Raw genomic sequence first — 144,179 nt, forward strand, 5'->3', positions numbered from 1 at the left:
GGACACTGGGGAGGGGGGGCCGGCAGGCGGGCGGCTTCAGAACGGCACACCTGGCCGGAAGCCACTCTAGGAGAGTGACTTCTGAGCGCACCATTCCGAAACCGCCTGTCCCCCCTACCCCAGCGTTCTGGCTTCACTTTGGCGGCCACCCAGCCAAAGCGAAGCCAGGATGCTGGATTGGGGGGGTGGGCATGGCTTCGCTTCGGCTGGGTGGGTGCCCAGCCAAAGCAAAGCCAGGACGCTGGGGCGGGCAGCTTCAGAATGGTGCGCCTGGAAGCCGCCCTCTCAGAGCCACTGTGGGAGAGTGGCTTCCGGGTGTGGCATTCGGCAGCCCCCTTACCTTGGCGCTCTAGGCCTCTATGGTAGCACCAGCCCTGGGACTGCACCAACACATTTTGGTGCATTAAGAGGAAAATCTAAATGTACTTCTCCCTATCCACACACCCCTAAACACACATGTGGTCTTGAGTAGAAGCTGTTTATTACAGAGTTTTTGTGAACCGCCCAGAGACCTCCGGCTATTGGGTGGTATAGAAATGTAATAAATAAATAAATACAGAGTGCTTGCTCAGGAGAACGTCCCAGTGGATTGTGCCTCAGTGGGCAGCATGGACTGTCTCTTAGGGCGTTACTAGACGAGGCTCTAGCGCGCGTTACCTTCCGCAGCCACGTCGAGGCTTCCAGATGACGTTCACGAGGATCCGCCGTTATCCCGCGGTGAAGCCTCTTTCTCCCGACTTTAAAAAAGTGAGTTGTAGTGCGCCTTTTCCTGCTGTCCCGCGGTAATTCGGAGTACGTGTGGGAGGATGTGAGGTCACTGCGGTCGGCACTGGTCAGGAAAAGGCGTGCTAAGGGGGAGTGGTCAGCGGCTTCGGTCAAGCCGCCTCCGCCATTTGCGCGCAGTCCGCCAGCTGGGGCAGCGCGGCGGAGCGGCTTTTTTTTATTATTTCCCCAGTGACAGTTTGCGCAGGACCGGAGGACCGGAAAAGTGGCTGGTGACTCCTTGCGGTGGGCAGCTACCGTGGCCGCATAATGGCGGTGCTGTACGCTGCCTGTTAGTGTGGGTACCAGGCTGGCAGAGGGCAGAGCTGTTTGTGGGCTGCTGCCATGGCTACGGCCAGATGTGGGTTGGCTCCTTGGGATGGGGCACAGGGCACAGAGGCGGTCATCGCCGCCGACACCTCAGAGGCATGATGGGAGATGTAGGCACAGAGTGGCCATGCAGACGATTGACCTCGGGTCATATGACACCCGCCACGACCCCCATCAGGAAGTGAGCGCATCAATGTTGACCCTCAACAGCACCAGCAGCACTTCAGCTGGCACTGGCACTGCCGCCGCTGCCGCCGCCAGGGCCGGCGGCGGCATCGCTGACGGCTGCGCAAGTTTGCGGTCTTTCGGACGTGCGCAAACCGTGCAGCGAGCGAAAAAAAAAGCCGCGGCAATCAGGCCGGTGTGGCTGCGCAACCGTGCTCGCGGCGGCAGCAGCACAACCGGCGCAAACTTCCGCCATAAATCGAAGGCAGGTGTGGATCATGAGGCGTCACGGCTGAACGGGAAAAGCCGCTTTCACCGCTCCTCAACGACGGAACACCCGGTAGGTCTAGCAACGCCCTTAGTTTGCTCCTGTTTATGGCACAATAAAACCTGCCATCTGAAGCAGATACTTCATATTGCCCCTCATTTTGAGCTATGCAAGAATTTGGTTTATCCCTCATCAAAGTCATGACTCAGCCAACATCCAAGTGGTTTGAGGAATACCCTCTATTTTTACTGAACATAACTGAACAGGAGACCTGTGACCAATTGGTTGTACTCATGTGGGCTGTTTCAATAATAGGGTACTTCCAATACCTGAGGGTATTAGAAGTACCCTACACAAATAAAAATAATGCACGACTTCTTTGTAATACATAAACAGCTTTCGACTTTGAATGAAAATGATTTGGGGGGCAGGGTACTTCTTTGCTACTCTTTTTGTAATTTTTGTACTCTAAATACATCCAAGGCCTGTTCTGAATGGCTTCTCCCAGAATATTATTTGCACAACTAAAGAAGTCAAATGGCTAAATTGTTTTGGAAGACTTGATTGCATAGATTTAGGCAGAAGCATGATCTGATTGTGTCTGTTGGGATGCAGTTATATCTGTATGGAAGTATATTAATGCTAGCCCATCTAGCCAGTGTGGTGTAGTGGCTGAAGTGCTGGACTGGGAGTCGGGAGATCCGGGTTCTAGTCCCCACTTGGCCATGGAAACCCACTAGGTGACATTGGGCTAGTCACAGACTGTCAGCCCAACCTACCTTACAGGGCTGTTGTTGTGAGGACAACAACAGCCCTGTAAGGTAGGTTGGATTCCTGCATTGAGCAGGGGGTTGGACTCGATGGCCTTGTAGGCCCCTTCCAACTCTGCTATTCTATGATTCTAGGAGGAGGATTATGTATGCTGCCTTGGGTTCCTTGGGGGGGGGGAAAGGCGGGATATAAATGTAATAATAATAATAATAATAATAATAATAATGGGCATAGTTTTTAAATATGAAGACTACAGATGTGATCATATGAGTGAACATACATAATCATCTTTAATAACAAGTTATGCTTGTAGAAAACTGTATGTATTTGTTTCTTAAAAAATTCAGAATGAAGTTGGGAAGAGAAGTAACAGATACCAATATCCCGAGGGACCAGGAAAGCATAATGGCTTTGGGTCTTGCATCTTAGTTACTGGAGACTGGCCCTTCTTGTGTTCTTCTCTAGGAAAAAGTGGAGGAAAACAGGGCAAGCATTTACAACTCCGTTATCACCAATTCATCCAAAGAGATGTCCTGCTTCAGTGATTTTCCGATGCCCGACCACTTTCCAAACTTCTTGCACAACTCTAAGTTCCTGGAATATTTGCGACTGTATGCACAGCACTTTGATCTGCTCAAATATATCAGGTTCAAGGTAAGTTGATTTAAAATGAAGATATGACTGCCTTCTAATGGACAGAGACTGGCCTGTCTGGACTGGCCTGTTGTTTAAAAGAAGGTATGTGCAAAACATCTTATTAACTAAAGTACGCTTATGACAGAGGGCCTACTTATGCTACAAACACATCTGCATTGTATACTCCATGTAGAGTAGTTTGTCTGGATGTAGCAAGGACATGTGTGACTGAGGCAAAGTCCACTTTCTCTAGATAGGCTCACAGCTGGTGAACCAGCCTAAGCTGGTAAATGTCCCTTCCAGCCATTATTGCCACATTTGCCTCTACTGATAGCATCAAGTTCAGGAGAAAAACCCCACCCACCCAACTGTGAACTTGGTCTAAATCAGGGCAACCACATCCAAAACTGATTGCAAGCCTCTTAGCGTCAACACACAGGGGAGAAACTGCACATCTCCAGTTTATCAAAATAGAGATCTGCGACATTTGTTCCTTCCCAATCCCATTCATACCACCAGTAGCAGGAGGAGCCCGGAGAGGGGCAGGTAACAAGACTCTCTCATCAATGACGTCAGTTCTACCCCACTGCCCACCCCTCCAGATGTGGACTGAAATACTAGGGTTTAGGGACGGCTTGTCTGCCATGTAACATTGATGTACTAGAGGCAATGTCATCATATTGTCGAGAATAAGAGCAATGACCTTTCCTCCTGTGCTCATCACGATAAGGCCATGTTTGCTATAGATGATGGTATTGGAAGCTTCTGAGAGGACCAAGAGACCCAGGAGGGTTTTACATCCCCACCCCCACATCCATTCCCTGGCAGAATTAATCCACCAAAGCAACCAAGGCTTTCTCCAAAGAATCCTGGAATGTAGAGCTTGAAGATGCTGAGTCTTCTCTGCTAGCACAATCCCATCTCCCCCAGCAGTTCCCAGGATTTCCTTGAAAAAAGGATTAGTGCTTTAACTGGTTTAAATTAGTACTGTGTAGAGATATACTCAGTGAAAGGGGATGCTTCATCAGATTGCAAAACACCCCATGTCTGCAGTCTGCTTCCTTCCATAAAGAACCCTTCCCACCATTCAGAAAAGTGGGCAGTGGGGTGGGTGGGGGGCAAAGCACAATATCAGAGCATCTGTTTGCAAAGTAATGGTCTCGTTTTTCTGGCTTTGTGGCAGACCATAGTTGTCAGGATAGAAAAAAGCCAAGATTACTCTTCTACTGGCCAATGGACCGTCATCACAGAGAAAGATGGGAAGCAAGAATGCTTCATCTTCAACGCTGTCATGATCTGCACAGGCCATCAGATAGAAGCATATACCCCACTGGAGTTTTTTCCTGGTACGGCTTTGTTTGGTTGAAAACCTGAAAGTGACATCCTGGGAGGAAGGAGGGATATCGCGCTCGCCATTTTTTTAAAAAATAGGGGAGATGAGTGCAATTGCGCTCCAAACAAAATGTAAGTTTTTTTTAAAAAAAAAAAAAAACTGACCCCACTCCCCCCCACCCCGATGGGCACAGAGCACCCGAATTGCTCCGTGCCCTGTGCCCATTTCCCGCCTCTTTCTGAGGAGATGGGACAGTTGTTCCTTCAAAACGCCTAGTGCAAAATTATGTCTCAGGGAGGAAGGGTTAAACATGCCTCTGGTGCTCTTTCTTTGGAGAAGAGGCTATCTGGTAGGGGGTGGGTGCTCCACTCTGCACACCCGAGGGTCCATTGGAGTTCCCATGAAGGTTCAATCTCACAGATGAGAATGTCGCTTCAGACCACTTTCTCAGGTAACACAAATTTTGTTTCTAATATTTGTTTTGTTTTGTTTTAAATGTAATGTTAATGATGTAATATGCAATATAGGGAAAAGCCATTTTGAATGTGAAAGTCATTGACAAGTCAGTCTGTACAAAAATTATGTAATCTAATGATCTAGTAGACACACTTTTTCTGTTCAGATGACTGGTCTTAGATCCAACCGGTGTGTTAATGACAAATACCAGATAGTAGGGGTGTGCAGAGCAAGTCTGCTCTGCTCCAAAATTCAGAGCGGCTCCTTTGCTCTGCCCCGTCGGATTATCCATCAGAGAACTGCTTCATTTTTGGGAAACGGCTCTATTATAGTCAATGGAAATTAACCAAAATGCTTACAGCTCCATCATTTTAAAAGATAAAGAGATGAAACTTGGTACCATGATAGCTCTTAAGTTGGGCTTTAGCCAAGTCAAGTTGGAAACAGCTCCGTTCATGCCTTGAATTTTTTTAACGTTCAAACTCAAACCTCCTCTTTGGGGTCTAGAACCTTGAGCAGTTTCAAGAATAGAGAATAAAATGTGTGCTGCTTGTGCATGAGTTTTGGGGGTGGGGAAACTAGTTTGAGAACTTAGCATATCCAAAAATTGCTTCTTGATGTCTTTCTACAAATGCTGCAATTGCTCTTTGTTTCCTGGCAGGTTTTGAAAAGTTCAAGGGTAGCTATTTCCATAGCCGAAACTACAAAAGCCCAGAAGGGTTCCAAGGGAAGACAGCTGTGATCATTGGAATGGGGAATTCAGCTGCTGATATTGCTGTGGAGATCTGCCGGACAGCAAAGAAGGTAAAACCGAGGTGGGGGCTTTGAGGGGGAAGGGCACTTCCAGTGAGCTCTAGAGATTTCTTAATGGGCGCTGCATAGAAATGGATCACAACATAACCTAAGGTTGGGCTACACCAGCACCCGCAGCATGACCCATCAATGGAAGAGGAAGAGTAGGAGTAAGAAGATGATGTACAGAAAGAATAGGGAATGGCTTCAGATTGTGCTTTCATTGTGTTCATATATAATTAGTATAATTGTGTTATGTTGATTATGATTTATATTGACTTTGTCTTCTTTACTTTATTGATTCTGTGGTGGGAGGTGGATTCTTTCTTGTGTAAGTTGCTTCAAGACTGCTTTGCAATGAGAAGTGACACAAATTGGATGAATTAATGAATGAAAAGAGGAAAGATCTAGGCACGGATATTGTAAAGATAAAAGCAAGTAAGATATAAAGAAAATTGGGTCCCAGAAACTCAGGACAGCTATGAGAATATAAAGGGGCAACTCCATGTACCCTCGACAGAGATCCTTGGAAGAAGGGTGGGAATGGATACAAATGAAACTGGTTCACCTGCCCATCAGTCTTTCATAGATAGGCCTATACAATCTAGATCACAGCTGAGAATGAGTAGAATCACTTGGATGGTATTGGTGAAACCAGGAATGGACTAATTCTACATCTCCCATTCCTAGAATGGATTATAAATCAGGAATATTAGAGAGCTCCATCACACCTGCATGTTTGTCATGGTTTACCCTCGAATTATCCACCCTCATTTCCATAGCGTGTGAAAGCCTGATCAACTTACACCTTTGCGCTTTTACATTTCATTCATCTTTACACCTCTCCTCTCGTGCGCACCAGCATATCGCTGTTCTTCCGTTGAGATGCACATCCCCCCAGATCTCCTTTGTACCTCCCCCTACAGTTCATTGGTTGGTGGACACCATGCCCGGCCTCCCTACGTGGTTATTTCCTGTTGCCTAGTCTACGCCCATTCCTCTCACCCTGGCTGGAGGCTTTGGAGCATGAACATACTAAAATCAGATACAGGCTTACCTTTGAGTAAATCCCATTGAACAGAGAGACTTACTTCTGAGTAAACAGAAGTAAGACCTCAGAAGTAAGCATGGGTGACCACACTATTAAAAGTCAGTTCTATATGTGTTTACTCAGAAGTAAGACTCTCTGTTCAGTCAGGTTTACCCAAAGGTAAACATGCATGGGATTTTAGTATGAGTGGGATGTAAATGCAGTTGAAATCAATGGGATTTACTTTTGAGTAAGGGAACCAGCAGATTTGTAGTTTATGAATTTGAAGATGCCTAGCTTCACATAATCAAAGCCATGGAAGATCGATCCTTCGATCCTTTGAACTTGTACGCTACCAGGAAAAGGGTTTAAGGGGGGAATTTAAAAAATCAAGGAATGACGCAATCTGATTCAACTTTGGCATGCTGAAAGCCATCCTTAAGAGCCATCACTGTGCCAATTTTGATCTCTTTATCTTTAAAACTTTCACAGATTTGTTTAATTACACATTTGCTTAATTTCCATTTTAAAAATCCCTTAAAATCAAGGGATGACCCAATCTGATTCAAACTTGGCATGGTTGTGCCAATGTTGATCTCTTTGTCTTTTAAAAATGAGGATGCTGCTGGCAAGGAGGGTGCATTTTCCACATTTCTTTTAAGGTGAAAAGGCCTACTCTGGAGTAAGGACATAGAGTTCAATGGGAACGCTTCTTGCTCCAGAGGGACTGCTTATAACCCACATGCAAATTTAATCCATAGTTTAATTGATTAATCAACTAAAACTCCTATCAGCTGCCAATGAAGCTTGCATAGTGTTGCGAGAGGTAGAGAAAGAGATGCAGGTGGAGAGAAGGAGGGAGAGATGCAGCGGGAGAGGGAAAAGGGAAGGGAAGGGAAGAGAAGAGAAGAGAAGAGAAGCGAAGAGAAGCTACTCAGCCAGCCAAGTCCAGATTAACATCTTGGTGAGGAAACCAGCTCAGAGAGCATGATGTCAAATAGTCTCTCCCAACCTCCTAGGGAGTGAAGGTGAGGTACACCCTCACTCACTCCCCCCACACACACCTCTACAATGTCACCAGTGCATCCCCCTCTCGCTTCCCCACCTGCCCAAAGCAAGTCATGAAGCAAAGGTGGACGAACAAAAGTACCATAGACTGTTTTTTCATTCAACCCAGCAGCCAGGAAGCAAGAGGAGGAAAGGATTTGAACTAGAATTTAAAAACACTCGCTGGAGAAAAGGCATGCCCCTCTCTTTTGTCATCAATACCTCCCCTTGAAAACACACCCACAGAACATCAGATTGAAAATGATGGATGAAAATACACATTGAGGGGGGTACGGTGTCCTTTCGATTTACCGGAAAAACCAGACTTTCCCCGCACCAAAAAGCAGTGCTAAGAGGGGGGAAGCAAGGGCAGGGCAGGACATGGACGACATCATCTGAGTCCTTTGCACACAACCCACATCTACTGTGGGCTATAACGCTGGTGTGATGGAGCTTAGAGCGTGAGATATGAAAACTCTTAAGACTCAGTTTGCAACGTGTTTGTATATTTCAGCAGGTATAAGAAAAGCGAAGCTGTACATAATCTGGGGGAAAGGGTAACTGCAAAACAGAGAATTGGATGGTCATCAGTCTTTCTATCTATAGCTTCTCTTGTTGCCATGTAGGTGTCCCTCAGCACTAGGGGAGGAACGTGGGTGATGAGCCGTGTGTTTGACAGTGGTTATCCCTGGGACACCATCTTTCACACTCGCTTCAGCAACATGATCCGAAATTCTCTCCCATGGTTCCTTTTGCGATGGGTGGTAGAACAGAAGATGAATCAGTGGTTTGACCACGAAAACTATGGCCTGGTGCCTCAAAACAGGTATATAAGGGGATCATTTGCTTCCCTTGATTTGTCATGTGTTTTTTGCTATAATTATTGGAAGACATAACAAGCTAAACCCCACAAATACTCTTAAAATTCATCATTAGTGCTTGACGCATTAAGAAACTTGTAATTAAAGTTACAAAGATAGTGACACCAATTCTGTCACTGTTATGCTTTCATTTATTGTCATTTTTTTTTAAAAAAATGCAGTTTCTCTTTACAGATTTGATTATTAATGTATGAGGATGTGAGACCCAGAGGAATCCCCCATCCTCTGTTCTATCTCTGCATGGATCACTGTTCTGGGCCTGCCAATTTCCAATAAGGAGGCAAGCCTAAAACAGAGACTCACTCATAGAAAGCATAGACTCCTTTGATGGAAGTGAGCTTTACTCTTATACGCATTGTACAAGTAAGCATTTGGGATTTTAAGTAGGCATGTGCTCCGCTCCGATTAGAAGTGTAGAAGCAGTAGCGAATTGGCCTGCTCCGCCTTGCCCAGAGGCGGAGTAGAAGCGGACCGCGGACCCCTAGAAGCAAGGCGAAGAGAAGCGCCCATTTTCGGAGCACTTCTCTTTCCGCGGAGCGCTCCGATCGCCATCTTGAAAACATTTCGCCCATAGGATTGCATTGTGGAAAATAATCGCGGATAACTGGGTTGTTTTTGAAGCTATCGTTCTGAAAATTCTTGTGCTCAGAGAGTCGTGGATGGGGGTCATTTTGAGATTACTCTCACCTCTCTGCGTCGTGCGGGTCGCGTGCTATATTTTTTTAAAAAATCGGGTACATTTACAATACAAACGGTAGGGTAAACCTGTCTTGCTTTGACTCAGGGGAGAAGTCCTTCCTGTGCTCACTTAGACAAGTTCAATAATCCATTTTTCAAATGTGGAAGAAGATTTAGGGTTATCTCGTGGCATGTTGGGATTTCCTTTGAACTGGCCCCATTGAGCTGTCTGCATTGCAACTTTAAATCCCTGACATACTGGAGTGCCCGATTTTCAAAACTTCCCCTAACATCAGGGGATGATGGGATTGCCTTGAAACTTGGCGTCCATGTGGACACATGGGTAAGCTGTCATGGGACCAAAGGATAGGTTTCTGACATGCAAATTGACGTAGTTGTAGAATGGGACAATTTGGGGTGAGTTAAGCCGCGCCAAAAATCAGGGGATGATGGGACTGCCTTGAGTCTGGGCGTCCATGTGGACACATGGATAAGCTGTCATGGTGGTGAGTTTGAGGTTTCTAACGTGCAAATTGACGGAGCTATCCCAAGGGGTCTGAATGGGGTGCCCGATTTTCAATAATTCCCCAAAATCAGGGGATGATGGGATTACCTTGAAACTTAGCATCCATGTGGACACGTGGATAAGCTATCATGGTGCTGAGTTTGAGGTTTCTAACATGCAAATTGACGTAGTTGTAGAATGGGACAATTTGGGGTGAGTTAAGCCGCGCTAAAAATCAGGGGATGATGGGACTGCCTTGAATCTGGGCATCCATGTGGACACATGGATTAGCTGTCATGGTGCCGAGTTTGAGGTTTCTAACATGCAAATTGACGGAGCTATCCCAAGGGGTCTGAATGGGGTACCCAATTTTCAGAAATTCCCCAAAAATCAGGGGATGATGGGATTGACTTGAAACTTGGCATCCATGTGAACACGTGGATAAGCTATCATGGTGCCGAGTTTGAGGTTTCTAACGTGCAAATTGACGGAGCTATCGAAAGGGGTGTGAATTAGGGTTATGGGTGGTGCGTTAGAGGTTAGAGCCGTGCCAAAAATCAGGGGATGATGGGACTGCCTTGAGTCTGGGTGTCCATGTAGACACATGGATAAGCTGTCATGGTGGTGAGTTTGAGGTTTCTAATGTGCAAATTGACGGAGCTATCCCAAGGGGTCTGAATGGGGTGCCCGGTTTTCAAAAATTCCCCAAAAATCAGGGGATGATGGGATTGCCTTGAAACTTGGTATCCATGTGTATACGTCCATGAGGTGTCATGGTGCCAAACATGAGGTTTCTAACTTGAACAGAAAAAAAGTTCTTTACTTTTTTAGCTTTCAATGCAACCCTATGGGGGGGGAAACAGAGCTCTGATCTGGATCCGGAGCTCCGAGCGGAGCGGAGCGGAAATGGGCGGAGCGGGGGCGGGCGAAGCGGCTCGATCCAAAAATCGCGGATCTGGAAGTGAAGCGGAGCGGGGGGTCCGTGCACACCCCTAATTTTAAGGGCAAAAAGTGCTTCTGAATTTGGTTGATTCTAGTGGAGGCTTTTATCATGTAATCACCCTGCCTCATTCACACAATTTTATGGATGGTCCAGACATTGCCCTCCTCCATTCTTAAGGTCTCCTCTAAATGAGCCGTTTATTGCACACTCATAATTGGCCACTCATGGAAGAACTCAATGGAATTGAATGGAAGGGTAGTATTCAATTCAAACCCCTTGCCGCCCCTCTCCTCCCATGTAATGTAGCTCATAACAAGCACTCCAAAGAACCAGAAGCAGAAAAGTCCTGTGTAAACAACATGATTTCCATTAATGTAGAGACACTCTAATCCACCTGTCTTTTTTTTTCTTTCCACAAAAAAACTGTTAAGGATGAAAATATGGGAAAACTGCACAATGCCTTTTGTTTGGTAGCACTAGGAGCCCTCCATCTGGAAGAACCCTTTCATTCAAGAAAAAAGTGTACCTCTGCTATCCAGATTTGGAGAAATTTTGTTCTAAGATTTGCTGAATTTGATAAGCAATTTGAACCAAATAAAGCACTAATAATTAAAAAAATATCTCCATTCCAATCTCTGAGCAATGCATGCCTCTCCACTACCTTTTGACTTCCAGGTCACTGATGAAAGAACCAGTGTTCAATGATGACCTGCCAAGCCGTATCCTGTGTGGGGCTGTGACAGTGAAACCACTTGTCAAGGAATTCACAGAGACCGCTGTCATTTTCGAAGATGGGACTGCAGAGGAGAATGTGGATGTGGTCATCTTTGCAACAGGCTACAGTGTTGCGTTCCCCTTTCTGGACAAGTCGGTGATAAAGGTGGAAGACAACCGTGTCCAATTGTATAAACACGTCTTTCCTACTCATCTAGAGAAGCCAACATTGGCTGTTATCGGCCTCATCCAACCCCTTGGGCCAATCATGCCCACCTCAGAGCTGCAAGTGCGCTGGGCTACCAGAGTCTTCAAAGGTACGGTTATGAGGCAGATGAATAATTTATTCCATGTGGCACCTTATTTATTCCATTTGACACTTTACAGAGAATGAGAGAATTGGTCCTACACTTTGGCATAGGAGAAGCAACAGAGCGGGGGGGGGGGGGGGCAAAGGTAAACAGGGAAGCAATATTCCATTGCTTCAGTTTCATGTGCTTCAGCTTAGTTACAGGTTAGTCAGAGATTTGTAAATGGAGAATTGTTTTGTTTTTGTTTACCTATGCGCTGTAATTCCAAGATGGTGAAACCTCAACACCTGGAACTTAGCCTACCTACTCAGGGAACCCCAGGGGTTATTTTGCTGTTCAACCACATTAATTAATTTTAATTAATGTAAATGTGTCCTAAGCATACAGTACCATCTCCACTTATTAGGTGGCAGTCCTCTCTAAGCACCGCATAGCTTTGCAGTTGATACATTTTGAAACCAGGGGACAGAGTTATAAGGCTGCCCTCTTCCCACTGCTGTGGGGCAGCCTCCCCTCAGGGGAATGTGGGGAGTAGCAAGAGAGCTATTCTCCAGTGCCATGGCCTCCCCCAAGAGGGAGCATCATAGATACGTCTTCAGCCAAAACCTTTTGTCTTTGTAGGGCTGAGTTCACTACCTTCAGAGAGCGTTATGGTGGCCGACACCATCAAAAGGAATGAGAAGAGGATCAAGTGGTATGAGAAATATCCTATGTTTTATTGAAGGGCTGGGCAAACCCCCCTCTCCTCCCCCCCCTCTCTCTCTCTTACACACACAGTCAGACCTTTCTTCCCATGAAAGAAGGGGATAGGGAATTCGGGGCCCTTGAGATGGGGTGGGTGAACGTTTGATGACTTGTGGCCCAGGTGGAGATGGCAGTGGTACTTACAGTTCATGCCATAGTCTGAGAGTTTCTTAATTGCTCTCCCATTATTCTAATGTTTTAAAGCACTGCCTTGCTGGAGGCACAGCTCCCCACACCCTTTGGAGATGGGGTGCACATGCTCCAGTGAAGACAATGATGGTGCAATGGTACATCTTCCCAGGGCACTGTACAGGAAAAGATGAGTGCTCCCATGGTTCGTCTTCCTAAGGGGACATCTCTGGGGGGGCCTTGTCAAGAGGTGATCTTATGGTGGTTTAGTTAGAGCACTGGGGCAGGAGCAGTGACCCTGTTGCGCCTTTGCATTGGCCTAGTGCCATACTAAAGCACATACAAGCATTGAGTGTGCTGGGAGTAGGAGGGGTGAGAGAAAAACGAACGTGTCAGACTGTACAATTGCAGGCATTTTATTTTTCTGAATAGGCAGAGTCCCACTACATGGTCAGAACTTGACATTTCAATGACACTACCCTCAAGGCTCCATTACCTTAAAAAAAAAAGTTTCCTGGTCCTAAGTGGAGGAGGAGACTAGAATTGGGAGTCTGTTCTGAGAGCTGAAAGGAATACTCGGAACACTAAAGTGTTCTTGCCCTGATTTATTCATCCAAGGTAGAACCATGTTGAAGCACCTCCCAGTTAAGATGCCTGTGCAATAACGTCTGCCTCTCTGTCTTCCCTACTGCCAAAGGTTTGGCACCAGCCGCAGCCAGTCAATCCAGACGGATTTCATTGAGTACCTGGATGAGCTTGCTGTTGCCTCGGGATCAAAGCCGGACCTGTCCTCACTGCTGGTGAAGGACCCCAAGCTGGCCTTGACTGTTTTCTTTGGGCCCTGCTCCCCTTTCCAGTTCCGCTTGATGGGACCCGGGAAGTGGCCTGGAGCCAGGAATGCCATCCTCACCCAGGCCGAGCGGATCATCAAACCCACAAAAACCCGCATTGTGGGCAACGCTTCAAACCACACCCTGTTCTCCCTGCTTAAAATCCTTGGTCTCCTCGTTCTCTTGGCTGCAATTTTGCTTTCCCTTTGTCAGCACTGATCTGCCCACAATAATGCAAGGATGATGGCTGTATACTGGCAAGTGAGCTGCTCAAGTTCCACGTGCTTCTGCTTCCATAATAATCCGACTGTTTATTGTATCGGTAGGCTGGGAGGCCTTTAGTGAAAGGTGGTAAGCGGGTAGGCTGATATGAGAGGGCCCTGAACAAGATGGCTTCCAGCAGCAGCAGCAGCAGCAGCAGCCCAGCACCACCCTGTGGGTCCCCCAAAGTAAGCTTAGCATGCAGAGGAAGGGTGGGCAGCAGGGGCAAATAGGAATGGTGCTGAGAAGAAAAATACCAGGTGAAGCAGCGACCGCTGCCATTTCCCTGGAGGTCTTGGGTGCAATGGAGGTGCCCGTGGCTGCCACTGTCCAACCCAGCATTTCCTTCACAGCACCCGCCCCTCAGTTATTTTAAAATAATTTAGAGCCTGTTGGTGGGTATCCACAACCAGATGGGAAAGTTTCAGGAAAAGGCCTCCTAAAGGTGGAGGAGGAAGGACTGCCCAGTGGGCAAGTGGAAGGAAATTGCAGGGGGAATGGTTTCCCAGGGGATAGCTGTGAGCTCTCTGATGAGTCCTAGACCCAGCCTGGAAGGAAATGCATGCAGAAGTGCTTTCAGCTTTTAACTGGATCATAATGAAAATGGCTTTGGTCCATCAGAGGCAGATGAAGCAAGCAAAGAAGAGTTTACACCACCTAAAAAACCGCATTCGCTTTAAATTGCTTTACTTTGGGGTTGGTTGGGCAGAGTCCTGCCAGTTGAAGTGAGTGCCATCAACCGCAGAGCTGCTGCTCAGTGAATGAGAAAGGTTTTTCCCCACCTTGTCCCCGCTCCCACTAGTGGCTGCTCAGGCGTTCAATATCCCCTTTGTGTAAACTTTAGTTTTCAGTGAATTGCAGTAACAATATTGGGAAATGCTGCTGCTGCTGCAGGTTCACACTACTGTCCGCCCCTTCTCCTTGCCCTATGTGTATTCTTTATCTTGCCCTACATATAAGCTGGCTACTCTACTATTGTGAGTGAAACGGTGCAATTGTGAATGGGGAAAGGAGGCTACTTCTTGTGAAAGCAGCCCTACTGTGAATGGGGGAAAAGAGGGAATGTGGGGAGGCATGGTCCCATCCCTTGACCCAGGTCACTGCCAGGTCACAGAAATAAGCACGTCCAGGATTAAATACCGGGGACATGGGACACGCTACAACAGAAACAGCCGGGAGCTGCATTTAAGGAAAAACAATGCACAAAAATGACAGTCCGAAAATGTGCCTTTTCCAGAAGGAATCTGTAGAGTTGCTGTGGGTTGGTGACAGCAGCATCTGTCCCCAATGTCCCCAATGTGCTCTCCCTCTACATTAAATCCGCCATGTAGATTGGCTCCAAATATCTGTTTTGTGGGGTGGTGCTTCACAGTGTGAAGGTGGCATCAAATCATCGCAGGTCAGAGTAGAGGAAATCCAAAAACCCAAAGTTGGAGCGTGTTTGGAGCTGGGGAGGTAGTCATCTTTGCAGCTTGCTTCAAAGGCAAAGGGCACTGCAAAGAGCAACGCGCGGCCACACTTCTCTTCCTCTGTGCCCAATTTCAACCGCTGCACCTTAGAGAGAGCAGGGAAGAGGGGCAGCGGCTGCCCCTTGCAGCCCCCTTCGCTGCTCGGCTGACTTGATAGGCTGGCATCAGCAAGCAAGAGAGGCAGCTGCCAGGAACAGCAGCTGCTGCATCCACCTTCTCCTTGGGCTGTGTTGCAAGTGGGATCAAGCCCAGTCTCGCCCCCCACCCCCGCCGCCACCGTGCCCTCACACTGGCCAGAGACACAGGGAGGCCCGTGAGTGGAGGCAGCAGCTGTTCTGTCCTCTTTGCAGCCACTTCAGCTATTGGGCGGTATTGAAATGCAATCCATTAATAAATTCATAAATTCATTTGTTTAAATTTGCTTTCTCTGCGGAGCTCCGCAGAATCACAGAATTCAAATGATAACTGGCATGAAGGAAGGAGGCAGCTGATTGGTTGGAAAATGGGAAATCGACCAATCGTTGTCCTACCCTCAAAGCTCCGCCCACATGTCAAAATGTGATTTAACTCCCCCAAGCACGCGTAACCATAATGCAGTGCAAACTCAGATATTGACCTAAAAGTCACGGTAAATCCCAACTACGAATATGCACATTATTGTGGTTAAAAGCCGATGCTGCTGTGAATAGACAGCTGCGTCATGTGTCCTAAAACGGGAAACTGCATTTACTTCAGTGTAAAGTATTTATTTATTTATTTATTTATTTATTTATTTATCATACTTATACCCCGCTCCTCAGCCAAAAAAGGCTCTCGGAGCGGCTTACACTTAGCAAAAAAGACAGTCCCTGCCCTCAGGCTTACAATCTAATAAAGACATGACACACAAGGAAAAGGATTCAAGGAGGGAGGGAGGAGAGAGAGAGAGAGAGAGAGAGAGAGAGAGAGAGAGAGAGAGAGAGAGAGAGAGAGAGTGTAGATGTGCACCTAGAGTAATACCAGAACTAGCAGCAAGTTGAGGCATTTTATACTATTTTATAAATTGCATTTTTAAAATACGTGCCTGGGGAGAGTATGGGTAGGTTCATGTCGGAAGAGGCATTCTGTCAGGTATTGTGGTCCCAAGCCATGTAAGGCTTCATAGGTTAAAACCAGCTCACCATCCTACTCTGCCCCATTCCCCTACTCCCTCCTTGCTCTCCATGGGGGTGGGGCTCCTTCCCTTATGGCTTTGTCTCCCTAAAAACATGAGTTGCTCTTGTTCTTATTTGAACGGGAGTTGGTGGGGGAAGGACACAGATCATACTTCCATTCCTTTGAGCATGTGAAGCTGAGTGGGGGGTGGCAGGAGACACAAACAGGGGGAAGCAGAGATGGAAACATTCTCCATGGGGGAGGAATCCTGCATCTCCCCCACCTTTTTCTTTTCTTTTCTTTTCTTTTAACAATGGGGAGGTCCAGGTTTTATTGGGAGCCCCCACATGGAAAGGATGGCTTAATCCTCTCACTAACTGGGATTTCCCTCTCAATTTCTCTGTCATTGGAGGTCCTGGCGCTGCGTTTGAAGTCTCCTCCTCCCTACACTGGGTGTTGAGATGGCCACTTCCTACCTCACTTTGCTCCCAAACCCAGCCATCCACCCCATTTTTCCCCTTTTAAAAGTTGCAAAAATTAAGACTGCAATCTGAGGGGCTCTAATTTGGAAATGCATTCCGTTGAACTCAATGGGATTTATTTACTGAGTAAGCATGCAAAAGAGTTGACTGGAGTCTTATGTAATGTTTTACTTTGGTGTTCAGTAACAAGAGAAGCAAATCCCAATCCCTGTTGTCAGAGGGGGAGTTGTCCCCACTTCAAACAACCAATAAACAGTAGGAGGAGGTACAAAGAAGATCTAGGGGGTGGGGACAACAACAGGTGTGAGTGAACCTCTGCAACGCGCTACAGCAGAGGTGTAAGTTTACAAGTTCTAATATGCTATAGAAGCACTATATAAGCACTATATAACCGAAATGGGATAATTTGAGGGTCAGCCAGGACAAAAGTGTGCATGGGATGAACTGCTGGATCTCTTCGGAGTGGCAGCTGCATCATGTAGATCACCTGCCACCATTCCAAAGCTACCCCAGGGTAAAGCGTCCAGGTAGACAAGCCCCTGGTCAAATGAATTATCCATCCAGCCTGGTACTGTCTCGTGCAGAGAAGGCTATTTCCCATAATCTGCTACCCAAACTTTTTACCGGAGATGCCAGGCATAGATGCCAGATTGTTCTACCACTGAGCTATCATCCTCCTTGGTCCGCTGGTGAGCTGGTAATTTCTTGTAACATTCCAGGGGCAGCTGTGCTACCTTGGCCTTATTTGCCGGGAATGTTACAGACTACCCCTTATCTTGGCAAATGCATGCTTGAAATACCTTCCCTTGCCAAGGCAACAGGAATGCAGGTCTGGGTAGAAACATTATTTTGTACAGGATAGTTGCCAGGCAAGAGGGGGCCATTCATTTACCCCTTTTCTGCACCTACGAGTTCATCCCTATAAATGCTTCTCAGACTGTTTCTCATAATCTGGTTGGTTGGATGGTTAAAGATGGTAAAATTTAACATATGTCCTACTTAGAGTAGACCCACTAACATAAATGGCGCTGCAGTCAGTCATGGCTAACCTAAACCTAATTCATTTCAATGGGCATAGTCTGATGTTGTTGCATTTTATCCAGACAGCCCACTTGGAGAGAAAAGGAATTTCAACAGCCTGAGGGCGAAGTGTTTTCATGGGAAAATGGATACTTTAAGATCCCTACTTTCACCCACCTAACCTGGAAACCTTAGCACTACAAGGCAAACATGGACCTGGGGGTGGGAGTGGGCGGGCTTGTGCTTCCATTGTAAGGTCCCTTTTCACCCTTACTTCGTTGTATTTGACTTCCTTACTTTACTCAAATAACGCACAACTAAACCCTTGAAATACCTTCCCTTGCCAAGGCAAGAAGAATGCATGTTTGGGTAGAACTGTTAGCCCTCAAACCTGAGGGCTGGACAGGCTGCTCCCTCAATGTATACTTTGCCAATAAACACACCGGGTTGGAGAATGCAAGTTAAAGTTTATTCGTAAATGTTGCAACATTGGAGCTCCAGCGGGAAATGCAAATTAAGAGCTCCCCGAACAAAGGGATCCTCTGGAATATATAGGCTCTGGTTACATCACTTGTTAGTAACATAATTGGTCAGTGCTCTTATCTCTAATGGACTTTACTGGTCCATGCTCTGTTAACAAACTAGGTTACATTGCCAATACAAGGTAAGGTGCATACAATTCATACATCACAGGTTACATTCGACACTGATTGGTTGAAAGTTTTTCTTTTGTCTAAGATGCACCTAGAATCTGCCATGAAGGAATGTTGGGGGGCAGTTCTTAACCTTTCACCTGGAGCATAGACTAATCTCACAGAATGAAATTCCCTTTTACACACATCAGAACCATTATTTTGTACAGGATAGTTGCCAGGCAAGAGGCAACTATCTTGACTAGTGAACCTTCTTTAAAAGAGGCCAGTGTAGTTACTTCAGCTTTGTCCAGTTTGAAGCATTATATTTTATTGTCTCTGGGCTTAGCTCAAAGGCCAAATTGTGTGGGTTTTCTTCTAGTCCAAATTCTACTCTTTCGTCTATAACATGGCCATAAATTTCCCTTTAAGACTAAAATTTTGTGATTCTCTCCTTGCAGCTGGAAAACACATTTTTGGCAACCAAAGGTGCCTAGATTAGGCCACTTATGAATCATTATAAGAATTAAAAGCATGAGGCCATGTTCTAAGTTATGTTTCAAGAAGAACTAATTGTTCAAATTCCAGAGGCATCACTGTGTTAGTCTGTTGCAAGAAAAACAAACAGACTTGTTGGACCTTAAATACTAACCTCTGAAGGATTTATATCAGACTTTTAAAAGCTACAGTTCCTAATAAATGAAGTGAAGAATCATAGCCCCACAATGACCTAACAAAATCAGGACAAGGCCAGTAGAGACACTTACAAAACTCAACATCCTGTCACCTGCAGCTCCCAGCTAAACCTTCTCCAGTGTATCAGCAAAGAACTCCCTAGCACTTCAAAGGTTCTACCTTAATGGCAGCCTAAAAATAATTAAAAATATATAAATAAAATAAAAATCCAGGAAGACAATCCTCCCTTCTTCCAAATCTTGGATAGAAGAGAGCTGGCCTTGCTTTAAAGATAGTCTGCAGCCTGAAACAACTACGTACCAGCAACCATAGACATTCAACTGAGATACAAAATGAGGAACTAATCCCTGAAAAAGCCCTACTGCCAATGTGGTGTAGTGGTTAGGGTGTTGGATTGGGATAGTTAGGGTGGGATAGCTAATACTCTGGAAGACAGAAACAAACTTCAAAGTGATCTTGATAGGCTGGAGTGCTGGGCTGAAAACAACAGAATGAAATTTAATAGGGATAAATGCCAAGTTCTACATTTAGGAAATAGAAACCAAAGGCACAGTTACAAGATGGGGGATACTTGGCTCAGCAATACTACAAACGAGAAGGATCTTGGAATCGTTGTAGATCGCAAGCTGAATATGAGCCAACAGTGCGATATGGCTGCAAGAAAGGCCAATGCTATTTTGGGCTGCATTAATAGAAGTATAACTTCCAAATCATGTGCCTCTCTATTCAGCCCTGGTTAGACCTCATCTAGAGTATTGCGTCCAGTTCTGGGCTCCACAATTCAAGAAGGACGCAGACAAGCTGGAGCGTGTTCAGAGGGGGCAACATCAGCTAAGGATAGTGTGTCTCCTCTGAATGAATGTTTAGAGGCGGTAATGGGCTGGATGAGGAAAAACAAACTGAAGCTGAATCCAGACAAGATGGAAGTGCTTACTGTCAAAGGCCGCAACCTGGGTTTGGAGGTTGTCAAACAGTTCTGGATGAGGTTACACTCCCCCTGAAAGACTGTGTTGGAGGTGCTTCTGGATCCGTCGCTCCAAATGACAGCCCAGATAGATGTGATGGCCAGGAGTGCCTACTATCAGCTTCGGCTGATATGCCAGCTGCACCCCTTCCTAGAGTTGGAAGTCCTAAAGATGGTAGTGCATGCGCTGGAAACTTCGAGGCTTGACTTCTGCAATGGGCAGAAGGGCTACTTTTGTGCCTAGTCTGGAAACTTCAACTAGTTCAAAATATGGCAGCCAGGTTGGTCACCGGTACACCTAGGGGTGACCATATTACACCAACTTTAAAATCACTTCACTGGCTGCCAGTTAGTTTCCGGGGGAAGTACAAAGTATTGGTCATTACCTTTAAAGCCCTACAGGGTTTGGGTTCAGATTACCTGCAGGATCGCCTTCTCCCATACAATCCGCCCCGCACCCTCAGGTCCTCTGGGAAAGGTTTACTCCTCCAGTCAGCCAAAACTAGGCTGACAATTATTACTCAGAGGACTTTTTCTTCTGCCACTCCCAGACTGTGGAACGGCCTGCCAGAGGGGATTTGTCAGCTTAAAGCTCTCTCTAAGTTTAAGACAGCCATAAAGACTAGTCTCTTCCAGCAGGCCTACCCAGATGAATTTTAAACCTAAGAATTTTAAGATGCTGTGATTGTTATTTTAATATTATATTAGTTTTATATGCTCTTTTAACAAATTTTATGTATTATAGTGTGTTTGGTGTTGTTCCCCGCCTCAATCCAGAGGGAGAGGCGGGTTATTATTATTATTATTATTATTATTGTTATTATTATTATTATTTGTGGTCCACAAGGTGGAAACTGTGGCAAGCTTTAGACACTTCTTGATGACGTATCTGCTTACTCAGGCTCCCTGACTTATAACCACACTGCTCTGTTCTACTGTTCTCATAAGGCTGTTAATGTATTTTTATTTAATATTGTTTTTACATTGGTTTTTATATTGTATTTCATGTATTTGTTTTAATGTAAACCACTTAGAGATCTTAGGATATCAAGCAAGGCTGCTGTTTGACTCCAAATTCAGTTGGGATGATGCAGCTAGTCACATCGTTCTCTGGACTGTGGCTTTCCTTTCAGGAAGACTTGAGAACTTCCTATGTCCAAGTGTAAGGCTGCTTACAGCCCATCCAGTTAGAATTGGCAGTGCCAACTGGTCAGAAAGAAAGAAAGGCATTTAGCCTGGGTTACTTCTGAGACATTAACAGCAGTTTGGTATGCAAGAATCAGGGCCAAACTAGACATGATGACAGAGATGCATCTTGGTCATTTCTAGTTAAATGCTTTCAAACAGCAGCCACAGCAGGACCCTTTCTGGATAAGGAGCATCGCTGCTTGGAAAGGTTTGTCCTTTTCCTTTATGCCATTTCCCCCTCTGAAAATGCCCCTCTACCACCCCCACCCCACCCCACCCCACCCACAGCTGTGGGTTGTTGTTGTTTTACCTCAACTAGAAAAACATACAGGCACATCCATAAGTTTCTAGTTTTGCTGTCAGAGGTGAAACTTTTCATGGCACAGGGAGAAGTATTATTGTGAACTAATATCTGCACATCCAAGTTGCTGTTCAAGGTTCTGGACAAAAGCTGGCAACTCCTGAGTATCACATGGGCTGCAGAACCAGTTTAGAGATCATCCTTCCCTCCCAGACAAGTTATTATTTAGCACTTTGACTCTGGCAGCCTAATCTGGTGTGAGAGTCCCATCCAAACAACAAAGAAGTTGCCCAACAGATCTGAGTCAGTTTCTCCCCTAACCTCAAGTTTCGAAAAAGCGTTCACTAAGTTCAATCTGGACAGTGATCAAAGGGCTGCTTTCCACAGCCTGACTGTGCCAGCTTCCAAAGTTCACTTATGTAATTCTCTCCCAAACTGGGTGTTTGTGGCAGCCAAAAGACTTCCTTCCTTCCCACTGTCTTGCACCAAGTTCCCCAGTATGTGTCTCCAATATTCTGCAGCTTGGGTTACGAATAAATCACTCTGCAGCTCCTGGCTGACACGCTTATGAAATCTCTGCAGATTCTGTCAAGGGTTGAAAAGTGAGGTAAGAGAGGGGCAACTTAATGAGAATATGGGGGGTTGGGACATCCCTGATTAAAAATCTATGCATGTGGATAGGGACTAACTTCTCAGAATGCATTCTCTGGATCCCTATTCAGGGCATATTGAAAATGGAGGACTTGGGTAGCCAACTGACAAGGAAAAAATGCCCCGGCTTGCTGTTGTGTCTTTAAGAGCAGGTTGATGCACAGGAATCAGCTGACATAGAAATCAGCATAATCACTCGTAGATATCTGCACATAAAACTGCTGTCAGCAGGTTGTTGTTGTTTTTTTTAAATTCCTGACCCTGATTTGTTACCTTCAATGCAAAAAATTAATCAGGCGAAGCCTTTCATTGCATACAGATAAACAGATTTATTTTCATTTCTGTGTGTCTGATTGCTGCGAAGGACATGAGAGGAGGGCCAGTTAAAAAGGCAACACCCTCCCATTCCAAAAGCAATGGGGGCTGCCCCCTTCCAATATGGGCTGGAGTGAGCCTGGTAGCCAATATGAAGCCTGAGAAATGAGGTGGAGGGCCAGGAAGCTTTGATGGGATTTTGCTTTGGGGCAATGCCCCTCACGGCTGTCTAGAAAAACCACCATGAGCGAGAAAGAGACAATAATAATAATAATAATAATAATAATAATAATAATAATAATAATAAGCTGGCTCTGGTTCCTCAGAAAACAGCCACTCTGCATGTGCTCAGGGGAACTTTATTCTTTATGTCACATCTTCTTCTAGGATGAGTCCTGGCAGCAGAATGGATCCTCATTCGGGTTTGCATTTAGCTGGAGCCATAAGCTACAAAACAGAAAATTCTACCCACACTTTGGTTGTTCTTTTACCAGAAGTAACTCTCATTGAACGAAATGGAACTTACTTCTGTGTAGACATGCATGAGACTACACTGTTAGTCAGTCATCCGTATTCCCCACTTTCAGCCTTCTGCTTCAATTAAAAATCAGGTTGTTTTTAACTGTATCTGTTCTTCAGCTCCTGCTTAGCTTTCGTCTCTGATTCCAGTATATTCATCTTCTTGATCATTGGGTTCTACTAGTTCTTTTTTGCATTTTTCAGTGATTAAAGCAGGGGTGGAGAACTTGTGAACTTCCAGATGTTGACTGACTGCAACTCCCATTGTACCTCATCATTTACTATGCTTGCTAGGACTCATCGGAGTTTCAGTCCAGGAACATCTGGGGGGGGGCAAATTTTCCCCACCACTCGACTATCATTTTCATTTTGGCACTTTTCTCTTCCAGTTGCTAATCTTTGCTGTTGTCATTGCTTTATTTATGTTCAATTGTTTATCCAATTTGGGCATGCCCTGTAGTTCTAGGTGTTTTGTATAGTATTGAGGGTGAAATAATAATAATAATAATAATAATAATAATAATAATAATAATAACAACAACAACAACAACAACTAGACAATGGAAGATAGTGTGGTGTAGTGGCTAAAGTGTTGGACTGGGAGTTGGGAGATCCGGGTTCTAGTCCCCACTCGGCCATGGAAACCCACTGGGTGACTTTGGGCCAGTCAGACTCTCAGACCAATCCACCTCACAGGGTTGTTATTGTGAGGATAAAATGGAGGATTATGTATGCCGCCTTGGATTCCTTGGAGGAAAAAAGGTGGGATATAAATGCAATAATAAATAAATAAATAAATATAGGCAATAATTGTTCCTATTAAGCTGAATTCATTTGACCCTCCAAATCTTGCATATAAATGCTCATGTATGCCAAAACTGTGTCCTCACTCCATAGAAGAACCATCAGGGCCGGTGCTACCATAGAGGCCACTCAGGCGGCTGCCTAGAGCGCCAAGGTAAGGGGGGCACCGAATGCCGCACCCAGAAGCCACTCTCCCACAGCGGCTCTGAGAGGGCGGCTTCCGGGCGCCCAGCCGAAGCGAAGCCAGAATGCTGTCGTGGAGGAACGGGCGGGCGGCTTCGGAATGGAGCACCCGGAAGTCGCTCCCCCAGATAGTCTGGCACCAGACCTGAGAACCATCAGTGGTGAAACAAACTGGGGCCCAAAATCAAAGCCAGCAAGGTATAACGAATAGCACTACTCTTCATGTAGTGCTCGGATCTCAGTTCTACAATGAAACTAAGAGGATCATCAGATGGGGGCTGAATCGCATTTCCCTCCCATCGCTTTGCCTTCTACTTCTATCCCACAATAGGGACGAGTAGCTTCCTCTTTCTTCACATGAAGAAGAAAGAAGAAGCAAGCAACGACCACGTGGCCCATTCAGTGGGCTTTTTTATCATGCAGCTTCTCCTGCACACAGCAGGAAATGGTGGCAAGTTTCGCTATAGCCCCCAAAAATTGGATTTTCTGGGTCTTATATTGTGAAGGAAAAAAGAACAGGAAGAGTGGGAGATGAACAGGAGGTGGACGGCATCATGAAAATGAACCGCGAGTGACCAGTTACGCGAATGCGATAAAATGCTCATCTGAAGAAGCTATCCAAGTAGATTAACAACCAATTAATGGCCCTGTGTAGAAAAGCTGCCTGGGTGTTTCGAGACAAGGCTTTTCTTGTTTAATTGCCCTGCCTCGAACATGGAATTCTACGAGTGATACAGATAATGCCAGCTTCCATTTGTAACTATCCCATTAGAGGCTTGACTTATTCCTAAAATGCAGCCAGGAGGGGTTGGGAGGGAGGGTTTGGGAGAATAGCCCGCTATTCAAATGTAAGGATCAGAGGTAAGCAAGTGAGTCAAAAGGGGGTGGCAAAGGGGCTGCCGTTTTGCCTCCGCCTGCCCTCCCCGCTGCCTCTGTAATCAAAGCCACATCCTATCATCAAAGTGCTAAAACAGTTTTGTTCTTTTATCGCTTCAGCGATAGGGTGCCATACCGTGGCTTGGTCTGCACTGGGATATGTTAAAGGTGGCCTGCTTTAACGCTTTGGTGCTTTGGTGATGCAAGAGTCTCCTTTCGGTGGAGAAAGACTGGAACGCACACTGCTGGTGGCATGTAGGGAAACATCCAGATGCCTGATATTCCTTACATTACATTTCTTCTCCCTGAGCAGGGGAAACAGGGCAGCGTGGAGCAAGCCGCTCAGACATTCATTTCGACTGGCAGGACTCCACCCACCTTTGGGAGGGGTATAGTCTGCATTTTTCTGCTTGTGTTGCTGACAGACCAAAGCCAATTTCAGGAAAAAGCGGGAAAAAGCTGAAATCGATCCTCAGTGTGTTTCTGTGAAGATGACCTCGCCACCCACCCACCCATGAGCAAAGAATTATTTCTGCTCACTCAGTGGGTGATTATTATTTTTTGCTGGGTTCTGCTCCCTAATCAATTGGGTTAACCACTGGGCAGCCTGCCCGCATGTCTTGCAGTCCTGACCAGGAAACTGGGGGCGGGGGGGTGTCTGGTCTCCCCTTTCCTGCCCTGAATTGAGAACAACCGGACAGCTTGCAACGGAGAAGAGTATCCCAGAAATACTTTTGCATTTGGGATTGCAACAAATCTGAGTTGGTTTCTTACTGCTGTGTGCTGTGCGGGGATTTTCTCACACTTGTCACAGTATCCTTTAAAAAAAAATAGATGGTTTTAAATTTACAGTGTGCGTGTTTCCCTTAACACTTAAAGACATAACTTCATTGTGTTAAACAATTATAAATATGTCCTGTCCTTTAAGAACATAAGGCAGGGGTGGGCAACTTGTGACCCTCCCGTTGTTTGGGCTTGCAATTTCCATCATCCCTCACCATTGTCTAAGCTGGTTATGACTGTTGGGAGTTGTAGCCTGAGCTAGACTACTATGAACTATCTAGTGGATTTACCTTGTGCTCAAGAGGGCAGGGCTCCTGCACCTTTAACTGCTAGGATAAAGAAGAAATTTCACCAGGTGCTGCTTGCATACAAATGACACCTGCTGTAATTCCCTTTTCTTTACAACTGTTAAAGATACAGGAGTCCTGTCCTCCTTTCCATAGGGTCACCCTATCTTAAAGTTACTTTGCCTTTTCTACGTGACAGGAGTTGTTGCTGAAATAGGACTGCTTTTGTGTTGCTTAGGTGAGAGACACTCTCCAAAATGTTGCTTTTGCAATCATAATCTTTAAGTTTGCTTGCCTCAGTTTACCTTTCCCATGCAAGGGGTTCCTGCTCTACCTACTGTGAGCCTTGGTTTCACCTACCATTAATTGCCCTGTCCTTCATCCCACCAACCCCGGTGGGCACCAACCACCTCTGGCAAAGCAGGCACAGGGCTTGATGGCTGAAATAGCATGCGGACAAGCTTCCTTGTGTCCCTTTGATGAAACTGTCTTCATCCGCATTCAGTTATGTTGCCTGACTTGTGTATCCTGTTGAAAATGCATTTTTCTTGGCCGTAGGGAAATTCCTCCCTTACATAATAACTTGAGAGTGGTCCCATTGAGTACCTCTTGTGTGCAACTTACTCACCCTTGTAGTCTTAAAAATATGACAAGTAGATTGGCAAAAATACTCATGAAAAGGAAATACAACAGTAAATATGCATGTGATCAACTTTCTCTCTAAATCCAGAAAGCAAATATTTACTGCACATCCTGGGGCTTGTCTATGTGAAGGGTTTGCCCCTGGGTGGCTTCACATTAGCTGCAGGTCATCTACATGACGCAGCTGACATTGCAAAGCCATCCGGGGGCAAACCCTGGAAACTCCACTAAAAAAAAGTGGGGCACTTACCCCGCCTTTTCAGCGGAGGCTTATCACAGCCCATGGCACCCCCTGATTGGTTGCCATGGGCTGGACAGGGAAGGGGGTGGAGCTCAGGAGAGCCCTGTGGAAAATAATAATGTAGAGGAAGGGGCCCTGTGCCTTTTTAAAAATAAAAAATAAAAATTGAGAGGGGAGAGGAGGAACTGACTGGCTCCTCTTTAAAAATTAAAAACGGGGAGGGGGAGGAGAGGTGGTTCGGGTGCCCAGCATCCCTTCCCTCATCCTTCTCTGGCTGCCTTGTTCCTGCCCCCTCGTTCTTTTCCTCCTCAGCACCGTGGTGAAATTTGCACTTGCGTTCCTTCCCGTGCAGATGCCAGGAAGGAACGCAAGTGCGGGAGCCAGGCGCCTCAGCGCCAAAGCGTCGCCGTCAAGACGGGGGCCTGGTATTTAGCTATTCACTTCAGTACAGGATTCTCAAAATGTTAAGTAGGCCTCCTTAAAGGACTGGACAGAGTTGGCGGGAAAGGCAAAAACATGGTGTTATAACATGAAAAAGTCTGGTACTTATTCATCCTGGAAATGAACTGGATTTCAGTTTGCCAACCTTTCTTTTGCAGATCTCCAGTGCCTTTAAAAGCTGTATCCCAATCAAAAATTCATCAGGGTGGAGGCTTTTCCACCACCATGTTAAGGAATTACCTCACTTGCTGGATTTCTGCATGTCAGAGCTATTATGCGAAAAACACAGGGAAAAGACCAATAAAAAATTATGGCAACTCTACCAGCAATTCTTTTAATTCTAATGTGATTGAAATTAAATGGAAAAGAGACATGAGGTATCATGGCTTTATGAGAGCCATGGGCTTGTCTAGACGGGCACTTTTCCCCGGAGCAGCTTCGGAGTGGCGGCAGGTGATCTACATGACGCAGCCGCCACTCCAAAGAGATCCAGGGCCAAAGACCAAACGCTCCGCTCTAAAAAAGTTGGGCACCTACCCAGACTTTTTTTTAGCTTGGAGCAAGGCTCAGCGCCTCTGTGGACCCTTATTAAAAATATATATTAAAGGTGGGGTTAGAAATTCCGCCAGGGAGGGAGCACCCTGTTCCTCCTCCCCATTTAGATGTAAATATGATCTTTGCATTTACAGCTTGGGGGGCGGGGGGAGAACTAAAGAGGCTAATTTAAAAACAAACAAACCCTAAGCTTGGAAGAGGGGGCACGGATGCTCCCAGGTGCCCCGAAACTGCCTTGTGTGTCCTTGGGTGGGCAGGTGCCGTGGCAACGGTACCTACTGGAAAGACCACAGCTGTGCTGCTTCCGCTGTAGATGGTCAGAAGGAGCGCCAACGCGGCGGTGCGGCGCCTGGTGGTGCCCCGTGCTGCAGACCCGATGTCATAGGGGTGTTGACCCAACTCCCTGATCATTTTAGGGCACAAACCTGTGCATGTTTAGACAGAAAAAAGTCCTACAACTTCCAGCATGCTCCAATTAGCTAGGTGTGGTATGACTTTGACTTTTTTTCGGTTTTAACATGCCTCGGATTGCACCTCAGTTGCCTTTTTGTGAACCTTTTCCAGCTCCACAGTATCCTTTTTGAGATGCACCAACCAGGATGCCCGTGCTCTTGCTTCTGACAGAATCCGACAGAGGCCCCCCTAGCCTAGCACTCTCTGCAAGAATCCCAACAACTCCCAGGCCCTGGACAGACCACCTAATCCCCTTGGTGGACCACCTTTGCTCTCATGCAGCCTTCTCTAACCGGGTCCCACCATTCCTGACTATTACCCATGCTGGCTGGGGCTGATGGGAGTTGAAGCCCAAAACATCTGGAGGGCACCAAGTTGGGGAAAGTTGATCTAGTGCACCATTTTCATCACATTTATTTGTTTGTTTGATTTTTCATTCATTCACATTTGTTTATTTTTGTCCTGCTCCTCTACCTAAAAGGCTCCTGGAGCGGATTACATACAGTCAGTAAAACTGGGGTGTCCCTTCCCGCAGGCTTACCGTCTAAAAAGAGACGACACACAAAGAAAAAGTGATGGGAAGGGAAGAAGTCAAAATGATGTGGTCTTTTCAGCTGGGCTGATGGAATGGCCCTGCATCCCCTCTCATCCCTCTCAGTACACCCTGCTGGAATCTTCTCAGTTTACAAGAGACTGAGCAAATGATGAATGTTGGCAGAGAGACGTGAATGTAAGGGCCACATCATTAGACACGTGATGTGGGGCTCATCCTGTGACTGAGAGTGTACATACACTTCAGAAATTGAGCTTTATGGGTGTGGTTTAACAGCATACACTCCTTCAATAAAGAAAGACCTGACCAACCACTGTGAGGTGATTCATCAGACTTATCCTTTAAAACATCTCAGTGTTTGTTTTCACTCTTCTGTGCCTCAAGAGACCATGACCAAGACAGTAGCCATCGTTGGGGCAGGCGTGAGTGGACTGGCATCTATCAAAGGCTGCCTGGATGAAGGGCTGCAGCCTACCTGCTTTGAGAGGAGCGATGACATTGGCGGAGTGTGGCGATACACAGTGAGTGGTGCAGGAGGCGGGGCTCAGCCTTTTTCGATGCAACTGTTAAAGATGCAGGAGCCTTGTCCTCCTTTTCATAGGGTCACCCTAATATGTATTCACAATCTTATACATGTCTGTACAAAAGTAAACCCCATTAGCTTCAGTGGGACTTCTTCCCAGCTGGGCAGAGCAATCCTGGAGGAAGCAGCAGCCAGGCACCTCTTCACCGTGCCTGGGTCCAGCTCCAGCTGAGAGCCCCCTCCCTCTTGCTGTCAACTGTCTCTGGAGAGGTCACCAGTGAGGGAGGAAGCAGCAGCCAGGCACCTCTCCACCGTGCCTGGGTCCAGCTCCAGCTGAGAGCCCCTCCCTCCTGCTGTCAACTGTCTCTGGAGAGGCCACCAGTGAGGGAGGAATTAGCAGCCAGGCACCTCTCCACCGTGCCTGGGTCCAGCTCCAGCTGAGAGCCCCTCCCTCCTGCTGTCAACTGTCTCTGGAGAGGCCACCAGTGAGGGAGGAATTAGCAGCCAGGCACCTCTCCACCGTGCCTGGGTCCAGCTCCAGCTGAGAGCCCCCTCCCTCCTGCTACCAACTGTCTCTGGAGAGGCCACCAGTGAGGGAGGAAGCAGCAGCCAGGCACCTCTCCACCGTGCCTGGGTCCAGCTCCAGCTGAGAGCCCCCTCCCTCCTGCTGTCAACTGTAACTGCTGAACTTTGCAACTAAGATTGTAGTGCCTGAATTTGCTTTCCTTTTCCCCCTCCTCCTCCTCCCTCCCAATCCCCTTTCCTTTTGTGTCATGTCTTTTAGATTGTAAACCTATGGGCAGGGACTGTCAATAAATACTTTTGTAAGCCGCCGTGAGAGCCTTTTTTGGCTGAATGGCGGCATAAAAATCCTTAAATAAATAAATAAATAAATAAATAAATCCTAATCAGATGTATGCTTGCCTTTGAGTAAACCCCATTGAACAGGGAGAGACGTACTTCTGAGTAAACACATATAGAACTGACTTTTAATAGTGTGGTCACTCAGAAGCTTTTTTTTTTTTAAGTCTAAAACAGCAAACTTAAAAGAAGTGCTCTGCAACCCTATTCTTACTTCTGAGGTCTTACTTCTGTTTACTCAGAAGTAAGTCTCTCTCTGTTCAATGGGGTTTACTCAATGGTAAGCATGCATCTGATTTTAGTCTGACTTGGATGTAAATGCATTTGAAATCAATGGGATTTACTCTTGAGTAAGGGAACCAGTGGATTTGTAGTTTATGAACTTGAAGATGCCCGGCTTCACATAATCAAAGGAAAGGAAGATCGATTCTTTGCACTTGTGAACTATCAGGAAAATGGGTTTGAGTGGGGAAATTTAAAAAAATCATTTAAAAAAATCATATGTACCAACTTGATTCAACCTTTGCATGCTGAAAGCTCTACTTAAGAGCTATCACTATGCCAGGTTTTATCTCTTTATCTTTAAAAATTGTGCAGATGTAAGCATTTTTAAATTTCCATTTTAAAAATTCCCTAAAATCAAGGGATGAACCACTCTGATTCAAACTTGGGGTGGCTAAATTTATTTATTTATTTATTTATTTACATTTATATACTGCCCCACAGCTGAAGCTCTCTGGGCGGTTTACAACAATTAAAAATAGTAAACGTTAAAAGTATACAAAAATTTAAAAAACATAAAAACAGTATAAAAACAACCCTCCTTAAGAGCTATCATTGTGCAAATTTTGATCTTTTGATCTTTAAAAATGAGGCAGCTGCTAGCAAGGAGGGTATATTTTCTGCATTTCTTTTAAGGTGAAAATGCCTACTCAGGAGTAAGAACATAGAGTTAAATGGGACCTCTCTCCCTCCCCCTTCATGGTTGAGTGGAGAACCACCCTGCCCTCCTTTTTTGTTAGTGAGACCGCCCTTAGACACACACGCCCCCAACAAAGAATGGGATAGTCAGATAGAACACAATGACAGCAATACATGGGAGGGAGGAGCACATTTATTTCGCAGGGAGGGAAAATATTCCAGACTTTCCCCGCTCCAAAAAGAAACCAAACATGGAGGGGAAGAGGTGAAATGAGTTCAGGACATGGACGATGTCATGTGAGTACCAGGGTGAAAAACTGCATACAAGGCATGGTGAGTGTGCGATATCGCTGGTGTGATGGAGCTCTACAAGCCCGGCTCAACCTGTATCTTTTCTAGTCTCACTCATTTACTTTCTGCATTAGTGTGTGACACAGATGGGAGGGTGAGAGGTGTAAAGAAAAAGAAAAATGGTATTGGGCACTTTGTGTTGATTGCTAGTAAGGCCACGGCCAAGTCACATGAAACTTAGAATCATAGAATGATAGAATAGTATAGTTGAAATGGGCCTATAAGGCCATCGAGTCCAACCCCTGCTCAATGCACGAATCCACCTTAAACCATACCTAACAGATGGTTGTCCAGCTGCCTCCTGAATGCTTTTAGTATGGGAGAGGCCACGGCCTCCTTAGGCAATTGGTTCCACTTTTGCACTGCTCTAACAGTAAGGAAGTTTTTCCTGATGTCCAGCTGGAATTTGGCTTCCTGTAACTTCAGCCCATTGCTCCATGTCCTGCACTCTGGGAGGATCGAGAAGAGATCCTGGCCCTCCTCTGTGTGACAACCTTTCAAGTATTTGAAGAGTGCTATCATGTCTCTCCTCGATCTCTTCTCCAGGCTAAACATGCCCAGTTCTTTCAGTCTCTCTTCATAGGGCTTTGTTTCCAGACCCCTGATCATCCTGGTTGCCCTCCTCTGAACACGCTCCAGCTTGTCTGCTTCCTTCTTGAATTGTGGAGCCCAGAACTGGACACAATACTCTAGATGAGGCCTAACCAGGGCCGAATAGAGAGGAACCAGTACCTCCCGTGATTTGGAAGCTATACTTCTATTAATGCAGCCCAAAATAGCATTTGCCTTTCTTGCAGCCATATCGCACTGTTGGCTCATATTCAGCTTGTGATCTACAACAATTCCAAGATCCTTATCGCTTGTAGTATTGCTGAGCCAAGTGTCCCCCATCTTATAACTGTGCATTTGGATTCTTTTCCTAGATGTAGAACTTGGCATTTATCCCTATTAAATTTCATTCTGTTGTTTTCAGCCCAGCACTCCAGCCTATCAAGACCACTTTGAAGTTTGTTTCTGTCTTCCAGGGTATTAGCTATCCCACCCAATTTTGTGTCATCTGCAAATTTGATCAGCGTTCCCTGCACCTCCTCGTCCAAATCATTAATAAAAATGTTGAAGACCACTGGGCCCAGGACCGAGCCCTGCGGTACCCCACTCATTACCTCCCCCCAGTTTGAGAAGGTTCTGTTGATAAGCACTCTTTGAGTCCGATTCTGTAGCCAACTGTGAATCCACCTAATAGCTGTTCCGTCTAGCCCACTTTTAGCTAGTTTGCTAATGAGAACATCATGGGCACTTTGTCAAAAGCTTCAAGATGAGATGAATGGGCAGGAAAAAAATGAAAGAACAAAATGGAGGAAGAAATGGGCATCATATGTTAAAATAAATAAGATGGATGGATGATATTCTGGAGGTGACCGACTTGACCTTGGGGGAGCTAGGGGTGACAACGGCCGGCAGAAAGCTCTGGCGTGGGCTGGTCCATGAAGTCACGAAGAGTCGGAAGCGACTGAACGAATAAACAACAAACAATAATAAACACATTCAGATTATTGTTAGAGTGGAAATTATGGCAGCCGTATCATTTGTTCTTTATGTATCTATTAACATTAAATGGACATTTTTACACTACCGTTTCACAAGGGTGACCATATGAAAAGGAGGACAGGGCTCCTGTATCTTTAACAGTTGTATTGGAAAGGGAAATTGTATTTGAAATTGAATTCCATCAGGTATACGCTGAAATTCTCTTTTCTATGCAACTGTTAAAGATACAGGAGCCCTGTCCTCCTTTTCATAGGGTCACCCTATGTATTACCCATTCTGGTATCCTTCTCAGGCCATTCTCTGTCTAGGGTGACCCTATGAAAAGGAGGACAGGGCTCCTGTATCTTTAACAGTTGCACAGAAAAGGGAATTTCTGCAGGTGTCATTTGTATATATGAGAACCTGGTGAAATTCCCTCTTCATCACAACAGTTAAAGCTGCAGGAGCTATACTAGAGTGACCAGATTTAACAGAGGGCAGGGCACCTGCAGCTTTAACTGTTGTGATGAAGAGGAAATTTCCCCAGGTTCCCCATATCTACAAATGACACCTGCTGAAATTCCCTTTTCAATACAACTGTTAAAGATACAGGAGCCCTGTCCTCCTTTTCATGTGGTCACCCTATATTACAACATGCTCAGTCCTTCCCTTAGAACTACTGGAAACTGAACTTTCTATAAAGTAACTGTGGGATCTTCACCAGATTTCTTAAACCTTCACCAAACCAAAATTCTTTGGGGGAAGTAGATGTGTCTGTAGTTTCTGGTCTTTTTTAAAAGCGCAGCTCTGCATTTGACTGTGTTTACTGTGAAGGGAGCCGGCTGCTCTTTTAATTTTGGTGTCCTTTTAATACAATACATAGTTTTTGAGACGTGAGGCAGACAAATAAAACAATGGATGCTCAACTCTGTTTTTATACCTGCATTTTTTTAAAAAAGACAAATGAGTAAAGAGGCTTCCTTGTTGTGGATAGGACTATGTTGAGGAGGGGAGAGCCAGCCTCTACAAAACATTGGTCAGTAACACCTGCAAGGAGATGTCGGCCTTCTCAGACTTTCCGTACCCAGAAGATTTTCCAGTCTTTTTACCCAGTGCCAGGTTCCTTGAATATCTGGGGATGTATACAAAACATTTTGATCTTCGGAAACACATTCAGTTCAAGGTAAGCTGAAAAAAAGGTGGACGTTTTGAAATCCTTTCAAAATAAGTAAAGAAAAAGGAGATTCTTTCACTTTTACAGTTAAATGCTGCATTATTTTTGCTCTGATTTTTTTTAATTATTTTTTTTTTTACCAAAAGTGCTGTTTAGATACAGAAGTGAAACTGGAGGCTTACACTGTTACCTAAAGAACCTCTAAACAACCATGGATAGGGAATGATGAGTGCACAATAAATGCTTCATGTAGAAAAGTCCATATTTGTTTCTAGCCTGAAAAGATGTCTATGACCTTAGTAAAACTAGCTTTCTAAACCCAGTTGGACACACTGGATTTAGAAGTTCACTTCTTTCTGGATTCATTTTCACATCTGATTATTTTCCTGAAATGTTTCAGACTGTAGTGATCAGCATACGGAAGCAACCTGACTTCTCTACCACCGGCCAATGGAACGTTGTCACGGAGACCAATGGGAAGCAGACGTCAGCCATCTTTGATGCTGTGATGGTTTGCATTGGTTACCTTACCGATCCTTCTTTGCCGCTCAGCTCTTTCTCTGGTATAGCTGTTCTTGGGTTTTCTTCTATTTTGCTCCAATATCCACAGTCGGGCAATACCTTTATTAGGATCATCCAGATGTTTCAAAATAGTGAGCAAGCTTTTGATTTCTCCAGAACTCTTCAGCAAGTTGGATGTTAAGCAAAGGGGAGTTGGGGTGGGGAGAGCAGGAAGAAAGTTTGGCTCAATGTTGAAGCCACAAAAGCCCTATGTGCATGCAGGGGGGGAATATAAAGGGGGACATGGGCACGCAAACAAGCCCTACCTAGAGCGTCCCCCGTGCACCCAGAACCCAGTTAATCCTTTGTGAATTGAGCGCAAACCTCTCTTCAGACCTTTGTGCTTAATGCGGGATGGTCTAATTGGAAGCCCAGTGCGTGGGGATGCTAAGGGTGGGACTTACATGCACGCCCATGTCCCCCTCCACATTTTGGTTCTCCACGCAAGCAGCCAAATGCCAGCATAGGGCTAACGTCTGCATTTAGTCCCAGTCTTATGATGGAATGTAGAAGGAGATAGTAGATTTAATGGGATTAGGCTCCACTGGTTGTTCTGCAGGTTTCAAAGCCCTAAACAACTTGGGACCAGGATACCTAGCAGACTGCCTTCCCTTATACATACCCAGATGACCTGTAAGATCAGCAGAGGAGGTCTTGCTGGTTTGGGAGGTGGTCCATCTTTTTTAAATGCCTCCTGAAAACACACTTGTTCACCCAGGCTTTCCCTGGGCTGTAAGTAAATTAATTAATTTGTAAACCGTCCAGAGAGAATCATAGAATCATAGAATAGCAGAGTTGGAAGGGGCCTACAAGGCCATCGAGTCCAACCCCCTGCTCAATGCAGGAATCCACCCTAAAGCAGCCCTGACAGATGGTTGTCCAGCTGCCTCTTGAATGCCTCTAGTGTGGGAGAGCCCACAACCTCCCTAGGTAACTGATTCCACCGTCACACTGCTCTAACAGTCAGGAAGTTTTTCCTGATGTCCAGCTGGAATCTGGCTTCCTTTAACTTGAGCCCATTATTCCGTGTCCTGCACTCTGGGAGGATCGAGAAGAGATCCTGGCCCTCCTCTGTGTGACAACCTTTTAAGTATTTGAAGAGTGCTCTCATGTCTCCCCTCAATCTTCTCTTCTCCAGGCTAAACATGCCCAGTTCTTTCAGTCTCTCTTCATAGGGCTTTGTTTCCAGACCCCTGATCATCCTGGTTGCCCTCCTCTGAACACGCTCCAGCTTGTCTGCGTCCTTCTTGAATTGTGGAGCCCAGAACTGGACGCAATACTCTAGATGAGGCCTAACCAGGGCCGAATAGAGAGGAACCAGTACCTCCCGTGATTTGGAAGCTATACTTCTATTAATGCAGCCCAAAATAGCATTTGCCTTTCTTGCAGCCATATCGCACTGTTGGCTCATATTCAACAGCTCATATTCAGAGCTTCGGCTATGGGGCGGTATATAAATGTAAATAATAATAATAATAATAATAATAATAATAATAATACCGCTCCATTTTACTGCTCCTTTGTTTCTTACTGTAGTTGGACATGTTTTAATGTGGTATTTTTAATATTGCATTGTAGTATTGTGAACCACTGAGAGATTATACTATATTTGGTGGTACATAAATACCACAAGTAAATAAATAAATACACTTCACCCAGAATTTTATTTTATTTATTTATTTAAAACATTTGTATCCTGCCCTATATCATTAAGATCTCAGAGCGGCGTACAGATAAAAACATACAGTATAAAACAAGAAATATGCAGTTAAAAACAAATTAAACCATGGCAGGATCTACACTACTGCTTTATAATGGTTTATAACAGTAGCGACAACTGTTTAGGCCCAGGACACACTCCCTATACAGTCTTCAAAATGTTTTCAAAGTGTTATATCCTGCTTAGTGTAGATCTGGCCCATGATCCAAGTTAAAACAATATATAATTTAAAATTATTGCTGGAACAGAGGAACACACAATGACTGATACCCCATAAATACGCTTTAGACTTTGACTGAATGCAGACATTTTGGTTTCAAGATCAAAAGCGTCATAAGACAAGAATTTTATAGCATGCTCATTACTGGGCATTCAAAGGTTTCCGTGGGTCCTATTCACAATGCCATCCAACTCCTGCTCTTTCAGATATTTTCCCATCTCAAAAATAGACCCAGCAAAATCCGTTTTGTTTTCCTGTAGTGAGACATGCAGACATTTCCTGCTGTGTGCAGGAAAAACAGTGCCAAAAAACACCGCCCACATGGTCTTTGTTTACTTCCTCTTACTATTGGAGATGAAGAGTACTGGAGAACCTGAAAGCTTACTCACTATATTGTGTTATTTTAGTTGGTTCTAATAAAGGTATTGCCAGATTGCATTTTAGATGTTTTTCTTCTTATGGTCCGGCATGGCTTCCTTGTTTGTTTTTTCTGTTTAAAGCATCATCAGATTGGGGTGGGGGGTGGGCGTGGCATTGTGTTTCCTTGCTGTCACTTTTTCCCCCTGCTTCTGTCCCACAATGCTTCCTCTTTCTTCACACAGAGGAAGAAAGAGGAAGTAAGCAATGACCACATGGCTCATTCAGTAGGTGTTTTTATCACACCGCTTTTCTTGCACACAAAAAGAAATGGTGGCACATTTCATTTTTTAAAAAAAGGATTCCATCCATTTTGTGATGGAAAGAAGGCCAGAAGAAGCAGGAGACGCATGGGAGGCTGATGACATCGTCAAAAGGACTGCAAACATCCACAAGTGGGCAGTAACATTCATCTGATGACGCTCTTAGTGTTTATGCCATAACTGTCTTGGACATGCTTGGCAAGAACAGCCACATCTGCATACCCAAAACACATCTTATTTCTTTGTATTCCTAGAATTCAGTTGTGTTTTTGTCTTCCAAGAAGTGTAGATTATTTATAGGCAAAGCTGTGTGTGTGTTTCTTCCAACATTGTTCCCAGATTTTATTTATGACGCTGTGTGAGTACGTGCAGGATATTGCAATTTTCACCCGTGAAAAAGAACAGAAAATGAGCATGTCAAGAAGAGAGTTATGCTCAAACAACTTGTCCCGAGCATGTTCATAGTTCCCATGAAGCTGCTGCTTCTTTTGTTAATGGCGAGGAGGAGTGTGTTCAATCATGCAAGCTTCCACCTGAAATGGTACAGTCCAGGAAGACTTTATCGGATGACTTGCTATTTGTGTGGATTAGCTCAATTCTGGAGCATTGGGGACTGGGGAAGCGATGTTAAGTGGAGTGAGTGGGCTTGTGTTAGAGGGCATATCTTCACTGTGGATACAGCAAAAGAGTTTTGCTTTATGCCTCATGCTCAGGCTTGACCAATCACCATATTTGGGGTCCATATGGATAAACTGGGAACCATTTTTTAAACCTTACCAAATAGCATAGCCCAGCTGGCTAACTTGAGAGACTTGGGTTGCTTGTTAAATACTGATCTCCCTATTAACCTTCTACTTCCTCTCTTTATGATGAGGGATGAGTTCAGCCTTGCATGGTCTACTTTTTTGTCTTTATTAGAAACCCTGTTGTCTTGGTGAAATCCTCTTAAAATCCAGGATCTCTTAAAAATTAAGACATACTAATCTGTGTTAAGAGATCCTGATTGTGCAAAGAAGAGACTTGTTGGATGACCAAGATCTACTTAGACCAGCATTCTTTGCAAGGATCCCAGCAACCACCAGGCAGTCGGTGGTCCATAGTAAATTGACCCCTGGTCCCCTGGTTGACCATAATCTACCTTCTGCCAACCCCTGATCTAAAATAAGCTTCACAGAGGGCAAAGAGGGTTGGTTTGCTGGCATGAGGAGATATAATTTCTGGGAGATGTCTAGTACAGGGGTAGGATGTTAACAGGTACTCAGTTCTAGCCGTGTGATTTTGGGGGTTGTTTCATGGGGCTCTCAAGCACAGTCACATGCTGAAGACATATCTCTAAGTCTTTTAGTTATCTCTTATATTCATAGAATATGCTACCCATCTTTGTTGCATTCTGGAATTCTTAGGAAAGCATTTTATAAATTCATTAGATGGTGCTAAACGTGCCACTCGGCCTCAGACCCCATTTAAAAGATGGGGATAAAAATACTAATCTTCTTTACAGGGCTCTTGTAGGGATAATTTGAAATGCTGTGGCTCAGTAGTAGAGCACAGGTTTTGTATGCAGAAGGTCCCAAATTCAATCCCCGGCATCTCCAGGTAGGGCTGGGAAGGAATCCTGCCTGGAACCCTGGAGAGACGCTGCTGCCAGTCACTGTTGATAATCCTGGGCTTGATGGACCAAGGGTCAGATTAGGTAGAAGGCAGCTTCCAAGGTTCCGTTCTGGGAGGAGCCATAGCTCAGGGCACCTGCTTTGCATGCAGAAGGCCCCAGGTGCGATCCCTGTCTTCTCCAAATAGGCTGAGGAAAGACTCTTGCCTGAAACTCTCAAGAGCCGCTGCCAGTCAGGGTTCACAATATTGAGCTAGATGGTTCAGTGAGGTCTGACTCAATATAAGACAGCTTCCTATATTCCTATGATAATGTATGTGAAGCACTCCGGACATTAGAAATGCACTATATAAACACTAAACGTGGGCTTTACTTGCTGGGAAGTAAATCCCACAACATCCAGTGTAATTTACTTCTGAACAAACATGCACAACATTGAGATACAGTTATTTCAAGTTTCATTCGGAAGGCCATTGAGGTATGTCCTTGTTTTCCACACAGGTATAGACCAGTTTAATGGCCAGTACTTTCACAGCCGAGACTACAAAAACGCAGAGGAATTCAGAGATAAAAGAGTGCTTGTGATTGGCATGGGGAATTCTGGAGTTGATATTGCAGTGGATGCCACTCACACAGCAAAAAAGGTAATATTCCTCCGCTCAGTTTTATGTCCTGGAACTTGGCTATGCTATACGTTCCCCTTTGGTAGAGAGGAACAGAATGCTTGTTCTCTTGCGAGGAACCCAAATGGAAGAAAGTTCAACTATTCTCTACAGGCCAATTAAAATGCAAACATTAACATACAATTAAATAGAAGAAATTGGTACTTCTCTGAATTGTAATGAACTCTCCAGGAAGCCAGACCTAGTAACAAATAGCCAGAATCTCTGGAGTATGAAAGAAGATTCACAAGACAGTACTTTTGTCATTGCTGTAGGGCTTTTCTACACCGGGGTTTTATCCTAAATCTTTACCAGGGTTTCTGCTTCCCAGTTCTTTGTAGGATTAAATCAACTCCTTTATGTGTGATAAGACGTGCTTTTTTTCTGGGGATTTCCTTTCTCTGCAAGTTCTATATGTTTCATTAGACAGCCACTAGTTGGCGATGTGGTATAGCGGAATTGCGGAAGTACACGCAGCCGCTATAGCGCTTCATCACGGTTCTAGAAAAAATGGCAGACTTTCCCTGATCTTAACAACAACAACAACAGGATAAAGGCTAAAAAGCATGCGAGAAGCCCTGGAGGTTGATGACGTTCATGTAAAGGATCTGCAAACTTCTGTGAGTGAGCAATTACGAGCGCACAATAAAAGCCTCATGTAGAGATGCCTGTAATACAGCCTACATCAGCCTGGTACCCTCCAGATGTTTTGGATGACAAACTCCCAGTAGTCTTAAACCAAGGGCCATGCTGGCTGAGGCTGAGGAGAGTTGGAATCCCAAACTTTTGGAGGATACCAGGCTGAGGAAGGCTGCCATAACTCAAGACACTCTGTGAATACCCAAGGGAGCCCTTCAGAGGGTTTCAGTGTGCATGGGCTCTAACTCTTTTAAAGGGACGTAAAAAGAAGACAACAGAGGAAACCAATGTGGCTCCACAAAAAGCTTATTGATGAACTGAAAACAAAAAGGGATACATATAGGAAGTGGAAGGAAGGCCAGGCTACAAAAGAAGAGTACAGACAAGTGGCGCAGAAGTGCCGAAATGGCGTCAGGAAGGCTAAAGCTGTGAATGAGCTGAGATTAGCGAGGGATGCTAAAAGCAATAAAAAGGCTTTCTTCAGATACGTGAGTAGTAAAAGACAGAGGAAAGAAATGGTGGTTCAACTGCTTAATGAGGATGGCAAATTGATAACAGATGACAACGAAAAGGCTGAAGTGCTCAATTCCTACTTTGCCTCGGTCTTCTCCCAAAAGCAGGTCTATGACCCCCCTGGAAAAAGTGAAGCAGAAGTTGACGGGGCAGGATTGCAGTTTGAGATTGATAAACAAATGGTCAAAGAACACCTAATTTCCTTGAGTTCAAATCTCCAGGGCCCGATGAACTGCATCCAAGAGTAATGAAGGAGCTAGCGGAAGAACTCTCAGAACCTTTGTCTATTATCTTTGCAAAATCATGGAAGACGGGTGAGGTGCCGGATGACTGGAGGAGGGCTAACGTTGTCCCTATCTTCAAAAAGGGCAAAAAGGAGGAACCTGGGAACTACAGACCAGTCAGTCTGACATCCATCCCTGGGAAAATTCTGGAGCAGATTATAAAGAAGTCAATCTGTAAACACCTTGAAATCAATGCAGTGATTACTAGAAGCCAACATGGATTTGTCAGGAACAAATCCTGTCAGACTAATTTGATCTCATTTTTTGATAGGATAACCTCCCTTGTGGACTGTGGGAATGCTGTGGACGTCATATATCTTGACTTCAGCAAAGCTTTTGACAAAGTACCACATGACATTCTGATTAACAAACTAGCTAAAAGTGGGCTAGATGGAACAACTATTAGGTGGATCCACAGTTGGCTACAGAATCGGACTCAAAGAGTACTTATCAATGGAGCCTTCTCAAACTGGGGAGAGGCAACGAGTGGGGTGCCGCAGGGCTCAGTCCTGGGCCCAGTGCTCTTCAACATCTTTATTAATGATTTGGACGAGGAGGTGCAGGGAACGCTGATCAAATTTGCAGATGACACAAAATTGGGTGGGATAGCTAATACCCTGGAAGACAGAAACAAACTTCAAAGTGATCTTGATAGGCTGGAGTGCTGGGCTGAAAACAACAGAATGAAATTTAATAGGGATAAATTCCAAGTTCTACATTTAGGGAATAGAAACCAAATGCACAGTTACAAGATGGGGAACACTTGGCTCAGCAATACTACAAACGAGAAAGATCTTGGAATTGTTGTAGATCACAAGCTGAATATGAGCCAACAGTGCGATATGGCTGCAAGAAAGGCAAATGCTATTTTGGGCTGCATTAATAGAAGTATAGCTTCCAAATCACGTGAGGTACTGGTTCCTCTCTATTCGGCCCTGGTTAGGCCTCATCTAGAGTATTGCGTCCAGTTCTGGGCTCCACAATTCAAGAAGGACGCAGACAAGCTGGAGCGTGTTCAGAAGAGGGCAACCAGGATGATCAGAGGTCTAGAAACAAAGCCCTATGAAGAGAGACTGAAAGAACTGGGCATGTTTAGCCTGGAGAAGAGAAGATTGAGGGGAGACATGATAGCAGTCTTCAAATACTTAAAAGGTTGTCACACAGAGGAGGGCCAGGATCTCTTCTCGATCCTCCCAGAGTGCAGGACACGGAATAACGGGTTCAAGTTAAAAGAAGCCAGATTCCGGCTGGACATCAGGAAAAACTTCCTGACTGTTAGAGCAGTGCGACAATGGAATCAGCTACCTAGGGAGGTTGTGGGCTCTCCCACACTAGAGGCATTCAAGAGGCAGCTGGACAACCATCTGTCAGGGATGCTTTAGGGTGGATTCCTGCATTGAGCAGGGGGTTGGACTCGATGGCCTTGTAGGCCCCTTCCAACTCTGCTATTCTATGATTCTATGAATAGTGAGACAATCGCCAGAGAGTGGCCAATGGGTGTACATTCCCCAGCTAAAGCACTGATTTGTCCATCTAATAATTCACAGACACACACACACCAGGCTTTTTAATGTGGCATGACCACTTCCATTTAAAAAATAAGAGCTGGGCAGGATCTACACTACTGCTTTATAATGGTTTATAACAGTATTGACAACTGTTTGGACTCAGGACACATTCCATATACCGTTTTCAACCCGTTTTCAAAGTGTAATGTCCTGCTTGGTGTAAACCTGGCCCTGGTTTTAACAGAAAATGTCTAGTGGTATATAGTGATTCTACAATGTGGTAGTGGTCCAAACTTCGCCAATTTGACCTGTGCCTTCCAAACTGCCCCTGTCTTAGTGTGTGTGTGCGTGTGTGTGTGTGGCGGGGGTCAATACCATGTTTAAATCATTCTGGGGAGATAATCTCCTTTAACTACTATCCCTGACTGTGAGCATAGTAGAATCCTGGGAATATATTAAGGAATATACTGGTCCTTCTAAGATGCTCCTTCTACGTAGGTAGAAGTCTCAAAAATAACTGCTCTTTATAGGATTATAACCTAAATACTCATAGACATTTAGACTAGGCAACAGGTTTATAAAAGCTTTGACTGGTATGAGAAGAGCAAAACGTCTGTTCAATTTCTTATGGCCTTATTTGGAAATGTGATTGCGCCATCTAGTGAGAAACATTATGACCTCAAGCAATGTAGATTTTGCCACATTTCCATTGTCAGTAAAGAGTTAGCATGCCAGAGTACAGCAAATATTTGCTAAGCAACAAATGTACTTAGAAGCAAGTTAGCAGCCTCTTTGGGTTGCTCAACCATTCCTTGCAAATGTTGTGATCAAGATAGATTTTTCATTGCTCTGTTGTAAATCTTCAGATCTGAAGAGGTGGGGAACACCCCTGTTAGGCAGAGTGAGGCAGCTGCTAACTTCAGGCTTCATTAAATAATAGCAAATCACCTATCTTAAAGGTATTATTAGATCATTATTGCATGCAGAGGCATATTTTAGACCTTCCAATTCGTACAGACCTGCTCCAAACCTTTTGGTACCCTATTTGGGATCTACCATTGTAAATGCACCCCAGGGGTCATCTATGGCAGCTCCCTAGGAACTCAATAACCTGATTTTGCTGCTCATCTAGGACTGCAAACTTTGGGGGGGGGGCCTTTCCAAGCATGTGGCAGGCTACAGTACATCAAAATGGAGAGGCAGATAAGAAATAAATTGATGATGATGATGATGATGATGATGATGATGATGATGATGGATGGACTGTGTTTGGCCATCAGTTGTGCAGGCCTTGTCTTGGGTCAGCTCTGGATTTGATGCAGCAATTTATAAACAGCATGTAGTCATGGCTCCACCATCTAATTACCTCATACTGGGTGAGGAGGAGAACTGTACACTACACACTAGATCATTTATTTGCCAGTTTAACTGTCATGGCTTCTCCCAAACATATCTTGGGAATTTCAAGAGATGGCAGTGGGATCCATGCCTTAGTTACAACAGGATGATTGCAGCAATACGCTCTATGTGGGGGTTTCCTTGAGAAGTGTCCGGAAACTTCAAATTGTTCAAAATGCAGCAGCTAGAAGGCAGGTACCAGGAGCAGGTTACTCCTGAAACAACTGCATCAGCTCCCGGATTGTTAGCAAGCCCAATTCAAAGTGCTGTTTTTCACCTTTAAAGTACGAAAGAATTCAGGACCAGGGTATCTGAAGGACCACCTCATCCTCGTCTGTGAGCTTGTCAGTGTCCACACGTTGAGAGCATGTCATTCTGGGTTACAAACTCACATTTGAGGGGAACAAGGAAGATTCCGTTGCAGTAAAATCTTTGGCCTTTAATCTCTTGAGCCTTTTCTCATGGCCTACATTGCTTGCAGGGTGTGTGGCTTTTATAGTATTTTTATTGCACCTTGTTTGTGAGCCAACTTTGAACTTAGGAAAGGCAGAGCATGTATAGTTTAAATAAATATATAATAGAAATGTGTAGTTAAGAGCCCAGAATTCTCTTAGGACGTAGGGGGTGCCAGTTGTGTCTTTGGACTTCTGGACCAACCAGCCGCCAAATGAAGAGGGCTGTCCCTGTTCCAGTTTTTCTCTGCACATTAATTTAATTCTCCCCCCAGTAAAATAATTGTTTATATTTGCAGGGGGGCAGAAGAGGTGTGCGGTTAGGTGTATATAATATTAAAAATGGCCCAGCCTGCCATTTTACTGTCTCCTGGTCTAGCGTGAGATGTCCTTGTTCGTGGAAGGCCACTCCAGCTGCCTCAGACCCAACTCAGCAGAGCCCAGGGGCCCGGCCTGCTTTGGGATCTGGTGAGGGCTGCCTGCCACCTCACTGCCCATCCACCACTCTCACCAAAATGCTCTCACCACTATGTACTACTGTCACTGCCCAGCCCCCACTGCTTGTCTGCACTAGTCATTCTTGCCTGAGATGTCAGGTTAACTAATTCAGATGGAAATCTGGAGGGAAATTCTGGGATGGAGCTTCCTGGCTGGACTGCTCACGTAGGCCCCCATGCCTGCTCCCAGTGCGGGCAAAGTCTGCCAGCTGCAGGATGGTAATGCAGTTTGTTGGCAGGAGCACAGGAGCTACTTCAACAAGGCCCAAAGGTGCCCTCCTCTCCCTTGCCAGTGAGTGAAAGTGTGCATTTTGTCCTTGGGGCTTGTCCTGTGTGAGTGTGTCAGGTATGGATTAGGGTTGGATGGGTTAGGTATTTATACCACACCCCTCAACCAAATTCCAGGGCAGCTTACAAAATACAATAAATGTAACACAGTGACGTAAAAACATAAAACACCAGCCAAGATGAAGCAAATCTAGCTAAATCTAGCCTGTGTTTGCCTGGTGTCAAAAAGCCATCAAAGTAGGTGTAAGCACCACAGCGTAGAGCATGCCACAATTTGGGCACCACCACTGAGAAGGCCCTTTCCCTGGAAACATCTGCCGTACCTCATATGGCAAAGGAACACAAAGGAACGACCTCTGGTGAAGGTCGTAGTACAGGGGTAGAGAACTTATGCCCCTCCAGATGTTGTTGGACTCAAACTCTCATCAGCCCCAGCCAGTCTGGCCAATGGTCAAGGATGATGGGAGTTGTGGTCCAACCTCTGGAGGGCCACAGGTTCTCCACCCTTGTCTTACTGTACCAAAAGGCACATGTGAAGACAGGCATCCTTTAGTTAACCTGTTTCCAAGTCATAAAGTGCTTTCAAGGGCAACTCCTACACTTTGAACTAAGCACGGAGACAGAGTGGGAGCAAGCCAATATGTATGGATTGTGGTGTGTGAGAGAGATAATAGACGCCCTCTTCCCAATGCATGTACTAGAATATCTTATTTCAAGAGTTGGCTTCCATACTATCCAAATCGTTAAAGTTCCCAGTTCCTTGGGGTGAGAGAATCACTGTTTAAAGACTTGAATTGTGTGGTGTAAGAATGTTCTTAAACTAATGATTGCTAGTGGGATACTGCTGTGTTTTAATGAACTTTTTCCCCCTTTTTTCCCCTTTTTTTTTAGGTGATGATCAGCACAAGCAGAGGTGCCTGGGTGATAAGCCGTGTGTTCGATAATGGCTACCCTTGGGACATGGTGTTCTTAACCCGTTTTATGAACATTGTCCGAAATAGCCTTCCTGCAAGCGTCACGGCATGGCTGCTTGCGAGCCGAGCTAACCAGTGGTTTAACCATGCAAACTATGGCATAATTCCAAAAGACAGGTACTTGGTGTAAACTGGGTGTTGAGAGGGCAGGGACCATAAAGACAGAAAATGGAAATAGATATATACAGCATGTATGCATGTGTAGAAAAGGTGGAAGTGAAGTGAATTCCCAAAAAAGCATTCACCAGGAGGTCCAATTGAACAAAACCTGGGAGAAAGGGTGCTTCCATAAAATGGAGGCAAGGAGTGTTGGCGCCTCAGACAGAAAATCCAAAAAAAACCTCCTCGATTAACACAAGGCTTTCATTGTGTGCTTATGATTGCTCACTAAATGATAATTTGTGGGTCCTTTACATGATGTCGTCCTGCAGGGCCTCTTCTGTTCTTTGCAACATTATTTTGTGTGTGGGGTGGTGGTGGTTAGATAGAGAAAAGTGTAGGAGAAGGATAAAAGCATCGTGTAGAAATGCCCTAAGCCTTATTTAAATAAATGGGAGCACTTTTAATGAGGCTTGGGCAGGAGAACTTCCTCTTGGATCATATATGCCTGCCTTCCAGTCTGGCACCCTGATGCCCAAAATCTCCCTCCAGAGGCTGCTGCCTCACTTTGCTACACATTAAGGTCATTTTTGCCTTTAAGCACAGGGCAAGGTCATTTTTGCCTTTAAGCACAGCACTAGAGGCCTTCAAGAGGCAGCTGGACAACCACCTGTCAGGGGTGCTTTAGGGTGGATTCCTGCATTGAGCAGGGGGTTGGACTCGATGGCCTTGTAGGCCCCTTCCAACTCTGCGATTCTATGATTCTATGACAACAGCAGAGGACTCTTGCTTTCACACCTTGCTTGTAGGCACCCTGGCTGGTCCCTGTTGGAAACAAAACCCTGGGTTGTATCCTGCAGGGCTATTCTCATATTGTTGGAAGGAATAGTAATAAAATGAAAGGCAGAGAAAAAAGGAGTCTGGGGGACTACCTTTCGTGTATATCATCTTGTAAAACCAACATAACACACTGAACTATTACATCTCCACGGCACCCAATATATTAATCTGAGTGTCTTGTATTCTTCCCTCTAAGGTCTGTGATGAGAGAGCCGGTGTTAAATGATGAAATCCCTGCATGCATCATCACTGGGAAGATCACTGTTAGGCCCGATGTAAAGGAGTTCAAAGAAAATTCTGTCGTCTTCGTAAACACTCCTGGTGCAGAGGAAGTGGACGTGGCTGTCTTTGCCACTGGATACAAAGCTTCTTTTCCGTTCATTGATGAGTCAATCATCAAGGTTGAAAATAAACATGCTTCGTTGTACAAATACGTCTTTCCCCCTCAGCTGGAGAAACCCACACTTGCCATTATAGGCTTCCTCAGGCCCTTAGGGGCAGTCCTGCCAGTCGTGGAGACCCAAGCACGCTGGGCCACGCGTGTCTTTAAGGGTAGGTGGGATGAGATACAACAGCAGTCTAGGAGGCTCTGGGAGTATTTGTTATGTCTGTAACGTGCTGGGAGGGTGTCTTCAACTGGGGACCTGGCAGCTAGACCAGGTTACTTTAAAGATGGCCTATGAATAATTTTAGATAGAGGGGAGATAGGCACCTTATTCTCTGTGCCATGAAAGGAGCTGCTGGCCTGCTTTCAGATACATGGCAGCTCCATACCGCTATTATACATGCAATAGAGGGCAGTACTATAGCTACTGGTCAGCAGCAGTTAGGTTTTATGGGACTCAGAGGGCTATCACCTGACCTGACTCACTCAGGCCTATCAGTACAAAGAGGCTTTTTGTGCACATTTCCCCTAATATATGCAGTTTTTCAAATATAAACATTTTTCTAAGTGACATTCCCTAGTATAATGCCTTTTTTGAGCTTTTCCCCTAATTTACATGTTGTAACAGTCCGGGGCGTGGGCGGCTGGGAGCGCAGACTGAGTGCCGGGACCCGGGAGAGCGAAGGTGTACAGAGACTAACACACACACAAGCTGTCTGGGATAGACCGGTTTACTTGTACAACCACAACATGGCGGGAGCAAGAGGCAGGGGCGAGGTTCCAGGGGCAACCCAGTGGTGGAGACCAGAGTCCAACAGGGCCAGCGGTAGTAGCAAGTCCAGGATCGAACAAGGGTTCAAAAGCAAGCTCCAACCTGAGTTCAGACAGGGCCAGAAGCAAGGGTTTGGTCCAGGGCACAGTCCAAGGTCAGGAACAAACAAGGCACACGGGAACAGGAGCCACGCACCACAGAAACGGTGTTACTGTGGTAAAAGCTGGAGCCACAATGTTGGTCTTAAAGGTTGTCACACAGAGGAGGGCCAGGATCTCTTCTCGATCCTCCCAGAGTGCAGGACACGGAATAACGGGCTCAAGTTAAAGGAAGCCAGATTCCAGCTGGATGTCAGGAAAAACGTCCTGACTTTTAGAGTAGTATGACAATGGAACCAGTTACCTAGGGAGGTTGTGGGATCTCCCACACTACAGGCATTCAAGAGGCAGCTGGACAACCATCTGTCAGGGATGCTTTAGGGTGGATTCCTGCATTGAGCAGGGGGTTGGACTCGATGGCCTCGTAGGCCCCTTCCAACTCTGCTATTCTATGATTCTATGAAATAGCCCTGACTCTAGCTGCTCCCAGCTGCACTGAATTAACCCACCATGAACCGCTGCTGGCCAGGGCCTGAGTTCTGCCAGCACTCTGCAGCAGAGCAGCCCTTTGAGCGCAGAGTCCTGGGTCCTGTAAGCACTCAGCAATAGTACTCCTGTCAAATGTTTTGTCTACATTTTTTGATTTGAGAAGGCTAAAAAAAGTGCAAACCTCACTATGTGACTGCATTCTGGTGTGTGAGTGCATTTGGGAACTGCAATGTACAATACCATGAGCAACTTTTTTGGGGGGGGGGATGGCTCTCTCATTTGTCACTTCTTATATTTCCCACACCAAGCAGAAGTTGATGCTTAGTTGGGCAGCTTGCTCCTCTGCCAAGAGACATCCTTCCTTTAATTTTTTAATGTATTTCTTTAATGACTTGCTGAAATATCCCTCCTATCTTCTAGGCTTGTGTAAGTTGCCTCCAGTTGACATAATGATGGAGGAGGTCAATGAAAAGAAGAAAAACATGCCCAACTGGTAAGCCCCTTTACAAGACCAAGACCATTAGCAGTAAGGATATGAATTAGAGGGTTGTCAGCTGACCAGAAAGAAACCTGGCCTGCTTTACTCCTACACCTTCAACATACACTTGATCTTCAGAAAGCAGCAGGTGAAGCTGTTCACAGTATAGAAGTACGCATTCTCATCTGCTAATGTCCGCACAACACACTACAGTTAAAGGCACATCTATTAAGGCCAGTGACAAACCTAGTCGCACCTACTGTGCAGATCAGTGGAGAGCGAGGAAGTTAAAATCCGTATGCTAAATAACAGTAGCAGGTCTCCTGTATCAGTCCATTGAGCAAACCTGAGCCAGAAGGTTTTATAGGGATCAGAGTGTTATCACCTGGCCCACACTGGCCTGTTGGTACAAAGAGGCTTTCTGGCTGGTCTCTCCTTTGGCTAGAGCTGGGCAGTGGGATACAGGCTTTATCCCCCTCTGCCATCAGGGCTTAGGCCCTGGCTCCTGAGAACACTTTGCAACAGAGAAAAGGGGTGTTAGACTAATTATTATACACTGCTGCAGTGTATTGCCTGATTGGATGCTTTCACTAATACTCATTGTGTATTCAGCAGCAGTTAATAAACTGAGCACAGGTATTCTGCTAGAAATTATAATCCTGGCTCAGAGAAGTTATAAAATTACAAACAAAACTAGTCATTCAAGGGAAGGGACTGGATAACCCTTAAAGCCTCTTGAAAATGCTTTGATTTTATAAGGTGAAGGCCCACGGTTTAGTTGGACAGCTCCTGCTTTGCATGCAGGTCACAGGCATGATCCCAGGCATCTCCGGTCTTGAACGCACTCTGAAGGGCTGGGAAAGACCTTTACTTGAGATTTTGGAGAGGTTGCTCATCAGAACAGGCAATAATAGGATAGAGTAAGCACAGGTAGCCTAGTAACTCCCTTTTTAATGGGCCCTTGATATTGGCTGACTATCACGCCTTTAAAAAGAAATAGAAAAAAACCCAGCAAAATGGCATGCACCCAAGAACTACAGTTTCCAGGTTTTCCTTGCCAGGGAATTAAGGGCAGAATTTTCAGTATCGTGCCTTCTATTTACTGACTAATAAGTCATATTTATTTCTTCCCTTCCCCTCCTTTTATGTTATTTGATTAAGGTTTGGCTTGTCCTTTGATGAGGTTCTCAAAACTGATTGCCTGATATACATGGATCAAATTGCCTCCTTTATTGGCATAAAACCTAGCATACCAGCAATACTTCTCAAAGATCCAGAATTGGGCATGAAGATTTTCTTTGGGCCGTGTTCTTCCTACCAGTACCGTCTGACCGGACCTGGGAAGTGGGAGGGAGCCAGAGATGCCATCATGAGCCAGTGGAAGCGAACCCTGAAGCCAATAAGAACCCGAGTTGTAGAAGACTCTTCTAACATCTTTACATATATGCTTGCCATATTTGCTATCTTTGTGGGAATTTTCTTAAGTTTCAATTAATTCTGGCAGATCTACAGCAGCCTTAGCATCAGCTTTCTCAGTACATATTTTTGATTATATTCTACCTTGCAAAGAAGGAAAGACAAGCCTTTTGATAAGGGGACCATACAAAATTATATACACAGCCAAAATTTTAGACAGATATATTCAGATAATGTTATCTTTTTGTATCCAAATTTCAAAAAGATAGAAGAAACCTTTAACACCAATATATGAGACCAAACTGAAATCCATTTGTAAATTTGAAAATTAGTTACAGATCTAAAAGCCAGCTATTATATTTCTTAATTAAAATAGTAGCTTTTTGAGAGCCAGTATGGTATAATGGTTAGAGTGTCAGACTGGGGAGATGGGGGCTTAAATCCCAAATGAGCCATGAAGCTTACGTGATGACCTTTGACCAATCACTACCATTCAGCTTAACCTACCTCACAGGTTTGGTGTGAGAATGAAATGAGGAGGGGTTGAGCTCCTTGAAGGAAAGATGGAATATAAGTATAGTAAATAATAAATCAGGAATGTTACTTTAAAATTCAAAACTTTGTATGCTAATTCAAAGCCTGAGTTTAAATGTTCCAACTTAGCAATTCTCAATGCAGACTGTTTCTCATTTATTTGTTTATGTGCTATTTGCACTTCTGTGCACTAAACAAAGACATTTGCTTTGTATGCCTTGAATATTATAAATGCACAGGGCACTATTTCTATTCTTACTACATTTAGGATATTAATTTACTCTGTAAGATATAGTGCTATAGACACATTAAGAAGGTAGAAGCCAGACTGAAGTAGATCCAAAGTGTTTCTGGCCCAGAAACCTGTTTCTAACATCGGACAGCCAGTTGCCTCTGGGAAATCCATGCACTGGACATGAAGGCAATAACCATTTCCTGTTGATTCCACACACCCGAGCAACTGGCATTCAGAGGTGGATTGCATCTGAACCTGGAGGTTTCATCTAGCTGTTATGGCTAATAGCCATTTGAGGCTGCAGTCCCTATGTCCACTTTTCCAGGAGCAAGCCCCATTGAATTCAATGGGACTTACTTCTAAAAAGACATGTATAGGATTGTGCTGTCATAGACCTATTGTAGTCTCTTTTTTAAAGTACTCTGAGACAATACAAGAAAGACATAGGTCTCTTCTCCCAAGCATCATGGGTTTTCCTGGGATTTGGACTTGAATGCTCATGCACCCAATACTCCGAGAATGGGAGGGTGCTATTGCATTCATGTCCTGCTTGTGGACTTCTCATATCTCGTTGGCCACAGTCGGGACAAAATGCTGGCCTAGATTTGCCTTGGTTCTGTTCATATGTTCTCAGTTCTACAGCCCTTTTAACAAGAAAAACGCTTTACAAAATTTTGCTTCAGTCTTTTTTAAATCAAAGAATAGTTCAACAACTTTGAATGTCACCATTTCACAGTATATAGCACATGTTTTCAACTTGTAGAGGTACAGAAAGAAAAGTTAAGGTGATGACACATTTCTATATGGGGGGAAATTGATGTTAAAACAGAGTTGTTTATTCTATAAAGAGCCAAATTTATTATATAAATAGCCAAATCAATTAATCTTGTTTAAATTATATTAATCTTTCCATAAAGTAATAAAAATCAACCAAAGTAACACAAAGGTTTGTGTTTTCCTTCTTAATAGTAGGAACAGCTAGAATGTGCCATTTCGAGGCAAGTAAAAGTTTTACAGCTATTAAGATGATCCAAAGAAAGATTTGATGTTCTTTAGTTATTTATTTTTAATACAACAGTCTAAATATCCTAAGAAAATATTTTTCAATCCATGGGGATATCATAGGTGTTCACATGCAAATTTTATGTAAATCTGTATACTCTTTCTGGGTCGTACATTCTTTGTTTTTTGGTGATGCGTAAATGACGTCACCTAGTGGCAGCAAGAATTCTGATTGCAAAATATTGAAAATCTACCAAAATTCCTTCTTTAAAGGACTAATTGCACAAAGTATGATATATCATGAATTTATAATTATGAACAAAATAGGGACTGAGAGAAGGATGTTGGGCAAGACTAGCCGGGTGCAGGGGGGATGAGTAGGTGCAGATGCAGTCTGGGTGGTGCTGCACCCATGTCTTGCTCATGGGTTCTCTGCAGGCAGCTCTTGGACCACTGTATAAACAGAACGCTAGAGTTGAAGAGCATGGCTCTTCTTATGCTCTTATGCAGTCACATACTGTATGGCCTGGTGGCTGGCAAACCATGGCTGCCTGCAAAGGCTTCTGGGTGAATGGCTGCTTCTAGGGTGACCATAGGCACCGGTTTACTCCGGTAACCAACGGGGAAACCGCACGATCCGGAGGATCCGGAGTGGGCTGCTGAAACACCGGGGCGGGGGGGGGGGGGACTCGGCCGCGGCCGCCCTTACTTGTCTGCAGCGTTTTTTTCGGGTGCAGCGGTGGCCATCTTTAGAATCGGCCTGCCCTGGCAAGGCAAGCGAGGCGAGGCAGAGGCGGGCGGAGGCGGCGAGGTGGACGGCAATCCGCGGCAAGTGCCGCCGCTTGTGGCGCCACCGCCGCTGTCACCACCGGCCCGCCGCCGCCAAGAACACACAAGCGGCAAGAACAAGCAGCGAGGCGAGCGGCGCGGCGCGGCGCGGCCTGGCGCGGCCCGTCCCGGCGTGGCCACAGCGGCAAGGACAAGCAGCGAGGCGGGCGGCGCGGCCCGGCACAGCCTGGCGCGGCGCAGCCTGGCACAGCGCGGCCCAGCGCGGCCTGGCACGGCCGCAGCGGCAAAGACAAGCAGCGAGGCGGGCGGCGCGGCGCGGCACAGCCCAGCGCAGCGCGGCCCGGCACAGCCCAGCGCGCCCGCAGCGGCAAAGACAAGTCCCAGGGCAGGCCGAACAAGCAAGGCGGCGGCGGCGAGGCGGAGGTGTTGGAGGACGCCAAGACGCGGGGAACAGGACGGAAGCAGAGGCACAGGCTATACAAGCCAAGCGAGGCAGAGGCGGTGAGATGGGGGGGTGGAGGACAAGCCGCCACCACTTGTGCCGCTGTCCCGCCGCCGCCAAGACAAGACACGGCTCGGCTACTCGGCCGGGCCGCAAAAGAAGCATCGGGGGTGGGGAAGCAGCGTGGCCGTGGTGGGGGCCTGGCGGTGGTGGGCCAAGGTGCCAAGGACAACGTGGTGGTCTGGAAGAGAGGGCCGGCAGCAGCGCATGGACCAGCGCTGAATGCGGAAGGAAGGAGAACGAGGACATTACAGCCACGGACCAGGCAGCAGCAGGAGGAGGCAGCTGCAACATGGGAAAAGGTAGGCCGAGGCAAGGCCACCATCCTCCTTAACTTGGCATGGGGGTGGTGAGGAGGAGGGGGGAGAGGCTTGGACGTAGGGCTAGGGAAAGGCGTGGGGGGGAGGCTAGAGCTTGAGAGGTGGGACCTTCATTGCTTCAGCCACTTTAAAACTGGCTATTTGCAATTAAGTTTTCAAGAGTCCCTGAAAAGAGTACCTTGGTTACCAGGAGGTAAGGAAACGAAGGAGGAAAATGCCTCAGGTCAGTTGCAAACAAATATGGGGAAGTAAAAAGAGATGATGATGATGATGATGATAACGTAGGCTGACCATATGAAAAGGAGGACGGGGCTCCTGTATCTTTAACAGATTGAGAGGGGGGGCTTAATTGCTTCAGCCACTTTAAAACTGGCTATTTGCAAGTTTTCAAGACGTCCCTAGAAAAAAATAACCTTGATGATAATGGATGGTGTTGGTAATATTAATAATGCTTCTCCTTGTCTTGGTGATGATGATAATGGATGGTGATCCCAATATTAATAATGCTTCTCCTTCTCTTGGTGATGCTGATAATATGATATTAATAATGCCAGTTATCCTTTACTTTTCCACACCCCAATATAATTCCTTGTGCCATGGAGATCATAGAATCATAGAATAGCAGAGTTGGAAGGGGCCTCCAAGGCCATCGAGTCCAACCCCCTGCTCAATGCAGGAATCCACGCTAAAGCATCCCTGACAGATGGTTGTCCAGCTGCCTCTTGAATGACTCTATTGTGGGAGACGCCACAACCTCACCAGGCAACTGATTCCATTGTCATACTGGTCTAACAGTCAGGAAATTTTTCCTGATGCCCAGCTGGACTCTGGCTTCCTTTAACTTGAGCCCGTTATTCCGTGTCCTGCACTCTGGGAGGATCGAGAAGTGATCCTGGCCCTCCTCTGTGTGACAACCTTTTAAGTATTTGAAGAGTGCTATCATGTCTCTCCTCAATCATATTCAGCTTGCGATCTACAACAATTCCAAGATCCTTCTCATTTGTAGTATTGCTGAGCCAAGTATCCCCCATTTTGTAACTGTGCCTTTGGTTTCTATTTCCTAAATGTAGAACTTGGCATAGATGCTAATAATAGATTAGCACTGAACCTGCGAAAACCATTATCTTTAATGCAAACTGCTCTGGGCGTTTAAACCCAGTAGCTATGCAGTGCATAGCAAATGCCAGATCAAAGTTACAAAGGTGGCCATTCATGACTTTAGACATATTCTAAACCTTAGCAATTTCTTGCCAATAATTTTACATGTTGTCTGAAAGTGTTTCCATGTGATATACATCTTGATATCTAACAACTGCCGTGCATCTTCATTGCTACTCACTGTTTCTACATAGCTCTCCAGACAAGGAAACAGTTGTGTAAAATGTACTTGAGTCTTGAATCTTACCTGCTTCTGAAAAATGGATGCTTTAAATCCATATACTTATGCTATACTGTGTAGTGGCAGGGTTGTTGTTAGGGTGAGCTGAAGTAAGTGACGTGTTTGAGATTGCATTTAAAAGGGACTTGCCTGTGAATTGTAGCTAACTGCTTTGAAGGTGGTTTTATTTTATTGTGTTGAACATAGACTTAATGTGGATTCTTTCGTGTTCAATACAACTGAACTTTAAAATTAAGAATTACAGTATGTCCAGATTATTTTTGCCTTGGACAAGAAGTTATACAGTTTTTTAAAGTTGAAATCTATGTTAAGGGAAGTGTTGTTGTAGTTCTGTCCCTTTTTCCTGCATTTCACGACAGTAATAGATTGGGAACAACTATTCTAATGTGTTCTATGACTGTTGTGGTTGTTTATTATGTTATAAAAATAAAGAAATGGTTTTATATAAGTGTTAATTCTTTTTTTAGTATTTAGTATATTATTATAGTAGTTGTGTGCCTTTGGCACTCATTGGTTGCTATCATTTACTTTTTGTGAACCACCCAGAGAGCTTTGGCTATTGGGCAGTATAAAAATGTAATAAATAAATAAATGTGACCGAGGCCACACCCCCTTGGGGGCCGGGCATGTTGAATTGGCTCCGCCTTGGGGGTGGGCATGTTGGTGTGGCCATGCCTCTTGAGGGCGGCCATTTTGTCCTCCTTTTTGGTTTCCAAAATATGGTCACCCTAGCTGCTTCTGCTTCTAAGCTAGCAAACTGTTATTGCCTTCTGTACCAGTCAGCAACGTTCCTTTGTGTCATGGGAGAGAGGGGGTCAAAAGGCACAGTTCCAGTGATCTCATGAGAACCTCAGGTGCCTTGTCTGGAGGCTCTAACAAGCTGACATTCCAAGTTAGTCCAGTCGGAAAGCTGGCCATAACACCCTCAGAAACCCAAGGAGTGGGTCTTGCCTGTGCCAAAGAACTGCCAAGGAGTGCCTTGTTTATCACAACATGTAACCTCATGCTATCAATTCTTATGATGAGAAGAGCTGCTTTGTTATTAATCCCCATGTATGATTGATCACTCTCTTAACTTGGCAGAAGTGCCAAGTTCAGTTATGCTATAATTGTTCTTGTGCCCAGGAGTGGGTGACCAGACTGCTCGAAGGGTCTTCTGTGCAGGAAGTTTTCGCAGGCTAGTCCACTTCTATTAGGAAATGTGCAATGTGATAATAAATTGTAAGCAAACCTGTGAGTCTGACTACTTTGTCTCCTTGGAAACCCTGAAACAACCTGAAGCTCACAGCCGGAGCTAGACTGACTGGAACACATTTTCTTAGGTTTCATTTCAGTTGGGGATGGAGACAAGGTTCTTCTCAGGAAAGGTAGATATCAATAGGCATGTGCTCCGCTCCTATTAGAAGCGCAGAAGCAGGAGCAAATTGGCCTGCTCCACCTTGCCCAGAGGCGGAGTAGAAGCGGACCACAGACCCCTAGAAGCAAGGCGAAGAGAAACGCCCATTTTCGGAGCGCTTCTCTTTCCGCGGAGCGCTCCGATCGCCATCTTGAAACATTTCGCCCATAGATAACTGGGTTGTTTTTGAAGCTATCGTTCTGAAAAATCTTGTGCTCAGACAGTCGTGGATGGGGGTCATTTTGAGACTACTCTCACCTCTCTGCGTCGTGCAGGTCGTGTGCTATATTTTTTAAAAAATCGGGTCAACAAACAGGGACAGCGCGGGTCAAACAGCGGTTTTCGCCCATAGGATTGCATTGCGGAAAAGAATCGGGGATAACTGGGTTGATTTTTAAGCTATCGTTCTGAAAATTCTTGTGCTTAGACAGTCGTGGATGGGGGTCATTTTGAGACTACTCTCACCTCTCTGCGTGGTGCAGGTCGTGCGCTAGAATTTTTTAAAAAGTAGGGTAAAGGCGGGAAAAAGATTACCTTTTCGATTGCTGAGGGGCAGAGTCAACTCCCGGTCATGATCACATGATCCCAAAGTTGGAGGAGGAGATAGGCAAAACGGGTAACTTGGGATTCTGGGAAACTTCTCTTTCTTAGTCTGAACGGACTTTTCCCAGTAGCCCCACCAAATGCACAAACACAACTTGTGAAATCATATACTAAGCCAATAATAAGAGATAGAAACACAGCACTGCTACCCACCCTAACTTTGGGGAACAACTGAAAAGATGTGGTGCAAGGGGATGAGCTCCCCTAGGGCATCTCATTGTGGACGTGCCCCCGCTCTCTCCTGTACTTGGAAGGCCATCAGAGCCTTCCAAAGAGAGTAACCCGGTGGAGCGATGCCTATCATGAGTTGAAGTGACAGTTCCACTTCTTAGCGGTGGAGCAATGGCTTTCATGAGTTAAACTGAAAGCCTTGCTTCTTAAAAGACTGGTTGACCAGTCAAATTGGCAGCTGCTGCTTCCCCCTCCCCTGGGCACGTCCCCCTATTGCTGGTAAAAGACAGATATAGCCTTTTTTTAAAAGTTCTTCTTGCTGTTTATTCAGCAACACTGCTGCTTTTAATTCCACCCCTCCTTCGTTTATTTATTTATTTATTCCATTTTATATGCATTACTGGCTTATCCTTGGCTCACTTCCTTATGCCCCCAGAAATGTCTGCTGCCTGCCCGCCTGCCTTCCCTCTCTCCTCCCCTGCCCGCCTTGCAGGGATGTTGTGTGTGTCTGGCTTTGACTCAGGGGAGAAGTCCTTCCTGCGCTCACTTGGAGTTTTGGAAGTTCTAAATCCATTTTTCAAGTGTGGAAGAAGATTCATATAGGTTGATCTCTACTCCCCAATTCATGGCATGTTGGGCTTTCCTTTGAAATGGCCCCATTGAGAGGTCTGCAGGTTTAAGCCCCGCCAAAAAACAGGGGATGATGGGACTGCCTTGAGTCTCGGCATGCGGCGTATGTATCCCTGGATAAGCTGTCATGGTGGTGAGTTTGAGGTGTTTTTTTAACGTGCAAATTGACAGAGCTATTGGAAAGGGGTGTGAATGGGTGTTGGATTTTCATAAATTCCCCAAAAATCAGGGGATGATGGGACTGCCTTGAGTCTCGGAGTGCATATGTATCTCTGGATAAGCTTTCATGGTGGCGAGTTTGAGGTTTCTAACGTGCAAATTGATGGAGCTATGGAAACGGGTGTGAATGGGGTGCCCGATTTTCAAAAATTCCCCAAAAATCAGGGGATGATGGGATTGCCTTGAAACTTGGCGTCCATGTGGACACATGGATAAGCTATCATGGTGCCGAGTTTGAGGTTTCTAACGTGCAAATTGACGGAGCTATCGAAAGGGGTGTGACTTAGGGTTATGGGTGGTGCGTTAGAGGTTAGAGCCCCGCCAAAAATCAGGGGATGATGGGACTGCCTTGAGTCTGGGCGTCCATGTGGACACATAGATAAGCTGTCATGGTGGCGAGTTTGAAGTTTCTAACGTGCAAATTGACGGAACTATCCCAAGGGGTCTGAATGGGGTGCCCGATTTTCATAAATTCCCCAAAAATCAGGGGATGATGGGATTGCCTTGAAACTTGGCGTGTGTGTGTATACATCCATGAGGTGTCATGGTGCCAAACATGAGGTTTCTAACTTGAACAGAAAAAAAGTTGTTTACTTTTTAAGCTTTCAATGCAACCCTATGGGGGAAAACGGAGCTCCAATCCGGATCCGGAGCTCCGAGCGGAGCGGAGCGGAAATGGGCGGAGCGGGGGCAGGGCGAAGCGGCCCGATCCGAAAATCACGGATCTGGAAGTGAAGCGGAGCGGGGGGTCCATGCACACCCCTAGATATCAAGGAGGGAGGGGAAAGAGGTAGCACCATGTAGGTGGTCTGAGAGGGAGTCTCAGGCATAATGGCAGGGGCAGCAAGGGAAAATGGGTGGGCAACTGAGGGTGGTGAGTTGGAAGAGCAAAGCTGCACAGGTGTAACAGGTGCACAAGTGCTTGCCTGTTCTGGATGGGGTTGCTCACCCTCTGAAGGAGCAGGTCCGTAGTTTGGGGGTGCTCCTGGATCCGTCTTTGTCACTGGATGTCCAGGAGACCTTGATGGCCCAGAACACCCATTACCAACTTTGGCTGGTACACCAACTTCACTTGTTCCTGGATAAGGATAGCCTAATCACAATGATCCATGTACTGGTAACCTCACAATTGGACTACTGCAAGGAGCTCTACAGAGGGCTGGCCTTGTGAGTGGTTCAAAGGCCATAGCTAATGCAGAATGCAGCAGCAAGGATGCACACTGGGACACCCAGCTAGGCTCACGTGACGTCTGTGTTTAAAGAACTGCACTGGCTGCCTCTTAGCTACCAAACCATGTACTTGGTTTTGTTATTATCATACAAAGCCCTAAATAGCTTAGGACCAGGATATCTACCATACTGCCACCCCTTATATATACCCAACCGACCTTTAAAATCATCATCAGAAGAGTTGCTGGTCATTCTGAAATTAATGGATACCTCGACCATGGGCCTTCTTGGGAGTGGTGCCCCACTCTTTGGAAAAACTCTCCCCTGTGCAGTTCGGTAGGTATAAAATATGGCCCTCTTTCAAACACCTCCTGAGAACATGTTCACCCAGGCTTTCCCCAGGGCTGCAATTAAATTAATTGTGCATCATACTGCTCCTTGTGTTGCTTTTATTGTAATTGGAATTATTTTTAATGCATTTTAATGTGGTTTTAATATTTATATGTGAACCACTTAAGGTTTTTATTATATTTAGCAAATAAATAAATAACAGAAGGTGACAGCAGATAGGTTGCAGTGAGGCAGCCAACAAATTCTTATATGGAGTGAAGAATTTACTTTCAATCAAGAGTGGCCTGATTGCTGTTGATTGTTCTTGGCCTCCCGGTGACCTCATTCTGTTTCCTGACTTGGAGCTGAGCAGAAGCAGGGAAGAGCAGCTGGCCCAGCTCAAGTAGAAGCTACAAAAGTAAGCCAGTTCCCACAGAGCGAGCGAACAGAGAGCGAGCTAACAGGAAGAGCAAACAGGAGTTTCACAGGGAAAGTGTAGGGGAAGAGGAGACCAAGGAAAGGGGAACAAGAGAAGCCTCAAGGAAATCCAGGAGGCTGCCAATTCAAAGAGGCCGTGTACTTGCCATGTGCTCCTGAGTGCTGAGTGAAGAGGGTCGGTGTGGAGAGTTGCTGCAGGACCTGAAGGGGGTATAGCCTGATTGCTGATTGTACTTTGTACTCAGCAATCAGTGGCCTGATTGCTGTTGATTGTTGTTGGCCTCCCGGTGACCTCATTCTGTTTCCTGACTTGGAGCTGAGCAGAAGCAGGGAAGAGCAGCTGGCCCAGCTCAAGTAGAAGCTACAAAAGTAAGCCAGTTCCCAGAGAGAGAGCAAACAGAGAGCGAGCTAACAGGAAGAGCAAACAGGAGTTTGACAGGGGGAGTTCAGCAGGGGAGGCCTCTAAGGAAAAAAAAAGAGGGGGGGACAAAGAAAAACATAAAGAGAAACCCACCCACCCACACACACACACACACAAAAAACAACCAAAAAATCTTATTTTTCCTTAAGACATACTCATATAGTTGTGTACCTTCAGAGAGGACAGGACAAAGTAAAGGCAATTCCACTATAATCAGAATGGAAAAAACAAAGCAGAAATAGACAATATGAATGGAAAGGAACCCCTAAAGGTGGTGACCTGCAAAGGGTGTGCAATGTTCGTGTTTCTGCCTGAGCTCAACATGGCGTATACCCGCAACGAGTGCAAGCTGGTGGCACTTTTGGAAGAAAAAGTGAGAGGACTTGAGCGGCGAGTGTCCACCCTCCAAAGAATAAGAGAAGACAAGGAGTTCTTAGACCAAATGGTGGAACTGCAACAGCAACAAGAAGCACACGAGATTGAAGAGCAACAGCCAGCTGAAGCAGAAGTGGAGGATGCTGAGGGGAGGAAAGCCAATGAAGAGGAAACTCTCTGGAAAAGAGTGACAGTTAGGAGCAGAAGAACTAGAAGGCATTCTGCACCGGTGGAACCATTAGAGTTAAGCAACCGCTTTCAGCTTCTGGAGGATGAGTCTGAAGCATAGTTTGCAGAGGAAGAAGTACAAGAGACACCGTGCAACAATGAACAAGAGGCAGAAGGTAGATCAACCAAGAAGAAGAGAAGAGTAGTCGTTGTGGGAGACTCCCTGCTGCGTGGGATTGAAACCCAAGTATGTCGTGAAGACCCATGGACTCGCCAGGTGTGGTGTCTCCCTGGAGCACAGATTAGAGATGTGACTGAAGGGTTACCGAAGCTCATAAAGCCCACGGACACATACCCCTTTCTTCTCATCCATGTGGGAACAAATGATGTCACACAGCAGAGCTACGAAGAAATCATTTCAGACTTTGAAGCTCTGGGAAGGAAACTGAAGAACTTTGGGGCCCAGGTAGTTTTCTCAACCATCCTCCCGGTTCTTGGAAGAGGATTAGAAAGGGAAAGAAAAATACTCCGGATGAACGACTGGCTACGAAGGTGGTGCCGACGTGAGAATTTTGGATTCTGGGACCACAGGCTACGCTACTTGAAACATAGACTGCTGGCAAGGGATAGGTTGCACCTCACAAGGGCTGGAAAGAATGTGTTCGGCCACAGCATGAAGAACTTGATCAGGAGGGCTTTAAACTGAACCTTACGGGGGCGGGAGATGTAAACCTCGAGGCAACAATGGATGAAGGCCAATGCACCACAGTACAGAGAACAGCTCCAATAGTGCCCCAAAATAGTGTCCGCAACAATGTAGGAACAAAGCCAGACTATAAAACACATGGTCTTCGATGTCTATATACTAATGCCCAGAACCTGGGAAACAAACAGAACGAACTTGAACTCTTATTACATGAAGGCAAATACGACTTGATAGGTATAACTGAAACTTGGTGGGATGACTCCCGTGACTGGAATATAGCAATTGAAGGATATAACTTGTTCAAAAAGAACCGAAGAAATAGAAAGGGAGGTGGAGTTGCACTATATGTTAAAAATACCTATCCCTGCACAGAAATACAGGCGGATCAGACTGGGAGCCCCATCGAGAGCATCTGGATTAAAATAAATGGGGCAAGGAATAAAAAGAACATGATAATTGGAGTCTACTACCAACCAACCCAATCAAGGAGAAGACGAGGATGAAACTTTTGAGAAACAAATTGCCAGTGTTTCAAGGAAGTGTGATGTAGTAGTGATGGGGGACTTCAATTACCCTGATATCTGTTGGGAGACCAATACTACCAAAATACTACTTTCTCCGCTGTGGCACCCCGGTTGTGGAATGAGCTCCCCAGAGAGGTCCGCCTGGCGCCTACACTGTACTCCTTTCGTCGCCAGCTGAAGACCTTTTTATTCACTCAGTATTTTAACACTTAATTTTAACTTAAATTTAAATTATACTGTTTTAACTCTGTATTTTAACCTTATATCAATTTTGCTGCGTGGTTTTTATCCTGGTTGTGCTTTTTATATTGTATTTTGTATTTGTGTTTTTAACTTGTTGGTTGTTTTATGATGGTTTTAATTTTTTGTGAACCGCCCAGAGAGCTTCGGCTATTGGGCAGTATAAAAATGTAATAAATAAATAAATAAATAAATAAAAAGCGGCCCTTCCAAGAAATTCCTGACATGTGTGGGTGATAACTTTCTCCTACAGAAAGTGGAGGAAGGAACTAGAGTATCGGCAATCCTTGACTTGATATTGACCAACAGGGATGACTTAGTAGATAAAGTGGCAGTTATGGGAACTCTGGGGGAAAGTGACCACGTCATACTTGAATTCTTGATTATGAAGGAGACAAAAGTTGAGTGTAGCCATACACGTACTCTGGATTTTAGGAAAGCTGATTTTAAGGTGTGTTTGGGGTGTTTTGGGGTGTTTTAAGGTGTGTTTGGGGTGTTTTGGGGTGTGTTTGGCTGGTGGGGGGAAAAGAAGAACAGAGACTGCTGGGGCTTGCCTCTGCAGTCTCTCCCCTCACCTGCTGGGCGTCAGCTGACCAAGTGCTCCACCCTCTTTCTCCAGGTACATCGGCAGCCTGCAAGAGGCAGCGCCTCGGCGTCGCACATAGGATCTATGATACTGCTGTACCTGCTGCAGATCTCCAACCAGCCAACCAGCAGCAAATTGTAAAATACATTTTAATTACTTTTTAATATGTGCCTGAGAGCTCTGGGGGATACAGGGATGCCCACATAACTGTGGTCACGGATAGGGGGAGGTATGGTGCTGAGGGAGGAACAGGCCAGATGAGGAGTAGAGGGGCTAAATTCCTTACAGCTATTCCCTCTTCGATCTTGGAATTGTTGTAGATCGCAAGCTGAATATGAGCCAACAGTGCGATATGGCTGCAAGAAAGGCCAATGCTATTTTGGGCTGCATTAATAGAAGTATAGCTTCCAAATCACGTGAGGTACTGATTCCTCTCTATTCGGCCCTGGTTAGGCCTCATCTAGAGTATTGCGCCCAGTTCTGGGCTCCACAATTCAAGAAGGATGCAGACAAGCTGGAGCGTGTTCAGAGGAGGGCAACCAGGATGATCAGGGGTCTGGAAACAAAGCCCTATGAAGAGAGACTGAAAGAACTGGGCATGTTTAGCCTGGAGAAGAGAAGATGGAGGGAAGACACGATAGCACTCTTCAAATACTTAAAAGGTTGTCACACGGAGGAGGGCCAGGATCTCTTCTCGATCCTCCCAGAGTGCAGGACACGGAATAATGGACTCAAGTTAAAGGAAGCCAGATTCCAGCTGGACATCAGGAAAAACTTCCTAACTGTTAGAGCAGTGCGACAATGGAATCAGTTACCTAGGGAGGTTGTGGGCTCTCCCACAGTAGAGGCCTTCAAGAGGCAGCTGGACAACCCCCTTTCAGGGATGCTTTAGGGTGGATTCCTGCATTGAGCAGGGGGTTGGACTCGATGGCGTTGTAGGCCCCTTCCAGCTCTGCTATTCTATGATTCTATGAACAATGCACCAAACTGCCATTTTAAGGAGTAAAATTCAGCCACATGTCACGTTTTTCTCCCCCTTAGGATGAGAATTCGGGGCTTTTTGTCTCTGGTGCCAGGACATCAGCACAGGAGCAAAAGAAGTTGCCTAGTGTTACCCTGCCTGCCCTTTCTTTGGAAGCTGGAGCTCAGCAATGGCCCTTGTGTGCCGTTGTCAGCCGCAGGACCCCTGCAGGGGTGGCGTAGTGGAGGTGGGCTTGGCTGAAGGGCACAGTGGGCAGCCACGGATTGCAGAGAAGTTGCTCATCTTAAATTTGGACCTTATTTGCTGAGTCCTGACCAGAGGCAGGAGAACAGATGACTAGGCTACGATTAGGGTCTGGCTGCATTACTTAGGGTGACTATATTGAAAGGAGGACAGGGCTCCTGTATCTTGAAACAGTTGCATAGAAAAGGGGATTTCAGCAGGTGCCATTTGTATGCATGCAGCACCTGGTGAAATTCTCTCTTTATCACAGCAGTTAAAGCTGTGGGAGCCACCCTGCCCTATTGACCAGATACAAAAGAAGGCAGGGCTCCTGCAGCTTTAACTATTGTGATAAAGAGAGAATTTCTCCAGGCGCTGATTGTATACAATTGACACCTTCTGAAATTCCCTCTTCATCACAACAGTTAAAGCTGCAGGAGCCGTACCCTCTTTTGTATCTGGTCACTCTAATATAGTTCCTGTGGCTTTAACTGCTGTGGTAAAGAGGGAATTTCACCAGGTTCTCCATATATACAAATGACACCTGCTGAAATTGGCTTTTCTATGCAACTGTTAAAGATACAGGAGCCCCTGTTCTCCTTTCCATATGGTCACCCTAGCATTGAAGGAGAGCCCCTGAGCAGACACAAGCTAGGAAAAAAATGACGGAGCAGTGGCAGGGCTGAAGCACCAGAACCTTTTGTTTTAGCAAGGACACTGGTGTAACCTGCCATCCTCAACAGACTTCCCTGTTCGCTCTGAGTTTAGCTACAATCCCCACAGTGGCTGGGGAGAGTGGGTTTTTTCAGCATTTACGGACCTATTTGCACATCACAACAAGCCATCAGGGCTTAATTTACCCGTGGACCTCCATGACATTTTTATTGGGCAAGCCGCAGCAGGTTGTTTTAATCCCTGGAACGTGCAAGACACCATTAGCCAAATTGCCCACCCAGGCACTGCTTGTCATGTCGTCCAAACTCAGGCAGAATGGCTTGTTTGAGAGGGAAACAATTCTCCAATGACTCCAATTACAGGCCATGGTTTGGATAACACAACACAAGCCCTACAGAGATACACTGCCTCCGAAGTTGGAGGTTCTGTTTAGCTTTCATGACTAGTAGCCATTGATAATCTTATCCTTCATTAGTTTCTCTGAACCCCCTTTAATGCCATTTTAATGACTGCCACTGTCACATTTATGACAGCAAATTCTATAAGTTGATTGTCCTGAATCTATTGCCAATAAGCTTCACTGAGTGTCGTCCCAGGTTCTAGAGCTATGTGAGAGAAAATTCTCTTTCTCCAGACCTTCTCTCCTTTTTAAAACAAAGTGTATTACTTGTCCTTCTCCCACAATGCTCGCAAAGTCAATCACAATTTTTAAAATTAAGCCAGCTTAAAACAATAAAAAGCAGTAAAACATGCAAAAGCAAAAAAAAAAATACTGTTCATTAAAAAAAAGCAATTAAAATTGAAACTCCTGAAAAAATAAAATATTGTGCTGCTTTTCCTGCACACAACAGGAAAGGGCAGCACACTTCACTTGCAAAAAAAAAAAAAAAAAGGATCAGATTTACCAGGGTCTTATTTGTGATGGAAAGAAGACCAGAAGGAGCGGAAGACGCATAGGAACAAGCTCCCCAGAGAGGTCTGCCTGGCGCCTACACTGTATTCTTTTCGTCACCAGCTGAGGACCCTTTTATTTTCTCAGTATTTTAACACCTAAATTTAAACTTTGCTGTTTTAATTCTGTATTTTAATCCTATATCAATTTCTGCTGTGTGATTTTATCCTGGTTGTGCTTTTCATATTGCATTTTGTATTTGGGTTTTTAGATTGTTTTATTATGTTTTTAATGGTTTTAATTTTTGTGAACCACCCAGAGAGCTTCAGCTATTGGGTGGTATAAAAATGTAATAAATAAATAAATAAATAGGAGGCGAATGGCGGCATCAAAAGTGGGCAGCAGCAAATGTGCAATAAAATGTTTGTCTGATGACCCTCTTATTGAGAACATTTTAAAAATACAATAAAAATGTTTCCCAGTTACAAACTTTTAAATAGATTTGGCATTAATTGAAACTGAAGAAAGAAAGAAAGAAAGAAAGAAAGAAAGAAAGAAAGAAAGAGGTTATATTTCAGTAACATGCACATCTGCAGACTGCAAGCTTGTGATTTCCTCAGTTGCAAAACAATGTGATATCATCATAAATATGTGAAACCCTTGTAAGGTCCTCAAAGAGTTTGCCAAACTAACTTGCTCAGACACATCCTTATATTTAGATCGCTAAGGCTGCAATGCTACACCCACTTACCTGGGTGTAAGTTCCATTGAAAAGTGCGGTCCTAGACTTGCTTCTTGCGAGGGGAAGTGCTCCTACTCCTCCTGGGTCGCCTGAAAGAGGCAGTGGGAAGAATTCACTGCTGGTGGCCTCCAGTGTAGATTCCCCCTGCGCTGCTGAGGCAAGGGATGTCTGGACAGGTGTTTCTCAGCAACCGTGAGTATTAAGTAAGTTCTATGGGGCAGGGAAGAGGGCATTGAACCAGTAATGCTGCAATGAAAGCGGAAAGAGCTGCCAGTTTCTCCGTGCACTTCAAACGTAACACTATTACTTTGAATTTGCTAAGGTAACCACCATTACTGTCTAGCGACATTCCATGGTGTTGAGAAATGCCAGCTTGTTATGCAGCTTCCAAGTGACTTGCAGAAAACCACTGAACTTTGTACACCATTAATGCGGAAGGAAGGAGCTTGCACTGTGTGCGCTAATTTCAGCCTGTTCTTTCAGAGCTCCACATGCTGCTGAGCAGGGTCTTCTCTGACCATGGCACGAAGAGTGGCGATTGTTGGGGCAGGCGTCAGCGGGCTGGCGTCTCTCAAATGCTGCCTGGACGAAGGGCTGCAGCCCACCTGCTTTGAGAGGTCCAATGGCATCGGGGGACTGTGGCAATTCACAGTAAGTGGCACGAACCCAGTTTAAAACTTTAAAGGAAGTTTGGGGGGTGTCACCATGATGCAGGCATCCATCCAGGCAAAAAGGAGCTGAGAGCTGTATTGGAGCCAAGGCAAGGCTTCTCCTGGGGGCTTCCCCTGGAGCGGGGTGGGTTGGTGGGATTTCCTAGCGCTACCAGTCCAAATGTAACCCCCAGCTATTCTGCCTTTTCCTCCTTCACAGTTTCTTTGCTCAAAAGAAAAGAGATGGAAGGAGTGGTGGGGAAACACAGGAGAGTTAAAGGCAGGTGACAGCTACGTCTGGACACCCCATAACATTCTGTGACAAAGGCAGGGCATTTGGGAATGAATGCAGGATAAAAGCCTCGCCTGGAAGCAGCCCTGGTTCTTGTCTCCGCATAACTACAATTAACCAAAAGAGAAGCAAGTGAAACTAAACTAAACCAAGTGCTTTGCCCCCTAGGGGCCATGTCAAAATCACCAAACGGTATTGTTTGGAAATGTTCCCAAATGCCTACAATAAGAGGGACATTTCTTGATTTGGGACATTCTGCTGCTGGAATTTATATTCAAAGGAGACAGCGGTCATTAAGCAAAAAAACCCATATCCTTACCAGCGCTTTCTGCTTTTGGTTTCTTTGCGGGATTAAGGGAGGCTTCTTTACACGGCAGACAGGTGATTTGAATCGAGGGAGCACTGTCTTTCCTCCCCAGCATATGTGCAAAGGAGTGGGTGGGTGTGTTCTATTCGCCATTTAATTTGTGCTGTACTGTTTCCTTGCAGCCCCCAGGGAAGCTATGACTTACTTCTGAGTAGATGTAAGATTGTGTTGTAAGTCTGCAACCCTTGGCACACTTACTTGGGAGTAAGCCCCACTGAATTTAATGGGGTGCTCTGAATCAACAGGATGTTGATTCTGAGCTTGGTGAGATGGAGAATCAGATCTGTCTCCCTTCATTGCAGGGAGCATTTTACCCTCTTCTCCCTCTAATCATCCTACAATTAAGAAATCTGCTCAAACATTTACATGACAGATAAGTGGTGTGAATTGAGAAAAGTCCTTCCTTGGCACAGAGATGTGCCAGGATCTCTTCTTGATCATCCCCGAGTGCAGGACACAGAAAATGGGTTCCAGTTACAGGAAGCCAGATTCCAGCTGGACTTCAGGAAAAATGTCCTGACTGTTTAAGCAGTACAACAGTGGAACCAGTTACCTAGGGAGGTTGTGGGCTCTCCCATGCTAGAGGCATTCAAGAGGCAGCTGGACAACCATCTGTGAGGTATGCTTTAATGTGGATCCCTGCACTAATCAGGGGGTTGGACTTCATGGCCTTATAGGCCCCCCTTCCAACTCTACTATTCTGTGATTCTATTATGTTCATAATGCTATGCCAGCATTACACACTGCCAAAATGGCACCATTAACTTTTAATATTATCTCCAATTTTGTTAGAAAAAGGGGAGGCAACCTAGGTGTTGATGACATGATGCAAAGGACTGCAAACATCTGTGAGTGATCAGTCATGAGCACGCAATAAATTGTTCATGTAGAGACATCCAAAGAATCATGGACTGTGTACAGGCAGACATAAATGGGAGTGATGATCCTACTATAGACTCATAATATTTACCATGCTTTCTTTTGACATTAGCCCTTTTCAGGCACTCTAACTGTAGACTGAACATGCATATATGCGGAGTGGGGCTGCATGCACTGTTCCCTCTCCCAACCCATGTACTTCCATTGGAAGATCAGAATACATACGTTCAGCACTATGTTCATAAGGCTCTCTTCATGTGATCAGAAACTTCGTATAAGCACAATTCTCAACTGCATGGAGAGCCCAATTTGTGTACAATTCTATGCTCATTGGTTGTATTCAGACCTTCAAAGAAACATGTGTAGGTTGGCAACAATCTTGCTTTCCATTCCTGCCCACCCCGACATTCTATCTACACTGATTGGGTGTCTGAAAAGTTTTATACAATATTTTCCCCTGGATCAAGCAGAGAGGGTTGTACATAGTGCTAGCTGGTTTGCATTCAGTGACATCACTAAAACAACAACAACATTACATAATTTTATTTATTTATTACATTTCTATACTGCCCAATAGCTGGAGCTCTCTGGGCAGTTCACAAAAATTAAAAACATTCAAAGTATAAAACAACAGTATAAAACCATAGTATAAAATACAATATAAAAGCTCAACCAGATAAAAACAGCAGCAATTACAAATTTAAAACACCAAGTTAAAATTTATTTATAAACTGTTAAAATGCTGGGAGAATAAAAAGGTCTTCACCTGGTGTCTAAAAGCATATAATGTAGGTGCCAAGCAAACCTCTTTAGGGAGCTGATTCCACAGCCAGGGTGCCACAGCAGAGAAGGCCCTCCTCCTGGTAGCTACCTGCCTCACTTCCTTTGGCAGGGGCTTGCGGAGAAGGACCCCTGAGGATGACCTTAGGGTCCGGGCAAGTACATATGGGAGGAGGCGTTCCTTCAGATAGCCTGGCCCCAAGCCATTTAGGGCTTTAAATGTTAATACCAGCACTTTGAATCGGGCCCGGACCTGGACTGGCAGCCAATGAAGCTGGAAAAGGACTGGCGTAATGTGGTCTTGTCGGCCAGTCCCTGTTAGTAAACGTGCTGCCCTGTTTTGTACCAGTTGAAGTTTCTGGACCGTTTTCAAAGGCAGCCCCACATATAACGCATTGCAGTAATCCAAACGAGAGGTTATCAGAGCATGGATAACTGTAGCTAGGCTATCTCTGTCCAGATAAGGACACAGCTGGTATATCAGCCTAAGCTGATAAAAGGTGCTCTTTGCCACTGAGTTCACCTGTGCCTCAAGTGACAGTTCTGGATCCAAGAGCACCCCCAAACTACAGACCCGATCCTTCAGGGGGAGTGCAATCCCGTCCAGGACAGGGCAAACATCACCTCACCGGACAGATGAACCACCTGCTAACAGTACCTCCGTCTTGTCTGGATTGAGTCTCAGTTTATTAGCCCTCATCCAGTCCATTACCGTGCCCAGACACTGGTTCAGAACAGCCACTGCCTCACCTAGGTTTGATGAAAAGGAAAGGTAGAGCTGGGTATCATCCGCATAGTGATGACACCTCAGTCCACATCTCCGGATAACCTCCCCCAGCGGCTTCATGTATATGTTAAACAGCATAGGGGATAGGATAGAGCCCTGTGGAACCCCATGGCTTAGGAGCCACGGCACAGAGCAACAATCCCCCAGCACCACCTTCTGGAATCGGCCATCCAAGTAGGAGCCGGAACCACTGCAATGCAGTACCTCCCACTCCCAACTCAGACAACCTATCCAGAAGGATACCATGGTCGATGGTATCAAAGGCCGCTGAGAGGTCCAGGAGAACTAACAGGATCGCACTACCCCTGTCTCTCTCCCGACAGAGGTCATCCCACAGGGCAACCAAGGCAGTTTCCGTTCCAAAACCAGGCCTGAAACCCGATTGAAATGGATCTAGATAATCCGTTTCATTCAAGAGTGCCTGGAGTTGTCCTGCAACCACCCGCTCAAGCACCTTGCCCAGGAAAGGGATATTAGCCACCGCCCTGTAGTTGTTAACGTCCTCCGGGTCCAGGTTAGGCATAATAATAATATTAATAATAATAATAATAAATGTATTTTTTACCCGCCTCTCCATTTTGATCGAGGTGAGGAACAACAATAAGCAAAAAAATACATAAATGAATTAAAACATAATATACATTGTTAAAAACATCCTAAAACATTCTAAAAACACCTTGTTGGGAAAGACTAACAAAAAGTTCTTATCACCCTCCTGTCAGAACTATAATCCTCACAGTTCTCAGAAGATGCCATGCTGTTTACCCTCATTTAAAACCAGTGTAATTTTACAATGGTAACTTACTCTTTCATAATCTTATTTTTTATTTATGGCCTGACAACCATATTGCCAGCATTAAAAAAGGGTCAATGGTGAGTCAAGTCAAACCAGTTTCATACCATGGCTGAAAACTGGACGTTTTAAAAAGGGCTGTACATATTTTTATTTTATAGGAAATCCCTGAAAAGGGAAAGACCAATGTTTACAGATCTGTGATAACCAACACTTCCAAGGAAATGACCTGCTTCAGTGATTTTCCATTCCCAGAGGATTGCCCCAACTACCTGCATCACTCTGTGCTCCTGGAGTACCTCAAGGCCTATGCTGAACAATTTCATCTTCTTGACTACATACATTTTAAGGTGAGGAGGAAGCACACCGAGAGGTCCATCACACCAGTGTTATAATCTGCTGTCGCGGTGAATTGCATACAAAGAACTCGGATGACGACAACCATGTCCTGCTGTGATTGTGGTTCTTCTCCCCCACCCCTCCTTAGTGATGTATTTTGGCGTGTGGAAAGTCCGGTTCTTCCAGTAATGCGAAAGCACACCGCTCAAACTTCAACATGTATTTCCAGCCATCATTTTCAATCCAATGTTCTGTGGGTATGTTTTCAAGGTGCAGTATTGCTGAGGAAAGAGAGGGGCGTGCCTTTTTTCCAGTAAAACGGAGTTTTAGTTGATTAATCAATTAATCTATGGATTAAATCTGCATGTGGGTTATAAGCAGTCCCTCTGGAGCAAGAAGAGGTCCCATTGAACTCTATGTTCTTACTCCTGAGTAGGCATTTTCACCTTAAATGAAATGTGGAAAATGCACCCTCCTTGTCAGCACCACCCTCATTTTTAAAAATAAAGAGATCCAAATTGCCACAGGGATAGCTCTTGAGGAGGGCTTTCAGCATGCCCAATTTGAATCCAATTGGATCATCCCTTGATTTTTTATGATTTTTAAAATTTCCCTCCCTTAAATTCTTTTCCCCATAGTCCACCAGTGTGAAGGATCGTAGAATTGATCTTCCATTCCTTTGATCATGCGAAGCTGTGCATCTTCAAGTTCATAAACTACAGATCTGCTGGTTCCCTTACTCAAAAGTAAATCCCATTGATTTCAACTGCTAAAGTCACATGCAGGCTTACCTTTGAGTAAACCCCAATGAACAGAGAGTCTTACATCTGAGTAAACACGTATTCCAGTTCTAGAGAGCCACAGAGGGCTTTTGTGTGTGTGTGTGTGTGTGTGTGCATTTGACAGTTGGAGCATGTATGAGAGGTGCACCTTGCGAGGCTGGGAGAGGAGATCTGGGTTTGCCTGGCGCCCTTTCCACAAGGCTTGGACACCAGCTGTCTCCGCAGTTGGCTGAGGATACCAATCCCAGGAGGGCTGCAGCGGCGGCTTCTTTTCTTATTCAGTTGCCCCCCCCCTCTGTTTTGCATCAAGGGGAGGCAGAGAGGCAACCCTGAGTCAAGCGGCAGGGAAGTGAGAGCCCCGTGTCTCTTTCAGGTGGGCACTTTACTGAAGTGGGATTCTCTCTCTCTCTCCACACACACCTTTCCTTTCTTTCTTCCTACCAGCCCGATCCCAGGCAGTGTTCAGTGCACCTAGTAGCCCCATGTCCATCACAGTCAGTGCAGGGGGTAGGGGAGTTGTCCAACCAGCAACAACAACCAATAAAGTGTAGGGGGAGATACGAAGGAGATCCATGGGTGGAAGGAGATCCATGGGTGGATGCAATAGCAATTCGCAGGTGCACAGGGAAGAAGAGGTGTAAAGATGCATGAGCCTTAAAAGCGCCCAGGTGTAAGTGATCAGGGCTTCATCCACTATGGAAACGAAGGGGGGTAATAGGAGGGCAAAAGTGTAGGTGTGATAGAGCTCAGGTATTCTGCAAATATCAGGACAAGGGAGTTCTCCAACCGCAGTAAGGCTTTTCCATGCTTCCGTACAGCAGGAGGGGTCCCCTCTTCCTGTTTTCAGTCGTGGCTGTGGGAATATTGGCATTATAAATATAAACTAGATGAGACAGATGCCTCTGGGAAGCCCACAAGCCAGCCATCATCGCAAGAGTCATGCCCTGATACCTGATATTCAGAGGTATAGTACCTCTAAACATGGAGGTTCCACGTATCTAAGATCCCTAATAGCCATGGATAGACCTACCCTCCTTGAATTCTTCTAGGACAGCCTTCCCCAACCTGGTACCTTCTAGATGTTTTGGAGTTCAACTCCCATCAGCCCCAATCGATATGGCCAGTGATCAGGAATGCTGGGGATTGTAGTCCAAAACATCTGGAGGGCATGAGGTAGGGGAAGGCTGGTCTGTGGTGTTTATGCAGTAGGTCCACGATCACCACATCTTCTGGCAGTCAATTCAAGTAGTTAATTATGCACTCTGCAAAGAAAACTTAAGTTCTTTGAAAGGGCCTATTCTGTTATAGTTTCTCTAGAGGAGCCCAGAGCACCTGGTGATGGGGGTGCTGAAAATTCTTTGGACTTCTCACAGCACTACAGCTCCTAGGATTCCTGAGAGCAGGGGCGGAGGGGCAGAATGAAGTAGCAGGACAGTAAAACCAGTTTGCATTTGTGGCATAGACGTGCCCCAGCCCACTTCCACAAATGACCCTAGAAAAGCATCTTGTCTGCTATTTGAGTGTGCACGATGTTGGGGCCAGAACTTTTCCTTGGGAATTCTGTTTGTGCTCAGAAACACAGCTCACAATGCAGCTCTTACTTAGCAGAGTAAGTTTATTAGCTTCAGACTTCTTTACAGTTCCGTGTCATTGTGCAGAGTGACAAAAGCTATACACATATACATATATACACAGTTTTTTTATCTATATTACATACAGCTGTGATTAGGCTAACCCAGCCTCAAGGATCTTTGGTATATTCATATCATTAACACCATGATATCTTAGAGAATCCTGGCAAGGTTCCCAGTACAGCTTCTATCTCAAGGTAATTGCTCACAGATAGTCTTCCTCTGTTTAGCCTTCAGATAGCCACACACACAATTTTAATGACTACGCAAGCCTTTTACTTTCTTAAACTTAATAGTCCTCCTCTTGAGTATGTTGTTTAAATTGTATTACAATTGAGGCCTAGCTTTAAAAGCATCTCCTTGTGTTTCACCATTGGTAGTGGCTTTGTGAATAAATCAGCCAGCATAATTTCAGATGGACAATATTCAAGTTTAATCCAACCCTTCTGGATTAAGTCCTTTACATGAGAGTAACGGACATCCACATGTTTAGTTCTTGGTTTACACCTTTCAGATGTAGCCATACTAATACAGGCCTGGTTATCCTCAAATATGTTTACTGGTGTTTTTATTTCCAGACCTAGGTCAGCAAACAACTGTTTGTACCACTCAATTTCATTACAAGCCAGAGATAAGCTGATATATTCTGCTTCTGCACTGGAGACTGCTACACAATTTTGTTTTCTTGTATACCAGTCAAACAAAGATTGATTGTAAAATAATACTACTCCAGTGGTAGATTTTCTATCAATTGCATTAGCCCAGTCAGCATCAGCATAGATACAGAAATCTCCATCTTTGTGTGCAGATATTTCCAACTTGTGGTTGATTGTACCTTTTAGATATCTCAACACACATTTTACAGCTGTCCAATCAGATACAGAAGGCTTTGTCATTTTTCTGCTTAAAAGATTCACAGCAAATGTAATATCTGGTCTACTCAGGTTTGCTAGATAAAGTAAACTTCCAATTACACTTTGATATTTCTCTATATCTTCCATTTCAGTATTGTCAATCTGTTTTTGAAAATCAGTGACCATGGGAGTGGCAACAATTTTACAATTCTCCATGCTGTGTTTTTCCAGCATTTTTTTTTTATTTTGCCACTTTGGTCAATCAGAAATGACCCTGTGTTGGAGTCTTTTGAGATTTGCATGCCCAAATAACTTTTCACTTGACCAAGGTCTTTTAACTCAAAATGTGTTTGCAACTGGTTTACAAATGTGTTTTTCTGTTTTTCTTCATTAAAAATAAATAACAGATCATCTACATAAATCAGCAAATACACTACATTTGAACCATCCTGTTTTGTGTACAGACATTGATCAGCTTTGCTTTGTTTAAAACCCATTTTGATCAATACACTGATAAGTTTTTGATTCCAACACCTTGCTGCTTGCTTTAAGCCATATATGGATTTTTTCAATTTACATACCAGCCCTGGATTTTTAATAAAACCTTTTGGTTGGGTCATGTATATTTCCTCAGTTAAATCTCCATATAAGAAAGCTGTTTTGATGTCAAAATGAAATACATTCAATTGTTTTTCTGCTGCAATTTTTAACAAAAGTTTTACACTTGAGTACTTTGTTGTAGGTGCAAAAACATTAATAAAAATGAAGATATTAGCTAAAATTAATTTTGTATTTAGAATGTTACCTATAAAAATATCAGAAACCGAGATAAAAAGTTGGCAAGATATTATTAATAAATATTGTAATGGAGAAAAGAGAGCAAGAGTGAATAAAAATAATTGGTACCTAAGCCAAAAAAAGGGGGGAATGGGTCTCCCAAACATAAAATTATACTACGTAGCAAATAGATTAAGACATGTTGTAGAAGCAATTATGGGAGTAGGAGATTTATATTGGATGGAAGAAAAAACCATAAATAAGGTAGAGATGAATTTGGAGAATGTTTTTTTTAAAGATGGAGGAAGAAAGTGGGTTGGAAGTATAGATAATCCACTCCTGAGGACTCAATGGGAAATTTGGAGTAAATTTAAAGGGAAGCTGCTTCCGAGCAACTCTCCCTTAGCACCGATAATAATGTTAAAGAATTTCCCAGAGGATCTAAAGGGTAGATTATGTAAAATATTAAAAGAGAAAAATAAAATAAGATTAAAGGATTGGGTAAGAGATATTAAAACAAGAGAGGATATGGAAAATTTGTTAAAGGAGAAGAAGCTATCTTGGCTAGAATATGGTCAATTAGAGCAATGGAATAAAAAGTGGATTAAAGATAATAGAATGTGCAGAAAGATGACGAGGTTTGAAGAATTAGTAGTAAGTAAGGAGGAAGGGAAAGGAGGTAGTATAGTTTCAAAAGGATTAATGAGTGAAATATATAAAATATTGTTAGAGAAGGAGTTTAGAGAGAATACAGAGAAAATGGTTTGGGAATCAGATTTGAAGATACAAATAGGGCGACAGAGCTGGGAGGGACTATGGAAACAAAGAGTGTTGAGAAGTTTATCAGTAAGAATAAAGGATAATTATTTTAAAATTCTATGGAGGTGGTACCTAACCCCGGTTAGATTGAATAAGATAAGTGATCAACATTCAGCAAATTGTTGGAGAGGTTGTGGGGAAAAAGGAACGTATTTACATATGTGGTGGCAATGCAAATATGTACAAAGATTATGGAAGATGGTGTTCTCAGAAATTGAAGAAATAGTGGGAATGAAAATAGAACAAACACCAAAAATAGCATTGCTGTCACTATTTGAAGATATAAAGTGTGGAAAAGGAACTATAGAGCTGATATCGAATTTGTTGGTTGCAGCACGACTGATGGTAGCTAGGAACTGGAAGATCCAAGGGGAATACTCTATTGAGGAATGGTATAAAGAAGTCTGGGACATAGCCATTAATGATAAACTGACATGTAATATTAAGTGGAGAAAAGGCGTAACTAAAATAAATGAGTTCGAAGGAATTTGGAAACAGTTCCTAGTGTTTGTGTTTACTAAGGGAAGTGGGAAACCACCAGCAGAAGAAACGATTAGATTTTGGACTCAAGAATGATCCCGAGGTGGGGGGTGCACTTTTATGTTAAGAACGAAGATGTTGTAGTATGATAAGGTATATGTAATAGTTTTTGATATTTGTACTCAACAATCATTCAATATGTATGCAGCAGATATTTGATGTTTTTTTTTCTTATTGTGTTTTGTTTTAGTTATATTTTGGTAATGTTTATCTATGTTTATATAGTGTTGAAAATGAATAAAAATTTAATAAAAAAAAAAGTAGGTGCAAAAACAGCTTCATAATCTACAAGGTATTTTTGAGCAAAACCTCTTGCCACCAATCTAGCTCTGTAACGTTCCACCTGTCCTTTCTCATTTTGTTTTACTTTGAATACCCATTTACTAGTAATGGCTTTACGACCTTCAGGTAAAGGTACTAGCTCCCATGTTCCATTTTTTTCCATTGCCCTGATTTCTTCTGACATTGCTTCATGCCAGCCCTGAGCCTCTGTAGGTTCCATTTCTTGAATCTCCTCAAATGAGGTAGGTTCATAGGCTATCAGTAAAGCTCTATGAGAAACCTGTTTACTTTGGAATTCATCTGAATAACGAATTGGAGCTTTGCGTTCCCTCTCTGCACGTCTTGGCACAGTTTCAGAAACAGTTTCACTTTCCTTCACAGTTTCTTCTCCCTCCCTCTCTTGCTGAGATAGCTCAGGAATTTTTTCTGTGTCAACGTCTTTCTGTTCTACAGGCAAACTTACATATTGTTTTGTTTCCTGCATTTGTTCATGAAAAACAACGTCTCTGCTCACAATTACACTTCTGTGATATGGAGACCACAAACGATAGCCTTTTGTTTGTGTATCATATCCCAACAGTTGACATTCCAAACCTCTTTGAGTTAGTTTTCCTGGTCTGTTTTCTTTCTGAACATGAACAAAACATTTACTACCAAAAACCCGTACATGTGATACCCTCGGCTTTCTGTTATAAAACATTTCATATGGAGTTTTTCCATGTACAGAGCGGTAAAGTCTGTTCAACAAATAGTTTGAGGTGGTCAAAGCTTCTGCCCAGAACAAGTTGGACAAACCTGACTCTCTCAGTAGAGCCCTTAACATGTTCTGCAAGGTTCGATTTTTTCTTTCTGCAGCCCTATTTTGAAATGGTGAATATGGGGCAGTGAGGTTGTGTTGTATACCCTCCTCACTGAGGAATTGTTTAAACTGGTTGCTGAGGAATTCACACACACACCCATCTGTTCGTAAAGTGGCTATAGGTTCTTTGAATCTATTTCCAGCCCACTTCACAAACGCTTTGAATTTATCAAAAGTTTCACTCTTATGTTTTAACACATACACAAACCCAAATCTACTGTAATCATCAACAATAGACAAGAAAAATCTGTTCCCCCCTTGACTTGTCTCAAAAGGACCTACAAGATCTGCATGAATTCATTCAAATATTTTTTCTGTTGTTCTCTCACTATGTTGTGGAATGTTTGATTTATGGCATTTGGTTTCACTAAATACAGTACATTCTACAAAGTTAGAACATGGTTTGATTTTCACCCCTTCACACAATTCTGGTATCTTAGAAATTGTTTTATAGTTGGCGTGACCAAACCTTCTATGAGTCAAATGAATGCACTCTTGGTGTGGTTTGCAATTGGCTACTGTTTTTGTAGTGACTTTGCTGGCAACAACTTCATTTTCTTTACAAGTATTAATGACATACAAGGAATCTTTCATTATTCCCTGCACACACACCTTGTTTCCCTGTTTTAGTGCACAATTTTCTTCAGTAAAAGAAACCTCATACCCCGTGTCTGTTAACTGTGACACACTTAAAAGGTTTGTTTCCAATTCTGGTACATATAAAACATTTTGTAGTTCAACTCCCAGACAATCAAAATATACATTACCCACACCACATATCTGGATTTTTGTTCCATTTGCAAGGGTAACACATTGTTGCTCTGGAGTAGAAGTTTTCAAAGAAACAAGTGAAAATTTGTCTTTTGCCATACTTATTGAAGCCCCAGAATCCAAAAACCAAGGATCCATTGTCTCTTTTACTCTTGCAAGAAGGCATTTCTTTGTTGATTCAATTCCATTTGCGTTGTTTTCTTCTCTCCACTTTGCAGTCGGCTGCTTTTTCTTCTTCTTGTTGCAATCCCGCCTTAAGTGTCCTGTGGAACTACAAGTAAAGCATTTCCTTGCCTTTAATGCAGACACACATCAGGAGATTTATGGCTTTGTTGAAACTCAGCCACAGGAGGTTTAAGGCTTTGTTGTTTTGACGCTTGTCTTCGTTCATAGGTTTCTAGTAGTTTCCCAGCTACGTATTCAAGGGTTAAATTTTTCTCCTCTTGACTTTCCATCATGGTGGCAACTACGTCGTACGATGGATCAAGGCTTGACAGAATCACATAGACTTGATGTATATTTGTAAACTCCAACCCTCGTGCCCTGAGTTGATTGAAGATTTCTCTCATGGCTTTTAAGTGGTTTGGCATAGACTCCCCTGGTTTCAGCTTCGTTCCATACAGCTTCCGGGTCAGAATTACTTTACTGCCCGCTGTTTCTCTTTGATATACAGCTTGTAGTGCATTCCAGCACTCTTTTGATGTATTCAAAAACTGAATGAAAGAAATCTGAGAGTCTTCCACAGCTAATGCAATAACTGCCATTGCTTTTGCATCATCTTTAAACCATTTAGCATTCTGTGGATCTGCTTCATCTGGTGGATCCTCTGTGACTACATACCACAGTTCAGCCTGGATCAGGTACATTTGCATTTTGTAAGACCATAATGCATAATTAGAGTCATTGAGCTTTTCCATTAGTTGATGTAAACCAGACACACCAGCCCCCGCCCTTCCCTCTGCTTTAGGAATTGGTATCTCACCGTCCTCCTGCGCAGAGTCCTCCTCAGAGGCAGCCGACTGAGAGTTTTTCTCACTTTTCAGCAATGGCTTTAGCTTGATGTCTTCCTCCATCAACAGTCTTCTTTATTTTAGCAGACTCCAGGTTCTGGTTCTGATTCTGCACCATTCCCAACAGGTTCTGGTTCTAATACTGGCTATGCTGGGCCCATAACCCTTGTTGGGGCCAGAACCTTTCCTTGGGAATTCTGTTTGTGCTCAGAAACACAGCTCACAATGCAGCTCTTACTTAGCAGAGTAAGTTTATTAGCTTCAGACTTCTTTACAGTTCCGTGTCATTGTGCAGAGTGACAAAAGCTATACACATATACATATATACACAGTTTTTTTATCTATATTACATACAGCCGTGATTAGGCTAACCCAGCCTCAAGGATCTTTGGTATATTTATACCATTAACACCATGATATCTTAGAGAATCCTGGCAAGGTTCCCAGTACAGCTTCTATCTCAAGGTAATTGCTCACAGTCTTCCTCTGTTTAGCCTTAAGATAGCCACACACACAATTTTAATGACTACGCAAGCCTTTTACTTTCTTAAACTTAACACATGAATGGTGCTGTTGCAGGACAGAAGGCAGGAAAGAGTCATGCTTTCTTACCAATGTGCATAGAAATGCTAAAAACACTTCAGAATCAAGGGGAAATGCTTTTATTTATTTATTATATTTATATCCCGCCTTTTTCCTCCAAGGAGCCCAAGGCAGCATACATAATCTTCCTCCTCTCCATTTTATCCTCACAATGACAACCTTGTGAGGGAGGCTGGGCTGAGAGTTTGTGACTGCCCCAAAGTCTCCCAGAGAGCTTCCATGGCTGAGTGGGGACTAGAACCCAGATCTCCCAACTCCCAGACCAACACTCTGACCGTTACACCACACTGGCTTTTCAACCTTGCATTTCTGACACCTACTTCCCTCATTCCCATAATACCTGTGTCTCAGGGCACATTGTGCACGTAATAGAGAGGGGCTTAATAAATGTATCAATTTCACACACAAAATGTGGCTGCGGCAGAGCATCCTGTGAACCAGTCCAGTCACTGGTTCACAGGATGGGAAATAAAAGTGTTTACTAAACTTCCCACAGTGCATCTGAGTGCATCTTTAGACATGAATGTGCATACTGTACTTTTTTTTTAAAAAAGGCCTGGAGGTTATAGGTTATACCTTGTTATCAACTGTTGAGAAGTGAGTGCAATGGAGCTGGGAATTTTTTTCCTGAATTCCTCTGATTTTTCTGTAGTTAATCTCCACACTTACTTGTTGAGAATCTCACCCTCCTGTCCTCTAGCCTGACAGGTCCCAACAAAAACACACACAAAGTACAGCAAATTACTGTGGATATCACCAGGATGTGTAACTCTATAACGATGCGCAATTGATTTGTCCTGTTTACACCAGACCACAGTATACAGCATCAGAAAACACCCGGAATTCACAGCCACTGGGCAATGGGTGGTTTGTACTGAAACTAATGGGCAGCAAGCATCAGCCATTTTTGACGCTGTTATGGTTTGCAATGGCCGTTATGCAGAGATCAATCTACCACTAGCTTCTTTTCCTGGTAAGTATTGAACATGTTATATAAATGCTCATATGCTAGAATGATTATTCCCACATAGGGAAAGAGCAGAAGAAATATGCACTAAAAACCTCAGAAAATCTAGGACTTTTAACCCATAGAAGGCACTGTGCATCATTTATCTTAAGACCAAATAGATTCGTGTGACTAGTTCTCATGTGCGTAATTTTAAACCCATATATAGCCAGTGCATGGGGCTGGCGCAGGGGGAGGCTGGCATGGGGAACCAGAGACCAGAAGGAAACAGAGGGAAAGGCTAGGCAGAGCAAAGCCAAGGCAGCTTAGCGCTCTTCACTCCTGCCATGTGCCAGGTTGGGGTAATTGGGCCCCACCCCAAACTAGTCCCCCCCACTGCTGCTTTAACCCTTTGTCCTTGCTCTGTTCCCAGCTGGAGTTGCCCCTCCCCACATGCCAGCTATTTGGTCCCCACCACATGCTGGCTATTTACCTTTTTAAAACTATGTCTGCCAGGGCTGGCCACATGACCAGCCGGGTTTGCCCCTTGCATCACTGGTAGACAGATGTGGTTACTGCCATGTCTGGTTGCCACTGGAGGTTACCCTGCCATGAAGCAAAGTGAGATGCTGCCTCAGGCAGTAGATTTTGAATGTCATTAAAGGCAACAGAGGAAGAGATGGAGAAATCTGACTCATAGGGTACAATCCACTGAGAAGGGCTCCCCCACGACACCAAATAAAATTATTGAGAACAACACAATTGTTAATTAGAGTTCATTAGTGGCTGAGAGAGAGTTGCCATTTGGATGTTCTACTTCAGGGGGGAAAATACCTGACTGCCACTGATGTCACCAGTATGGGGAATCAGACCCCATTTATAGCTGGGTAGATCTGATAATGGGTCTGTTCAGATGACACGCTAAGCCACGCTTAGGCCACTAACGCTTTTGCAACATATTTGAACCATGGTTGTGTAACCACCCTGGGGTTAGGAACGGTTCACATGACATGCTAAGTCATGGTTCCACAACATGCTAAGCCATAATGTTTAGCTCAAGTTGTTCAACCACCGTCGCTTAGCACAGTGTCTGAACAGGGTCAACATAAGAGCTTTGTGAGTTCAGGTCAGAGGCCTTCTTAGTCCAGCATGCTGTCTCCAATGGGGCCAAACCAATGTCTCTTGGAAGTTCACAAGACAGGGGTTGCTTAACTGCTGTGTTTTTGCAGCTCTGGAGCTAACAACACATCAGAAAAACAAATTAACAAAGTTCCAGAGTTAATTAAGGCAGGAAGTGCATAGCCGTCTCTCAGTGGGAATGCTAAAGGAGTGAATGGGGGAAGGACACACCACAGCCGGGTCACAGGTACACCCAGTATTTAATGCGGAGGCCCGGGGGCACACTACAGATCAAGCACCTGGGAGCCATTTTAACTAAAAGGAACAAAGTAAAAGGACTCTCCAATATTGCAGCTTTTCCAGGCAGAAGTAGCTGGTTGGGTGTCTCTGGCCACAACGCCATGTGCAGCAAAGGACCTCACGGTGCAGCCAAGTCACAGGAAAAACCCCGTGAAGACAGTCCCTAAGATTCTGTTTTCAACAGCCGCTAGCCAGATGCTTCTGGACTTGGAGGCTTCCCTTCACTCTCAGCCTTTGATATATGAACATAAGAGTGTTGAATTCAAATGACTATGCCTTTGGCACCACATTGGTTAGTTGGTAATAATAAGGAAAAGAAATATCCAGTGAAAAATGTCACATGAAAGAAGTGTATATACAGCATTCCCCTCTTTTTTCTTCAGGGATTGAAAATTTTCAGGGTCGCTACTTTCACAGCTGGGAATACCGAGATCCAAAAGGGTTTGAAGGGGGAAATGTCATTGTAATTGGTGCTGGGAGCACTGCCGGAGATGTCGCTGCGGAGATCAGTCGAGCAGCTGCTAAGGTATCATCCTTTGTGAACAAATGGGTGCTATCTGGACTAAGAGATACAATCACATTATCACCATGGAGTAATCATCATACTGTATTTCTTCGATTCTAAGACGCCATCAATTGTAAGACGCACACTAATTTCAGTACCACCAACAGAAAAAAAGCTTTGATTCTAAGAAATAATAAATGACCTGTGATTCTAAGACACACCCCGTTTTTAGAGATGTTTATATGAGGGGGAAAGTGCGTCTTAGAATTAAAGAAATACAGTAATAAATTTATATAGTGCTTTCAGGTGTTCAGAGTGCATTATCTTATCATCCTTAGAACAACCTTATAAAAGTGGTGGTACTTAGCACAGAAGAAAGGAGGATTGGGACTTCCCAATATAAAGGCATACTATACAGCCAACAGGTTAAGACATATAGTAGAAGGTATTATAGGAGTAGGGGAATTAGATTGGTTGGAAGATGGAACAAAAACAGATAAAGAATGGCAATTGGAAAATTTATTTTTTAGAGAGTGTAGTAAAAAGAGGGGGGAAGAAACAGAAAACCCTCTTTTGAAAAACCATTGGGAAATTTCGTGATCACATAAAAAGGAGTTATTTTCGAGTATATCTCCATTAACACCTGTGATAGTGTTAAGGAATTTCCCTAGGAATTTAAAAGAGAGATTGAGTAAAATTTTAATAGAGAAAAAAATAATGAGGTTAAAAGATTGGTTGAGAGAGACGAAAACAGGTGGAAAATTAGAAGAGGTGTTTAAGGGGGAGAACTTAGCCTGGTTAAATTATTGCCAATTGGAGCAATGGTCGAAAAAATGGGTAAGAGATAATGGAGAGTGCAGTAAAATGACAAAATTTGAAAAGTTGATTTTAAAGAAAGAAATTGAGAAAGGAGAAAATAAAAGGATAAAAAGTTTAACTAGTGAAATATATAGAATTTTGGTTGAAAAGAGGGTGATAGAAAAAATGGGGAAGATGGTTTGGGAAACTGATTTGAGGGTGCAGATAGGGCAGCAGAGTTGGGAGGGAATATGGAGACAAAGAGTGTTGGGAAACATGTCTGTGAGAATAAAAGAAAATGGGGCGGAGCTGGACGCCATGAAGGATAAGATTTCTCCTTGAGAGACTCCCGTTCGGGGGGGAACTGAAACTTAATTATCTCATTTAAAAGGCATGGGTCATTAATGAAAATGAAGGAAAATGATTATGATTGCTAAGAGAGGGTGAAAATCCTGTTTTTGGAAGCAGAATCAGCATAAGGATTGTGAAAAGCAGCCCGGTTTCTGGCTGTAAATTAATCAGACGGAACAGAGGGGAGAGCGATGAAAATGAAACTGGCTTTGGAATGTTAGAGCTCTTCCGTCTCCTAGTCTGATAAAGCACGGTGATTTATATTCCTTATCTGAGGAAAAGGACTAATTGGCAGTAAATTCACCCTTTAAAAAGCATCGAAGGAAGAAGTGTTTATCTGCGCAGGAAAGAGACGGTGCGGACTGTAAACGGGACATTGAGTGAGAGTTTTAAATAGATCCATGCCGAACGTTAGAAAATTAAAAAATAAAACCCCTGGGAAGGCTGCCTGGCAAAGAGTACGGCCTTCTAATCATAATTGGGCCCGTTTTGAGAAAGTGGTTACAGAAGAAGTTTCACAAAGCAGCGGGAGTGAAAGTAACGGATCTGTCAAGATGGCGGAGAAATCTGGCACAGTGCCAACTTCAACTACAATGGAAGATCTGAAGAGGCTGATTTTGGACAGTACAGCAACACTGAGTAAGAAGATGGATGAAAATGATAAGAAGGCGGATAAGAGGTTGGGGGTGCTCGCAGGCAAGATCGCTCAGAATGATAAAGCTATAAAGATGCTAGATGATGAAGTAAAATTAGTGGAGAAAAGGTAGGATGTCTTTGAAAAAGGCTGTGAGGTGAAGTTCCAGGAACAAGAATTAAAGCTGATTCAATTGCAGGATCAGGACCGACGTTCCAACGTATGAATTAAACACTTTGTTGAAGAACCAGCAGAGGACTTGAGAAAAATAATACTAGGCATGTGCTCATTAGAAGCGCAGAAGCAGGAGCGGATTGGCCTGCTTCGCCTTGCCCAGAGGCGGAGTAGAAGTGGACCGCGGACCCCTAGAAGCAAGGCGAAGAGAAGCGCCCATTTTTCAGAGCTCCTCTTTCAGGCGGACCGCTCCGATCGCCATCTTGAAAACATTTCGCCCATAGGATTGCATTGCGGAAAAGAATCGCGGATAACTGGGTTATTTTTTAAACTATCGTTCTGAAAATTCTTGTGCTCAGAGAGTCGTGGATGGGGGTCATTTTGAGCCTACTCTCAACTTTCTGCGTCCTGTGGTTCACATGCAATATTTTTTAAAAAAAATCGGGTACATTTACAATACAAACGGTAGGGTAAACCGGCTGCGGCGCGGCAGGGTTTATTTGAAGCGATGACAGGCACATTCAACTCCCAATCCTGATGAGAATTGATCACCTCATTAAGCATCCTCCAATCCCAGCGTTTGAGGGGGGGGACTAAGCCAGAGTCACCCTCACAGTCAGAGCTCTCAGCGTCTTGTGGGTTTTGGCGTTCGTGGGGATAGGAGGTAGTTTTAGCTGCTGCTGTGTTTGGACTTTGGAGATAGGATTTAGCTTGGCGTGTATTTGTTTATTTCTGACTTTTTGCTTAGTTTGCTCTGTGTTTTTCCCTTACTTTGATTTAATATAAACTTTATTTTTAAATTTTGGAGTGTGTGTTTGTTTGGTTGGTTGGTTCTCCCCCCCTCCCCTCTCTTAAAGCCTGATTGTGTTTGATCTTCCTTGTTCCTCCTATCTATATACAAAAAAACCCAAAAAATACCAAAAAAAAATATTTTTCTCTATTGCTCTGTGTTACTTGGACTGTGAGTCTGCTGTGCAACAGCCACAGATAGAGCATTTAAATCAAATCCTGTTTGGGCAAAGCATACACACACTTCTTGTCCCATTTCCCTACATATAGTATTCTGGAGATTTAGGATTTAGCTTGGTGTGTGTGTGTGTGTGTGTTTGCTTATTTCTGACTATTTTCTTAGTTTGCTCTGTGTTTTTCTCTTACTTTGATTTAATATAAACTTTATTTTTAAATTTTGGAGTGTGTGTTTGTTTGGTTGGTTGGTTCTCCCCCCCTCCCCTCTCTTAAAGCCTGATTGTGTTTGATCTTCCTTGTTCCTTCTATCTATATACAAAAAAAACCAAAAAATACCAAAAAAATATATTTTTCTCTATTGCTCTGTGTTACTTGGACTGTGAGTCTGCTGTGCAACAGCCACAGATAGAGCATTTAATCAAATCCTGTTTGGGCAAAGCATACACACACTTCTTGTCCCATTTCCCTACATATAGTATATTCTTATACATATTATTAATATTAATATTATATTCTTATATATATATTATTATTACTATTAGTATATTCTTATACATATTATTATTAGTATTAGTATAATCAAAATGAGAAGAGGGAGCAGGCGCATGTCTGTGAAGGGGCGTGGTGAAAGCAGTGTTCAAGGCAAGGCTCAGGCTGGCACCAGTAAGCAGGCTGCCTCTCCTGCTGTGAAAATCAAACGGCAAGTCCTTGGCTGGCTGCTCTGCAACAGAAGCAGGACAAGCAGCAGGCAGAGGCAGTCTCTTCTGCTACTTGTGCCCGGCGTTCTCTTTTTGAGGGTGGGAATGGGAAAAGTGCCCCTTTGCAAGAGGCACGTGGCTGCAGTGCCATTACAGTAGGCGGAGGAGGAGGAGTATTCCCAACTCCTTCATTATCGTTTGAGCCCATGAGCCCGCTGCTGGACCTGTCTCCAGACCTCCTAGACGAGCAGGAAGAGGCGGTGGTCCTCCAGGATGTGGGGGCTGAGGAGGAGCAGCAGCAGGCCGAAGCTCTCTCCCCAGTCTCATCCCACACCTCTTCTGCTGCAACCCCTGTTTCTGTGGCAACACCAGAGAGCTCAGGCGGGCAATTGGTGGTGTCACCATGGAAGCAAAAGACAAGTATAGTGTGGGACCACTTTGAGTTGGGACCGGATCCCCGCTTTGCTGTCTGTCGCCACTGCAAACTCACCCTAAGCAGGGGTTCATCTACAGGGCATTATGGAACCAGCAGCATGAAGATGCATCTTCAGAGGCAGCACCAGGCGATCTTGCTGGGGAAAGAGGCGGGCAAGGCGACTGGTTACAGGGGAAAGCCGAAGGCTGCTGCTGCTGCTGGCACTGCCACTCTAAGCTCTCCATCTCCCATCCCCACAAGAGTTAGGCAGGCAACCCTGCAGGACATGGGGTGGGGGAAGTATGGACCCACAAGATGGCGTTTTCCAACGCCCACCCAGGGTGCTACTGTGGTGGGGCATCTGCCGGGACTGACTCCTCCCCGATACTAGATCTATGACATGTCACTCTGCCTGCCCCTCTGCTAGCCTGTCCTCCTCGGTGACCGACTCGCTGGGATGGTTTGCGTTTGCAATGCGTGACTAACTGCAGTGCTGGCTTAGAAACCAGCCATCCTTGCCTCACTTCCTTGTGCCCCCAGAAATGCCCGCAGCCTGCCTGCCTGCCTGTCTGCCCACCTCCCCCGGGGTGCTTCTGTGGTGGGGCATCTGCCAGGACTGACTCCTCGCCTGCTCTGCCTGCCTCTCTGCCTGCCTCGTGCCTGGGAGATGGGCTTTGCGGTTCGTGCCCAGCACCCTCCGGCACGCTTGCTCCCAGTTGTCCTCCTTTGTGCCCCTCAATGCGTAACTGCTGGCTTAGAAAGAAACAACCAGCCATCTTTGCCTCACTTGCTCCTTGCGCCCGCTTACGGGTTGGTTTGCTATGCGTTAGTGCTCAAGCTATCCTTGCGGCACTACAATGCATGCTGCCTGCCTGCCTGCCTGCCTGCCTGCCTTCCCTCCCTTCTCCCCTTCCCGCCTTGCAGGGATGGTGTATGTGTCGCTTTGACTCAGGGGAAAAGTTCTTCCTGTGCTCACTTAGACTTTATCAAGTTCAAAAATCCATTTTTCAAGTGTGGAAGAAGATTTAGGGTTATCTCATGGCATGTTGGGATTTCCTTTCAACTGGATAGGTTTCTGACGTGCAAATTGACGTAGTTGTAGAATGGGACTTGATTTGGGGTGAGTTAAAAAGTTTAAAGCCACGCCAAAAATCAGGGGATGATGGGATTGCCTTGAGTCTGGGCGTCCATGTGGACACATGGATTAGCTTTCATGGTGCCGAGTTTGAGGTTTCTAACATGCAAAATGACAGAGCTATGGAAAGGGGTGTGAATGGGGTGCCCGATTTTCAAAAATTCCCCAAAAATCAGGGGATGATGGGATTGCCTTGAAACTTGGCGTCCATGTGGACACGTGGATAAGCTATCATGATGCCAAGTTTGAGGTTTCTAACGTGCAAATTGACGTAGTTGTAGAATGGGACAATTTGGGGTGAGTTAAGCCGCGCCAAAAATCAGGGGATGATGGGATTGCCTTGAGTCTGGGCGTCCATGTGGACACATGGATTAGCTTTCATGGTGCCGAGTTTGAGGTTTCTAACATGCAAATTGACGGCGCTATCGAAAGGGGTGTGAATGGGGTGCCCGATTTTCAATAATTCCCCAAAAATCAGGGGATGATGGGATTGCCTTGAAACTTGGCATCCATGTGGACACGTGGGTAAGCTGTCATGGGACCAAAGGATAGGTTTCTGACGTGCAAATTGACATAGTTGTAGAATGGGACAATTTGGGGTGAGTTAAGCCGCGCCAAAAATCAGGGGATGATGGGACTGCCTTGAGTCTGGGCATCCATGTGGACACATGGATAAGCTGTCATGGTGGTGAGTTTGAAGTTTCTAACGTGCAAATTGACGGAGCTATCCCAAGGGGTCTGAATGGGGTGCCCGATTTTCAATAATTCCCCAAAATCAGGGGATGATGGGATTGCCTTGAAACTTGGCGTGCGTGTGTATACATCCATGAGGTGTCATGGTTCCAAACGTGAGGTTTCTAACTTTCACAGAAAAAAAGTTGTTTACTTTTTTAGCTTTCAATGCAACCCTATGGGGGGAAAAAACAGAGCTCCGATCCGGATTCGGAGCTCCGAGCGGAGCGGAGCGGACATAGGCGGAGTGGGGGAGGGGCGAAGTGGCCCGATCCACAAATCGCGGATCTGGAAGTGAAGCGGAGCGGGGGGTCCGTGCACACCCCTAAATAATACTGAAATGGTTCAATGATATGATGCCTGATCTGGATATAAAAGACTGTGACCTGGCAAGGATCCACAGAGTGGGAGGAGCAAATTACAGAGGAACCAAGGACATTCTTGTGAAATTTGGCAGTTATTATAAAAAGGAGCAAGTGATGAAGAAATTGAGGTCCATGGCTATGATAAAATATAAAGGCAAAGCAGTGCAAATATTCAACGATCTTTGTCAGCAAACACTCCAATGGAGATGCAGCGTTAAGCAAATAACTGAAACGCTAACAAGAAACGCAATAAAATATGTTTGGGGTTACCCTGTTTTCTTAAAGTTTTCATATGGTGGGAGTCAATACAGAGTAACCTCTTTGGATCAAGGCAAGGAGTTGCTGAAGAGTCTGGGTTTATCTAAAGAAGCAAGTCTTGGAGCTGAAGCTGGAAACGGAGCTGAAGCGGGGGCGTCTGGGATGGGGTAAAATGTTGAATGGTTATGAGATAATAATACATAAAAGCTGTTAAGTATAGAGATCTTGCCGCTCAGGCGGAGCTCCGCCTCCCCCCCTCACCTAAGGTAGCTAATGGCCGGAGTGGTAGACTCATGGGGATATGGGGGGGAAGGTAGTGGGGAGGATGGGAGATTGGGGGGGTGAATAGGGTAGGAGGGAGGGAGTTGAAGGGGGGTTTAGGGTTTGTGTTTTTGTTGTGTATGTTTATGAGTTGCAGAGCACACGGGATCGGAAGAAAAATCAAAAGGGTAAATATGAATAAAAAAATTAAAGTATCAACGCTTGATGGCGTAAATGAAATACGGACAAAGTGGTCAGTTTATTATGAAAAGTCACTGGGGACATAAAAAAATGGAGTGGCAATTTTGATTTAAAAAAAAAGGGGATTTATATTGAAAACTATAAAAAAAGGATGATAATGGTAGATATCTTATGATAAAGGGACAAATTGAAAGTGAACAATGTACCATGTACACTGATGGTGCTATATAAATAAATAATAATAATAATAACAATATACATTAGTCAATGTTTATGCCCCCAATGAGAGACATAGAGAGTTTTTTATGGAATTATTTAAAGAAATAGAGGAGTTTAGGGAGGGGCATCTTATTTTAGCTGGGGACTTTAATATGGTAATGGAAAATAGAGTGGATAGATCAAACCCCACTAATGTGGAAAAGAGAAATAATATTACTATATTGAATAAATTAGTAAAAGAAAAAGATTATGTAGATTGCTGGCGTTTGCTGAACGGGGCGAACCCTGGCTTGTGCATGGACCCCCCGCTCCGCTTCACTTCCAGATCCACGATTTTTGGATCGGGCCGCTTCGCCCCGCTCCGCTCAGAGCTCCGGATCTGGATCGGAGCTCCGTTTTTTCCCCCATAGGGTTGCATTGAAAGCTAAAAAAGTAAACAACTTTTTTTTGGTTCAAGTTAGAAACCTCACATTTGGCACCACGACATCTCATGGGCATATACACATGCACACCAAGTTTCAAGGCAATCCCATCATCCCCTGATTTTTGGGGAATTTATGAAAATCGGGCACCCCATTCACACCCCTTGGGATAGCTCCGTCAATTTGCACGTTAGAAACCTCAAACTCGCCACCATGACAGCTTATCCATGTGTCCACATGGACGCCCAGACTCAAGGCAGTCCCATCATCCCCTGATTTTTGGCGGGGCTCTAACCTCTAACGCACCACCCATAACCCTAAGTCACACCCCTTTCAATAGCTCCGTCAATTTGCACGTTAGAAACCTCAAACTCGGCACCGTGATAGCTTATCCATGTGTCCACATGGACGCCAAGTTTCAAGGCAATCCCATCATCCCCTGATTTTTGGGGAATTTTTGAAAATCGGGCACCCCATTCACACCCCTTTCCATAGCTCCGTCAATTTGCATGTTAAAAAAAAACCTCAAACTCACCACTATGACAGCTTATCCAGGGATACATATGCACGCCGAGACTCAAGGCAGTCCCATCATCCCATGTTTTTTGGCGGGGCTTAAACCTGCAGACCTCTCAATGGGGCCATTTCAAAGGAAAGCCCAACATGCCATGAATTGGGGAGTATGAATCTTCTTCCACACTTGAAAAATGGATTTGGAACTTCCAAAACTCCAAGTGAGCGCAGGAAGGACTTCTCCCCCCTGAGTCAAAGCCAGACACACACAACATCCCTGCAAGGCGGGCAGGGGAGGAGAGAGGGAAGGCAGGCAGGCAGGCAGCAGACATTTCTGGGGGCATAAGGAAGTGAGCCAAGGATAAGCCAGTAATGCATATAAAATGGAATAAATAAATAAATAAATAAACGAAGGAGGGGTGGAATTAAAAGCAGCAGTGTTGCTGAATAAACAACAAGAAGAACTTTTTTTAAAAGGTTATATCCGTCTTTTACCAGTAATAGGGGGACGTGCCCGGGGGAGGGGGAAGCAGCTGCCAATTTGACTGGTCCTAGTAGTGACCAGTCTTTTAAGAAACAAGGCTGTCCGTTCAACTCATGAAAGCCATTGCTCCACCGCTAAGAAGTGGAACTGTCACTTCAACTCATGATAGGCATCGCTCCACCACTAAGAGAAGTCGACCGCTCACTTCAACTCATGATAGGCATTGCTCCACCGGGTTACTCTCTTTGGAAGGCTCTGATGGCCTTCCAAGTACAGGAGAGAGTGGGGGCACGTCCACAATGAGATGCCCTAGGGGAGCGCATCCCCTTGCACCACATCTTTTCAGTTGTTCCCCAAAGTTAGGGTGGGTAACACTGCTGTGTTTCTATCTCTTATTATTGGCTTAGTATATGATTTCACAAGTTGTGTTTGTGCATTTGGTGGGGCTACTGTTTTAAAAAACACTGGGAAAAGTCCGTTCAGACTAAGAAAGAGAAGTTTCCCAGAATCCCAAGTTACCCGTTTTGCCTATCTCCTCCTCCAACTTTGGGATCATGTGATCATGACCGGGAATTGACTCTGCCCCTCAGCAATCGAAAAGGTAATCTTTTTCCCGCCTTTACCCTACTTTTAAAAAAAATTCTAGCGCACGACCCGCACCACGCAGAGAGGTGAGAGTAGTCTCAAAATGACCCCCATCCACGACTGTCTAAGCACAAGAATTTTCAGAACGATAGCTTAAAAATCAACCCAGTTATCCCCGATTCTTTTCCGCAATGCAATCCTATGGGTGAAAACCGCCGTTTGACCCGCGCTGTCCCTGTTTGTTGACCCGATTTTTAAAAAAATATAGCACGCGACCCGCACAACGCAGAGAGGTGAGAGTAGTCTCAAAATGACCCCCATCCACGACTGTCTAAGCACAAGAATTTTCAAAACGATAGCTTAGAAATCAACCCAGTTATCCCTGATTCTTTTCCGCAATGCAATCCTATGGGCGAAAACCGCCGTTTGACCCGCGCTGTCCCTGTTTGTTGACCCGATGTTTAAAAAAATATAGCACACGACCCGCACGATGCAGAGAGGTGAGAGTAGTCTCAAAATGACCCCCATCCACGACTGTCTAAGCACAAGAATTTTCAGAACGATAGCTTCAAAAACAACCCAGTTATCTATGGGCGAAATGTTTCAAGATGGTGATCGGAGCGGACCGCCTGAAAGAGGAGCTCCAAAAAATGGTGGCTTCTCTTCGCCTTGCTTCTAGGGGTCCGCGGTCCACTTCTACTCCGCCTCTGGGCAAGGTGGAGCAGGCCAATTTGCTCCTGCTTCTGCGCTTCTAATAGGAGCGGAGCACATGCCTAATATGTATTAGAGAAATGTGTAATTTAAGGAGGCAACAAATAGCAGAGCAGGAACAATTGGAGGAAGAGATTAAGAAATTGGAGAAAGATTATTGGCAATTTAAAAATAAATATAAATTAATAGAAATACAAGCAAAGAAAAAACAATTAGAAAATTTAAATTTAGAGGAAGTTCAGAAAAATTTAATATATATGAAAAGGGAGTATTTTGAAAATAGCAATAGAAATTCTAGATTGCTTGCCAGGCTCACACAAAAGGAAAAAGCCAGGAATGGGATAGGTATATTGAAGGATAAACAAGGGAATTATTGTCATACAATGAAGGGTAAAATAAAAAATTTTCAAGAATTTTATCAAGAATTGTATAAGGGAAAGGATACTCAAAAACAGAAGTTGGAAGCTTATATAGAAAAGTATATAAAGAAGGGAATAAAAATAGAACATAAAGAGTTAATGGAAAAGGTAATAACTCAAAGAGAAGTAGAAGAAGTAATTGAGAATCTGAAAGTGGGTAAATCACCGGAGGTAGATGATCTAGGCTCAGAATATTATAAGGTTTTTTTTTAAAAAAAATAGTACCAAAATTATTGAAGTTGTATAACTCCATACTGGAAGTAGAAAGAACACCAGAATCATGGGAACATTCATTAATAATTTTAATACCAAAACCAGATAAAGATTTGACTGTCCCTGATTCATACAGACCTATTTCATTAATAAACCAAGATGCTAAGATTTTTTCAACTATTTTAGCAAGGCGGTTGAATAAATTTATAGAGGAATATATAGGGGAGGATCAATGTGGATTTGTAGCAGGTAGACAGATGCCTAATTTAGTGGGAAGAGTTCTAAATGTAATACAGGTGATAAATAAGTCTAGGGTTAAAGCGGGAATTCTGGCATTGGATATTTTCAAGGCTTTTGACTGTTTGAGCTGGCAAGCTCTAAAGATGGTTTTAAATAAAATGGGATTCGGAAATAAATTTAAAGCTATAATAGAACAGTTGTACTCTCAAAATACAGCCGTAGTGGTAGTGAATGATGGTGTGATTGATAAGATATGACTAGCCAGAGGGACAAGGCAAGGATGTCCACTCTCGCCGGTCCTATTTGTAATGGTAATGGAATTATTGGTGAATGCAATACGAGAAGATGAGGAGATTGAAGGAATAGGTAGTATGAAAAAAATTAAACTGAAATGTTTGCAGATGACACGTTGCTGACTATTAAAAATCCAATAGAAAAGATGGAGAGAATTAAACAGCAACTGAGAGAATTTGAGGATGTTACTGGGTTAAGAATAAATTGGTCCAAATCAGAAATGATGTTGTTTAACTATACTAAAAAGGAAGAGAAGGATTGGGAAGGAAAGGGAAGAGAAATGAGAGTTAGGAATCAGATTAGATATTTGGGAATAAAAATTACGCAGAAGTTAGAGAGTTTAAAGAAAGAGAATTTAAATGTGTTAAAAAAAGAGATTTTAGCAAAATTGGAAAAATATAAAAGATTAAACTTATCCTGGTTTGGAAGAATAGCATTAATAAAAATGAAGATTTTAGCAAAGATTAATTTTGTGTTTAGGATGCTACCAATAAAAATTTCAGAATTAGAGATAAAAAGTTGGCATATTATAAATAATTATTGTAATGGTGATGAGAAAGCGAGGGTAAATAAAAGTAAATGGTATTTAAGTCAAAAAAAGGGAGGATTGGGTCTCCCAAATATTAAACTATATTATGTAGCTAACAGATTAAGACATATTGTGGAGGCAATTACAGGAATAGGAGAATTAGATTGGATGGAGGATAAAACTACAAGTAATATAGAGATTAATCTGGAGAATGTTTTTTTTTAGGGAAGGAAAAAAATGGGTAGAAAGTATAGACAACCTGCTTTTGAGGTCTCACTGGGAAATTTGGAGTAAATATAAAGGGGAGCTGCTTCCGAGCAGCTCCCCTTTGTCACCGGTAATAATGTTAAAGAATTTCCCGGAGGAATTAAAGAGTAGATTAAGTAAAGTTTTAATAGAAAAAAATAAAATGAAATTAAGGGAATGGTTAAGAGGAATGAATACAAGAGAGGATATGGAAGAGGTCCTTAAAGATAAAAAATTAACTTGGTTAAATTATTGGCAATTAGAACAGTGGACTAAAAAGTGGGTAAGAGATAACGGAGATTGTAGAGAATTGATGAAGTTTGAGGAATTAATAGTTAAGAAAGAAAATGATAGGGAGAAAAGAACAGTGTTAAAAGGGTTGATGAGTGAAATATATAGAATATTGGTGGAGAAAGGGTTGATGTGGTCGCTGCCTTCTTCCCTGTGAAATTCGGCTTGCCCCTATTGCGGAAGAGAACCAGGAAGCAGAGCAATGGTAAGGAAATGTGATTTCCTGCCCGTCTGAAAATCCTCTTAACATTGAATTGGACCATTGGTCCATCTAGCACAGTACAGCAGCTCTCCAGGATTTCAGGCAGGATTCATTCCTAGCCCTACCTGGAGATGCCCAGGATTGAAGCTGGGACCACCTAAATCAGGGGTGGGCAACTTTGGAAGCTCCAAGGGACATTTTCACCCTCTGGACCTCCCGCTACAGGCCACACTTTACAGGGCATTGTATAGTCCACAGGGCACTCCCCACTCCCCAAAAATCTGTAGTGCTATAGAGGACTAAATAGCATTATAGCACTATGGAGCACCAAAAGGGCCAAATTTAGCTTGCAAATAAGCTAGTGCTCCAGATGCCTTTTCTCCCAGAAAAAATATTTTAAAAAACTTTTTTTGGGGGGATGCAGGGGACATTGGGGGGTGACTGGAGCTGCATGGGGGTGCAGAGGCATAAAATGTACAATGTCAGAGATTCTTAAGATAAAATGTGGGAGGAGCTTTCAGGCATTCAAAATAGGCTCTGTCAGGTGCTGAGATGGTTTCAGGTTGCACCTGGGGGGGAATCCGCACGTCGTTCTGAGATCGCTTCTAAGCGACCCCAGTGCGGCGTGAAAGCGAGCGTGTAACTTGCCTTTTGAAGAGCCGACGAAGAGACGTCCTTCCTGCCGCCACCGCCGCCGCCACCCAACTCCCTCCTCGCCGGCTGGGACGGAAAGCTCGGGGGAAGAACCCCGCCTTCTTCCCCCGAGCTTTCCGTCCAAGCCGGCGAGGAGGGAGTTGGGTGGCGGCGGCGGCGGCGGGAAGGACGTCTCTTCGTCGGCTCTTCAAAAGGCAAGTTACACGCTCGCTTTCACGCCGCACTGGGGTCGCTTAGAAGCGATCTCAGAATGACGTGCGGATTCCCCCTGGGACTGCCCCTAAGACTACTGGGATGGAGAAATAAACAAAGATTGATTATATATTTTATATTTTTGAAAATATAAAATCTAGCTGTTTTTTGGAATTGTCTCCATCGTTAAGTGGAACACACATTTCACCTAAGGATGAAGACAGTTCTGAGTTACAGCTGGCACCAATGCCTCTTATCATACACCTTTCAATATGCTTGAAAAATCCTCTTTCTGGGGGGGCGGAGCTTGGCAGCCATGGACGCGGCGAGGTTCTTCTGAGGCTCTAACCGGCTTTGCCGGGAAAAGCAATTATCTCCTTTTTAATGGGCATAAATCTTTGAGCAAATAATGGAAAAGGACTATGAATGCTGCCGGTGTTGGAAAACGCTGAAAAGATGAGGTGAGACAGAACGGAATGTTTTTAATAAGCTTCGGTTGGAAAACGAAACTAAATTAAACTGGCCTGCTTGCTGCTGCTGACGCAGTTTCTGCAGAGAGAGTTTGTTTTTGTTAGATGCCGACCTGATTTATAGCGATTCTCACCTCTTATCTTTTATCTCAAAGTGGAAAAGACTGAAATACTGGCTTTATAAAGTGGAAGCTGTTTGTTGTAGTTATCGTCGGCTGGCGAGAAGGGGGGTGCGCGGTGGTGGAGGAAAAGCAGCGTTCGGTGAGGGGGCAAAGTGAGACATTGATAGACTGTGTATGATTAGTTTTGGTCCCCTCTAGTGAATGCTGTTGTGAATTTGATATATCCCCCCCCTTGGGAAGAAGGAAGAGTGTTTAACACACAGAAGATAAGCTAGTAAAAACTGCCAAGAAAGTGAGCTGGACTCTAAGATTTATGCCCTGTCCAGAAGTGTCCTATGTCTAACATTAAAAGGAGAATTAGGAAGGAGTGGAAAAGGTTAAATACACAAAAAAAGAAACCATCTAATCATAACCTCTCCTACCTGGAAAATACAGTCCCTGAAGCAGAACAGGAGGACGAAGATACAAGCCCAGTTTTCTTAGACACAGTACCAAAAAAAGAAAAAAACATGGCTGAAGGGGGAGAAGCAATTGGCAGTCAGCCACCCTCTTTAGTGGAAATTAAAGCTGCTATAGCGGAAAATAACATGGTTATTTTTTTAAAAAATGGATCAGCAAATGGATGTTTTTAGACAACAAATGCGTGTCCTGGCTGATAAGACAGCTGATAACTCAAAAAAGATCAAAGATTTGGAGGCAAAAGCTGATTTGAACCAGAAGAAGCAAGAGGCTTTTGAAAAATCAACAAATATTCAATTTAAAGATTTTGAATCAAGACTGATAGCCTTGGAGGATCAATCTCGTCGATCATCTATTCGAATAAAACAGCTGAAGCAGATACAAGGAGAAGATCTAAGAGAAATCATTCTGAATTGGTTCAAAGAGCTGATGCCTGATTTACCAATAGATGGATCGGATTTAGATCGAGCTCACCGTGTGGGGGGGCAAAACTACAAAGGGACTAGAGACATTTTGGTGAAATTTGGTAATTACTACAAAAAAGAGCAAGTTATGAAAGAATTGAGATCTATGGCCCAGTTGCAGTACAAAGGCAAAGCAGTGCAAATTTATAATGACCTCTCTCAACACACGCTAAATTGGAGACGCAGTATTAAACCAATAACTGAAACACTAATGAAGAACAAAATCACTTATTTGTGGGGTTATCCTGTTTTTCTAAGATTTACATATGGGAGGGGGGAACACAGAGTAACCTCACTGGATCAAGGTAAAGAGTTGCTGAAGAGGCTGGGTCTGTATGGGGAAGCAAGTGGGACTGGAGTGGGTGGGTGGGGGAATGAGGCTGGGACATCTGGGGAGTAATAGAACTGTTAATTATGTTTGGAGATAATTGCAGATAGAAATGCTAAACATAGAAACTTTGCCGGCCAGGCGCAGCACTGCCTCCCCCCCTCCCTTTAAAGTAGATGGCTGGAGTACTAGACTCACGGGGATGTGGGGGGGATTAGAGTGGGGGGATGGGGAGGGGGGAAGGTAGGAGGGAAGAGGTTGGGGTAAGAGGGTGGGGGTTTGTTGTATGGAGTTTGTGTTTTTATGTAAGTAAATTTGAGTTGCAGAGCACAAGGGATCGGAAGAGACTTCAAAAGGGTGAATATGGATAAAAAGATAAAAGTATCAACACTCAATGTTAAAGGTTTGGGGGCAGTCGTGAAAAGGAGGAGAATAGAACAAATATTTAATAAAGAAGGATCGGATATTATAATGGTCCAAGAAACACACCAAGGCTCCGAGAATTCGAATATGATAAAATTAAAGTGGTTAGCCTATTATGAAAAGTCATTAGGGACATCAAAAAAAAATGGAGTGGCCACTTTGATCTCAAAAAAAAGTGGGTTTATATTAGAAGAAACAAAAAAGGATGATAATGGCAGATATCTTATGTTAAAAGGTAAAATTGAAGGAAAGGTATATACGCTAATTAATGTGTATGCCCCAAATGAGAGACATAGAGAGTTTTTTATAAAGTTATTTAAAGAAATAGAAGAATTCAAGGAGGGGTATGTCATATTAGCTGGGGACTTTAATATGGTTATGGATAATAGATGGGACAGGTCAAATCCCACCAAAGTTGAAAAGAGGAATAATATAACTATATTGAATAAACTAGTAAAAGAAAATGATTATTCAGATTCGTGGCGTTTACTCAATGGGATTAAGCCTGGATTCTCATACTTTTCCCCAGTTCATCATACATACTCCAGGATAGATTATATATTTGTCTCAAAAGACTTTGCAATGAAGATTTGTAAAATGGAAATGGGGGTAATAAAAGTAACTGATCATGCCTTGTTAAGTTTAGAATTTACAGTTAAGAAGAATTATAAAGTGGCATATAGATGGAAGTTGAATACAAAAATATTGAAATATAATAAAGTGGTAGAGAAAATTCAGAAGGAATTGTCAGAGTCATGGGAAATTAATGAAAAGGGAGGAACAGCTGGGTCAGTCGTTTGGGACACCATGAAGGCTGTAGTAAGAGGAATTTGTATTAGAGAGACGTGTAGCTTAAAAAGACAACAACGTGCAGAGCAGGGAAAGTTAGAGATAGAAATTAGAAATTTGGAGGAAGAATATTGGCGAGGTAAAGATAAATATAAATTAGTAGAAATACAAGCTAAGAAGAAACAATTAGAAAATTTAAATATAGAGGAGGTTCAAAAGAATTTAATTTATATGAAAAGGGAATATTTCGAAAACAGTAATAAGAATTCTAGGTTGCTTGCCAGACTCACACAAAAAGAAAAAGGGAGGAATGTGATAGAAGTATTGAAGGATAATCGAGGGAATTATTGTCATATAATGAAAGATAAAATTAAAAATTTTCAGGAATTTTATCAGGAACTATATAAGGGTAAAGAAACTCAACAAGAAAAGGTGGAGGAGTATATTGGCAGGTTTATAAAGAACGGAATAAAACCAGAATATAAAGAGTTAATGGAGAAGGTAATAACTCAAAGAGAAGTTGAAGATGTCATTGATAATTTAAAAGTTGGTAAATCACTGGGAGCAGATGGTTTAGGACCAGAATATTATAAGGTCTTCAAAGAATTTTTAGTTCCAAAGTTACTGGAACTTTATAATAGGATATTATTAGGAGAGAAGATACCTGAATCATGGGAACATTCATTGATAATTCTGATCCCAAAACCAGATAAAGACCTGACTAGTCCTGATTCTTATAGACCTATCTCGTTAATAAATCAGGATGCCAAAATTTTCTCATCTATTATGGCTAAACGGTTAAATAAATTTATATCAGAATATATAGGAGAAGATCAATGTGGGTTTGTGGCAGGAAGGCAGATGCATAATCTAGTGGGAAGAGTTTTAAATGTAATAATGTAATAAAAAAATCAAATATCAAAGCAGGAATTATGGAATTGGATATTTTTAAGGCCTTTGATTGTGTGAGCTGGCAGGCATTAAAGATTATTGTAGATAAATTGGGATTTGGAAATAAATTTAAAAACATAATAGAACAGTTATATTCCCAAAATACAGCTGTAGTGGTGGTAAATGATGGACTCACTGAAAAGATACGACTAGCCAGAGGAACAAGACAAGGATGTCCGCTCTCGCCGGTCCTGTTTGTAATGGTTATGGAAGTATTGGCGAAGGCACTAAGGGAGGATGAAGAGTTAGAAGGAATTGGAGAGGTAAGGGAAATAAAGTTAAACATGTTTGCGGATGATACTTTATTGACCATTAAGAACCCAATAAGAAAATTAGAAAGAATTAAATACCAGTTGAGGGAATTTGAAGAAATTACAGGGTTAAGAATAAATTGGTCTAAATCAGAGATGATGTTGTTTAATTATACTAAGAAGGAAGAAAAGGATTGGGAACATAAGGGAATAGAAATGAAAGTTAAGGAGGAGATTAAATATTTGGGAATTAAAATTACAAAAAATTTAGAGAATCTTGAAAAGGAAAATTTAACGAGGTTAAAGAAAGAGGTATTAGAGAAATTGGAGAAATATAAAAGATTAAATTTATCTTGGTTTGGAAGAATAGCCTTAATAAAAATGAAGATATTAGCTAAAATTAATTTTGTGTTTAGGATGTTACCAATAAAAATATCAGAAACTGAGATAAAAAGTTGGCAAAATATTATTAATAAATATTGTAACGGAGAAAAGAGAGCAAGAGTGAATAAAAATAATTGGTATCTAAGCCAAAAAAAGGGTGGATTGGGTCTCCCAAATATAAAATTATACTACGTAGCAAATAGATTAAGACATATTGTAGAAGCAATTATAGGAGTAGGAGATTTATACTGGATGGAAGAAAAAACTATAAGTAACGTAGAGATGAGCTTGGACAATGTCTTTTTTAAAGATGGAGGGAGAAAGTGGGTTGGAAGTATAGATAATCCACCCCTGAGGACTCAATGGGAAATCTGGAGTAAATTTAAAGGGAAGCTGCTTCCGAGCAACTCTCCCTTAGCACCGATAATAATGTTAAAGAATTTCCCAGAGGATCTAAAGGGTAGATTATGTAAAATATTAAAAGAGAAAAGCAAAATGAAACTAAAGGATTGGTTAAGAGATATAAAAACAAGAGAGGATATGGAAAAATTGTTAAAGGAGAAAAAATTATCTTGGTTAGAATATGGGCAATTAGAACAATGGAATAAAAAGTGGATTAAAGATAATAGAGTTTGTAGAAAGATGACGAAGTTTGAAGAGTTAATAGTAAATAAGGAAAAAGGGAAAGGAGGTAGTATAGTTTTAAAAGGGTTAATGAGTGAAATATATAAAATATTGTTAGAAAAGGAGTTAAGAGAGAACTCAGAGAAAATGGTATGGGAGTCAGATTTGAAGGTACAAATAGGGCGACAGAGATGGGAGGGACTATGGAAACAAAGAGTGTTGAGAAATTTATCAGTGAGAATAAAGGAGAACTATTTTAAAATTTTATGGAGGTGGTACCTAACCCCGATTAGATTGAATAAGATAAATGATCAGCATTCAGCAAATTGTTGGAGAGGTTGTGGGGGAAAAGGAACGTATTTACATATGTGGTGGCAATGCAAATATGTACAAAGATTATGGAAGATGGTGTTTTCAGAAATTGAAGAAATAGTGGGAATGAAAATAGAACAAACACCAAAGATTGCATTGCTGTCACTATTTGAAGATATAAAGTGTGGAAAAGAAACTATAGAGCTGATATCGAGTTTGCTGGTTGCAGCACAATTGATGGTAGCTAGGAACTGGAAGATTCAAGGGGAATATTCTATTGAAGAATGGTACAAAGAAGTATGGGATATAGCCATTAATGATAAACTGACATGTAATATTAAGTGGAGAAAAGGCGTAACTAAAATAAATGAGTTTGAAGGAATCTGGAAACAGTTCCTAATATTTGTGTTTATTAAGGGAAGTGGGAAACCGCCAGCAGAAGAAATGATCAGATTTTGGACTCAGGAATAGATCCCGAGGTGGGGGGTGCACTTTTATGTTAAGAATGATTATGTTGTAGTATGATAATGTATAGGTAATACTTATTCAACATATATGTACTCAACATTTATTCAATATGTATGTAGCAGTTGTTTGATGTTTTCTTTTTATCATTATTACTATTGTAATGTTGTATGTTTATATAGTGTAGAAAACAAATAAAAATTATTTTAAAAAAAATCCTCTTTCTCTAATCTACACAGTCACCTCTTAAACTATGGGCTGGCTTACATATGTGTATACATAGTTTGAGAGATCTCTCATTCTTCAACACTTGACAAACTGCAGCTGAATGCCTGAGGGAGCTCCACTGAACAGCACTAAGGTGATACAAAGATTTGATCTTTAGTGTTTGGTCTGAGAAGGCTCATTCGTGTACACATTACTATGTACAGCTACTGTCATCAAGAAATGCATGAGACCTTACAGTTTGGCTATCCTAGTTTTCCAACAGGATGAAGGCTTGTTATAATTTTTGGCAAATTTATGCTTTCCAAACTGCCATGGTCCTGACAAAACTTTCCTCCCCTGCATTGGGAAGGAAACATCCATCAGTGCCAATGGAAATTTTTAGGGGTGTGCACGGACCCCCCGCTCCGCTTCACTTGCAGATCCGCCATTTTCCGGATCGGGCCGCTCCGCCCCCCTCTCCGCCCACTTCCGCTCCGCTCGGAGCTCCGGATCCAGATCGGAGCTCCGTTTTTTCCCCCATAGGCTTGCATTGAAAGCTAAAAAATTATACAACTTTTTTTCTGTGAAAGTTAGAAACCTCACGTTTGGCACCATGACACCTCATGGGGGTATACACACGCACGCCAAGTTTCAAAGCAATCCCATCATCCCCTGATTTTTGGGGAATTTTTGAAAATTGGGCACCCCATTCACACCCCTTTCCATAGCTCCGTCAATTTGCACGTTAGAAACCTCAAACACACCACCATGAAAGCTTATCCAGGGATACATACGCACGCCGAGACTCAAGGCAGTCCCATCATCCCCTGATTTTGGGGGAATTTATGAAAATCCAACACCCCTTTCCATAGCTCCGTCAATTTTGCACGTTAAAAAAACCCCTCAAACTCACCACCATGACAGCTTATCCAGGGATACATACGCCGCACGCCGAGACTCAAGGCAGTCCCATCATCCCCTGTTTTTTAGCGGGGCTTAAACCTGCAAAATTTGGAACTTCCAAAACTCCAAGTGAGCGCAGGAAGGACTTCTCCCCTGAGTCAAAGCCACACACACACAAGATCCCTGCGAGGTGGGCAGGGGAGGAGGGAGGGAAGGCAGGCAGGCATGCAGCTGGCATTTCTGGGGGCATAAGGAAGTGAGCCAAGGATAAGCCAGTAATGCATATAAAATGGAATAAATAAATAAATAAACAAAGGAGGGGTGGAATTAAAAGCAGCAGTGTTGCTCAATAAACAGCAAGAAGAATTTTTTAAAAAAGGCTATATCTGTCTTTTACCAGCAATAGGGGGACGTGCCCGGGGGAGGGGGAAGTAGCTGCCAGTTCAACTCAAGACAGCCATTGCTTCACCACGAGAGCTCTAAGAAGTAAACGCTCACTTCAACTCATAACAGGCATCGCTCCACCACTAAGAAGTGAACGCTCACTTCGACTCATGATAGGCATTGCTCCACCGTTTTACTCTCTTTGGAAGGCTCTAATGGCCTTCCAGTGCAGGAGAGAGTGGGGGCACGTCCACGATGAGATGCCCTAGGAGAGCTCATCCCCTTGCACCACATCTTTTCAGTTGTTCCCCAAAGTTAGGGTGGGGAGCAGTGCTGTGTTTCTATCTCTTATTCTTGGCTTAGTATATGATTTCAGGTTGTGTTTGTGCATTTGCTGGGGCTACTGTGTTAAAAAACACTGGGAAAAGTCCGTTCAGATGAAGAAAGAGAAGTTTCCCAGAATCCCAAGTTACCCGTTTTGCCTATGCCCTCCTCTAACTTTGGGATCATGTGATCATGACCGGGAGCTGACTCTGCCCCTCAGCCCTTTGAAAAAGGTATTTTTCCCGCTGATTTTTTAAAAAATTCTAGCACGCGACCCGCACGACGCAGAGAGGTGAGAGTAGTCTCAAAATGACCCCCATCCACGACTCTCTGTGCACAAGAATTTTCAGAACGATAGCTTAAAAACCAACCCAGTTATGCCTGAATCTTTCCCGCAATGCAATCCGATGGGCGAAAAGCCGAAAACGCCGTTTGAGCCGCGCGGTTGACCCGATTTTCAAAAAAATATAGCACGCAACCCGCATGACGCAGAGAGGTGAGAGTGGTCTCAAAATGACCCCCATCCACGACTCTCTGAGCACAAGAATTTCCATAACGATAGCTTCAAAAAGAACGTAGTTATCCGCGATTATTTGCCGCAATGCAATCCTATGGCGAAATGTTTTCAAGATGGCGATCGGAGCGCTCCGCAGAAACCGGAGCGCTCCGAAAATGGCCGTTTCTCTTCGCCTTGCTTCTAGGGGTCCGCGGTCCGCTCCTACTCCGCCTCTGGGTAAGGCGGAGCAGGCCAATCCGCTACTGCTTCTACGCTCCTAATCGGAGCGGATCACACCCCTGGAAATTTTCCTCCAGGTGCAAAGAGCAGCTGCAGGGGTGATTTTCATTGGGACTACATAAACTCTTCCTCCTCAGCTGTTGTGGTCCTCATGCTGCTTGAGTTCCCTCCCTGCTATCCTTGGGTATTTACATAACAAATAAAAGTACGTGTTATTTGCACTCACATGATCAATCTCAAGTCTAATTTGGCCCTTTGATACTTTGCGCTTCATTCTCAATCAGGAGTGGGCAAACTGTGGTCCTTCAAATGTTTTGGCCTACAACTCCCATCGGCCCTAGCCAGCAGAACCAATGGTGAGGGATCATGGGAATTGTAGGCCAAAACATTGTATGTCACAATTTGTTCACCCCACGTCTAAATAATCCCCAATGCATTTTACAACAAATTATACCATTAATACAAAACCTGTATGGTGGGTGGCTAAGAGAGATCCTGGGGCAATGTGATGTTGTTGCCTCTCCAAAGCTCCCTAGTGTTCCTGCTGCTTTACGGGGTCTTTAGGGAGCCCCACAAGTCCACTTCACCTTAACACACCATTTGCAGCATTTGCTTTTACTAAAACATGAGTTGAGAGTTTCATTCCTATTTCTGCCATCTTCTTCTTGTTTTGAAACTTATTATGAAAGGAAAGGAAAGGACTTTAGATTAGGAGAAAGGGGTTCTGGGGATTCATTGTGCATGCCACATTAAGTAACCTATTACAGGAAATAACAACTGTGGCCCCACCTTGCAGGTGTAGGGTGCTTCTATGTAACCTGTTTCAGCATTCAGGGTATACATCTCCTGAGATCTGTCAAACACACAATGTTGGCTCCTCCTCAGACATGGCCACTTCAACAAAGCTGGCTTGAGGAACTTGCATCTTCTGATTAAAATTCATTCACTCCAACACAGTAGCTAATTTTATGGTGCAACATCAACTGGTGCTGCAAGGAGATGGCTAAAACAGGTTTGTTGAAGGCATCCCAGAAGATGGAAGAATAAATCTATTGGCCACCACCTGACTGTTCCAGTTCTGCGCCATCACAATGATGCAACCAAAGAGTACCCCATCTATTTCAGAATGCTTGCCCTCCAATGGCTTTCTATCTCTTCCATCTTGCAAATATTACTGAAGATTTTCAGCTTGTTCATTTTCTTGGCATCATGCAAATTATTCATTGGTGGGTTACTCACTCTCAAATCTAGCAGTTCTGAACCTGCTATAATCTCTCTCTTGCTTCATGTGTTTCTATTGGATAGTGGTTATGTTCCTGCTTTCGCTATGGAAATAGTAATGAAATTCTTTGACCCAGGAAAGACATTGGGTCAGCTCAGGCCCTCCGTCCATTAGCTATGACACTCGATCAGTTGCCAGGCAGCTGCCGGGCAGTTGGCAGTTCCTAGAAGCACTCTTCTCTGCTTTGAATCTCCTTAGGTTTTTCTCAGCACCAGACGTGGGACATGGGTGATAAGTCGCATTTCAGAGGCTGGCTGGCCTTTTGACCTGGTCTACTCAACTCGCTTTAGGGGGTCTATTCTAAAGCTCCTTCCAGAAGGCATCATGGGCAAGATGCTGTCAAAGATATGCAATCGGTGGTTTAACCATGAAAACTATGGATTGGTTCCTATTCAAAGGTATTTTCCTTGCACGTGAATGAAATTGCGTAAACCAGAAATACCCTGTCTTCAGAACTTGAAGCTCATGGGATTAGTATGGTTAAGAAGTAGCTAACTTCTATGTGTGGACAAGAAGCTGTTGAAAGAAGTTCATTTCCCAATGCATTTTGAACAAACGTCTCTTCTTCAAGACAACTAAATATCTCATAAAAATCACCAGCCAACTTTGTCAAACAGCAAACTTAAGTGCTGATCACCTTGTTTTTCCCAGAGTGATCTCTGTAAACTGTTTTCCTGAAGAAGAGCAATTTACTGAAAACCCATTGGGAGTTTGTTTCTTCTGGATTTGCATGTATGAGAGCAATATTATGTATTCGATCAAAGTATTAAGGCCAGTGTAGATGCAACACTGGCTCCCTCTGAGCCATGACATAGAGGTTGGGTGTCCATCTCAGGCACACTCACTCTTTCCTCCTGCCCCTTGCCCTCTTGGTAAACGCTTCCCATCAGGCAGACAAATCACCCACAAACAGCACTAGGGGACAGGTGAATCTCTCATGCTCAATTTTGCCCAGGTTATAATTTTCATAATGCTAAATCAGTTCCACATCAGATTACGAACAGCATTTTTAAAAGACATGTGTGCACCATTTCTCAAAGGCAAAATGGGATAATGCCAAAAACCCTGGTAAATAGGGTTAGTTGAGCGTACATAAGCTAACTGTGTTTCCTTTCTCTTTCCACTGTTTAACAGTTCCTGGATACCTTTCATTTTGAATGATGAGCTGCCCAGCTGCATCCTCTGTGGTGGCGTGGTGGTAAAACCAAATGTGAAGAGGTTTACTGAGACCTCAGCCATCTTTGAAGATGGAACAGTAGAAGAGAACATAGATGTGGTCATCTTTGCTACAGGTTACAATGCTGCATTTCCCTTCTTGGAGGAGTCTGTTGCTGATGCCTGCAGAAACAGCACATCCCTTTATAAACAGGTCTTCCTTCCTCAACTGGAGAAGCCTACACTGGCTGTCATTGGCTATATATCAGTAACTGGGTCCATTCTGCCAGTGGTGGAACTTCAAGCTCGCTGGGCCACAAGAGTGTTTAACGGTAAGAAGGCTCACCTGGAAACAAGAGTACTCTGACCTTGGGTAGATTTTCATTTTAATATTTTGTAAACACATTTTCAGGTATTCCTCTGCAACCATGTGGGCTAGAAACATTGTTTGTTTTAAATTAAGCTGAGATTTGATCTCTTCAAGTTGCTGGATCCTGCTTAAATGACATATTTTGTATTCTTTGCCATAATCTGACCCTGCAGTTTTCTAGAATGCTGGCTAAGCAACTTGCTTCACTATAGCTAGTGCCATAAATAGGCAATCCAGAAGCTCCTGGAAGAGTATTTAGGGAGGGGGGCATCACAAACCCAGCTCTCATTTTCAAGGGGGTCAGGAGTAAGCGAGCCTTTCAAACACTGCACGTTTCTAGTATATTTATTTATTATTAATTTGTTTTTTATGTTTTATAAAGTAATTATTGAATATTGTTCATATTATTGTATTATCAAATATTATTGAATTAAGGCCTATTGGACAATATCTAATGTTGGAAATCCACCATCTCTAAGCCTGTTGCGCTAGACAGAACAACTGCTAGCACAACAGTAGAAAAGTAGAGCTTGCTAATGCAACCCCAAATCCTACTGCCCTATATATATTATATATGGTCTAGAATCTGGACCACATATAATTGGTACAATACATATTATACCAATACATTTTTAAATAGATCAACAGTATACACACATCTACTCAGAAGTAAATGCAACTGATTTCAATAGGGCTTTCTTCCAGGTTAAGTAGGCCTCAAATGCCCTTGTATGACGTATTCTTTCTAAGTCTTTTATATGGTGTTGCTCAATGTCAGCAGATGTAAAACTTGTGATATCTAGTTGCCAGCAGGTATGCTGATAGTTTTCCAACACTTGTTATGCTATTTTTATTTTTAACGTTAGTGGAGACTGTGATGAACTGTTCTAATGACAAAATCTTTCATCCCACCCATGAAGTCCAAAGTCCTCAGATTGTCCTCTACCAAATATTTTTGAGACCCAATAGAACTGGGGGCCAAACTAGATGTAACAGCAGCAACTACAATCGTTTAATTGTGTATCTCCTTCATTCACATATAATGTGTGTGTCTGCTTTTAACATCAAAGGGGGCATGTGTGTCAGGGGGCATGAACTTTCTCCCACCTTCTCTCCCAAAGGTTGGCCAACCCAATTCCTTTCCCCCAGATTCAGCTCTGGTATTAGAAGTGAACTGGGCTAGGAGAAAAGTACCAGAGCTAAGGTGGGAATAAGGGGAATGTTTTGCTCCCCTCATGCCTGTACCTCTTTTGATGTTAAAAACAGGCACCCCACCCAGTTTTGCACACAGGTGGGGCACATCCATGGTTAAAGAAATGTGGGTAATATAGCCCTTAAACCCATTTCTATTAATTAATGCTTCAAGAAAATTATTTCTGCAGGCACCATAATGATTGAAGCTATGAAAACATGTCTATCTACCTATCTGTGAGAACAAAGCAAAACATATATTTTATTATGCTATAGACAAACCTGAAAGCAAATTTAAGGCTGAAATCCTATGGATGTACTTCCTGAGTAAAACTACTCAGGACTGAGGTGCACATGTCTAAAGATTTTGGAATGAATGTTCTAATCATCCCCAACTCCAGCCACAGAGCTATTGAGCTCCATCACACCAGCGATTTATCGCACTCTCACCATGCCTGGTATGTGTTTTTGCAGCACGGTACTCACATGATGTTGACCCTGTCCTGTGCTCATCTCACCTCTTCCCCTCCCTTTTCCGTTTTATTTAGGAGCGGTGAAAGTCTATTTTTTCCCTCCGAGCGCAATAAAGCCACCCCTCCATCCCATGTATTGCTGTCCTTGTGCTATATCGGACCATCCCGTTTTCTGTTAGGGGTGTGTGTGTCGAAGGGCGGTCTCACTGACAAAAGAGGAAGGCAGGGCAGTTCTCCGCTCAACTGCTCAAGCAAGAAAGGGGAGAGAGGGCGCCCGAACCCCCTGCGGAGAAGGCAAGCAAGGCCGCCACCACCCGTGCCCAGACTTGGTCCCATTCAACTCTATGGTTCTTACTCCTGAATAGGCATGTCTAGGTTTCCTGAATAGAACAATGTCGGCTTCCCATTGCTATGTCAACATTATTATTATTATTATTATTATTATTAATAATAATAATAATAATAATAATAATAATATACCACCCCATAGCTGAAGCTTTCTGGGCGGTTTACAAAGATTAAAAACAATGAACATTAAAAACAAACATTGACCACAAACTTCTCCAAAACCTAATTGTAATACTTTCTCTTCACTTATATTGTTTAATACGTTCTTAGGGGAAATCATAGTGTGTTGTTTTGCCGTAATTCCACAGTTTCAAGCTGCCATACTATTGTATTTGTGCAAAAATTAAAAATAATATATACACACATACATACACACACACACACTGCAGGTGGAAGGAGAACATAGGGGGCAGGGCGGGAGATTTCACTGGCATAGTTAGCGATACAGGTAGGGTGACCACATGAAAAGGAGGTCAGGGCTCTTGTATCTTTAACAGTTGCCTAGAAAAGGGAATTTCAGCAGTTGTCACTTGTATGTATGGAGAACCTTGTGAAATTCCCTCTTCATCAAAACAGTTAAAGCTGCAGGAGCTATACTAGAGTGACCAGATTTAAAAGAGGGCAGGGCACCTGCAGCTTTAACTGATGCGATGAAGAGGAAATTTCACCAGGTTCCCCATATCTACAAATGACACCTGCTGAAATTTCCTTTTCAATTCAACTGTTAAAGATACAGAAGCTCTGTCCTCCTTTTCATTGGGTCACCCTAGATACAGGTGAAAAGATCATAGAATCATAGAATCATAGAATAGCAGAGTTGGAAGGGGCCTACAAGGCCATCGAGTCCAACCCCCTGCTCAATGCAGGAATCCACCCTAAAGCAGCCCTGACAGATGCTTGTCCAGCTGCCTCTTGAATGCCTCTAGTGTGGGAGAGCCCACAACCTCCCTAGGTAACTGATTCCATTGTCGTACTGCTCTAACAGTCAGGAAGTTTTTCCTGATGTCCAGCTGGAATCTGGTTTCCTTTAACTTGAGCCCATTATTCCGTGTCCTGCACTCTGGGAGGATCGAGAAGAGATCCTGGCCCTCCTCTGTGTGACAACCTTTTTAGTATTTGAACAGTGCTATCATGTCTCCCCTCAGTCTTCTCTTCTCTAGGCTAAACATGCCCAGTTCTTTCAGTCTCTCTTCATAGGGCTTTGTTTCCAGACCCCTGATCATCCTGGTTGCCCTCCTCTGAACACGCTCCAGCTTGTCTGTGTCCTTCTTGAATTGTGGAGCCCAGAACTGGACGCAATACTCTAGATGAGGCCTAACCAGGGCCAAATAGAGAGGAACCAGTACCTCATGTGATTTGGAAGCTATACTTCTATTAATGCAGCCCAAAATAGCATTTGCCTTTCTTGCAGCCATATCACGGCTCATATTCAGCTTGCAATCTACAACAATTCCAAGATCCTTCTCGTTTGTAGTATTGCTGAGCCAAGTATCCCCCATCTTGTAATTGTGCACTTGGTTTCTATTTCCTAAATGTAGGAAATAGAAATACATGAGCTGAAATAGCGCAACAATGCACAGAGGTGAAAGTGCCCAGCACTAGACTCACTAAGGAAACAGAGGAGGAAACCACGGACTCAAAGTGAGGGGCGGGCGGGGATAGGTGTGATGAAAGCTTAAATCAAAGTTTATGCAAAGTTTGTGTCATTCATTTTCTTATGTTTAGGGTCAAGTAAGCTCCCTCCAGTGAACAGACTGATGAGTGAGGTTGCTAAACAGAAGAATTATCTCCTTAAAAGGTATGAAACGCTATGTATTCTTGTATATATTAAAATGAGCACTGTAATGATTCTTATCCAGGTTCAATATGCTAAAAGAAAGCACCTGTCATCAGGGGCCAAGACTAAGGTTCTGTGGTGTGAAACTACAGAACATTTGGAAAGGTGTGTGTGTGAGAGAGAGAAATTCCAGGAAGAAAGGAGTGGTAGATTAAGACTGCAATTCTGTACACATATATCTGGAAGTAAGTTCCGTTGAACTCAATGGGGGCTACTTCTGAGTAGACATGTATAAGATTGCACTACTTCCCTTCCCAGTAACAAAGGTTTATAGATTCTCTACATGAGATGCTTATTGTGCGCTCCCCATTTCTCACTCAAGGTTGTTTACAGGTGCTTTAGAGTCCGCCATCACTCAAATTTCACGTTTGTTTTTTATTAGCACTTTTGCAAGGTTTTTTTGAGTGGGAAAAATCTGGTATTTTTTGGTATTTGGGAAACAAATTGCAAGTTCCCACTCGTTTTATTTTGTTCCATTATACCATAGCGCCATCTAGAGGTTCTCTAGTGGAAAGGAAAATAACTTAAGAACTCCTATCTTAATTCTGCAATGAAACCAGAAGTAGAAACAGCGGGTTTAACAGCCTTGTCTAGGCCCCCATCTATACGACAACAAGATTGCTCCTCATTGAATATAAACCCAAAATTTTGTAGATTTGAATCTATGCAAAAAGCGTCACACTGCAACAGTTATTAATGCACACATATGAGGATACAAAAAGCTAAAGCTTTATCTGCAGAGCTCCATAGATTCATATAAGAGGAAAACCGAGCTGGGAAAGGAACGAGGCAGCAGATGAGGATGCGAGCAGGGGACTGAACACGTCTCCTCCCTCTCGCTGCCTGTTTCCCCCCCCCCCTTGTTTTAATTTTAAAAGCTCCAACTGCAGACCTTCGCAGATTCATATAATTCAACATGAAAACGGTGGGAAGGAACGAGGCAGCCAGAGGATGCGATAGGTGGGAAGGCGGGAAATCGGCCAATCACTTTGTCGTGCCCTTAAAGTTACGCCCACATTTCAAAATGCAATTTAACTCCCCCAAGAACACATAGCTATAATGCGGTGCAAACTTGAAGGCTGATCCAAAAGTCGTGGCAAATCGCAACTACAAATATGTGCATTATCGTGTTAAAAATCCAGCAGTGCGGTGAATGGGCGGCTGCATCATGTGTCCTGAAATGCGAATCTGCGCATTTAGGTCGGGGTAAAGAAGCACGAATAGACATCCCCCTGAAAAGCTCTTCATGCCAATTCCTTCCTCCCTGGAACTTCAAACAAGGAAGAGACAGCCCTAGAGTGGGACACATAGTGATGATGAGGAAATGAAATTCCAGGTGGTGAACTGAATTGGGGGGGGGGAGCCCCTGGTACACAATCTTTCAGTGTATGCGCAACCCAATTTGGATTGTGCTTGTGGCACTGCAGGAGGGGAGAATTTAAGTTCTCCCCCCCTTGTTTTCAAGCCAAAATTCCATTCCCTCCCCCACTCATGGGGAAAATTTAAATGGGGGGACGACGACTTCATTTTTCAATTAGGGCTTTGAAGCCTTAAAAAATGCCATGGGGTGAGCTTACAGTGCTAACAGTGCTTACAGTGAAATAAATAGGTTTGGCCCTTACTTACTTACTCCTGCATAAGCACATACAGACCCAATTCAGATTGGGACCATGGCGGTATTATACCTTATGCGCCCTCCTCATTTTCATGTTGAAATGGTCTCTCCCGCCCTCCCCATGTAGAGTTGAAAAAAAGGGGGGTAAGCCTACACTAAAACCTTTTTTTCTTTCTTTAAACGGGGGATTTCTGGATGAAAACACAGAGTGGGGAGAGAGATAACCCTCCCTCCCAGATTGCCATCCTTATGAGGCCGTGCACACTCACACGGATGTAAATATAGCTACTCCTCTAACTGACCCATCTGAGCTGCTGCTTCTCTCTTCCCTGCCCCGCAGGAAGATCCAACTGAAGCTGGGGCTGGAGCTTCTCCCTCTCGCTCATGCGGTTGGTTGGGTTTGTAACAACACGGATTGGCGATTGGCTCGCTCGCTCGGCACCCTGCCTGATAACCAAGGGGTGAGAGGCACCGGGTGGCTCTCCCGTTTGTTCCCGTGCTCTGCTCTAGAGCAGTGGTTCCCAATTAGCTAAGTCCTGTGGACCCCTTGTTTTTCAAATGCCAAGTCATGGACCCCCTACTTTTGAAAAAAATGTTATCTCTATAGTAGTTACCTGTGCGAAGCAATTTTTTGGACAAAATAAGGGGTAGCCCCTAATAAGCAAAGGATTTTAGGTTTACTAAAAAACAGACCATAAAATTTGTGATATTTGTGATATTACCATGCAAAAATGACAATGATTTAGTTGGAAATGAGCTCCAAAAACCATGTAAAGGAAGAGCGCCCAGCAACCAGCTGGCTTCTTGATTGGATTTAGCACGGATCCCCAGGCACAGACACTCACGGCTCACAAAAATGAGGTTTAAGACCATTTATTAGGAAAAGGGTAGGAATACATGGGATTAGCAGAACAAAACTATAAAAGCATAAGAACTCAGAGCAAGCAAGCTAAAAACTACAACTACAATTCATACGTCACCCCAGACCGATCTCAGCCGACACCCCCCTGTTCCCTTCACAGGGATGTTTTTATACTATCCTTTTCACTCCTTCCCCCCTCCCTTCAGCTTTGATGCGTGGAGACTCTTCACACCTCTGCCCGGTCTGGTTAATCACTCAAGGACAAGCGGACAGTTACAACCGGCCTGGCTCCAGTCTTCTCCCCCATACAGCTGCCTGGTTCTTATCTCCTTTCCTATGGAACCATAAAATTCACAAATTAAAAGACATGCCAGTCCCAAGGTCCAGTTTAACCCTCACCTCACCTATAAGGATGAATTTAATTTTACTAATGTCTAGTTTACAATTGAATCAATTATGACATGTCTAGCAGCTACTAAACCTAAATGTGATGGGAGAAATCATGCCTCTTTTTATCCTGAACAATCCCTTCCACATCCGGTTCAATATTTCCTACTTTTAATCTCAAATCTGGATCAACATCGAGCCGATTTCTATGCTTGTTCTTCATATAACAAAATGTCAAAAATGTTTGTTCACAAAGATATGTGGAACAAAAGGGAACTAGATGATTCAAAGCTTTTTCACCTAACTTCTTATAATCAGGAAAAACCTTCATCCAGAATTGGTCCAGTCTATATTCTTTGAGAAATGATTTCAATGAACCATCACAAGTCACGTCAACAAGTGCATCTTGCTCTTCCGCAGATAGAGCTGTTAGTTGTACATCACCACATTCAAAAGGATTCCTTCTCCATGAGTTTTCAGGATTAGGTGCAGGGAAGTAATCTCTAAAGCTAGTCACTAAATCATGCAGGTACTTTCGCACATGACGTCACTGTCGAAGCAAACGGAGCGCGGGAGACGGCATATTTTCTTTTATTAAAATGCAGATTTGCAGAGCTAATACGTGGACCACCAATTGGGAACCACTGCTCTAGAGCAATTCCGGCTTTCGGGGGAGCAGTCGACAGGCTGGCCTGGCCCAAAGCTAACCCGCCCCCCAGGCCTGCACGTCTGTGTGCGCGCATGCATGCTCACCCTTAAGAACAATGCACAGCCTTTGCTGGGGGAACGTTCTGAGCATGAGCAAATCTCTCACATGCTCTGAACGTTCCTGCTGGAAAGCAGCAGAAGCTCTGCAAAAAAGGAAGAGGAAGTCAGTGCTCTGCCCCTGCCGCGACTTCTTGTAAAGGTCTGTTGCTGATTCTGGGATAACTGGGGGAGCTGGAGAATGGAAGTGGGGAAGAGTAGGCAGGTCACCCTCCCCTCCTCAGTGTTGTGTGTGATTGCCCCCCTACTACCCCCCCTCCTACCCTGATTTAGAAGAGAGACTAGGAAGAGCTGCCTGTTCTAAGATTACCCTATTCATGGTTTTAGGAAGGGGCCTGATAAATCCTGTCCTATCCTATATAGCAATATCAACGCAAGTCTTCCTGTACCTTGTGACGTCAGAACTGCACCACACACAAGAGAAAGGTATCACTAGACTTGGAGGAACCCTGAGTGTTTTTTTAGAACACGCAAAAAATCTACAAGTAAAATACTCTGAGGGAGCAAAAAACAAACCACAAAACACTCTCATAATAACTCATTAGAATAGAATCTTGTGTAAGTGAGACCCTAACTACATGTGACATTGAATATGGTGCTTGCCCTGATGTTGGTTTTTATTAAAAGGAAAAAACCAAGCACAGCGGCATCTAGATTGGGACCGCAGCACATGGTGAGGGGAAATTTAGCTCGTCTCTCCCCTGCTGTAATCTTGAGAAAAATCACCACACTGCCAGTGGGAGCTTTTTTCCCCCCTATTATAATTTGTAGCACAGGGAGATGCATTTTTTCAGTATCACCATGTCCCTCCTTGGTTAGTACTTCATAGAATCACAGAATAGCAGAGTTAGAAGGGGCCTACAAGGACATCGAGTCCAACCCCCTGCTCAATGCAGGAATCCACCCTCCTTGTATTACTTCCCTCCCTATATGCTGCGGCCCTGATCCAGATCAGGCTCCCTCATACTTAGTTTTCATTTTTGAAAATACTCTGACACCGCTCCAAATGATGCATTTAATGACATGTGCAGTTACCCTCCTTCTGCCAACCTGGTGCCCTCCAGATGGTTTGGACTGCAGCTTCGCGCTTTCTTGACCATTGGCTATGCTTGCTGGGGCTGAGTGGAGTTGGAAGCCCCCAAAATCTGGAGGGCGCCAGGTTGGGGAACGTTGCGTTAAGCCCTCTGAGGAAAAGAAACCTGACAACTGGGTAGGAAGGGGGAATAAAATCAAGTTGATGGAGCAAGAGAACATAAGTAGATATATAAAGATTAAAAAGAACCATTGCTTAAATAGCTCACTTCTTGGTTCTCACTGAGAAACTATTTTTAAATATTCCCAGGGATGGAAGTGAAAGCATTCAGTAGAATCCAATGTAGAAATTCAAGATGTTGATGTAGCTGGGATCGGGTACCAGTGTGTTTACCACACACCCCAAAACTCCAAAATGTAGCTGGGATCGGGTACCAGTGTGTTTACCTCACTCCAAAACTCCAAAATGTAGCTAGGATCAGGTACCAGTGTGTTTACCACACCCCAAAACTCCAAAATGTAGCAACAACATTTTCATCTCCACCAGGGCTGGATCTACACTAGTCTTATACCGTTGCTAGTGTCCCTTTCTAACGTGGTTCTCTGTATCGTTTCTCTGACTTACATTTCGCTGCAACGGAACTTCAGGGTACATGGTTCAATCCTTCCATTGTTCTCCCTCTTCTGTGAGAGCTGCTGGGTTTGCTCCGCCCACTGCCTGCCTCATTCCTAGCTGGCAGAGCAGAGCAGAGCAGGGCACGGCAATAGTCATAAGCACACACAAACCTCCTCCCAAAACATCTTAACACAAGTCCCAGGGAATTGCCTGAATGCATAGGAGCCAGCCACTTTGCTGAAGCTAAGCAGCGCTGGGTCTGGTCAGAGTTTGGATGGGAGACCAAATTGAAAAGTCTTAGCAGCGGCCCTGCTGGTCATGAGTTTTGGACTTTGGACCCTTGTTAATTTTCCTGCAGGGAGCTACAGCGATCCTTTGAGTGCTCCTCAGCTCCTTTGCAAAGAGGGGGAAATGTTAAAAAAAAAAAAAGTCATAAAAAATCAACCGATGACCCAATTTGATTCAAATTTGGTATTTGAATTACTGTGCCAATTTTGGTGTCTTTATCTATAAAGCTTACGCAGATGTAAGCATTTGTTTAAAATCCTGCTCCTGCGCCCACAGCAGCAGCTGGGGCAAATCTTTTGCAAAAGGAGCCCAATTAACGCTGGATGCATGGGAGTACTTCACAATCAAAGCAGATTCTAAGGTGGAAAACTTCTGAGTCCTTTCCATGCAATTGTCAGTGATTGCATAGTATAAGGCTGGTGTGATTTATCTGCTGTAGCAGATAAGATAGCAAATGGGGCGAAGGGAGGAGAACAGGAAGTGGGCGGAGCAAACCCAGCAGCTCTGGGTTGCTAGAGGAGAATTACCAGTAGCATGAGGCACATGAACCTGTAGCCACGCTGGAACTAAGAAAAGAACCTGTAAGTACAACTCATTTGCAACGTTGGAGACCCAGGGTCACGTGACGCTGTGCGTCACAGTAACCCATTCAAAACGTTAGAATAACATCAGTGTAGATTCCCACCTGGAACGTGTCTTGATTGCCCATTCAAGACCAGGCCATCCCAAAATACATTACAACAGGGATGGCTCACAACAGTATATCGATTGTGGAAAAATCCATTCCCACCCCCCTCCCCGGCTACTATGAGGATTGCAACTAAGCCTGGAGGGAACAGGGAAGTCTGAGGGGGGTGGCAGACAATGTCAGCAATCCTGCTAACGGAAAAGTCACAGTGCTTTGAATCTGTGAGCTCTGATTCCACTAAACCTATGCAGTGGCATAGGTTTTCTTGGAAAGTTCACAGACCTCAAGGAAAATGAGGTACTGGGCCACAGGTAACTGACCTATTCCCATGATCACAGTGGGTTGGGTGGGTAGGGAAACTACACTGAAGCAGGAAAGGTAAGAAAACGACAACACATGTACCCCTCACACGACCATGGAATCAGTGTTGTTTTGTTACATACACAGTCCCCACGTCGTCTTTCCACTGCCACAGTCATGTACCTCAGCTGCCGCCGGAATGAGGCCAGGGCAGCTATTCCAGCTGTCACTATGCGCTGGAAATCATAAGAGTTCAGCCATGCAGGTTAGAGCATTGACAGAAATTCCAGACGCTCTAGCCAGCCATCTCCATGGTTGCTGTATTTTCACCATGGAGTGCCCCACAGATAATACAGTAAGCCACCCTGGGGGCCCTTACCCCCTCTGCAGAGGGTGGGTTACCAGGGTGGGTATTTTACCGATCATTGGTGGGGGAAACGCCCATCACATGACATGCTAACACCACGTGGGACACTCCTGAATGCAACCCATGGTGGGTTAGAGTTATGTGTGAACCCAACCAATATCCCAGAAAACATGTGACCCCAACTTCACTTGGGCAAGACAACGGGTGATGATGGTTAAAGGGCACTTATAGGGAGGTGTTTAACCACTCCTGGGCCCATCAGTTATCCCCTGCAAATCCCCTCAGGCCATTTCCTCCCTAGATGGGGGTCTCATTTCTGATTTATTGCTGTCTACACTGTGCTACAAAATATTTATTGGATTTACATGGGAAATTAACACTATGCCTGTTCCTTTTTCTACTTCAGGAATATTCCCAGTGACAAAGCAAGGGCAAGTTATGTTGCCTACATGGATGAAATTGCGGACTGTATAGGTGTTAAGCCCAACGTGCCCTGGCTCTTCCTATTAGATCCCAAACTAGCCTTGTCAGTTCTCTTTGGCCCCTGCAGTTCTTACCAGTACCGCCTGAATGGACCTGGAAAGTGGGGAAAAGCCAGAAGTGTAATCCTGACCCAGTGGGACCGAGTCCTAAAGCCTTTGAAGACTCGAGTCATAGATGACTCTCCCAAACAGTCCACAGTTTCTTGCTGGGTTAAAGTCCTTGGCTTGTCTACATTCCTTGGGGTTGCCATACTCTTTTTTAAATGCTCATCTCCTTCACGGTTAAAATGAATAAAGTGAAGGGATACGTGCCCGTTGCAGATTGCACTTGTTTCATATTTAGTGCTTTAATCATAGTTGTGGTGTGTGCATCTGAATACCTTACCGCATTGGTTTTAAGAAGTTGATCATGGCATGGAAATTATGTAGTCCATAAAAGCTGTGTACAAAAATATCCTGGAGAGATTCGTTTGTTTATGGGTCCTACAGACTTCGGAAATGAGTTGACTGGATAAATATGAAGGCTGTTTTGCTCATTGTGTGGGTGAGTTGTGTGTTCAATAATGCAATCCTATACATATTTACTCTGAAATAAGGCTCATTGTGTTTAATGGGACTTACTCAGATTGGTGTGTTTAGGATTGAAACCTGAATGTTTAATAGAACATGTAGTGTAGCAATGTTCACCTTCAGGGAGACAGATTTGTTGGGAGGTACAGCTTATTTGTAATCAAGAGCTTTTCTACAACAAGGCATTTATTTTGTGCTTATCATTGGAAAGGAAAGGAACCTCTCGTGCAAGCACTGAGTCATTACTGACTCTTGGAGGGACGCCAGCTTTCGCTGACGTTTTCTTGGCAGGCCTTATAGCGGGGTGGTTTGCCGTTGCCTTCCCCGGCCGTTATTACCTTTCCCCCAGCTAACTGGGTACTCATTTTACCGACCTCGGGAGGATGGAAGACTGAGTCGACCCGAGCCGGCTGCCTGAAACCAACTTCCGCTGGGATCGAACGCAGGCCGTGGGGAGAGTTTCAGCTGCAGAAACTGCTGCTTTTACCTACTCGGTTATTTACAGGTTCTTTAGACAATATCATGGCCCTCCAGTTTTGCTTCTGCTTTTAAACAGCCCTTTCTGCACTTTTTTTTTTTTTAGAGCACGGAAAAAGAAACCAAAAGAAAATGCTATTTCCACTTGTACATTTGCACTATTCCACTATACCACAGTGGCACCTAGAGGTTATATAATGGAAACGCAGAAAGGAGACCTCAGATCTCAATTCTGTGACAATCGAAAGTAGATACAGCAGGTTAACAGCTTCCTGTAGAAAATCTCCCAAGTGTTCTAGATTTCCTCATGTTCGATCCCCTCTGCCCTTCTCAACATACCTCATTAGGTTCAGACAGACCATTGGCTGTTAGTGTACAATCCCTCCTTATTGATCTTCCATTCTTTCTAATAGCTGCAGGTTTTAAGTTGTAACAACAATTTTAAAAATTGAAATTTAATATACTTGTTTAATATTTTATAGTTTGGAATTCCCCAATGTAGCTCCACCTGATATCTGAATGTACTAACTGTAGTGTGATCACCACTGTATTCAGTGCAAATTACAAATCAGTTCAGTTGGGAAACACTTTCATCATATTTGGGGGAAAGAAGTATTTTATAGCAGTCTTGCACTGGGCTCAGGTCACCGGAAGGGCCAAAGCATGGAAACAGGAGCTTGCCATGACAGCAGACAACTTTATGGGGTTCTATTGAGCTCAGAGACCAGGACCTTTAATAAGTTTTAAAATAATTCTCTCCCCCACTGTTAGAAATATGGCAGGTTCTTGTCCCTGACCTTAGGTACGAAAGACGAGCGTAGAAAACACTGCAGAAGACACCACATATCAGTATACTGAGGTGCGACTCGAACAGGGTCGGACCCTGATCAGAGCTTGCACACAACTTTTATTCACATGAGGTCAGCTGACAACAAACAGAAAAGGGGGTGGGATAAAGGGGGATGGGAAAAAGGGGAGTGGGATACATTTACACAACCTGTATACGAGAGGAGTGGGATACATTTCTAAACAGGATACCTTTACCTAGTCCCATCCCCCTTCCCTGCCATTCCACATCTCTCTGGGATGTGTGAGTCAGCTACTTCCTCTTGCAGGGTCTACAGAAAGCACAAAGGGCATCTTAAAACTCAATTAACCCTTTCATTTCCTACACCCACCACCGACAAATCAGATGTTTCCCCACCTTCCTAGGGCTGAAAAAAAGTGCTTACAGTTGCATTAACTTGTTTTTACTTCCTTTTTTGCAAATAAAACAAACAAAACAATCCATGTTTCTGTAAGTTCCTTCATCTTTAATCCTTCAAGCCCCAAGGAGAAAGAGGGGGATGACTCCTTCTTCTTCCCAACAGACAGACACACTTTGCTAAAACGTTTAACACTATCATCACACCCCAGATCATGATAAAAGCATACATAGGAGATTCATTGCTTCTTTACATGAGTGTTTTATAGCACTGACTGGCCGCTCGTGGAAGTTTGCAAGTCATTTTGACAATGTCGTGAGCCTCCTGCACGTCTCCTACTCCTTCCCTTGGTTATTCCATTTTTAAAAAAGCTTAGATGTCCTGACTCTTCTGAATTTCCTACCATGTGCAGCTGAATGTGTGCTACAAAGACCCACTAGAGGGTGCTGTCCCATTCAAGTATATGAGTAAGGAAGTTTTCAATTACAGACCACATGGTCACTGCTCCCATGTAATTCAGCTCATTACAATTGCAGAAGAGAATCAGGAAGGAAAGCATCAACAAGCAAATGTGATTTCCCTTTAATCTAAAGAAGCCCTAAGGCTGCAATCCTATACCCACTTAGATGGGAGTAAGCCCCATTGAACTCAATGGGGGTCACTTCTGGGTAGACATGCACAGGACTGCACTTTTGAAAGGGCTGCCTGGCAGAGTTGGAGAGAGGCAAGCAAAGTAACTGTACCAATAGAGACACACTCACTAAAAGAGAGGTTAATGATATCTCCACTTCCTCCCTAGTCCGACTGTTACTGCTGGCTGTCCTTTCTCTCCCTGCTCGACACTGGACTGGGTTAGGCAGGGTCTGGAAAACAGCAACAATAATAAAAGGGCAAAATATAGGAAGTGTTATCTATCATTTTAGATGAGATTCACTACATGGCTGAATCTCTCACACAGATAGACGGTTATTTTAATTAAGGAATACACACTGTCTCACTCTGTCACTCCTTCAATAACTTGAAATAAATTTGCTGTGTTCATTGTTGCATGCTACTGCTTGGAGCATTCTCCCACACTGGATGATGTACAGGGACAGAAAATGGCCACCGCTCCACTCATTTGCTGCTTCTCTGAGCGTGCTCCTCAAGAAATGTTTTTAAAAGTCAAATGCAGTGATGGGCTGGGTGTGTCTGCCTTCCCACCCACTTCTCTTCCACTTCTTACTGCATTCCCATGGAGCATGGGAGGTCCCCCCAATTAGTGTTATAAATAACATCCAGATAGTTCGGCATTCTCAACACCTCCAGCCTTATGAACAACCTCAGAGACACAGGCAGGCCCTGCTGTGCTTGTAAAGAGCTGAAAGAAGCCAGGAGAATGGAGCATGTGCACAGCTCTGGGCTTCTTTAAACAAGCGATTTATAGCACGCTCATGACTGACCACTCATGGACATTTGTGGGTCATTTTGACGACGTGAGCCTCCTGCACATCTCCCGCTCCTTCCCTGGTTATTCCATTTTTTTTTAAAAAAACTTGCTGATAAGGACTGCTCTGAGTCTGCAGACTCCATTCTAGATAACAACAAAATGGTGGAGATTTAAATTGTTTTGGTGGTTGTCAGGAGGACGACACAGCTGGCATTTGTTGCAGCAGGAGAGTGAGGTGAGTGGGGCTTTCTGGAGTTGCTTGCCATCTGGTGGCACTACAACAGGTGCTTTGGAGAGCACCACTGGCTGCTCTACCGCTGGGCTCTGGGGAGCCCTGTTGGTAGCTCTCTCTGGAGTAGCCATCCGTCCGTTGGCCTCTAAATTATGAACCTTCTAACTGAAACAGACTAGTAGTGTATGTGCACGTGTGTGTACACACAGATGATTTAACCCCATAATTTCCTAAAACCAACTAAATATAAAAATGGAGGACAGTTCTATTCCTTCATAAATTGTTTAATATCTTGCTTAGTATATGAATGCTTAAGGGATTAAATGGTGAGTTGTTGTTGTCAAATTGAATATTAAGAAATCAAATAAAGTTGCTTTGAGATTAATAGAAGCAAGAGAAAGAAGAGAGAAGTGATTAGCATAAGTGCAATACCATTCCTAAATTTCTATTGATCTTTCGATAAGAGAATGCTTAGAGTGACCACAACATACACAAAAAGAAAAGAATTGTGAGATACGGCAAGTTCTTATTGCAGAAGGTATCACCAAAAAAATTAGCTGAATTCAAATAATTCACAGACTACTTTAATGAATTTGGAGATAAAATAGTGTTACATTAGAAGAAGTAAAAGCAAACATAGAGGGCTTTGCAAAGAGAAAAGATAATGGAAGGCCTTATCCAGGCTCTGTGTAACAAGTAGAATATGTTGGGCACTGTTTCTACAAGTCTACGTTCAATGTGGAAGGCCTTATCCAGGCTCTGTGTAGCAGGGTGGTTTTTTTAAAAGTGCAACCAGACACAAAATGTCCAATAGGAAAACTATGCGGTTCAAAATTAGAGTAATGCAAAGGTAGTATTATTCTAGCTGATATAAAAAGTGACTGATAACAATGTGAAATGTAAAGTGAATTGTTCAGGCTTCTGTAGAAACCCAAACCCTGATCAAGCGTGCCCATTTCTCCTCCCCCTGCCAAACATACTGCCTGCTGTCCCCACTGCTACACTCGCATAGTATGTTCACCAATTTTTACCCAGATTAAAGAAATCATTCTAGAACGTGGGGGTCCCTTTCCTGGCAAGTCCTGTGAAATGGTCAATGTTACAATAAGAAATTCCAGAAAATAACTAATACGATATCCCTAACAGGAACTGCTGTACTACGTTTTGTACATCTTTTTTCTCCCTCTTGTTCTTAGTTTATATCCCTTACTCTAAATAAAGTTTTGTTGCAGTTCATGATGCCTCGTGTGAAGCTTCAACATTGCAAATTCTCAATTCTGAGGATTTTCTGCCACTTTGTGTAGCCTTCTAAATGTTATGGAATGTGACTCTAAGCAACAAAATACGTGCACACACATAAGGAAAATGTGCAGATGTGGTGCAGTGGTGCATAACACATAATGGATTATGTAAGGATGATCTGTGATAGTATCACATATGGATGTGTTGCTTGGTAGTAGAAAATTTGTATGGGCATGGACAAATTAAGGCACGGGTTTGGGGGTTGCCATCTGTAAACCACCATCTTTGGGGGTGGGCACCTTTCTACGCTAGGGTTGCCATAATGCCCAGTCAGCCAGAGTTTAGCCATGGTATTCAGTGCCTGTTTACACCATTAGCTGTCCCAGATTCCCAGCTTTCATTTTTTTAAAAAAAGGCAACTTTCCAGCCTTTGCAGAACCTGAGATACATGGCAAAATATTCCGGCACTACTCTGCCCAATAATTTTATGAGAAATTAATATGTTTCTGCTTTTTAGTATTTTTAGCTAATGAGTGAAGTCACAGCTGATATTTAGGGGGCAGTACAGCTAGCCAGAGAAATCATGAGTAGAGTGACATACCCTTCTAAAGCCTTGGGTTATTTGAGAGTTTTCTAATCCTGCTGCCTGGTTTCGCACAAAATGGCAAGCGAAGCACCTGGAAGCACTATGCAAAAAGGGCGCCCGGCACAATGCAACAGCCCCTGCAGGTAAATTAAGCCACGGTAGGCTGTCATGCGAACCAGTTCTTGTAACTAAGGCCCCTTGTGACCTCTAAGCTGTGCTCTCAGGGCACCACCACACTGGTACCAGGATTTTGTCTTTTGGGAATTGGCAACCCCATTGAACTTGCATAGTCGTATCGCGCATGCAACATTACTGCAATGCGTTATACGTGGGGCTGCCTTTCAAAACGGTCCAGAAACTTCAGCTGGTACAAAACAGGGCAGCCTGCCTACTAACAGGGACTGGCCGGTGAGATCACATCACGTCAGTCCTTTTACAACTTCATTGGCTGCCAGTCCAGGTCCGGGATCGATTCAAAGTGCTGGTATTGACATTTAAAGCCTTAAATGGCTTGGGGCCAGGCTATCTGAAGGAACGCCTCCTCCCATATATGCCTGCAAGATCATCCACAGGGGTCCTTCTCCGTGAGCCCCTGCCAAAGGAAGTGAGGCAGGTGGCTACTAGGAGGAGGGCTTTCTCTGCTGTGGCACCCTGGCTGTGGAACAAACTCCCCAGAGAGGTCTGCCTGGCGCCTACACTGTATTCTTTTCGTCACCAGCTGAAGACCTTTTTATTTTCTCAGTATTTTAACACCTACATTTAAACTTTGCTGTTTTAATTCTGTATTTTAATCCTATATCAATTTCTGGTGTGTGATTTTATCCTGGTTGTGCTTTTCATATTGTATTTTGTATTTGGGTTTTTAGATTGTTGGATGTTTTATTATGTTTTTAATGGTTTTAATTTTTGTGAACTGCCCAGAGAGCTTCGGCTATTGGGCGGTATAAAAATGTAATAAATAAATAAATAAATAATAGTGTGCACTCTACTTCCTTTTATTTCATCTTAAGTTTGTTGTCCTTTCCATTGCTTTTAACTGGATAGTTGTATTTTTATATATATATTGAGAGGGAGAGAGCGCATAGCTTTTCCCTATAGGAATAAGGAAATACTAACATTTTTGTAAAGTCCAACCAAAGATCACAGTGTGAAGGCTTTCAAGTCCACCAGAAACTTTCTTCAGTCATTTCCTAGCCTCCTCCACCCTTTGTTTAGTTTAGCTCAGTGGTTCCCAAACTTTTTCAGGTCACCGCCCCTTTGGTTCCACAAACTCATGCCCAGTGCCCCCCCACACACACACTATAAAAAACATTATTCAGAATAGTGGTTTTCAACAACCTACTAAGGAAGATAAGAACAATAAAATTCAAAATTGTAACAATTGAATATTTATTCAAAATCCAATTACATTTTTTTTAGTTTATTCAATTAAACATAATTGATGAACTTGATCCAGTGATATCATCTTTTCAAAGTCTGATAGTCATTTAGCAAGAATATTAGATATCACCTTTAGTAACTAGGGCAGAGTACCTCACTATTCTGTAAATTCTTAATGCGGTGGATGGGCTTGATGAAGTGATACCCGTTTCCCAATGTCTGGTTTAAAGTCACTTAACCTGAGTCTTAAATCACCACGTTTAATAATCTGGAGTCGATTTCTTTGCTTGGAGAAAAGTAGGCAGACCACGCTAAAACCACATTCAACCACTCTCCATAGTGCAGGATAGCAATCAGAAATTTCCTTCTGTCACCAAAACTCCTGGTAGGGAAAAGACCACCTCGAGCGCCCCTCTTTGCCTCTTAGCGTCCCCTGCCACCCCCTTGCCTCTTAACGCCCCCCCCCCTGCAATCCCACCTCCCCCAAGGGGGCAGGACCGCCCACTTTGGGACACACTGGTTTAGCTTAACATCCAGCCTGATATTTGCCGGCCTGCCTGCCTCCCTGATGGCGAAGACACTTCCGCGCAGTCCTCTAGGAGGCGCAAGCACCCGCCTTCTCTCGGTCCGCCTTGGAACGCGCCTCGGGCCTTGTTCGAAGGAGGCGGCCTCGGTCACAGCGCGCGGCGCCGCGCCACCCCCATCCACCCACCATCCACCCAGTCACGTGCTCAAGGCGGCTGCGTACGTGGTGAGGTCAGGCGCTGTTAGGCGCCGCCGGCTTGGCTACCCGCCCGCCATCTTGGCCCGCTGCGTGTGGAAGCGACTCAGGCGGTTGGTTCGGCCTCGGTAAGTGTGCTCTGGAGGCGATGTTCTGTGGGAACAGCGGCGGAGAAGGGGACAAAAGGAATGGGGAACGGAAAGCTGACGTGGGCGGCCGTTGAAAAGCCCCGGCGGGGAGCGCGGGTCGCGGCCGGTTGGGTGGCCTGAGGCGAGGGCGGTGGGCCCCGGCCGTGCTCGAGGGAAGGAAGGAAGGAGCGGGCGGCGGAATGGAGAAAGAGAGGGGGGGGCGGGGGGAGAGAACCACCCCGCCCCCCCCAGCCACTTCTTCCTGAACAGGGCTTTGGGACCTAATGGACTGCTGGGAAAGGATCCGCGGCTTCTCATTCTGGTTTCTAACTGGATTTGGCGGGCGGGCAGGAGGGACAAAAGGAAATGGGGGTGGGGGGGAGTGAAGGAATTAACGCTTCCTTAACATCCGGTCTTCTTCGCTTTGAAGGTTCCGGCGCCGTTTCCTGGCTCCGCTTTCTCGCACTCGCCCGCCAATTCTCAAGCCTTTCGCGATGTCCCGTTTTACCCCCCCTTCCCCTCCTTCTTCCGGCGTGTCTCTGCCTCCAGATTCCTTCCTTCTGAGGGAAAACGAGTAGCTTCTGTGACTAAGCTCGGCCTAGAGTAGAATGGCTCAAAGCTGCAGTTCCTGTATGCACACTCAATTTTGGAGTAAGCCCCGTTGATCACAGCAAGGCTTCCTTCCGGGTGAAGAATATCTGAGAATTGGCCCAGTAGAGCGTAATAAGCGTGCTTCTAATTCTAACTAAACGGGCATGTACGATAAGAGCCCTCTTGAAGATGCACGCAGGGTTATCCTTGGATGTGAGACACTCACATGTACATGCATCTGTTAAGGTGTGGGTGGGTGGGATGAGATCTAAGAATATATGAAAAGCCATGCTGATTCAGACTAAGGGTCCATCTGGTCCAGCATTCAGTTCATAGAATCATAGAATAGCAGAGTTGGAAGGGGCCTACAAGGCCATCGAGTCCAACCCCCTGCTCAATGCAGGAATCCACCCTAACATAGTAGCCGGCCAGCTGCCTCCGGGGAAACCCACAAGTAGGACATGAGTGGAATAGAATCCTCCTGGTTCTGTTTTCCAGCAAGTGGTTTACTGCCTCTGACGCTGAAGGTAGTATATAGCCATAAAAACCTTATCCTCCATGAGTTTGTCTAATCCTCTTTGAAACCATCCAAAATTGGTGTGCAACACTACATTTTGTGGTGGCAAATTACGTATTTTAACTATGCACTGTGTGAAGAACTACTTATTTTTATCTGCCCTGAATCTCCCACTAGTCAGCTCTGTTTCTAGTATTATGAGAGAGGGAGAATCTGCCTACCATCTGAGGACAAATTTCATGCACCAGACAAATGTAGTAAGTGGTCAGCCTGAAAGATCACCTATTTCCTCCATCAGCCAATCCAGAGATGAAGGTCTTCATTAGAGGCTTTCGTCTGAGAAAATGCAAGCCCTTTGTGTGCTCTGTTTTAATCACATATTCCCACTTTAACAGAAACCACAGTTTTCTGTTACATCTGAATCAACAAACTGGCAGGATTGCAAACCACAATCGGATCCTGGATTGCAATCTAGTTTTAGAAGGAATGCATCCAGTTCAGATGTAACCAATTAAATCAGAGAGAATTCACAAGCATCAGACATATTAATGTCACATCAAACCATGGTTTAGTCTTAATCAATGCTGTGACAGGGTTCACATGATTGCGGGAGTTAAAAAGCCATCATGCTCCTTTTTTCGCATAATTACCCATGCTACATTGGAGGTTGGCACATCATCTGAACATACTTCTGTACAATTCAGGAAAAAATTAAAAATACTTAAGTTCTGTTTAGAATGTTCCCATTATCTTTACAGGACTGTCAAAATCTTTTATTCAATGAGCTTTGATGTCTTCACTGTACAGCCTTTTATTACTACCCTGTGGCACTTGGGTACTGGCAATATATTCTTCTGTCTTGTCTTAACCTCATCTTCATAGCACTCAAGCTTTTTTAAAAAATAAAAACAAGCAGGCTTCTCTTCTTGTGCTGTTGCCTCACTGGGTAGAACTATTAGCTCTAGCAGGAGACTTAGAGCACAATCCTATGCATGTTTAGACAGAAAAAAGTCCTACAGCTCCCAGCATTACCCAGCCAGCATGGGCCTTTTTCTGTCTAAACGTGCCTATGATTGCACCTTAAGAGACTTCCCTAGACCTCTCCCCAATCTTTGCTTTTGTTATTTTGCTTAAGTTTTGTTTGTTTTGTAGTACACTAGCAGAGAGATTACTTTTTAAGAAAGCTGTTGGTGTTTAGCTATGTTAAAACATATTATGTGGAACCTGTAAATGACAGTGCCAAAGAGTTTACTTTTTCAGGTCGCCAGTTGCCCCTGACGAAGAAAATTTTGTTTCTGAAACATGTTGGGCTTGAATTACTTTTGACACTTCTAAGAACAGTAAATGTTTTAAGAGCCATGGCACCTACGTACAAACTTTGTAAATTGTTTTACATTAAAACAGTGAAAACTACACCAAAAAATCCAAGATCTGTGCTCAAAATATATTGTCCAACTTATATTTTGTATAAGTACAGTCGTGTGCCAAAGTGTCACCAATCTTATTCTTTACTCAGAATAAAACGTAAGAATAAAATACTTCAGTCCAGATTTTTTTTTTTGGCAAGGTGTGGTGAGAAGACAAGTAAGGTGGCAACTGTGCTAAATACTTGGCAGAGGAAAATAGCTAGACTGTGTCAGGGAGTCATGCAAATCATAGAAATTCCATGCTTTGAGAACTGGAACTTAAGAGGATTTTGCAGGCACAGTTCATATGTCCAAATATATTTCCAAACATGAGGAATTTTTTTAAAAAAGTAGGTATGACTCTTCAGGTCTATATGAGTTGCTAGATTCTGTGTCAGGTACTACATTCTGTATAAAATTCCACCGATTGAAAACTACTTTGCTTTTGAGGTGCTGCAGAAATGTAAAATTTGGAGAATAACCATGCAATTTAGCTAGCACATGCTAAGATACAAAATGGCTTTTTCCCAGGCTTGGAAATATATGCTTATTTGTGGACTCCTCCAAAAGTCCAAGCAGAAGTACATCTGTAAAACAAGATAGTTGATTATGTTTCGTTTTCATGTCCCACAGATAACAAGTATGTGTGGCGGGGAATTCACTAAATCTTGACTAGTAATTTCTTCAGACATATTTGCAGGGCTCTTTGCTTCTCAGAATGACAGCAGGATTTTGGGCCAGTTTAAACAGAACTGTAAGAATTTTTTATATATATAATCCTCCCCCATACTGTAGAATTCTAGAGTATCTGGAATGGGCAAGCATGCTTGATCATTCCCACTTGACTCCTGCCATCAGGAGCTGTTAAATAAACCAAGATGCCTCCATCCATGGGTTGTTTAGTGTTGCATCCAAACTGGGATCCATTCCTCTCCTAACAAGCCAGAATCATAAGCCTGGGTTGTTCCACTGGCAGGAGGAGCCAAGCAGAAACAATCAAAACAACATGCATTGCACCAGTATGCTTGCTTATTCCCAATAAGCTACCTCTGCTAGCAGTCAAATGTGGTCTGTGTTCTGCTCATATGAAGGAAAGACTTATTCTATTAATTTTTCTTTAAAGAGGCTGGTTTGGGGCTTTGTAGTATGACACCACTTTCAGTTACATGTGCAGTAGTTTCTTAAAGGATTTCAACATAGTTTCATTCCTTTCACTTATTCTTTTTGACAAGACAGTTAACATGAAAGGCTGGTTGTCATGTTAAATGACAATCATAGGAGAGTTTTCTCCATTCTTTTCCCTATATAGAGAAGATTCTGTACTGTTGACATACTGTTCTTGATCAACATTCTTGAATACTTAAATAAGAATATTTCCAAAGAAGTATTTCCCTCGAATCCTCTACACATTTTGCATGCATTTTAGGTCTTACTAAGACAAAGTTAGATATGATGTCTCACCAGTGGAAGCTTTTAAAAAGTAATTGTGGCATTTTCTGGCTGAAGGTAAGTGAGTATGAATGTGTGTATATGAGTATATGCAAATGAATTGGGATGTGGGTGGGTGTGAAAGAAGGTGAGGGGTGGTCCCACCCACTTCTTGCAAAGGGGGAGCACCCACCTCTGACATATGGCCACATGGTTTTATGAAAGAGAATGTGGCCTTTGGACTGAATAAGATTCCCCATCATTGCAGCAAGCAATTGTTGAAGAACACTGTTACCTAAACAGATAAAGAATGGGAATTCCTAAATTTAGAAATCTTAGCTTAAATTTCTGTTTGCGATTAAATTAATTCTAGATAGTTTAGTTCTCATTGTACTAAACAAGAATTGTGCAGTGAATTACAGCCAAGATTTCAGTTTTCACAGTTTTTTAGACCGCTTGATTCAATTCATGAACATTTTCAGAGAGTTCATTTAGATGTTTAGTATATGAATGCAATTTGTATATGAAGGTGGCAGTGGCCCTGTTCAGAGGACACTTTAAACCACTGTTTCAACCACTACTTTAACCACAGTGAATAAGGCGTTTTGCCATATTCATCATGGTTTAAGGCCTTATTCACCATGGTTAAAGCCGTGGTTTAAGGTGTCTTCTGAACGGGGCCAATATGTACTTGAGTGCTAATGTCAGAATACAAAGTTCAAATAAGAACAGGGGCATGTGTGCTTAAATTGTTGCTTTCCCCTTTAAAATCTAGTCAAACAAGGGCCCTATCTTTTCTTGCTCACAGCATCTGCTTACAAAATATCCTGTGAGAAGAGGCTCTTAGAGGCTTGGGAGAAGCCTCATGCTGAGCTTCAAGGTATCTGGAAGCAGTGAGAAGTCTCAGGGCTTGCAGAACTCACTGCAAGTTCAGAGACAAGCTTATGAAGTACAAGCTATGTGATACACAAGGCAATGGCTTTTCGTGTCTTCAAAGCAAGTCTTCAAAAATGAGAATAAATACATTTTCCAGCACAATGCTGGAGATGATACTTGCCTCTCCCTGAATCAGAGGAAGGACAAAATTGGTGTCAGCTACAAATTTTTGCTGCCTACCGAGACCAGCCAAAGTTTGGATCTTATGCTTCTCGACCCTGTTGAGATAACAAGCTAAACCATGATGGTTAAGCATTTTGAGCTAAACATTATGGCTTAGTGTGTCTTGTGAGCCATTCCTAACCATACTGGCTACCTAAACACAGTTTAAACTTGCTTATTAACCATTTGCTGCAAAAGGGTTAGTGGCCTAACCATGACCTAGCAGGCCCATCTAGTCAGATAGGATAATTAACAAAAGCCTCCAGTTGATCAGGTAACCTATGTTTGTGTTTTCTTCAGCAGTTTGGGGACAGATGAAAGAGTAAGCATTGGTCTGCATCTTTTTAGTCAGGGAATGCAGTGAGGCTGCTAGATGCTCTCACTTTTTTTAGTAGGGAAATCCAGATCCTTCAGCAGTCATCAGCCTGGCAAATGCTTAAAGGCTTACTGATTGCTGTCTCTTTCTATATTGTTTTCTGTACCAGCAGAAACAGAACAAACAGTAATATATTGCAATGTGCTATATATTGATAGGACTTTTTTTTATTAGAAGTACTAATGTGTTAACTTGGTACTAACTGATTTCCCCCTGGATGGTAAAAACAACAACCCTAAATACTATGCCAATTGTCATTGATTAAGTACTCCAAACAACAAGTAATGGAAACCTCTTTCCTTTCATGTTTTCTATGACTTGGTCAAACTGAATGATTCAGCAATTGCTGATACAAATTTTCTGTTATCTGGCATATCTTGACAGTCCCAAATCTTTATTCGCTTCTTCAGTTTGTAGTTACAACCATTTGGAACCAGGTAACAACTAAAATTTGACTCTTTGCACCACAGATAGTACCTGCCTCTTTGTGGTAAGTAATTTCAACTACAAATGTGTGGCTTTAAAGGTGTTGAATGTTGGCCCTTGCTACAGAACATCGCAAATGTCATGTGTGAACACCATCCACAGAAACAAGAATATCTCTCTGGAGCGTATGAACCTACCCTAGAGTGCATGAATACAGATATATGTTCTAGAAATGTCTATGCTAGGTACAATTAGCTGGCATTATGTAATTTACATTTGTCCCATTTCTCAAGAGTTAATTTGGATGTTTTGCCAATAAAACTGGCATCTGTGATAAATAAATTAAGGGCAGAATCTTATGGGACATTAACACCCCCACCAATTCCCTTCCCAGAAATTCTGTTGCATAAGCAGGACCCATTGCTCATGTAAAGGGGATTTAGCATTTTCAAGAGGAAGGTCCAAACCAAGCGGAAATGCTTGTTTCTAGAAGGTGCAGATCAGTGGAACTCCCTTATGTGAACTCTGCTGGCCTGCCTTCTTCTTCTTCTGCTTCTTTTGGGTTGCCTCCAGAAGTGCTAAATTGCCATTGCCCAAGCAGGATGCAGGCAAATTAGCAGAGGCATAACTACCCTATTGGATATTGGCTCAGAGTTACATCTGAACATTTAGTCTCTCTGAATTCTTAGTAATCGATGCCAGTTTTACTGGCAAACTATCCAAATTAACTTTTGACAGGGAAATGGGACATTTTTAAATGATGCAGTGCCAAGATGTCTGTTACTTCTGATGCTTCCTGAAGACCACTTTCTTCATAATGGTCATTTTATTTTAAATTAGCATGCACTTTTTAGAGCATGATCCTGTACCAACGATTACTGAACTGTGAAAAGCTTGCTTGTCTTTAAGTAATTGTTTGCTCAGACAAATGTAGTAGCAAACAATTAAAGGAATATGGAAGGAAATGGTACAATAACATTCTAGCCACTTATGTGGGTTTTCTGGAGATTTTAAATTGGATTTTCTTTTCCAAAAGAAATTCCACTGCTCTAAATTTATAGAGATATGCTTTAGCATAGTTACCTGAAGGTATGTGATGTGATATTAATTTTTCATACTAGATAAATATCTGAACAGTTTTCCAATAGTCAGAAGTACTTCAACTGAAATACGTGGTTGGGGAGAAATCAGTAAAGTGGAGAGTGTTTTAAATGTTAAAACATTTGGAAATTCTTTTTATTGGAATACTTGGAAATATTTCAAGGCATGACAATTCAGTAGCATGCATTTCTCTTACATTGTGTAGATTTTAAGGGTGGAAAATGAAAGATTGAAAAATGTTAACATATTAAGGGAGCATTTCTATACTTGGGAGGGAGATTGAGGGGCAATAGGATGCTATGGATGCACAGTCCTTCTCTAGGGGCAGAGAGGGAGGTCTACAGACAGACGCCTCCTCAGTGCGATGGCAGGAAGCTCTGCTCCCATCACTGCTGCAATGCCAGTGGGCTAGGATCTTATGGTCCATTGTCCCCTACACTCCCAAAACATGTTGTCATACCTTTATAGTCAGTGGTCCTGTTCGCATATCACAACAGCCCACTGTGGCTTAATTTACCTGTGGGGGTTGTCACGTCATGTCATGCAAACCCAGGCAATGGGTTGTTCAAATAACACTAAAACAAGCCATGGGTTATTTGAGGGTTGTCTAACCCTCAAACAACTCCTGCCACCTGGGTTTGCAGGGCACAGTAAGGTGGGCACCCAAGAGTGCCAGCGTGACACACCAGCTCCCACAGGTAAATTAAGTAAGGGCGGGCTGTTGTGTCCTGTTGTGTTGTGCAAATTAGATCAGTGGGTGGAAAATGAAGAAAACAAGTCATGCGAAGATACTCCCTTCCCTTCTGCCTTGGCCAGCATAAACTGGCAGGGTTAGGAGATGTTGGGAAGAAAAACAGCACCTCAAATTGGCAACCCAGAAAGGAGAAGACAACTCCAGTGCTGAGTAATAGTAGAAGCCTTTAATGTAGTCCTGTGTATTTAGGAAAAGCACCTTCTTCAGGAGCTTGAAAAAAATACAAAAAAAATAGACATAAGAAATATGTTTGCTATCTAGGTATGTAGAAAATCATACAAAACCAAAGGAGCAAAGCTTTCTTGTTCTCTGCACCTGTAAAGAATCACTGCAATGGAAGACTAAATTTCTAGCACCACCAAGATTTTCTACATATGTAGAGAGCAAGCAAGTTTTTGAGGTCTGAAATTTTTGCTTCTTTCTTTCAAGTTCCTGAAGTAGTTTTTACTCCAAACCATGTAGAGACAAATCTTAGCAAGTAGTGCTTTCTCTTCTACAGATTCTCTCTCCCTGCTGCCCAGGATTGGTTTGTACATTTCACATGTGCTACCTAGGGATAGTCATATGGAATAAGTTAAATACAACATTGATTTTAAATTTGACTAGTATTGTATTTATTCCAGTTGCTCTCTTTGATTTCTATTGCATTGTGGGCATTCATTGTTTATAAGTATGTATATTGAAATACACATACATTTAAATATATTGAAACAATATATTTCTAATAGCGGAAAAATATAATAGTGGAACGTTTTCTGCCCCGTCATTGATCCCAAATAAGAATGTGCAACTTGGGATGACTTGATTGTCAGCACTGTTCCTCTGATCATACAAAGAACTGCAAACCACGTGACCTTGTGCAGAATAATTTTGGGTCATTGTAATTTTAGAGCAGGGGTGGGCAACATTCTGGGCTACTGGCCTGTTTTACAGCCCTTCAGTGTTGTGTGTCGCCAGTAACCTGGTTTACCTGGTCACCAAGGGTTAAACAAGCCACTGTGGCTTGTTTAATCATTTGTGTGTGCAGGCCATGATTTGCATAATTATACTTGCTAGCTTGGTTTATCTTGTGATCCGAAGTTGAGCTGTATGGTTAGATGGAGGGGGAAACAACCCTCAAATAACTGATGACCTGTTGTTGGGTTATTTGAGGGTTGTTTCCCCTCCAACAAGCTATGCTGCCTGGGTTCAGACAACACAACAAGCCGTGCCAGCGAGGATAATTAGATAAATTGCACCTGGCACACGCTGAGGATTAAATGAGCCATGGTGGTTTGTTTAACCCTTGGTGATCATATGAACCGGCCCAGTGGGGCTTATTTCTAAGTAAACATGCATAGAATGGCACTTTTAGGCTGGGTTCGCACGACTGCCAGGATGAAAGATCCTATTGTTGGTTCTTTTCCTGCCTATGCTGGTCACGTAACCATATTTTTTGCATAATTACCCGCATTGAAGCATATGTTGCTGGGTTGTCCGAACCCGGCACACAGCGTGGCAGGGGTGGCTTTGTACCCACCCCATAACCCCTTCTACAGGTCAGAGGTTGCAGGATGGGTACAAAGCCACTCCCGCCACAGTGCGCTCTGGGTTCGGAAGCTGCATCACCAATAATTGTGTAAAATGTCGCACAATTGGCCAGTACAGGAGCAAGGAAAGAACCAACGATGGGTTCCTTCATCACCGTAATGATGAAAAGCCAGCTGAACTGTTTTAGAGGAGGATACATTTAATGTAGTTTCTGTGGCGTTGGCTAGCTTGTTTATATAACTGTTGAAAAACTTTAAGATAGGCAATTGTAACCTATTTGTTATTGATGAGTTAATGTGACAGGTAATATTCTTTCATATGTTGAAACTCATACTGTAAATGTAGCTGTAACTCTAGTTATCTGAAATGGTACATAGGTGATATTTAATATTTCTTTTGTCATGCATTGAGCTCTTCCAGTAGCTGTCACTTTATTTCTGTAGCATACATATCTTTTTTCTTAATGTTATTTAATGAATGGCTGGAGACATTAAATTGGAAGTGTATTTGCAAGGGTTATACGATTGTCATCCTTTTGGATTCTTTTAATCATTCTGCATCTCAAAACTACTTGGAGGTGTATAGTTCCAAGTATCGGTCAGACCATGCTTTCAGGAAAAGTCAGTTTCCTAAAATTGACAATGCTGATGTTAATGTTTTGTACTCCTTAGCTTTTGAGGTGTGTGACTGACACCGAACAGACATTTTAAGTTCTACCAGATACTTTGTAATTTCTCGTAAAACTGCATACTGGGAGATCTTGCTTTGCATTATTTTCAACATTCTGATTTCTTTGTGATTTGTGTTGATATCAGCAGGGGATACAAAATTGGCAGTGACATCAACGGGATAAAAGGAATACTTTTTATCAGCTTAGGTTGATATACCAGCTGCAACTTTATGTGGACAAGCAATAGTTATCCACAGTCTAGTAACCTTAGCTTGTTCAAAACAAAGCTACCAAGAGAGCAATCCTATGCCCCCTAGATAGCATCTGGGGTGGGGGGTGGGGTCATAGAAGTTTCGAATTCCTGGATCTGAGGCTGGAGATAACACCCCAACCTCCTGAGAGTCAGCGCTCCTTGCCCACTCCCCTTTACAGCCATTGCGGAGAGAACCATGTCAATTGTCCCTCCAAGTTCACAAACATGAGCTTGGAGAGGCAGGAAGGGATGTGTGCTGGTGAGCAGGGAGGGTAAGTGGGGATACAAATTATCCCCAGCCTCCCCCCCTCCCACCACTTCAGCTAGCTAGGCAAAAATGCCTGTTTAACTAAATCACAGAGCGGGAGGCACAGCACACCTCCTGCTCTGCTTTGGATACTTAGACGACTCCGATTTCAGAGACTTATGAGTATCAAAGGTGGATCCAATAGGATTGCACCCTTACTTACTAAGTTGGACTGGCTGATATAATTATGTGATGCCAGTGTTTCATCAGCTGCATAGGTGTACACTCCATTTCCGAGCCCAGTTCAAGTGCTGTTGACCTTTAAAGCTCTAAACGGCTTGGGACCAGAGTTCTTGCTCGGACCATTAGGTCACCTTCGGAGACCTCCTTTGGGTGTCCCCTCTGAAGGAAGCTAGGTGGGTGTCTACAAGAGAGGAGGCCTTCTCAGTTGTGGCAACCTGCTTATGGAATGCACTCCACGAAAAGGTTTGCCTGGCATATACTGTACATCATTATCTTTTCAGCACCAGGCCCCTCTAGAGACAAAGTTCCAGATTTTTATGGCTGTTTTATCTATTCCTGGGCTGTTGGTTGTTTTGTGTTGTATTTTTAATTGTTTGTATGGCATTTTAGTTTTTTGATTGTTTTTAATCTGCCCAGAGAGTGTTTGTTATTGGGTAGACTAAAATATGATAAATACATAATAAACAAATACAAAAAGCATTTTCTTTCAGAAGGAGGAGGATTTGTTGGGTCATCAACAATAGCAAGCTGAACTCCAGGAACACCTGGAAATTTTCTTGTGTAACCCCCCCAATAAAATTAATGAGCGCTGCGTCTGAGTGCATAGTGCTCCTATGCAGGGGCTGCTCATTTAATTGGGGCTTGTACAAAAGAATGTCATGGTGGATTGTGCCCCTTAGGGTCTCAGGTCATGTGGCATGAATTCGGATCATTGCGGTGGAAATCTACAGAAAATTTTCTGCTGATCTATTTTTCAGTAGGAAATTTTCCATTTGTAGAAATGCGTTGTTTTGTTATATGAAATTGTAACATAATGAATGTATACATTATGAGTTAAAATTTGGTGGCTTCGAACTTGTAACTAACTTTTCCCCAGTGACTATCACACATGCACAGAAAAAACACCCAGTCACTCAACTCATACAGAAAATACACATGTACAAAACAATTTGCACCCTGCTGGCCTCCCCAGTCCCTATTAACTTCCCCCACTTTCACACTACGCTCCACATCACTTGCCAGACAGCAGTTCTGGTTTCTTTCTTTTCTGTTTTGGGTGGCCTGGAGCACCTCAGGGTGAGATGCTTGCTTCTTTCTGGGTGCATGTAGGGCCCAGAGGCATTCATGGGAAATGAACATGGTTGCAGCTGAAGGCCCTCACTTTGCTTTGAAGTAATCCTAGCCACTGGGGGGGGAAATGAATGTCACTTTTCTGAAATAGAAACAATTTGGGTTGACTTGTTGAATGCTTTAGCAGGATTCCAGGGTTCACTGGCACCCATGAGCACCTCTTTGTATGGGGCAGAGCTACAGCAAAGCCTCCATGGGACAGTTTAAGCTGCACCTTTTTCTGGGTACCTCTATTCTCACAGAAGGCATGTTACTTGAACTGGTTAGCATGTCTGAAAATTCTATCAAAGGGGACACTTTTATTATAGATATTATTTGTTCATTTTTGTTTATACAGGTGTTTTCCTTGCATTTAAGGGGGTGAGCAAGGAGATTCCAGACTCAATGAACTGAAATGTCGGAAAAGTCAGGCCAAAGCACAAAAGCAAAGGATGGAAAAACAAAATATGCAACACTTAGTCTATTTAACACTTATAAAGGAAAGACTCTGGAAACGCAGAAAACTACAGGTGTGTAAACTAATCTGAGTTACTAATGTTCTTACTGATAATAGGTTTGTTTGAATTAAATATTTCATCTAAACTAAATAGCCTACTTAAAGTTGAGTACGATTTTATTGTGCGCAGGAATTCCTGAGCTAAACACTCTTTGTTTAACTTGAGGCTATATTTTGTGTTGCTAACTAGTGCTTTCCTATTTCAGGAATATGACAACACACTTAATACTATGTAATTATAAATAGAGAGTTGTAAAATACCTTGGAGATCATCTAGTCTAACTCCCTGCTCAGTGCAGGCTTTGCCATGGAGGTTGCAGCTACAGCATCACTGACAGATAGCCATCCAGCCCCTGCTTAAATAACTCCCATGAAAGAGAACCCATCACCTACTGAGGCAGTGTATTCCACTGCCGAACACCCCTGACTGTTAGGAAGTTTCTCCTAACGATTAGCCAAAATATGCTTCCCTGCAACTTTCAACCATTGGTTCTAGTCCTGCCCTCTAGAACAACAGAGAACAACTCTGCTCCATCTTCTACATGACAGCTTTTCAGATATTTGAAGACTGGCAATGTTCTCCAAATGTGACTGGCTAATGCAAAATAAAGTGGAAGTATTACATCCCATGACCTGGATGCTCTGCTTCTGTTAATGCAGCCTAGGATTGCATTAAGGTTTTTAGCAGTCACATAACACTACTGCCTGATATTCAGCTTGTGACACGTAGGTCCTTTTCATATATACTGCTGCCAAGTCAGGTTTTCCACATCCTATACTTGTGCCTTTGTTTTTTGTGTATGTGTTTGTTTTTCGTACCCAAATGTAATCTTGCATTTATCTCTGTTGAATTTCAGCTTGTTAGTTTCAGCATGTCAAGATCCTTTTAGATCTTGATGCTTTCTTCTATGGTGTTAGTTATACCACCTAGCTTTGTGTCATCTGCAAATTTGATAAGCACTCTCTCTGCACCCTCAACCAAGTCATTTATAAAAATGTTGTTGAGCAGCACAGGACATCTGTGTATTCCATTTGCTCCAGATTGATGCAGAACCATTAATGAGCACATATAGTATACAATTGCTCAATGAACTGTGGGTCCACGTAACAAGAATGTCATGGGAAACCTTGTCAAATACTTTCCTGAAATCAAGATATACTAAGTCCACGGCATTCCCATGATCCACTAAACTAGTAACTCTATCCAAATAGGGATATGGTTGGTCTGGCATGTGTATGTCGTTTGTTTCATCTCCTATACATTCCTTTTGAGCCTCAGTTCATCCAATCTGTGCAACTAAACTGGCTTCTTTAAATATTTCCTATTTTTCATTCCTGTGGGAATGGCTTACAGTTGTGTATTTCAATTTTCAGAATCTCCCTCTTGAACATTTTTTTGCCTTCAGAATTTGATACCAGGGTACTTAAAGGACTGTCTTCTTCCATACAGTCTGCCCTTTCTTTTAAGATCTTCTGAATAATAGGTGCTCCTGAATTGTGTTTTGTTGGGATGTGGGAAAGGCTACCTTCTGTGGTCACACTCATGCCCCCTACATTAGGTGGACTTTTTTGCCCTGCCTTGTTTGGTCTTCTGCCAGTGGACTGAGACCTTTCTCTTTTGTCATTAATTTGATCTGTTTTTTTTTTTTTAACCTTCTGGCCTTTTATTTATGAGTTATCTGTTGCCTCTTTTCCTTTTAGCTGTGAATGTTTGGTATATTTTGAATTGTAATTATTATGCTGTTAACTGCCTTGGCTATTTTTTTAATGGAAAGGCAGTGTACAGACATACTAAATAAATATTGTTCTTCTTCGTGGTCTTTGTGCATCACAGGTTATGGGCTCTACGCCTGTGTGGAGCCACGACTTGAAAACTTCTATAGCTAAGAAGTGCTATTTTGGCGGGAACCCTCCCCCACCATCCTACTGCACATGTCCAGAGGGGTTCCTGCCCATCTGCTCAGTTCTCTTTTGAACGCCTTGCCAGACATGTCTCAGGAAGCTTCTCTCCGATCGCTTGGATCAATCTTCTCTGGAGCACCTTAATCTTCATTTCTTTTCTTCTTTTTCTACTACTTCCTACTTAAGACAAAAAAAATGCTGTTTTTTTCTCCCCTTCTACTGGCATTTCGGGCCTTGTCTCCCAAGTGCATGGCATTGAAGGCACCGTTCAGAAGATGTGTGCATTGTAGCAGTAAACTACCCCCTGCCAATGATCATTCATTGTGCCTAATTTGCTTAGGAGAAGGACATATCGTTGAAGCATGCGCTCAATTGTATGAGATTTTCAAAACAAACCAGGTGCAATCGCTTGGACCGCCTCAGAGCTAACCTTTGGGAGCAGACGCTTTGTCCCGTTGACTCAAAGAAACCGGTCATGGAGTCCACTCCTCCTCACCAACGATCCTCAACTCTAACCATGGGTCAATTGGATCCGCTACTCCTTAGCAGCAATAGCTGCATTTAAAATATCTAAGAAGGATAAATTATCTAAGTCTTCTACAGATATTCTAAAACACGAGAGAAGAAAGGACTCCTCCAAACAGGTTCCAGAAACAAAGAAGATGAGAGACTGCTCGAAGAAGGCCATCCCACCACCTCCTCTCTTGGATTCGCAAATTCGGAATGTATCAGTGCCAAGACAGTTGACACTGACCCCATCGACGCCATGCCCTGGTACCCTGAGACCACTGTTGGTGCCAACACCACAACAGGCTTCACCCGCCTCGAAATGGGTCTATATGGCGTCGATGTCAGATGGCAAGATATGGAACCTATCGCCAGGGCCTTTGCTGCATGTTATCGATATGCATCCTCATCATTTTCCACAGCTCCTCCATCAAGCTCAACCACTCTTGCTGCAGTCTATCCACTCCCAGGAGTCCCTACACTATAGAGACAGATCCCTGGTTAGAGAAAGAGACTGGGACATAGACTCTGCCTGGTCTCTCCCTCCTAACCAGCACTCGTTCTATGATAACTGGCAAGCCCCGACAAACAGGGACTTTCTTTACGAAAGACCCCACTTTGGAGGAGATTTTCAAAATTGAAGTCCATCTTCGACTGCTTTGCACTGCCAGCCGCCTGCAATGGTTTCACACCCACCTGAGCAACCAGACTCTCCAAGTTTGCCACTGGTCCCTCTGAGGGGTGTCTTGCTTCATCTACCGAGAATCCCACCACAGGAGCCCCCAACACCAAAATAGGATTGAGCTCCAAACTGTCTACTACCACCACCATCGCTGACATCTAACAAGCCCAAGGGCAGCCATCATAGGTCTCTCTTGTCCTGGTCAGTGGATGACTATCTCTCGGATTCTTCTTCGGTGGTCTCAATCCAACCCTTAGTATCATCCCTTGAGGATGCTGTGTAGACAAATGATGGCACGTCTACCCCCCCCCCCAATCGCAAGACTCCTTCCACTTCACTGACCAAGTGCTTCGTACGGCACAAGTATTGGGCATAGAGACCCAACAACCAGCTGAAAAGATAAGGACCCTGTCTTCGATATCATCTACACTGAGGCTATGGGACCAGCCTCCATCCCATTCCTCCTGACCTTACTGCATACAGTAAAGCAGTCGTGGAAAACACCTTCCTCAATGGCGCCAACGTCAAAATGGCTAGAATCTTTATACAAGGTGCAAGACCAGGATGCTGGCTTCCTATTCACACATTGCCAGCCGACAGGGAACGCCGACACTTAGACCTACTGGGAAAAAGGATATACTCTTCTGCTATCCCGGGCCTAAGAGTAGTGAACTCTTCCCCCACCCCCACAGGGCAAACTGTCATCTTGGCCCTGTGGGGAAGAAGAAGGACCGAGGGGACAGGAGCAGGCCGAGGAAACATCGGGGCCTGCTCCTGTTGGACTCTTCCCCCACCTCCACAGGGCAAACTGCCATCTTGGCCCTGTGGGGAAGAAGAAAGACCGAGGGGACAGGAGCAGGCCGAGGAAACATCGGGGCCTGCTCCTGTTGGACTCTTCCCCCACCCCCACAGGGCAAACTGCCACCTTGGCCCTGTGGGGAAGAAGAAGAACCGAGGGGACAGGAGCAGGCCGAGGAAACATCGGGGCCTGCTCCTGTTGGACTCTTCCCCCACCCCCACAGGGCAAACTGCCATCTTGGCCCTGTGGGGAAGAAAAAGGACCGAGGGGACAGGAGCAGGCCGAGGAAACATCGGGGCCTGCTCCAGTTGGACTCCCCTCCTTTGAGAGCAGGACAATCCCATCAGCCCTTTTCCCAGTCCACTTAATTTCTCTCTCTCTTTACCTCTTCCCTCCTGAACTCTTTTTCCTTGTGTGTCATGTCTTTATTAGACTGTAAACCTGAGGGCAGGGACTGTCTTTTTTGCTAAGTGTAAGCCGCTCTGAGAGCCTTTTTTGGCTGAGGAGCGGGGTATAAATATGATAA

At 43.9% G+C, this 144,179-nt stretch overlaps 4 protein-coding genes across 16 annotated transcripts in view; all 4 read left to right on the forward strand.

Annotated features, from left to right (window-relative positions):
- The window catches only part of LOC134403364 (dimethylaniline monooxygenase [N-oxide-forming] 2-like), a 15,509-nt gene extending 692 nt beyond the window's left edge, over window positions 1-14,817 (forward strand). Inside the window, exons 2-8 of the mRNA XM_063133472.1 lie at window positions 2,762-2,950; window positions 4,116-4,278; window positions 5,383-5,525; window positions 8,217-8,416; window positions 11,273-11,628; window positions 12,244-12,316; window positions 13,193-14,817. Coding sequence (XP_062989542.1) covers window positions 2,762-2,950; window positions 4,116-4,278; window positions 5,383-5,525; window positions 8,217-8,416; window positions 11,273-11,628; window positions 12,244-12,316; window positions 13,193-13,544 — 1,476 coding nt within the window. The 3' untranslated portion in view covers window positions 13,545-14,817. The remainder of the gene's footprint in view (window positions 1-2,761; window positions 2,951-4,115; window positions 4,279-5,382; window positions 5,526-8,216; window positions 8,417-11,272; window positions 11,629-12,243; window positions 12,317-13,192) is intronic.
- Window positions 14,818-21,840: 7,023 nt separating this feature from the next.
- FMO1 (flavin containing dimethylaniline monoxygenase 1) lies at window positions 21,841-52,428 on the forward strand. Its single transcript, XM_063133485.1, has 9 exons — window positions 21,841-22,079; window positions 29,160-29,296; window positions 33,953-34,141; window positions 34,533-34,695; window positions 39,424-39,566; window positions 46,055-46,254; window positions 47,273-47,628; window positions 49,241-49,313; window positions 50,460-52,428. The coding sequence occupies exons 2-9, from the start codon at window positions 29,165-29,167 to the stop codon at window positions 50,791-50,793; spliced, it is 1,590 nt and encodes a 529-aa protein (XP_062989555.1). The 5' UTR covers window positions 21,841-22,079; window positions 29,160-29,164; the 3' UTR covers window positions 50,794-52,428.
- Window positions 52,429-64,663: 12,235 nt separating this feature from the next.
- Window positions 64,664-119,977, forward strand: LOC134403390 (dimethylaniline monooxygenase [N-oxide-forming] 2-like). Of its 3 annotated transcripts, XM_063133528.1 has the most exons (9): window positions 64,665-64,680; window positions 67,469-67,636; window positions 71,695-71,883; window positions 81,611-81,773; window positions 83,549-83,691; window positions 106,949-107,148; window positions 107,885-108,237; window positions 112,013-112,086; window positions 117,085-117,173. In XM_063133528.1, the coding sequence occupies exons 2-9, from the start codon at window positions 67,505-67,507 to the stop codon at window positions 117,118-117,120; spliced, it is 1,290 nt and encodes a 429-aa protein (XP_062989598.1). In that variant the 5' UTR covers window positions 64,665-64,680; window positions 67,469-67,504; the 3' UTR covers window positions 117,121-117,173. The 3 variants fall into 3 exon arrangements, with proteins under 3 accessions (XP_062989606.1, XP_062989598.1, XP_062989590.1); XM_063133536.1 differs by lacking the exons at window positions 112,013-112,086; window positions 117,085-117,173 and adding an exon at window positions 109,743-109,919 and having other exon boundaries at window positions 64,664-64,680; XM_063133520.1 differs by lacking the exons at window positions 64,665-64,680; window positions 117,085-117,173 and adding an exon at window positions 119,451-119,977 and having other exon boundaries at window positions 112,013-112,085.
- A 7,446-nt stretch (window positions 119,978-127,423) lies between these two features.
- Window positions 127,424-144,179, forward strand: part of PRRC2C (proline rich coiled-coil 2C) — a 94,133-nt gene continuing 77,377 nt past the window's right edge. For all 11 annotated transcript variants that reach the window (XM_063133548.1, XM_063133611.1, XM_063133585.1 and 8 more), the window contains exons 1-2: window positions 127,424-127,496; window positions 139,605-139,776. In XM_063133548.1, coding sequence (XP_062989618.1) covers window positions 139,662-139,776 — 115 coding nt within the window. In that variant the 5' untranslated portion in view covers window positions 127,424-127,496; window positions 139,605-139,661. The remainder of the gene's footprint in view (window positions 127,497-139,604; window positions 139,777-144,179) is intronic.

Source organism: Elgaria multicarinata, chromosome 1 (genome assembly GCF_023053635.1).
Source record: "Elgaria multicarinata webbii isolate HBS135686 ecotype San Diego chromosome 1, rElgMul1.1.pri, whole genome shotgun sequence".
Taxonomy (NCBI): domain Eukaryota; kingdom Metazoa; phylum Chordata; class Lepidosauria; order Squamata; family Anguidae; genus Elgaria; species Elgaria multicarinata.

Coding starts and splice junctions, on each gene's coding strand:
- LOC134403390 (XM_063133520.1), top strand. CDS start 67,505: ATGGCACGAAGAGTGGCGATTGTTGGGGCAGGCGTCAGCGGGCTGGCG. Junction 71,884..81,610: donor TTGACTACATACATTTTAAG/GTGAGGAGGAAG, acceptor TGTTTACACCAG/ACCACAGTATACAGCATCAG. Junction 107,149..107,884: donor GGATTGGTTCCTATTCAAAG/GTATTTTCCTTG, acceptor ACTGTTTAACAG/TTCCTGGATACCTTTCATTT.
- FMO1 (XM_063133485.1), top strand. CDS start 29,165: ATGACCAAGACAGTAGCCATCGTTGGGGCAGGCGTGAGTGGACTGGCA. Junction 34,696..39,423: donor GCCGCTCAGCTCTTTCTCTG/GTATAGCTGTTC, acceptor TTTTCCACACAG/GTATAGACCAGTTTAATGGC. Junction 46,255..47,272: donor GGCATAATTCCAAAAGACAG/GTACTTGGTGTA, acceptor CTTCCCTCTAAG/GTCTGTGATGAGAGAGCCGG.